The 121,896-nt window shown below is 39.3% G+C and overlaps 3 protein-coding genes across 7 annotated transcripts in view; 2 read left to right on the top strand and 1 right to left on the bottom strand.

The window, feature by feature from the left end:
• The first annotated feature begins 9,960 nt into the window (after positions 1 to 9,960).
• Positions 9,961 to 68,864, top strand: USP28 (ubiquitin specific peptidase 28). Of its 5 annotated transcripts, none has more exons than XM_046685539.1 (26): positions 9,961 to 10,092; positions 25,080 to 25,157; positions 26,152 to 26,284; positions 32,443 to 32,548; positions 33,491 to 33,650; positions 38,948 to 39,034; positions 39,971 to 40,108; positions 41,054 to 41,127; positions 42,136 to 42,212; positions 43,467 to 43,615; positions 45,415 to 45,542; positions 48,119 to 48,214; positions 51,491 to 51,670; positions 53,694 to 53,914; positions 54,938 to 55,008; positions 56,623 to 56,851; positions 59,043 to 59,237; positions 59,830 to 59,969; positions 60,144 to 60,323; positions 61,872 to 61,967; positions 62,666 to 62,844; positions 62,962 to 63,040; positions 63,850 to 63,929; positions 64,472 to 64,595; positions 66,320 to 66,515; positions 67,640 to 68,864. In XM_046685539.1, the coding sequence occupies exons 1-26, from the start codon at positions 10,036 to 10,038 to the stop codon at positions 67,813 to 67,815; spliced, it is 3,429 nt and encodes a 1,142-aa protein (XP_046541495.1). In that variant the 5' UTR covers positions 9,961 to 10,035; the 3' UTR covers positions 67,816 to 68,864. The 5 variants fall into 5 exon arrangements, with proteins under 5 accessions (XP_046541495.1, XP_046541496.1, XP_046541494.1 ...); XM_046685540.1 differs by having other exon boundaries at positions 42,133 to 42,212; positions 60,144 to 60,251; XM_046685538.1 differs by having other exon boundaries at positions 42,133 to 42,212.
• A 10,393-nt stretch (positions 68,865 to 79,257) lies between these two features.
• CLDN25 (claudin 25) lies at positions 79,258 to 79,947 on the bottom strand. Its single transcript, XM_046685015.1, has one exon. The coding sequence runs from the start codon at positions 79,945 to 79,947 to the stop codon at positions 79,258 to 79,260; it is 690 nt and encodes a 229-aa protein (XP_046540971.1).
• A 4,095-nt stretch (positions 79,948 to 84,042) lies between these two features.
• Positions 84,043 to 121,896, top strand: part of ZW10 (zw10 kinetochore protein) — a 44,141-nt gene continuing 6,287 nt past the window's right edge. The window contains exons 1-12 of the mRNA XM_046637655.1: positions 84,043 to 84,226; positions 86,073 to 86,207; positions 91,342 to 91,443; positions 91,633 to 91,710; positions 91,864 to 92,023; positions 93,346 to 93,498; positions 100,723 to 100,914; positions 112,719 to 112,882; positions 113,441 to 113,623; positions 117,060 to 117,298; positions 119,370 to 119,441; positions 121,534 to 121,703. Of these exons, the coding sequence (XP_046493611.1) occupies positions 84,122 to 84,226; positions 86,073 to 86,207; positions 91,342 to 91,443; positions 91,633 to 91,710; positions 91,864 to 92,023; positions 93,346 to 93,498; positions 100,723 to 100,914; positions 112,719 to 112,882; positions 113,441 to 113,623; positions 117,060 to 117,298; positions 119,370 to 119,441; positions 121,534 to 121,703 (1,753 nt within the window). The 5' untranslated portion in view covers positions 84,043 to 84,121. The remainder of the gene's footprint in view (positions 84,227 to 86,072; positions 86,208 to 91,341; positions 91,444 to 91,632; positions 91,711 to 91,863; positions 92,024 to 93,345; positions 93,499 to 100,722; positions 100,915 to 112,718; positions 112,883 to 113,440; positions 113,624 to 117,059; positions 117,299 to 119,369; positions 119,442 to 121,533; positions 121,704 to 121,896) is intronic.

Below are 121,896 nucleotides of genomic sequence, written 5' to 3'. Positions count from 1 at the left end.
TGAGATAAAGGAAATGGGTGGAATCTGAACACCTCTAGAGCTGCATTTCCAGTTTTGCAAGGATTTTTTTTTAGGGCAGTTGCTCCTAATTCCTGAGAAATTAGATTGTAATAAATGACACTATAGGCTGATCTACCTGTCTAACTACATCATCCTTAATTTGTTTCTTTCCTTCTGAGTGCTTAGTTTTATTTTAACTTAGGGAAGGTAGCCTTAAAAAAAATCCTATCAGGCTCTAAATATCAGCTTCCAGTTTGGCTGAATTTCAGATTGTAAATTGCTAAATGCTTTCAAATATCTTGTCAGGTCTCAGCTGGGATGAACATTAACTATACCTGGCAGTATTGAACAACTCCATTAATTCTTAACATAGCAGTTTCCCAGAAAATCTCTCAGAGTCTCGTTAACTCTGGGAGGAGGGGCTCATATTAGACCTTCCTCCAAAAGTTGATTACAGGGTGTCTGTAAAGCCATGACCAACTAGGTTTTTCTTTCAGGTATCTTTTATAACTTAATTTTCTATTAACTTTTTGCAACAAAACTTTTAGTAAGGTTATTTAGGAAATTTGAAGGTTTTGCTTTTACGTGTACTTCTTAAATGATCTTATCTAATTGGAGCATCCCTTCTAATGACCAATATAATTCCCTTGAGGCTGATAGCAGTTAGATAGGACCTTTAGCCACAAATGGAGTGCAACCCACATTTCTGTCTGACCATCTCTGATGGCAAAATGGGATCAACTATGCTTTCATCCAATCATATTTTGGGACATTGACAATTACCAAGTCAAGCCCTTAGGACACGAAACAAGCTTAGTAAGATTTTGTAGTTCTTTGTAAATAGTTACAGCTTCTGGAACCTTTAGGTTTTGAGCAATAGTTCCAGAAGGTGGTGCGCCTGACTCTAAAGATTGAAGATCTCTTTGTTTCTTGGTTTGAAAGCTCAAAAAGAACTCAAAATGGTCACTGTAATTTTAAATTATCCTGGGTTATCTTGCCAGCCATTTACAGTTATTTCTATTTTAGGGAACTTTTTCAAGGTGGCCACAACAAATAAGATCTTTCTAGAGGATAATATTTAAGGTCTAGTAGTGTATAACCCTCATAAGTTTAATTTCTAAAGAGAGTTTGTTATGGTTACTGAGAAACTCAATCCCCAAATGGCCAATTTTAACAAATGAAGCAGTCAGACATAGACAAACATGAACAGACACAGAAATCCAATACCCTGGGACTCTAACCCAGAGTTCAGGACTCTAACCTCATCCATTGAGTGCCCCAGTGGCTGTAACCCCTTTATATAGTTTCCCTTGGAGTGGGACTTGAACCCACAGTTTTATCCTTGGGACTTTAACCTGGCAAAATCTCCTTTATAGGTATTCTACCCACAATTCTGATGAGATTATTAGACTATTTAGGCACAGACATGTTTTACGGAGATCTCTCACCCCAAAGACTCTGATCCAGGAGCTGTTTCTTCTCTCAAAAGAAAAAAAAAATCTTGGGACCTGGAGCACTGCAGTGGGAAACAGGAACTGATCAGCCAAGCCTCCAGACAAAACTGTCTAGGCTGCCCCACACCCTGCTGGGGGTTCCAGAGCCTCAGGCAGGTGGTCACAGGACCTAGTCCCTTTGTGGTCATCAAAATTGTTACCACACAAATTGGAGTTCTCTTGCCCAATGTGCATAAAAAGCCGATTATTACAGCATCAGCTTTTGAGAGAAGAAAAAAGCTTTATTGCAAGGTCAACCTGCAAGGAGACAGGAGTCAACAGTTTCATATCTGTCTCCCAGATCCAGGGCTTGGGGCAACACTTATGGGACGAAAGGCAGGGCAGTCTGATGTGTGGAGATAGATGATTGGAGGTAAGGAGAAGTGTGATAATTGACAATCTGTGCAAGCGTAGTCAAGTTTCATGACTCTTCATAGGATGCATGCTCACAAAATGGTGGTATTAGTATGATCAGAGGGTGGAGTTTTCAGCCCCTTAATCACAAAAGGGCCACTTTTCAGGCATTTGTGCAGGCCCAGTTGATGGGTTGGTGGTCTCAACGAGCCTGAACTGGACAAGAGCTCATTTCTCAGTTCCTGAAAAACCACTTTTAATTACTCTGTTGATAAGATAGGGTCAGTTTGAACTGGTCCTAGAGGGCCTGTGGTTACATTAGGAGAAGATGTTAAATCTCTGCCTCATGGGGCTGGCACAGTGGTGTAGTGATTAGGTTTGTGTGTTCTGCTTTGGCAGCCCAGGGTTCATGGGTTTGGATCCTGGGCATGGACCTGCACACCCTCATCAAGACATGCTGAGGCAGCATCCCACATACAAAGTAGAGGAAGATTGGCACAGATGTTAACCCAGCAACAATCTTCCTTTACCAAAAAGAGGAAGATTGGCAACAGATGTTAGCTAAGGGCCAGTCTTCCTCACCCCCCGCCCCCCCAAAAAATAAATAAATCTGTGCCTCATGCATAAGAGTTATCTTCTGTAAACTGAAGAGACTTTTGTTTCTCAGTGTTTTTTGAGGGCACAGAAATGTAATTAGAGAATGAAGATGGTATGCTTTTGATCTTTATTTTAGAATACTGTTCTTTTGTTTTTATTAGTTGTAAAATGATATAATGAACGCTCATGTATCTACCACCTGATTCATAAAAATAGAACATTGCCAATATCTGTGAAGTCCACTATATGCCACTTACCCATCACATACCTTCCCTTTTCTCAGAGCTTCTATTCTGAATTTTGTGTTTATAATGTTCTAGCTTTTATTTGTATTTTAACCATATGTTTATCTCTCTAGACAATATACTGTTTAATGTTGTTTCTGTAATTTGTATAAATGGAGTAACACTGTATATCACGTTCTGTGATTTGCTTTTCACCCCACAACACTATGTTCCTGAGATTCATATACAATATTACAAAGCTGTCATTCATTCATTTTCACTGCTGTATAATGTTCCATTGAATGACTATACAAAGATTGATCAATTTTACTGTTGATAAATTTAGGTTTCTTCCTCTTTTGTCTGCTTTTAAAAGTATTGTGAAACTTTTGTATGTATATCCTGGTAAAAATGTTCAAGAATTTTTCTAGGATACTTACTTAGGAAAGGAATTGTTGACCATTAGGCAAATTTTAGTGGCTGACTCAAATTGTTTTCCAAAGTGGTTGCCCTAATTTATACTATCAGTGTACAGTCATGTGCTGCATAACTATGTTTCAGTCAATGATGTTCCCCATGTACCATTATGGTCCCATAAGATTATAATGGAGCCAAAAAATTCCTATTGCCTAATGACATTGTAGTTGTCATAACATCACAGAGCAATGCATTATTCATGTGTTTGTGGTGATGCTTATGTGAACAAACTTACTGTGCTGTCAGTCATAAAAAAGTATAGCACATACAATTATGTACAGTGCATAATATTTCATAATGATAATAAACGACGATGTTATTGGTTTATGTATTTACTATACTGTACTTTTAATCATTATTTTAGAGTGTACTCTTTCTACTTATGTAAAAAAATTTTACTGTAAAGCATTAGGCTGTGTTATGCTGGCAGCAGCCTCATACATCTCATGTTTACTGTGTCTCTTGATTTCATCATTTTCTCTTGTGCTTGATTTAATCTTGTGTTGTTTTCTTCATCATGGCCCCTAAGTGTGCAAAACCCACTGCTAATGTTACCAGTAAGAAGCTACATTGAGTGATTGACCTAGAAGTGAAATGAAAAGTTATTAAGGACTATGAAGGTGGAAAATCAGTGATGTTTATTGCTCACCAGTCAGGCATGTCCCATTCCACCATAGCTATGTACTTGAATAACAAGAACAAAGTGACAGAAGCTGTTAAAGGATCTGCTTCATTGAAGGCAATGAGACTGACAAAAATTTGAGAAGGGCCTATATCAGACATGGGGAAATTTCTAAAGGCCTGAGTTGAAGACCAGACACAGAAACATCTCCCTCTCAGCACCATGACAATCACAGCCAAAGCAAAAAGTTTGTCTGCAGTGTTGAAAGAAAAGGCTGGACCCAACTACAATGTTGACTTTACTGCTAGCTCTGGGTGGTTTAAGAGATTCTAAAATTGTTATTCATTACATAACGTGAAAATGAGTGGTGCATCTGCGAGTGCTGATGTGAAGGCAGCAGAAAAATTTTTGGTATCTCTTGATAAGTTGACTGTGGAGAAAAGTACTTGCCAGAGCAAATATTCAACATGGATGAAATCTCCCTATTCTGGAAACAGATGCCTGAAAAGACTTCCATCCATAAGGAGGCCAAGTCAATGTCAGGTTTCAAGGCTTTTAAGGACAGAAAAACAGTCTTGCTTGGGGGCAATATTGCAGGCTACAAATTGAAACCCTTTATGACCTGGCACAGTGAGAACCCCAGGACCTTCAAACATATCAATAAGCACACATTGCCAGTGTACTACAGGAGCAGTATGAAGTCATGGATGACCCAGCTCCTTTTCCAAGATGCTGTCCTGTATTGCTACGCCAGTGAAATGGAGTACTGTTTGGAGAAAAACATACCTTTCAAGATTTTGCTTATTGTTGAGAATGTTCCCTACATCCTCCTTTTATTGGTGATCATCATCCCAATATCAAAGCAGTGTTTCTCCCTCCAAACACCACGTCTTTGATCCAACCAATGGATCAAGGCATTGTAGCAGCTTTTAAGACCTACTACCTGAGGAGGACTATTGCTACAATTGAGGAAGATACTGATGAAATTCTGGAAGGATCACAACTTCTAGGACTGCATCAAGAACTTTGTCTGGGCTTGGGATGATGTCACCAAGGAATATATGAATGGCATCTGGAAGAAAACATTCAAGAGATTCATCCATGGCTTCAGAGGATTTTCCAGGGATGAGGAGGTTGCAAAAGTCAACAAGGCTGTGGTTGAGATGGCAAACAACTTAACCTGGGTGTGGATGAGGTTGACACTGAGGAGCTCCTAGAGGTGGTTCCTGAGGAATTGATTAATGAGGAGTTCTTGGAACTGGAACAAGAACACATAGCTGAACAATAGGCAAGAGAAAAGGAAACTGCAGGAAAAGAAAAAGAACACCCAAGAAAACTCACAGTGTTTAGCAAAAGCATTTTCAGACCTCAACAAGCTCCTCAAAAAGTTTGAAAACATGGACCCAACACCAAAAGGTTTTCATTAATAGAGAGGAGTTTTCATGGTGCATTATCTGCTTACAAGCAAATCTATGATGAAAAAAGAAACAAACCAAGCAAATAACATGGACATATTTCTGAAAAAAGTGACACTTCCTCAAGAAGGGTCTCAGGTAAGTCCTTCCAGAGGTATTCCAGAAGGCATCATTATCATAGGAGATGACAGCAACATATGTGTTATTGCCCCTGAAGACCTTCCAGTGGGACAAGATGTGGAGGTGGAAGACAGTGATATTGATGGTCCTGACCCTGTGTGTGTCTAAGCTAATGTATGTGTTTGGGTCTTCGTTTTTAACAAAAAAATTTTTAAGCAAAAAAATAATAAAAAATTAAAAAAATGGAGAAATCGTATAGAATAAGGATATAAAGAAAATATTTTTGTACAACTGTGCAATGTATTTGTGTTTTAAGCTAAGTATTATTACAAAAGAGTCAAAAAGTTAAAAAAATTAAAAAGTTTATAAAGTATAAAAGTTACAGTAAGCTAAAATTAATTTTTACTGAAGAAAACTATTTTTTTTATAAATTTAGTGTAGCCCAAGTGTGCAGTGTTTGTAAAGTCCACAGTAATGCACAATAACGTCCTAGGCCTTCACATTCACTCACAACCCACTCAACTGCCTCACCCAGAGCAACTTCCATTCCTGCAAGCTCCTTTCATGGTAAGTGCCCTATACACGTGTACTTTTACGGCACCTTTTCTATGTTTAGGTGTGTTTAGATATATACTTACCATTGTGTTACAATTACCTACAGTATTCAGTACAGTAACATGCTGTATATGTTTGTAGCCTAGGAGCAATAGGCTATATACCATGTAGCCTTGGTGTGTAGTAGGCTACCATCTAGCTTTGTGTAAGTACACTCCGTGATGTTTGCACAATGACAAAATCAGCTAACGATGCATTTCTCAGAACATAGCCCTATTGTTAAGCGGCACATGACTGTATAACTGTTCTCCCCTTGCTCCACATTTTCACCAACACTTGTTATTGTGGTATCTTTTAATTTTTGCCAATTGCATGCAAGAAATGGTATCTTTATGGTTTTAATTCATGTGTTCCTGATTATCAGTGAGTTTAGCATCTTTTCATAGGCTTGTGTTTCCTTTTTGTGAAGTGTCTGCTTAAGCCTTTGGTCCTTTTGTCCATTGCATTGCATTTTTCTTTTAATTTGTAAGAGTTTTTCACCTAGTTTAGATCAGCAGTTCTCAACTGGAGGGGAATTTGCCCCTGAGGAAACATTTGGCAATGTCTGGAGACATTTTTGATGGTTACAACTGGGTAGGGGACAGCTACTGGCATCTAGTAGGCAGAGGCCAGGAATGATGCTAAAACACGCTATAACGCACAGGATAGCTTCCCCAACAAAGAATTATTTGGCCCAATATGTTAATAGTGCCAAGGTTGAGAAACTTTGTTCTAGATACTCATATGTTACCAGTTATACAGGTCGTAAATATTTTCTCCCAGTTTGTGGATAGTTTCATTTTTCTCATGGTACCTTTTGATGAGGAGAAATTCTTAACTTTAACATAATTGAAGTTATCAATCTTTTCTTTTATGGATTGTGCTTTTTGTGTCTGATTTAAGAAAGTTCCCTATCTTCTAAGCATAGAGATTCTCCAATAAAGCATTTTAAGAATTTTTAATTTTGCTTTTCTACATTTAAGCCTCTAATCCACCTAAAATTGATATCTGTTTATGATGTAAGTTTAGAGTCCAAAACTAATTTTTATATGGTTAACGAACTGTCTGAGCGCCATTTATTAAAAGTCCATTCTACCCCTACTGGTCCACAATGCTGGTCTGTCGAATATCAAGTTTTCAGGTATGGGCTTCTTTCTAGTTCTCTAATTTATTACCACCTTTTTATGAGGCTAAAGTTATCTTCACCTTCTTATACAAGGAAAATTGGATCCCAAGAGTTTAAGAATTCTGAAGAATTCATGAAAACAGATTTCAAGAACTTTTTTTTTGGTGTTTCTCTATATTTCGTAGAGAAACAAAAAGAAGGGGACATGAGATTGTTATTTTTAATACCAACAAGACCAAATACTTCTAAAGTGAAAATGAACTCATTAATTTTACTGAAAGTTGTTTCACTTCTCCACAAACTACATTTGCCTACAGTACACATTTCAGGAAGGGTGGAAACCTATTTATTTTTCAACTAGGAAAAAAGGCTTTTCTGGAACATTTTCTTAGCATCTATAATCTAAACTTATATATCATCTAATTCTTTAATTGAGAGGTTATAACAGAAATATCCATATTCTTTCCGCCATAGTAAGAAAAGCCAATTTCCCAACTGCTGAAAAGGTAGCCCTTATGGGCATTTATGACTAGATCATTCCTGGAAAGGAATCTATAACTCAAAGAACAGTCACACCTGTCAATCAGCCTCAGCTGTCAGCTTTCAAATCCAGTTGCTCCAAAGCCAGTGGAAAAACTATTTACGGAGTGAAGCCCAGAGGAAGTGTAAGTATACATTTCTTTCTTTCCTCTTTTCTCTTTTCTTTTCCTAACACTTTCCCTTCCTTCTCACTTATCCCATACAAGCTCCACACAACTATTCTATAACATTGAAATGGGATCATTTTATTATAATACAAACTGTATTTTGGGTTTGAGGTAAATCAGAAGCAGAAATATAAATTCACTGACTCAGAACATAACTGCATTGGGACAAAAAGTTTTCCAGGAAAGGAAAAAATTTCCACTTCTTCCTTGAGAAGATAATCTGGAAATTATTCCCTTTTTAAGCTCGTCAACTGTTTGCTATTGCTCCTTATTAATATTATTTCTTTTTTCCCTGAATACTCTTGAAACTATTATCAATTAACAGCGTAATTATTCTAGAGCCTTCATGTATAGGTTTTGAGGAGGAATGAGAAAGGATTTTCTGTGGTGACAGTTCATGTTCCCTGATACCCATTTTTGATATTTGATCACCATGAAGCTTGTCAACCAATGGCCAAGCACTGACGTCGAGTGTTCATTAAATACTCTGGTTGGACAGGGTGTCTTTAGCTGATCACATGGCCAGCACCAGCTGGTGGTTAAACCCAAGGGGGCCAAGAGGATTTATCAGATCTGGAGCCTGCAAATTGATTAGACTGAATTTATTAGATTTAGACCCCTGTTTAGAACCATATAGCAGAAAGATATTTAATCAAAACTCAGGAGCCTCTGTTTACCAAATTGCCTGTACATACCTCTATCGAGATATGTGTATAGGAGGTCTCTGGTGATCTCTTAAGGAAATTTTCATGAATAAGAGTTATAGGTTTCCACCCCACTTACACACATTAAACAAACAATTTCCTAAAATGAATGTGCAAAGACAAACAAGAGTTGCTCCAGAGACATGGTGAAGACACACAGATATAGAGCTTTTTAGCAACGTGGACGTATGCAATGCTGCAAATAAACTAGGATGAGAAATCAACTTGTTTTGCAATGACCCCCAGGTTGAGGCCATGAACACAGGTTTCAGTTACTTACAGGAAAAAAAAAGGCAAAGCCACAAAAGCCCTACAACCATCAGACATAAACACAGACAGTCTGCCGCATGTGGAAGATTCTGAGCACTCTGCCAACTTGCCTGCCAGGGAAAGGGGTCCCTTGTATCTCCAGATGATGGAAGTAGCAGCAGTTGCAGTCCGGGCTCCTGAGAGTAACCAGGTAGGTTATCCACGGGAGCTGCACCTGATCTGTACCTGTTTCCTGATGCTACAAGCTGTACCCACATGCAGGCTACAAAGGCTTGCAGGTGAAACATCACAGTCACGTGGACAACAATGCCAGGAGCACAGGAGAGGCCACCATCCATACAAAATTCACACGTAAGGTGCTGCCTGAGGGCCAGACCAGGGAGATGGTATAAGCAGTGCCCCTAAAAGACGCCCTTCCACAACCGGCCTCCACCCAGATTTGGAACAGCCAAAAGTGTGCCATGTGGATTGTTGCCGTGATAATGTGAATAAATGAGAAACATGGTTAGTAGTTACAATTTCCGCCAAATGGTTGAAAATACAATTGAGTTACCGGCACCTTAGTTCTTAATGTGCCATCATAAGCATCTGGCTCAAACTTAACAAAATACTACAAAATTTTAGTTTGAACTCCAGAAATCTACAATGGGATAACTTGGCAATTCTCGCTTCCCACGCCCAGGTCAGCGTCAGGCAGCACGCTGGGCATCAGCGAAGAGAGGTTCTGGTCCGTTTGCTTGGCTTTAGACAGACCCCTCCATTCGGCCTCCTCCTCTCCTTTTCTTAAAGATGCTGAAAATTTTTCATGGACCAGACTTCGAAATGGCGCCATGGCCAGGGGGAAAATGTCTATTACGCGCTCCCTAGACCGGTTCCCAAAGTGGGGAGCAGCTTTAACTCTGAGGCGAGGCAGGAGCCGGTCCTATAAACGAGTAGGTTTTGAAAACAGAGGGCGGAGAACGAGCCTCGGGAACGCAAACGCCGCCATGCTCCAAACCCTTTTCCAAGGGCCAACCTCCCGGAACGGAACACTACCGCCCCGAGTGCCAGCGCTGACCGTTAGCCAGGGGCGGGGTCGGGGTCACGTGGCCGGCGCCGGGGCACAGCCCGGCGTGCGCGGGAGCACGCACTGCGGCTCGGGCCTCGGCCGCGCGCCTTGCGTGCGCGCGCAGGCCGGGGGCGGGGCGTGTGGGCTGAGCCTCCGGCGCGCGCTGGAGCGGAGGCGGGGCCGGAGTGGGGTGGCGGGCGGGGGCTGGACCTCCTCCTGCGAGGCTGGGCTGGCGGCTGCGGCGGCGGTGGGAGGCGTGTGATCCGCGGAGGGGTGCCTCGGCCATGACTGCGGAGCTGCAACAGGACGACGCGGCCGGAGCGGCCGACCGCCAAGGCTCGGTGGGCCCCGGGGCTGCTAGCGGGAGCCGGGGGTCGGGCTCTGGGTCCCGAGAGAGGAGAGGGCGCGGGGCCCGGGCGGGAGCCGCGCGTGTCGCGGGCGGGCCTGCGGGGCTGCGGGGCTGCGGGGCTGCGGGCGCGGGGCGGGCTGGGGCCGGGGTGGAGGGCGCCGGGCGGGTGAGGACGGACCCTCGGGGAGGAGGCTGAAGTCTTTGCAAGGCTCAGGTCCCCGAGATTGAGGACCATCTTCGGGTCCGTGGGCGAGCTGAAGTTCGGGGGGGGGGGGGGAGGAGATTTGGTGTTTTGGAAAACCACATAGTATAAAGGGCCGGACGTAGGGCTGTCTGCATCAGAGATCTCTCAGGAGAGCGCTCCTGGGCCCGGATCAGGGGTGAGAAACTTCCGAAAGCGGCAGCTTTGATGGCTTTTGTTTTTTGTTTGTATTTTTAAATCGGTTTTACGGCAGTGTTGTTTTAAAGTGTCTAAAGCAGACCGAAGTTGTCTAACTTAAGCTAGGATTTATCAACACCTTGTGAAAGAGCAGGTCCCAGTTACCACTTCCGAGCTTCCCCTACCCCACACCCCCCCCCCCTTTTTTTTTTTTTAAGCGGAGTAGCCTCCCCGATTACTGCATTCATCCCTCTAGATTTTAACGAGGGGGAGGAATAGCGCGATGAATAGAAGGTATGCTGTTAATACTTTCCTATTCCTATTCTCTAAGGAGATTGAAATCAATACAAGGATTTCTGGGCTAAGATGGTGAGAGTGAAAACACTGGTTTGGGAGAAAATCAAAAGGCTAATGTCTGTGTGAAGAAACTTGGCAAGTGGGCAATTTGAGAATGTCTTCTAATGTTTCTTTGGAATGTTAGAACTTAACACTACCCCCTCACCCCTCAAGTCCTGCGCTTTTTCAAGACAGAATGGGAAACCTGTGCCAGATACTTAAATACGAGTTTGGGAATGAGGAATTTCATAAAATATTTACAATATAAAGCTGTCAGATACCTCCACATGAGAACTCTTTTAAGTGTTTTTATTGTTTTCATGCACTCAGGAGACCAATAGTGTATAAGGTGAACGCATTTCCTTTGAATACTCCTGTAGTAAAAGATAACTTCCAGGTCCTGGGCTCCAAAATTGAAGTATGTGGATGGCATTTCGTGTGCTGATTTCTAATGGAAATATTATTTTTAGGTGTTTACAAATGCCTCTTGGAATCTGAGTCAGGATTTTCTCTGGTTTCAGAGATCAGTTCCATTTGTTTTTAGGACAGTGACTTAAAAACAGGTGGGAAAATCTTAGTTTTGAGACAGTCATGTTGATTTAGAGAAGGGACTATTTTAAGGGAGAGCAAGTCATATTTAAATTTGTCGGAGCTCTGTCAGTTGAGACCATGTGCCTGTTAATCAGGAGCATCATTTACTTCTGCCGCAGTTTGAGTGGTGACCACTGTCTTAGCACTCTCTATTTGAGAGTTTGTATGTGAGGTGTTTGAGGAACACTTTATATAAGTCATAGCTATTTTTGGACAGCTTGGATCTCTGGTGGCTGTGGCTGGCTGGAGTACCCTCATTCCTGGCAACCTGCGGAGTGATGACATTTACTGTTCTTCCCAGTGATTCGCCCCATCCAGACAGATGATAAGCTTGGAATGCTTGATAATGTTTGCCCTTTTTGTTTCTGCTAATGTAAAATGCTTAAAGTTAGCAAGCTAGGTTGAAGGAATCTTAAATGGGAAAAGTAGCTTTCACAACTCAGAGGAAAGATTTTAATAATGTCTTCCTCATCTTGATAAGTTTCCTGTTAGAATGGACTCTATTTGGAATTCTCTGAAGCATTCTACATTACCCTTAAAGGATCATTCATTGTTCTAGTTGAGAAGAGCTTTCCTCCCCTGACACTCAGAAGCTATTTAAAACCTAGAATGCTTCCCTTCCCTTATTGGTCGGTTGTGCATGGGACAGACAGAACCTTTTTTGGCTTCCCAAGAATTTTAGTGAGAGAAAAATGTAGTACTCTTGACATATGTTCTCAGTACTCGAACCTAAAAGAGGACACTTTGTGATATTCCTGTGTCCCCCAGACTGCAGACGCAGATATCTAAAGAGATTACTTCCAGACAGCTTCCTGTATTTTAATCAATTCTTGACTCATAAAAATCAGCAGCAGTGTTTACGGTTATTGTGAGATAAACAACTTGAAGTCAGGTTGGTTCTTATAAGCTGTCATTCTTGGCAGCTGTTCTAGGGTTCATCACACATTCTTTGTGCTAAATGAAGCCTTATGAAAACCTGCCAGTTTCAGTGAAAAGTTAATGTCCCTTTTGCTTGCTCTTGATTTATTGGCTTTTCCTTCCCTTTTACCTGGTCTCATTCGTTTTTGGAACATCAGTAAGTCAGTGCTTGGTTGGCTTCCACAACTCGCATGCCTCCTCAGTTACAAAGTTTCTGCTCGCACAATGAGTACAGTGTTTATAAAACACATCGACAACGCCTCACCAGGCAAGATCTTTCCATGTGTTTTGTTTCATCAAAGGAGTTTAAAGCAATAGCCAAGTGAAGCACATATTTTGCAAGGAAAATAATGATGCAGATAGCAGTAGGAGCTGACATTCATTGAGCGTGTGCTGTGTGCCAGACCATGTGCTCAGAACTTTATCATCTCAGTACTTATGACAACTCCATGAAGTTTTCTTATGGGAAGGCTTATACCTGTTAAATAATTTGCCCGTGGTCACCCAGCTAGTAAATAGTACAGCCAGGAGTGAATCCAGGCATTTCTGACTCCAAGAACCCAAGATATCCCTGATCCTGCTTATTAGTCGGTGGACCCATTGTCTTGGGTCAGAACCTTTCTATTAATTTTTAGAACTCTCCTGATGTTTTCAACTTTCAGTCCTCTCTCCACTCTTTCTAAATACATAAGCTTCTATTCTACTTGACCGATATTGCTGATATCTAAAGGGAGCTGTCTCTTTTTTTTTTTTTTTTTTTTTACCCCTTTGGCATCACTTCTCTCAGTGGAAGGGGTACCCTTCCCTTCTCCCTTCATTTCTTAGAGATGAATCTAGATCAGTGGTGTCTGGAGACCTTTTTGATTGTGACTTATGGGGGAGGATGCTACTGGCATCTAGTGGGTGAAAGCCAGGAATGCTGCTAAACATCCTACAATGTCCAGGATAGCCCCACAAAGCAAAGAGTCGTCTGGCCCAAAATGTCAGTAATGCTGAACTTGAGAAACCCTGATTTAGGTGATGTCTCTCCTCATTCTAAGTTATCTCACATCTCCTTTATCCTAGGCTAACACCCAGACACCTTCACTGTCTTCTACTCCCTTGTGACTCAAAATATGGTCTGTGGACCAGCAGCATCAGCTGGGAGTTTTTTGGAAATGTAGACATTTGGGTGTGCTGGAGCCAGCTTGTCGATTGTGTTCATCTCTTCCCAACTCTGTATTTAGTGACGACATGTTGGTGGCTTGAAATTGCCACGGTCAAGTATTTATAGTACCAAGGAAATAAGCAAGCTGTGCAGATCTACACACCACTGTTTGGGCCTCCACCCTAGACCGATTGAATCAAATCTGCCTTTTGACAAGATCCCTGGGTGATAAACTTTGAGAAGCTCTGTCCTACTCCACAGAATTCCTGTTTTCCCTTCAGCTATGCACACATTTCTCCAGTCCTCAAACAAAAGAATAACAACGAAATCCTCTTCTGCCCTGTCCAGCTGTTGCCTTGTCCACCACCTTCCTTTTATTTTGTTTACTTTTTGAACAAAGTTTCTAAATCCACCTGTTTCTTTTCTAAAGTGTTTTTCCAATTACGGTGTGATTCTAACTCAATGTAGAAAACTTAGAAAATACAGACCCAGGCAAGATTAACTCTTGGCTGATAGGAGGCACAGCCGCCATGCTGAGCCAAGTTAGTTCCCAGATTCCAGCATAGAACTTGAGGTGGCAGCAACAGCTCTGCAAAAGCCCAGTTGGGAGATGGCTGTGGGGAGCAGTCTAGGCTCCAGCAAGAAGAGGGCTGATTGCCCAGAGGCCTGGAGAGAGGCTAACCAGGCAAGAGAAGGTTAGATTGTAGGGCAATGAGTGGTTTCATGTGATCAGCATCTCCCGGCTTCCCACTGAGAGCCTTGCCAATAGTAGGCTTCTAATATTGTTACTAGTGAATGAAACAAATCTCTCGGAAGTGACCAATGACCACTTGGTCGAATCAGTGGCCTTTAAGTAGTAATTCTTTTTGCCATTTTCCTTCCTTGTTCAAGTATCCACTCAAGTTCCAGTCTCATACTTTTATTTTTGATGGTTCCTCATTGCCACTTTGTTGTTATTTTGGCATTTGATTTTATTGCTACTTGTTATCAACTGTTCTGCTTTTTTCTAGAAATTTCCAGCATATATTTTTTAATCATTTGCCATAGTCTCATTACAGACAGAAGTAGTAGGCCCTCACTTCTGAATTGACTGCATCATTTTACAACTTTCTTATGAAAATTAGCTCTGGAAGAGATGTTTGACTTTATCTAATACAGCCTTCATCTTGCAAAGGCCGTAAGGGGTTTAGGGACTTCATTTACTCTGGCTCCCGCAGTCTAAGGCAGAACTCTGGCCTCGGGCTTCAGTCCCGTGTTAGTGCCCTCAGTGCTACAGCTCCCTTACTTCCTGAGCCCTCCTCCTTTGGACCTTTGGGCCCTCTATTATTCTGGTTCTTCTACCTTTCTTCTCTTCTAGGGGCTAACCCGTTTGCTTTCTTGCCTGTTACTGTCCTTTTATTAACTGCGTCCAAATCTGCATTTGTAATCCCGAGTTGCAAATGCCTTCTCCCCCTCTATTTCCAAATGGTTGTTAAACAGTTCTACTTGAATGTCAACCTCCTTGGCTATGTACATTTGCTGTGTAGCTACTATTCCCACGGGTATTATACCAGGCAGGGGAATGTACTTGTAATAATAGCATCTGTCATATTCCAGTTACTGCCCTAAGCACTTTTCTGCACATTTTTAGTATTTACAAAAACTCTGCAAGGGATGAATTATTATATCTTATTACTGATGAAGAAACTGAGACTCGGATAGTAATATAGCTTATAAGGGCCTAATATGAGCTCTTAAGTCTGTTTGCTTCCGTATTATAGATGAGAAATGTGGCTTACTGGTAATTAAATTCTAAGTAGCAGAACTGACACTTCAGGCCATTCTGAATTTGTCCCGCTGCAATACATGCCTTTCTAAAACCAAACTTTTTGACCACCACTTGACAGTTTATGAAGCACTTTAACACATAATCTCGTTGAACCCATATAGCAGTCCTACGCCATAAAATGTAGTGTGACTAGGAAGTAGAATTTGCAAAGTGACAGAGCTCGTAAGTGATAAAACCAAAACCATAGCACAGGTAGTTTTCTCCTAGGATATCGGTATCCTCATTGCAACCTATAGAGTTTTGGTTGACAGCCAGGTCACAGAGTTTTACGTTTATACATTTTTTCATATTACTAACAATTCCTATATGCAGTACTTCATTTGATATTCACACCAGTCCTGTCAAAGCCTGTGGTATACTTTATTTTCCAGATATGGAAATCAGTGATCAGGAAAGTTGAGATTTGCCCAGAGGCTGACATGTCGTGGAGTCTGGGCTGCATATTTCTGCTATCTAGGCTTTCTACGTAAAAAGGGAGGTCAAAATTCCGGACATACAAAGCCAAATTAGAGATCTGCGTGAGTTGGTGTTAGCAGCATGCTTCCTGGTGGTTGGTAGTCAGTTTCAACTCAAGATGTCTTAAACAAAGATTTCCTTTTTCCATTCTTCCTGCCCAAGTTAGTTTTTACCTTGTGTCCTTTTTCTTTTTTGGTGTGTGGGTGTTTATGTGTATGTGTGCAGGTGCAAATATTTCTTGATTTTTATTCAATTGAATTGAAATTCGTATAATAGAAAATTAACTTTTAAAGTGTACAATTCACTGACACTTAAGATATGCACAGTATTGTGCAACCACCACCTGTATGTAGTTCCAAGACATTTTCATCATCCCAAAAGAAAAGCTGTATCCACTAAGCTGTCACTCCCTATTTCTTCCTTCTCCCAGCCCCTGGCAAGACCGGTCTGCTTTCTGTCTCTGCATTTGCCTATTTTGCATATTTCATATAAATGGAACTATACAGTATCTGACCTTTTATGTCTGGCTTCTTTCACCTACTGTAATGTTTTCAAGGTTCAGTCAAGTTGTAGCATCTATCATACTTCATTCCTTTTAATGACTAATATTCTACTCTTACTACATTTTATCCATTTTTCCATTGGTGGACATTTGAGTTGTTTCCACCTTTTGACTATTGTGAAGAGTGCTGCTGTGAACATTTGTGTACAAGTTTTTGAGTACCTGTTTCCATTTCTTTTGGGTTAGAAATGGAATTGCTGGGTCATGTGGTAATTCTATTTTTAACTTCTTGGGGAACCACCAAACTGTTGTCCACAGCAGCTGCGCCATTTTACATTCCCACTAGCAATGCACAGGAGTTCCAGTTTCTCCTCATCCTTACCAAACACTTGTTATTTTCCATTTTTGTTTTGTTTTGTTCTATAATGGCCATCCCCATGTGTGTGAAGTGGAATCTCATTGTAGTTTTGATTGGCATTTTCCTAATGGCTGATGTTGTTAAGCATCTTTTCATGTGTTTATTGGCCATTTGTATACTTCTTTGGAGGAATGTCTATTCAAGTCCTTTGCTCATTTTTGAGTTGGGTTTGTCTTTGGTTGTTTGAATTGTAAGAGTTTAATATAATCTGGATACTAGACTCTTATCAGATTTATGGTTTGAAAATACTTTCTCCCATCCTGTAGGTTGTCATTTCACTTTCTTGATAATGTCCTTTCATGCACAAGAGTTTTTAATTTTGAGGAAGTCCCAATTACCTATTTTTTTCTTCTGTTTCTGCTTTTGGTATCATATCTAAGCATCCATTGCCAAATCCAAGATCATGAAGATTTTTCTCTATGTTTTCTTCCAAGAGTTTTATAGTTTTAGCTCTTATATTTAGGTTATTGATCCATTTTGAATTAGGTTTTGTATATTGTGTGTGGTAGGGATCCAACTCTGTTCTTTTACATGTGGGTATCTTGTTTTCCCAGTACCATTTTTTGAAGAGACTATTTTTTTCCCCATCAAATGGTCTTGGCACTCTTGTTGACAATCAGTTGACCATAGATGTATGGTTTTTTCTGAACTCACAGTTCTGACTCATTTGTCTATATGTCTGTCTTTATGCTAGTACTACACGGCATGATTACTGTAGCTTTGTAGGTTTGAAATTAAGAAGTGTGAGTCCTCAAGTTTGTTCTTTTTCAGTATTGTTTTGGTTATTCAGAGTCCACTGGAATCCCGTATAAATTTGAGTATCAGCTTTCCCATTTCTGAAAAAAAGGCCATTGGAATTTTGATAGGGATTGCATTGAATTTGTAGATCACTTTGGGTAGTCTTGCCATTTTAGCAGTGTAAGTCTTTGTAATTTAATGTGTCAACTTGGTTGGGCCGTGAAGTGCCCAGACGTTTGGTCAGATATTATTCTGGGTATGTTTGTGAGGGTGCTTCTGGATGAGATTGACATTTGAATTGATAAACTGAATAAAGCAGATTGCCTCCTTAATGTCTATGGGCCTCGTTCAGTCAACTGAAGACCTGACTAGAACAAAAAGGCTGAGTAAGAGGAAACTTCACCTACCTGACTGCTGGCTTGGGACATCTGTCTTCGGTCCTCCGACTGGAACTTAAACCATCAGCTCTTCTGATTCTCAGGCTTACCAACTCAGACTGGAACTACACCACCGACTCTCCTGGGTCTCCAGCTTGCCAGCTGCAGATCTTGGGACTTCTCAGCCTCCGTAATCACAAGAGCCAATACCTTACACACTCATGTGCCCGATAACAATGTTTTGATTGAAGGACTGTATATGCAGTGGTGGACGCATAAGATTAGTACCATATAGTTTATGTGTGTAGTAGGCCATACCATCTAGGTTTGTGTAAGTACACTCTTCTGTTCACACAGTGTTGAAATTGTCTAATGATGCACTTCTCAGGTTAAGTGTTAAGTGACACATGACTGTAATAAATTACTTTACCAACACGCACACAGGAAACTAGAAATACAAGGTTCCTTTACACACACACACACACACACACACACGCACGTATACCCTATGTTCTGTTTCTCTGGAGAACCTTGACCAATACAGTCTTTGAATCCATGAACCTGAATGTCTTCCCATTTATTTAGATTTCCTTTAACTTCTTTTGCAGTGTTTTACAGTTTTCTGGGTACAAGTCTTTCACCTTCTTTGGTTAAATTTATTCCTAGATATTTTATTCTTTTGAATACTATTGTAAATGGAATTGTTTTCTTAATTTCCTTTTCACATTGTTCTTTGCTGCTGTGTAGAAGCACAACTGATTTTTGCATGTTGATTTTCTACCGTGCAACTTTGCTCTATTTGTTAATTAGCTCTAGTAATGTTTTTGTGGATTCTTTGGAACTTTATATATATAATCATGTCATCTGTGAATAGAGATAGTTTTACTTTTTCCTTTCCAATTTGAATGCCTTTTATTTATTTTTCTTGCCTGATTGCTCAGGCTAAAACTTCAGTACAATGTTGAATAGCACTGTGGAAAGTGGGCATCCTTATCTTGTTCCTGATTTTAGGGGGAAAGGTTTCGATATTTTACCATTGAGTATGATATAAGCTGTGAGTTTTTAAATAAAGGGCTTTTCCTTTTATTTTTAGTTTTCTGACAGTTTTTATTGTGAGAGGGTGTTAGATTTTCTTAAATGCTGTTTCTGCATTGATGATGGTCCTGTGTTTTCCCCCCTTCATTCTATTAGTGTGTTTATTACATTGGTTGGTGTTCTTACTGGTTTCCTATTATGTCATTGGCAATAGCATTCTGTCAGGCTTCCGTCTTCAAATATTTGACATTCTTTGAGCTGTTCAGAGTTTATCCTCCCTTTCCATTTCTCCTACAGCATTCCCCTCTCGTTACACCTGGTTTATTCAGTAGCCCTCTAACTCATAGTTAAGCTGTCTTTCCCTACTCATCCTACTTTGAACTAGTTGTTCATATGTGCTAGATTAATCACCTTAAAGTACCTTTTCTCCCTCTTCATCTTTCTTCCTTGCTGAGGAGTCTGTAATGATTTTCCATTGTTCATCAGATCAAGTCTAAACTTATCCTGACATTTAGAACACTTCATAATCCAATCTGCATCAGCTCTCTGGTCCCTGTTATTTATCAAAAATAGAAACTACATACTAAGGCCCACCTAATAATAACTTAAAATTTTACTGTTGTTAGATTTCTGAAACCATAAGCATGTAAACTTGATTTCTTATATCTTTCCCATATTTTCCTAGTTTCTCAGTTAACCGTCACAATATATTGCTAAAAATGGCATTTTTAAAAACTTTTGAAGATGCATTCCATATGACTTTATTGTAACAGCTTCCCATTCTCATTTCTTGTATTTAGTTGGGGCATGTATTCAAAGAAATAAGAAAATATTTTTTTAATGTATCCTAAAGTAAGAAAGAAACAAAGTGCAGGACATAATTTATAGTATGAAAAAATATATTCAGATGCAGAGATCAATTCTAGAAAGATATATCAGAAATTGTTAATAGTGGGTACTCCTGGGAAATGAGACTGGGATGGGAGGAAGAGGGAAATTTCCTTTTCGTTTTGTATCCTTTATACTGTTGGAATTTCTTACTTAGTGAATCTGAAAAAAAGATGAAAAAGTTTGAAAGTAAATAATAGTTAGTTCCTTTTTTATTGCTATTAATTCCTGTTTAAACCTCTTTTCACCATATAAGAGTAGCTAAATTTTAAAAGTTTTTAAAGCTTTTTAAAAACTTTAAGCCAATTGATGAATCAGAACAGTCATTTTCATCATGTGCCTACTTTTTGCATCATTAAAATAAGTTAGCAAGTAGCCTGTTTCAGGAGATTTAATTGTATCCAAAAAAGCTGCTATTTGTCATTTTAAGGGAGTCGTATTCTTATGGCACTTTAGATTTCTGCTTTATGAGTAAGTTTGACCAACATGGAGTTGTTGCTGGAAGAAAAACTGAAAAAATGCCAGGGCTTCTGTGGGCTGTTCCTCGTTTTGTGCAAGTGGAAAGGTTGGCGGCAGTCTCAGGGTGCGTCATTGGGACCCTGTTGTCCAGACTGGATTTCTGGAGTTGCCGCTGTACATTTTCTTTGACTCCTAAAGTTATTCTTTTGCTTTCCTTGGGTAGTTTTATTTTAAAATTGAAAAACCAGATCTTTAACTTTGGAGGGAATTTTATTAGGCATACCTTGGTAGCTCTTTGGAGTAAAGGGACGTTTATCTATTAGTTTTAAACTTAGAAATGTCTATAAGAATAGATGATTGAGATCAGGAAATGTGCACATCAGAATGATTCAAACAGCATCCCTATTTGAAGGAATTGAAAAATCTAGAAAGCTCCTTATCACAGTGCTGACCTGGGTGTTATGAAGATAAAACTTTTAATTAGTAATCTCACAAATTTGCCTCATCTGATCAAAGAGAGTTTTAATTTAGTTACAGTAGGATTAGGCCAGTTATTGTTTACTATGAAAACTTGATAGCTTAATGTTTTTATTGTCTGAATAATCCCGTTTATTGCTTATTATGAGATGAGTTATTGTCTTTAAGAAAACCTCAGTCCTGAGAAGTGGACTGAATTGCACCAAAACTACCGAGTAGCTGAGGTCAGGAAGCTGAGTTCCTAGATTTGTGTGTGCCTGTCTTTCTTCGCTGCCTCTGGGCAAGAAAAGAGAGTACTTTTTGTTTTATGAAAACAATGAGAATTTAGCTAAGGAAATGCAGACCTGTTGGCTCTTGTCAGTTATTTGACTCCGTTATGACTGGGGCACAGGCCTTGTCTTGTCTCCTGTTGGGTGCGTCCTTTATACAGTCAGGAGGTGCTTAACGACAGGGATGCGTTTTGAGAAATGCATGTTTAGGCCATTTCGTCATTATGCAAACATCAGACTGTACTTACACAAACCTAGATGGAATAGCCTACTACACAGCGAGGCTACGTGGCACTAATCTTAATGGGACCACTGTTGTATATATGGTTTGTTGTTGGAGCAAAACGTCATTACGCGGTGCATGACTGTTTATAGCATCGTAGTTAGGGTGAAGTTAATATTTCAGTCAGCTTCCTGTGAAGTTCCAGGAGAAACCGTGAGTTAGTAATACAGAAGGACCCTAATGAGCTTAATTTATCTGTTACTGTAAAATGAACATTTAATATAATACTTATTAGGATTCGGGTTGTGGGTACTATTGAGAACTTAGGTTTAGCTAAATATTTATAAGACTGAGTTGTGTCGTAGCAGTTGTTTATGTGTGTCAATAGCATAGCTTAATCCTTGTGAAATTTGTTAAACTCTTAATAGTTATCTTTGATTTATCTGTTAATCCAAGATATTTTATGATAAAATAGGTTTTGTAAACTTTAGTTTCCTAATTTGCACAGTGAAGATAACGATTCTTCACTTTTTGGGTTATTATAAGGATTACATGTATGTGGGGCAGCTAAGGTTCCTGGCACAAAGGAGGTGTTCAATAAATGTTAGTTAAAATTGTTACTGGTGGTGTCCTATAGATAATTCAAATTATGTAATATATTGTATAATTCTTGCCTTTACAAGAACCACATGATGAGAAATACTCGGTAAAGACAGTAAGTCCCATTTATTCATGGACTCATTTGTTCCCTCCACATGGGAGGTTAGAAAGGGGAGAACAGTGTGGACCAGAGTCCTTGGGAATGACTTTATGGAGGAGGTTGGGTAAATATAACCATTGACTGTAGGTTGGCATTCCATGGTTAAATAAATGTAGGTATTTTTTAGAGATAATATAAGTAATACTCCAAGGCATGAGAGGATGAGTTTGTGAGGTAAGGAACTGAGTAGGAGAAAAGGTTGAGCAGGTAAAGGGTAGAATCAGGTAATGGTCTTTAAATAGAAAGATGAGGAATGTGGATTTGAATTAACATGTAGAAGATTGTTCTAGGAGCTGAACAAAAGATTCTACATAGTTGCCATTTCTGCCCAATAGCTTTTAAAAAACGGGAACTAAGAGTTTATTTTCCTTTTTTGAGTGTCTTATTCTAGATGTGTTAATGTCCATCACTACCTATTACAGAATGGACAAAGGAGTGGGACTTTAATCCATGGTCAAATGTAGTGATTACTAAATTTTTTAATGTGTGAATACCATATTTTGTTGATTCATTTATTTGGCCTTCTGAGCTCTCTGAAGTCAAGATGCTCCTTACATCGACTGTCATCCAAGTAGCAGGTGTAATGTAGTTACCATGGTCTGCGCAGGTATGGGCTTGGTCATAACTGTTCCTGTTGTCGTGACACTTGAGTTATATGCACTGTTGGTACCACACGGTTAGTTTACTTGCCATTTAAAATGTCTTTAAAAGATCACACTGTGATTCAAGATTGAGATGAAAAAAACTGTATGGAGAAAGGCATAGAAACAGAATAACAGGGTTCAAGTTTGATTTTACGTGAAGCAAAATATTCATCACTGGAGGAATGATCGCAGTTTCAAATTTTCTTGCAAAGCTGCAATCAAGTGCGTTATGGGACCTGTGAAGGAAGATACCATAGGTGTTTTAAGCTGTATGAAGTTTTGTCACTGAGGAATATGCAAAAGAATTGCCCATCACATGCCAGGCACTACATCTCAAAGCAGGGTAAATTGCTGTATTTCTCAACATAAATGAGAAATTTTAGAGCTACAAGAAGCTAGTGTGACCAATTCATATGTCTCCTAGGCCTGTCCTGAAGGCATTGTGTCATAGTTTAAGTGGCAGCAGTTTTTCTCCTTAGTGGTACATAAAATAATGGTGCTTTTTATAACCAACGGCATCTTGCATTCCATCAAACACAGTATTCACCTCTGGACTTCCTGATGGTAGCTCGTTTGGAACTGATTGTACTACTAGGTGATCAAAATTGTGATTAGATAATGGCAGGCAAATCAAAATAGGGAACTTAAGATGCAAAGATCAAGGTCAAAATACAAGAATAAAATATTTGCATTGTTTTGCATTAAAAAGATATTCTTGCTTGTTTTCTTTGTCTTCTCAGATATAGCATGGCATAGAGTTAGAGGGCAGATTCTGAGGTCAGGCAACCTGGGGTCAAATCCCAGCTACACCCTTTACTAGCAAGAACCTTGTGTAAGTTTCCCAACCTCTCTCTGCCTTGGTGTCCTGTCAAATGGGCATAATATCTGTCTCACAGGTTTGTTATGAGGGTTAAATGAGTTAATACATATGAAGTGTTTAGAACAGCGCTGGGCTAACAGTAAGCAGTATGTATTAGCTGTTATTTTTTACTGGGATTATTTTCTGTGAATCCTAGGTGTCACTTGGTATACAGAGTAATTTGAGGTGAAGATGTGATTATCTATCCCATTGTTACCTTCTTGGTTCTGGTTTAGGGTTAATATGCTGCTCATTTCCTCCTCCCAATTCTTATTCCACCGTTTTTTGGTATATTGATTTTCATTTTTTAGAAAATTGTGTATGATTGAAATATATAGAGTTACACTTTTATACAAGAAAATCAAATGGAATTAGAATTAGTTTGGGAAAAAACTTTTTAATACTTTATTTTTCTAAAATCACATGCTTGTGTTTTCGGCATTCCCCAAGGCTAAATCTGGACACCTTTGTCTGACAGTCCCTCTTCCAGTGCACAGGCTGTGACTGCCTTTGACAAGGCTCACAGCCTCAAAGACTGCTGGTCTCAGCAGGGTGGGGTTCCATTTCTAGAATATGACTATGGGCTGTGACTAGAACAGAAGGACTGTTGAAGCTTTCCCAGGGCTATCCAGGGGTGTTTCAGTTAGTTATTTCTAGTTGTGTGATACTTAAGTGTGACATTCGGCCCTCAGCTGTTGAAGAACATAGGATACTGTTTCTGTCACAGCTGACAGTGGGGTAGACGGCCTCTCCTAACTGAAAGATAGTTAATGGTGAAGCATCAAGTGTTGAATCTGGGCCTAATTCTAAGATAACCTTAGGAATGGTATAAATCAGACTTCTCACTGAATTAGATTTGAATTATTTCATTTTCAGTATTCATCTGAGAGAGAATGATCTTCAGTTGGGCCAACCAGTTGTTTAAATTGAGCTTACTTGTAAATACGTGTTTTATGTTAACTTTTCTCTTTGTTCAAAATAGGATAAAATGTTCCAGTGAAGATTTAAGGCTGAAAAGAGGTTATATCCTGATCTTGTGATAGCTGGAAGTTAACAAGATAGGTTTTTCCTTGATTCAAAATAATGAAAACATTCCATAGTTTATTCCCTCTGGAATTGTATTTATAATTCAGAAAATTCTAACTTTGTCTCTACTTCTTTTTAAGCAGTCAGACCTAAAGTTTTAAATATGACGTTGGTGGTGTCATTTGTTAATTACATGATTGGAAACTTATTGCCAGTGACAAATGACACACACAAATGGCATGTGCCGTGAAGCTTAAAAATAGCACATCTTCACATCCATGCAAATTCCCTGGACTCCTGATATGACCTACTTAGGCTCACAGAAAGGAAAACCTGAGGCACTTTCAGCGTCCATTAAGGCCAGAATGTTACCTTTAAATGTTTTATATATTTGTAGTTTTACTGTTTACTCATATTTCTTCCACAAGTGCCAAAAGCATTTCCCATGATTAAGCTTTTAAAAGAGCAATTGATTGGCATTTCAGAATGTGTCTGATAGTCGGTACCTTGTTGCTTGGAGCTAGTCGGTTCTTTAAGGTAAACAAGTCTCAAGCTTGTTTATCCGAGATGCTTGTACTTATTCTTTAAATGTATCCAGGTTTGCTTTTTGACTGATGTATGCCTGTGGTTTTTTGTTTCTCAAATACAGAGCTGCCAAATGCTGTTAAATCAACTGAGAGAAATCACAGGCATCCAAGATCCTTCCTTTCTTCATGAAGCTCTCAAGGTTAGTTTCAAGGCTTCTGTTAGTCAACAGGCTTTAAAACAGTTGTCCATATCATAGTTCTGTCAGTTCAAGCTATTTTTATGCCAGAATGAAAGCGCATGTTCAGACAGAAGCTCTACAGGTCAAATGACCTGCCGTCTTCAACATGTCAGTGATTAGGGGGAAGAAGTTGGGGATGGGGGAGACTGGCAGTGAGGGGGACCCTGCAGGGTGAAATAGACCTTATATGGGTCTTGATTCAAATGAACATTCGAGTCAGGGAAATTTCAACTGGTTATTTGATATTAAAAAGCTTATTTCTCCTAAGGCGTAATAATAGCATTGAGGGTTATATTAAAAAAAAAAGATACATTCTGAAATGTTGACTGATGAGCTGATAAGATATTTATGATTTGCTTCAAAATATCTGGGAGAGGGTAGGAAGAATAGATAAACCAAGGTTGACAGTGACTTGATAATTGTTGAAGCTGAGTGATGGGTCCATGGGGTTCAATTATACGTGCCCTCTCCTGTTGTGCATGTTAGAGATTTTCCTTAATAAAAAGTTAAAAACAAATGGAAGTGTGGTCACCACTACAGAATATGGTGACTGCTTGGCACTTTTGTTGTAGAGGTGGACTTCATTTAGAATCTCTGTGTTAATTGCCAACCCACTTTTTGATTCAATGCGGCTTAGCTATTCTGTGAGATCAGGCACCCAAAGCAGTGAGAACAAGTCTCCAGCAAGATTTCATTCTTGTTTGCATGTGGCAGGAAGTCAGAGCATGGCAAGCCCCTTCCTGTTGCTAGGAGTTTGGTGTAAACTTGAAGCATATTAGACTAACTGTCCTCCACCATGCTCTTTTTTTCTACTTTCTACCCTAAAATTAAGCCTAGACTTACTCAGTACGTCACCAGGGTAGTAAGCAGTTATAATAAAAAAATTAACTCGCTACTTATTTTAAATTACTGTGATGTTTTACTTTTGAAATTTCTATTCTTTTCCTCCCCTTAGGCCAGTAATGGTGACATCACCCAGGCAGTCAGCTTGCTTACTGATGAAAGAGTTAAGGAGCCCAGTCAAGACTCTGTTGCTACAGAACCATCTGAAGTAGAGGGGAGTGCTGCCAACAAAGAAGTATTAGCAAGTAGGTATATCCTGTCTTGGTCCTCCTCTGAACTGACGGAAAATAAGAGATGAGTTTATGTGAATTTCTTATCAATCACATCAACCCTTTGGAAATGATGGTAATAATAGCTAATTATTGAGCCATCACTATGTGGCAATCACAATTCTAAGCACTTTAAATGGGTTCATTCATTCATTCAGCACTTATTCACTGAGCACCTACCTGTGCCAAGCACTCTTAGGCACTGGAGATGAAGAAAAGAAACAAGAATCCTTGCCTTCTTGTAGCTTATTTTTTCGTGGGGGGGAGATCAACAGGTAAATAAGTAAATTATGTAGCATATTAGAACATGATAAGTACCATGGAGAAAAGTAAAGGATAGAATGAAAGAAATGAAGAAGGGAGTGCTGGGGACTGCATTTTAAACAGGATGGACATTTTGAGAAGGTGCAAGGGAGATGAGGGGGTAAGTCATGGGAAGCCTTAGGATGGGAATATAGCTTGGCTTGCTTAAGGAGGAGGAGGAGGCCAGGGCTGAGGTTTAGTGAGTGAGGAGGGCAGTAAGAGATGAGGCCATAGAGGGAACAGGAGGCAGAGCATGCAGTGCCTTCCTAAGTGCTTGGCTGTTACTCTGAGTTAGATGGCTAGCCATTGGAGAGTTTGGAGCAGAGGAATCGTAAGCTGATTTCCATTTTCCAAAGATCGTTCTGACTGCTGTGTTGAGAACAGAATGTCGGGGAGGGGCTAGTGAGCATGGGTCAGAGCAGGGAGTCCAGGACCAGTCAGGAGACTATTGCGGATGATGGTGGGCTGGGTCAGGATGTATTGGTGGGTGGGGAGAAGTGCTTGCCATACAGGGTTTGCTTACAGGGGAGATAAGGGTTGTGAAAGAGAGGAGTTAAAGGTGGCTCCAGGGTTTTTTTCTGTAAGCAGCTGAAAGGATGGAGTTGCACTTAACTGACATGGGAGTAACTGCAGATGGAGCAGATTTGGAGGGGAAGATGTAGAGATCAGTTTTGGCAGTATTAGGTTTGAGCTTGTTAGACATCCAGGTGGAATGTCAAAGAGCCAGTGGAGATCCAAGTGTGCAGTTCAGGGGAGAGATCTGGGCTGGAGATAGATAAAACTTAGGATCATAAACCTGTAATGGTATGTAAAGTTATGAGACTGGATGAGCTCTCTAAGGAAGTGAGTGTAGAAAAGAGAAAGGGTTCAATGACTAAGCAGTAGATGGTTCCAGTGTTGAGAGGTCTGGGGAGGTGAAGAGTATCCAGGGAGGTTGGCAGAAGACCGGGAGAGTGGTACTCTGGAAACCAAGGAGGCTTCCGGGAGGAGGGAACCATCAGCTGGGTCACATGGTGCTAATGGATATTTGGGCTGTTCGCAGTTTTGAGCTATTCTGAATAATGCTGGTTAAATAGTCTTGTATAGGACTTTTGGTGCACATACTGACTTTTTTCAGTCATTTTTCTTTTTTGAGACTCCTCCATGTTGAAGGTTGTAAGTGTAGTTCACTTATTTTCGCTGGTATGTAGTATTTCCTTGTCTAAATATACCACAATTTCTGTATTTGTTTATTGACTTTGGGGCGGTTTGAATTCTTTTGCTGTTATAAGCAAGGCTGCTCTGAGCAGTTTTGATTCACGTTTCTTGTGCATGTATGCAGGAGTTTGTTTAGTGTATATACCTGGCACTGTAATTGGTGGGTATCATTGGCTGGCTCATCTTCATCTTTATAGGTAATGACAGTATTTTCCAAAATGATTTGTTACCTATTTTGTAAACTCCCTCTAACAGGATTTGCGGATAACTATTGCTCTCAAACTTGTTAGATTATAAAATTGTTGCAAATATTTTTAATATGAAATAATATCTTGTTTTTAATGAGAATTTTTAAAGTTAGTAATGAGATTGAGCATCTTCCATTTTGACCATTCATGTTTCCTCTCATGTGAAATTTCTCTGTCTTCTGCCTTTTTTCTATTTGTTAGCTTCTTTCTTATTCTTTCTTGATATTATCTTATGGATAATAACCTTATTCATGATATATATCTTATTGATATTGAACTTATATATTTTTAATATTAACCCATTTTTCTGGATTTGTATGTTTCAGAAACCTTCTCCCTGTTGGTACCTTGTGTTTTTACACTATGGTGATGAACTGAAATACCTGCATTTTACTGTAGTTGCATTTGTCATCTTTTTTTATGGTTTGTGCTTTTTGTTTAAGAACTCTTTCTATACCCTGAAGTCATAGAATATTCTCTTATATTTTCTTCTGTAATTGTAATGTTTTACATTTCACATTTAAATCTTTAATTCATCTGAAATGGATTTTTTTTTTTTGGTGAGGCAAAAGGTAGGGATCCAGTTAGATTTTCCCCCCCATACTCAGTTGTCCTACTACGTTTCATTGAAAAGGCTCTCCTTTCCCACTGATCTGCAGTGTCAGCTCTGTGTTGCATCACATTTTCATGTTTTCCATTCTGTTTCATTGAGTATCTGTTTTTAATTCTTTGGGATTTATACCTAGGAGTGGAATTGCTGGGTCATATAACAATTCTATATTTAACTTCTTGGTTTTAATATTTCTAAAAGAGAACTCTTTTCATAACTGCAACATTATCACACTTTAAAAATTAATAATTCCTTAATTTCATCAAATACTGGTGTAGAAATTACCCTGCTTGTCTGATTGACATTATATTTGCAGTTGGTTTGTGAGAATAATGATCCAAATAACAGTAAAACATTAAACATGTTTGAAATGTCTTTTGAGACCGTCTTTATAAATTTTCGCTTTTTTTCTTGCAATTTAACGCCTGAAGAAATCACATCCCTTGTCCTGTCACATTTCATCATGCTCTGGAATTTGCTGATTTCATTCTTATGATATCCTTTAGTGGATTTTTCTGTCTCCTGTCTTTCCTGTAAACTTAGATGCTTAACTGGCATGACTGAGTCATAGTTGTGTGTGTGTATATCTTCTATTTTGTCATGTCAAGAATTAAATAACGTCTGGTCGCCCTCTTTTTGTGTTGTTAAAATTGTTAGTGTGTTCAGATATTGTCAGCTTGATGAATTTATTATGAAATTCCCCACCTAGTGTTTTAAGCAGCCAGTAGTGATTGTTGCTGAGATTCTGTATTTTACTGGAGATTTCAAAATGGTAATATTCTGTCTATCATTACTTCATAATTTATTAGTTGGATTTTTTTTTTAAATTGTCATAAAAAACACGTAACAAAATTTACCATCTTAACCATTTCTACATATACAGTTCAGTAGTGTTAAGTATATTCACGTTGTTGTGAAACAGATCTCCACAACTTTTCCATCTTGCAAAATTATGACTCTGTCCCCATTCCGTAATAACTCCCCATTCCCTCCTCCCCTCAGCTCCTAACAACCACCGTGCTGCTTCCTGTCTCTATAAGTTTAATTACTCTAAGCACTTCATATAAAATTAGAATCAGGCGGTCTTTGTCCTTTTGTGACTGGGTTGTTTTACTTATCATAATGTCTTCGAAGTTCATCATATTGTAGCTTGTGTCGGAATTTCTTTTCTATTTAAGGCTGAATAATACTCCATTGTATATATACACCACATTTTGTTTATCCCTTTATCCTTCAGTGGATATTCGGGTTACTTCCACCCCTTGGCTATTATGAATAGTGCTGCTGTGAACGTGGGTGTGTAAACATCTCTTCGAGATTCTTCTTTCAATTCTTTCGAATATATCCCCGGAAGTGAGATTGCTGTATCATGTGGTAGTTCTATTTTTAATGTTTTGATACTCCATACTGTTTTCCATAGCAGTTGCACCATTTTACATCCCACTAATGGTACACAAGGGTTCCAATGTCTCCATATTCTCACAAACCCGTGTTATTTTCTGGGTTTTTTTTAATAGCCGTCCTAATGGGTGTGAAGTGATAGCTCATTGTCATTTTGGTTTCCATTTTCTATGATGATTAGTGATGTTGAACATCTTTTCATATGCTTGTTGGCCTTTTGTGTGTCATCTTTAGAGAAAGGTCTATTCAAGTCCTTTACCCATTTTTTGATTGGGTTATTTCATTTGTTTGTTGTTGTTGAATTGTAAGAGTTCTTTATATATTTTGCATATTAACCGTTTATCAGATATATGATTGGCAAATATTTTCTCCCATTCTGTTTGCTGCCTTTTCACTCTTGATTGTATCCTTTCATGCACAGAAAATTTTAAGTTTGATTTAGTCCTAATTGTCGTGTTTTGTTTTTGTTGCCTATGCTTTTGGTGTCATATCCAAGAAATCATTATCAAGTCCAATATCATGAAGCTTTCTCTTTAACTTTTTGAAGAACTGCCAAACTCATTGCATTTCCTTAATGGCTAATCGTGTTGAGCATCTTTTCATCTGCTTATTGGCCATTTGTATATCTTCTTTGGAGAAATGTCTATTCAGATTCTTTGCCCATTTTAAAAATTGAACTATTTGTCTTTTTATTATTCAGTTGCAGGAGTTTTTTTATATATTCTGTGTATAGGTCCCTTATTAAATACATGATTTGCAAAAATTTTCTCCCATTTTTGTCGTTTTACTTTCTTGATGGTGTCCTTTGAAGCCCAAAGGTTTTTTATTTTGATGATGTCAAATTTATCTATTTTTTCTTGGGTTGCTTATGCTTTGGGTGTCTTCTCTAAGATGCCGTTGCCTAATCTAAGGTCATGAAAATATGTACCTGTGTTTTCTTCTAAGGGTTGTGTAGCTCTCTTATCTTGAGGGCTTGCTCCATTTTGAGTTCGTTTTTCTAAATGGTGTAGGTTAGTATGTAAAAGTCATTTGTTTGCATGTGGGTATCCAGTTGTCCCAGCACCATTTGTTCAAAAGATGTTCTTTCCCTATTGAATTGTCTTGGTACCTGTGTTGAAAATCAATTGAGTGTAAATGTAAGGGTTTATTTCTGGACTCTCAGTTCTGTCCCATGGCTCTGTATGTCTGCCCTTATGCCAGTAGCACACAGTCTTGATGACTGCAGCTTTGTGTTCTTTTGTGTTTTTTCTTTTTAAATTAAATGTTCTTTACTGCTCTTGTGTAGAAATTCACTTCACTTTTGTACATTGATCTTTTATCTAACCACTTGTTGTTAATCATAATTATTTTCTATAGATTATTTTGGGTTTCCCTCATAGTTGATCATTATCTGTGAATTATGACAGCTTTGTTTCTTTTTTCCCAATCTTTATATTTTTTAATTTTTAAAATTTTCTTGCTGAACTTGCCAGAACTTTCAGAAGCATGGTGAGGAAAAGCTCTGATAGTGGACATCTTTGTCTTCATCTTGGTTTTAAAGGAAATGTGTTTAACATTTCACAATTAAGTGTGAAGTTTACTGTGGGCTTTTCATGGATATTCTTTCTCAGCCTGAGGTTCCTAATTGGCTTGGAGTTTTTATTCCTGAATAGAGTTTGAGTGTTATCAAATACTTTTTCTGTATCTATTGAGATGATCCTTTTTACCTTTAGCTGTTAAGATAGTGAATTTTATTGGTCTGTTTTCTAATGTTAACTCAATTTTTCATTCCTGCAATGAACTCAACTTGACCTTAATATATAATCTTTTTTTGTACATTGTTGGATTCTGTTAGCTAATGTTTTGTTTGGGTCTTTTACATCTGTGATCATGTGTGAGTTTGTCATTTTTCCTTTCTCTTACTATTCTTGACTGGCTTGAGATATACCGAGGTGTTATGCTGACCTCATAAAATGACTTGAGGCGTATGTCTTCTATTCTCTAGAATAATTTGTTGAGGTTGAAAATTTCTGTTCAATGAATGTTTGATATTTAGCTGATGTTCTTTGATGTTAAGTAAAGAGACTATTTAACCTACGGGTATGGGATATGTTTTTGACTTTGTGGAATAAAACTGCAGCAGGGGGTATTTGATACATTGCATTTTAGCAGCTTGTTATTACTATACTCTTGGCTAGTTTTAAGGTTACAGTGTAGCTGTAAGTTATTCATTTGACTCTGGCATAGAGTAATAAATTGTTACATGATGAACCATTGTATTGAGAGCTAGGGAGTATATCTAGTTTTGTGAATGCTTTTACCTTTTCTCCTACAATATAGGCAGAGGGGCAGTGTTTCGTGCATGTAAACTAATTAGGTTTCTATTTATCTTCCAGAAGTAATAGACCTTACTCATGATAACAAAGATGATCTTCAGGCTGCCATTGCTTTGAGTCTACTGGAGTCCCCCAAAATTCAAGCTGATGGAAGAGATCTTAACAGGTTATTGATTTAATTTATAGTCTTTGCTCTCCAGATTAGTCTATAGGTCAAAGGCAATAGCTCTGTGAATGCCACTAAGGAACAATTCTGCCAAGCTCCTTTAAATTGCACCCAAGTGAAATTTCTTTTAGGAGAACATTTAAATTCACGTTGGCTTACTTACTCTTTGTTTCACTTTTGAAGAAGCCAAATATGATAAGGGTCATAGTACATACTGTAGTCTTTGAGTAGAAGCCTACAAGGTTTTAGTTCACAATTGCTAGGGGGAAAAGCCCCATCCCATTGCAAGTATCTGATAAATGTGTATTCCTTTTATAAGCTTTGAGTCTTTGTAAAATTGGAGGATTATTTTGTTGGCTTTTTGAAAAATGGAAGTTACCACTCAACTGCCCTGTCTCAGACATGACCAGAGGATATATTTTTTTAATTGGTACTGATTTGGCGATTGTCTGGTGGTGTTCACAGATATCCACTTCCAGTGGTGGCCTCTCAGTTTCCAGACATGTGTCTTCCCTGTCACTGCTGAGTTGTTTCTTTCAGGGAAACACGGGACATGATTTGTGTGCTAAGCAATTTGGAGGCTCTTATCTTTAGCAGAGTGTCTCTCTTGCCTCTTTCAATGGCGAAGTCTGAGATGGGGCGCTGTTGTTAAAATCTAAAACTTTCAGTGTGGTAGCCATAAATAGTCTCGAGTCTCAACTCAGTTCCATCGTGGACCTTATTAGTAGTAATCTCTGTTATGGAAGGATTAATATCTCTATATTTAAGCCTTACTTTTCACTTAAGTTGTAATCTTGAAGTTACTATATAGCCAGTGATTACTCGGTAAATAGTTTATCTGGCATTTTGAATTATCTATGAAAGGTTACCAGCATCTTCCATATAGTATATTGTCCTTTAACTTTTTTCTTTTTTGATGTGTGCTATATTGGCACAATATAGGATGCATGAGGCAACCTCTGCAGAAACTAAACGCTCAAAAAGAAAACGCTGTGAAGTCTGGGGAGAAAATCCCAATCCCAATGACTGGAGGCGAGTTGATGGTTGGCCAGTTGGGCTGAAAAATGTTGGCAATACATGTTGGTTTAGTGCTGTTATTCAGGTATGATATTTTTAAGAGACAACTGTGTCTTCTGGAAGCAATTTTGTAATTTATTAAACTGAAATGTGAGAAACATAGCTTTAGAAAAGTGGAACCAGATACATAAACCTGGGGAGTTTCCCCCATGGCGTTATTATGCTTTGGTTGCTTTCTTGTGTTTTAGATTTAGATGTTCTGGTGTCTATATTGGGCAGTACTAAAAACAAATCTGCTGTGGTTGTAAATATGTTGAATAGGTGTTTTGGATTAGCATTTAGTAAATACTGTATTACAGCAAAGCAAGAGTTAATAAAGAGGAATCAGCTGTTGGGAGGCAATTGTAAATATCCAGGCAGGAAATGATGGGGCCTGGAATAAAGAAGTGGCATAAACCATGAAAAGAGAGAATGAAAGCATTTTAGAGATCATTTAGGAGATCAAATCTGCAGGATTTGGTGAGCGACTGAATATAGGATATGTTCAGGAGAGAGTTAAGAAAGAATCTTCGGTTTCTTGCTTGAGTAACCACGTGCCTGATGGTGCCATTTGATGCTGGAGGAGGAATAATACACGTGTGTGTTAAGAGTGGGATTTCAGTTCAGTTTTATACATGCTGAGTTTGAGGTGTCACATGGAGATACTATGTGGGCAGTTAACTATATGAATCTGTAATTCAGTAAAAAGATCTGGGCTGCAGATACAGTTCTGGGAATCAGTAGCCTATAGATGATGATAAAGCCAAGGGAGTGGATGGATTCCCCTAGAGCAAGTGTTGCTTCTCCAGAAGTATCTCCCAGGCACCTTAAAGTCAGCATGGGCACAATGCAACACTTGCTCCCACCGCAGCAATCTTCTTCATCAGTACTTGGCATCTCCCCAGCAACTCAGCCAAAAATGAAATCCTCACTTTCCACACGTATGATCCTTGAATTTATTCCACTTACCATGTGCTTGCACTGTTTTAGCACTGGGGAAACAGGAGTGAGTGAAACAAAGCCCTTACTTTCATGGAGTTTGCTCTGAGAAGAGTGGGATAGATTGTAAACAATCTATGTATGAGGTGGTGATAAGTGCCCCAAAGACAAATGAACGAGGGTAGTGGGGCTAGAGAGGGTTCAGCTAGAGAGGGGAGGGGTGTTATTTATACAGGTTGGTTAGGTGGGTCTTTTTAATAAGGTGGGCATTTCAACAGAGGCCTGAAGAGGATGAAGGAATGAGCCATATAATTACATAAAGAACATTTTGTATAATTACATAAAGAACACTACAGACAGGAAACAGCAAGTGTGAAAAGATCCAGATTCAGGAGCTTGTTTAATATGTTGAGAAGTAGTAAGAAGCCTGGGACTGAGTGATGGGGGCGGTCAGAAAGGTAGTGGAGGTGGGGTGGGGGAGTTTGCAGTTATGATGAGGATTTAGGAATTGTATATGAGATGGGAAGCTATTGAAAGCTTGGAGCAGAGAAGTGATATGATCCTACTTCTGTTTCAAGAGGACCACTGGCATCTGTGTTGAGAATAGAAAGTAGAAGCTAATGTGGAATTAGGGACATGAGTCAGTTCTTTTCTATCGAGAGGAAGACAGGTTGCCAACCTTCCCTGGATTCACTTCCCCCTCAGCCTTCACTCCTATGAGAGATCTTGAAAAGGGCTAGCAGATAGAGGGGATAACTGGGTAAGGTTTCTGAGAACGCGTGAGAGGACAGATAGAGCGAGTAGGAAGGGATTGGTCCTAAAGAGGAAAAGGGCAAGAGAGTGCTAGGGGAAGGGAGAAGGAAGAAATGATGACTGCAAATTAAAGTTGTAATCATTTCTAATAGTCATTTTTTCATCTGTGAAATAGGCAGCCATTTTCTGAGACAGAGTGGAGAAGTGACAGAGTCAGATTTTAAAGGGAGTGAAAGTTTAAAATAGTTGTTGTAGACAGTTGGAAAACCAGTTGGCACCAGAATACACTAGTAGCATTTCTAAAAACTTGGAGATCTACTTGAGGTTTTTGACCTTAAATGTGTAGTGATATCAATGTCCTGGTTTTATCAGGACTTTCTCTTAGCACTCTGAGACTCTTAAGTGGAAAATTAAATTCATTTAAGTCAGAGGATTTGCTGGGTATGATGAAAGGACAAAAGGACAGTTTGAGAATTAAAGGAAGGTGGTTAAAGACCATGAAATGAAAGCTAGATAGAGGGAAAAATGAAGACAGGAAGGAACTAATGGTTAGGAAGAACTGAAAGAGGTCAGTTTGCTTGGACTCGTGATGAAGTCATAGATCACATGTCCTATGGGTTATTGAACAAATAAACCAGAAGACAAGTTATGGTTCAAGAGTGGGACTTTCTGAATTTTGGATCTGAGAATTGGCAGCTTTTCAGGTATTAACATATCCTGGGTTTGGCCTTGGATGTGGGTATAGAGGTGGATGAATATGTCACTAGAGATAAGGTGCTCAGGAAGCCAAGGGGTCCCTGGGCTGAATGGATGCACCTCTGTGTTCCCTCAATAGATACTGGTTGAACACCTCTTGTATATTTAGCACTCTTCTAGGCCCTTGAGATGTAGGAGTGAACCAAAGCAAGATGGAGCCTTGCCTTATGGAATTTAAATTCTCTTGAGGCAAGACAGATAAGGAACAATAAACTGAAAAACTAGCTAGTTAACTAAATAAATTGATGTAATATGTTAGACTGTGATTAGAGTGATAGAAAAAATAGCAGGGTCAGGAAGTTTGGAATTGCTGCAGGAGAGACAGGAGCAGGCTGCCATATTAGCTATGATGTTAAGTTAGGCCTCACTGAGGGGATGAGATTGGAGCAGATGCCAGATACACAAGAGGCAAGGGAGTGAGCTGGGCAGCTATGTGGGAAGAACATTCCAGGTGGGGGAAACCATAGAGCAACGGCCCTAAGGTGGGGGTAGGCTTGGTGTGTTCATGGGCCATCAAGGAGTACCAGGTGGCTGGAAGGCTAGGGGCAGAGAGAAGAGTCACTGGAGTTGAGGTTGGAGAGAGAGCTTGTCTTTTATTCTGAGTGAGATGGAGAGTCACAGAGGGTTCTGAGCAAAGGAGTGGTGAACTCTGGCCCGGGGTTTAAAAGCCTCCCTCTGGCTGCTAGGAGGAGAGCAGGATGGAGGGGCAAGGTTTCACGTGGAAGGAGCTCTGAAGGAGGCTGTTGCAGTCGTCATGTGAGAAGTGATGGTGGCCTGGACCAGGCGGGGAGCCATGGAAATAGAAAAGAGGTTGGATTCTTGATTTATTCTGAAGGTGAAGCTGATAGGATGTCCTATGGATTGGATGTTGACTGAAGTCACCTAGTAAGGTGACAGGACTTGGGATAGTAAGAAGAGTTATTATCAGATGATAGTCTTCAGTGAATCAGGAGCTTTTTTTGGTTATATTAGAAACATACAGGTTGGAAGATCCTGTGTGGCAAGTGGATTGGTGGAGGGTAAGTTCTGGAGGCAGAGAGACCATGGCAGTGATCCATGGGAGCAGTGATGGGAGTTTGACTGGAGCGGTTGATGGGGCCTGATAGGGAGGAGGTGGGTGTAAACAGCACTCCAAAGGCAGAGTCCAGGGTCTTCTTACTTATTGGCTGTGGGTAGTTAAGAAAGGGAGAGGATGTGAAGATTATTCTGAGGTTTTAAACTTTGATGGCTGGAGGAAGAGGAGGATGTAATTAAGTGACACCGAGAATACAGGAGAGGCAGCAGGTGGCAGAGGATCATATCAGTACTGGATTGGGAAATCTGAGTACTATTAGCTCACGCTTTTGTAGTTTTTAAGAAAAATGGCATCTTTGGGGAAAGCCAGATTTCGGTAGAGGTGAGGAGGTAGAGTGAAGTGGGACTGAGAAGGTAAAGCCATTTTTCTCATGGTAGAACAGAGGTTCTGGAAAATCTGGGGTAGAGTAGGAATGAAACTGGGAGGAATGGAGAAGTGCTGGGTAGACAGATGAGGTGAAAGAGAAGACAGTGGGCCCAGCAGGGAGCTAAGCAATCCAGTCCTGGCTCCAGACAAAACTGTGGTAAAGCAACGGGACGTAACTTTAAATTCCCAGCCCAGTTGTACCCCCACCCTACTGATTAAATCCCAGTAGAGCTTGTGAGAGAGTGAGGGAAGTTGGAGAGGTGGCACGCAGCTCGGTCAGATACCATTGCTGTGAGTTTGTGTTTGATATTAGAAGGTATATCTGGGGTGTTTTTTGGGTTTTTTTGAGGAAGATTAGCCCTGAGCTAAGATCCACCACCAATCCTCCTCTTTTTGCTGAGGAAGATTGACCCTGAGCTAACATTTGTGCCCATCTTCCTCTATTTTATATGTAGGATGCCTGTCACAGCATGGCTTGATAAGTGGTGCGTAGTTTGGCACCCGGGATCCGAACCGGGGAACCCCAGGCTGCCAAAGCAGAGCGCGTGAACTTAACCACTGTGCCACCAGGCTGGCCTCACTCCTGGGTTTTTTTTTTTCAATACAATTCAAGTATTTTATTTAGTTCTGATTGCAAAGTGTTTTGCCTGGTCCAGTATTCAGGCTTGAGGGGTTTTTCATTTGAGGCGTATGTTGGATGAGGAGTTATATTCAAACAAGGGATTTTAAAAAGCGTTAACTTGCAAAAGGTGTTCATAGTAGAAAAATGTATGATTTACAAATAATAAAAAGAATCCCTGTTTCTGATTCTGCCAGCTAGAGATATCTGCTGTTAAAATTTTTTGAAATACAATACTTAGGACAAAGAATGGAGAATAGTAAACACTGCCATACCTACCACCCAGCTTTAGAAGTAAATGTTACAAATCCCTGCATTCTGAGTCCCTGTTGTACCATCCCCAGTTACATCCTCGCTCCCCACAGGTATAACCACACGTGTATGGATCCCTGAGCAATATAATCGTGTCGTTTTATGTATAAGTAAACTTAATATAAACAGTGTAATAGTCTATTTTTTCACACAAAATATATTTCTGAGATTTATCCATGTTGATACATGTAGCTCTTGATTCATTTTCACTGCTACGTAGTAGTCCATTTTATGAAAACATTTTTCTATAATATTATTTTAATGATTACATAATAGTCTGTTGTGTAAATGTACTATAATTTATTTAATCTATTCCTATTGTTAGCCAGTAGGTTGTTTTTTCCTAAAAGGATTAACATTCTTTCGGCTGAATTTTTATGCATGGCTATTATTATTTCCCTTTATGTAGCAAAGTGGAATTACTAGGTTGACATTATATGCACTTGGAAGGTAAAAGAAATATTTTTTTGCTGCAATTATTTTGAAAAAAAAGGCTATGAGTCCATTTCTTTCTTTATTTCAGTCTCTCTTTCAATTGCCTGAATTTCGAAGACTTGTGCTCAGCTATAGTCTGCCACAGAATGTGCTTGAAAATTGTCCAAGTCACACGGTAAGTTGGTGCTGAGGAATCTTCACTGTTTAGTTCCTTTCATCCCAAAGGCTTTTACATTTTTGGCTAAAGCTGATAACTGATGCTCTTTGCTTGTGCTAATACATGTTTTCATTTCCAAATGGCTCTTCTGCCTTCTTTGTGACAAGAAATAAGGGTTTACCGGGGGCTGGCCCCTTGGCCGAGTGGTTAAGTTTGCGCGCTTGGCTGCAGGTGGCCCAGTGTTTCATTGGTTCGAATCCTGGGCGCGGACATGGCACTGCTCATCAGACCACGCTGAGGCAGCATCCCACATGCCACAACTAGAAGGACCCACAACGAAGAATATACAACTATGTACTGGGGGGGCTTTGGGGAGAAAAAGGAAAAAAAATCTTAAAAAAAAAAAAAAAAAAGAAATAAGGGTTTACCAAAATGTAAAGTTACATAGGAATAAAATTAGAAAAGCAGTTCGAAGAAATTGGCAAGTCACCCTGACGGCCTCAGCTTCTGTGCCCCAGAGGGAGATTCAGAAATAGTGAGCTCCTACACTGCTTATCAGCCCCTCAGGCTGGGCGATGCCGGACAGATGGCCTGATGCCTGAGGCCCCCACCCTCTTCTGAAGAGCCTTCAATCTGTTTTTGCCAAAGGACAAACCTCCTGCCCTCGATCTAACGCTTCCCAGGATTTCACCTGGGTGATACATTCTCCTAACATGAGAGAGGGCAGCAGCTTCAGAAAATAAGCATTTTTGCTTTTCTGAGAATATTCTCTCTCTGGCTTTTACATAGATATTCCTCAGGTTAGGGCAATCCCCAACAGAGACCTTATGAGAGTACCTATAACATAGTTTGAGACCTGACTCTGACCTAGCCCTAGGGAAATATCAATTAGGCAGTGATAACTTTTCCTCTATAAGTTCTAATTCTCCAAATACATTGCTGTCCTTTCTACAGGAAAAGAGAAACATCGTGTTTATGCAAGAGCTTCAGTATTTGTTTGCTCTGATGATGGGATCAAATCGCAAATTTGTAGACCCTTCCGCAGCCCTAGATCTCTTGAAGGGAGCGTTCCGATCACCTGAGGAACAGCAGGTACAAAGAAGCCTGTTCTTCTTTTGTTTTCCTCAAACTCCATGGAGTTTGCAATCATACCTTGTTAATATTACTGTGATGTTGCTTTATTTCAACTGTGTAGTAAGTTTTGAACATGACTGAACAGGACTACGGGTGCCTGTTTTTGTCCCTTATAATGCCTAAGGAACAGGTGGTAAAAAGAGTGTGTGTGTGTGTGTGTTCGTGTGTGTGCACGCTGTGTCGGGGAGGCTGGCAGTTCTAAAGAGAGGAAGAAATAGAATAGACGGGCTGTTCAAGTAGAAAGGAGGAGATTGGAAAATAACCTCAGTGAATCATAGCAAAGGGTCACAGAGAAAAGTCAAGTCCTTTGTCTGTGCCTTTGTCTTGGGATGGCCCAGATAGAAAGCCTATTTTTAAGACTATCTAAACCTGAGTTCAGTGGCTTTTCTGAGCAATCTTTCTCTCCTAGACATTAGCACTCTCCTTTCTCTGCCTCCTGTCAAAAAACAAAGCTGTCGCTATTACAGCAGCTGCTTCTTCATAATATAATTTTTGTATTTATGTAAAGGTCCTGCAGTTCTGTAAAATTCTCAAAGCATTTCATAAAAGTTTCCTATCTCCGTTCAGATCTTATATTGTTCTAGAGGACCACAGTCTGTTCTTTGGATTTTTTTTAAGGCCTAATTGGAATTTCGTTAGTTAGTTACGGAAAGCTGTGGCCGGAGGTGGTAGAGTTCCACTTTCCTCCCAGCCACGGCCTAGTCAGAGGTTGCCCCGCGCGCCTTCTGTTTATCCATAGTAGCTAGGTTCCCGTGTTCCTTGTATCTTCATGATATTTGACCCTGAAAAATAAATCCTTTCGTTGCAGTAGAGTCTTAGTCATTGGTGAGATGAGAGCAAATGTTCATTTCCTGAAGTATAGTGTTGGGTCTAACTCTTATGCAATTTGTGCCTCTCTTATAGCAAGATGTGAGTGAATTCACACACAAGCTCCTGGATTGGCTAGAGGACGCATTCCAGCTAGCTGTTAATGTTAAGTGAGTGTTGAGGATTTGTTTGTACATCCTTCCTCTTCACGGTGGTCCAGTGAGAATTACGATATGGGGGAAAAGTACTCTTCTCAAGTAGAAATTGCTGGTTTTTAGCAAACCTCATGGGATGACCACTTAGGTATTCGCTGTTGTGTATCCCCATTGCCTTTGGTTTTCCTCTCTGAGGATATAGATAATCATCTTAACCTGCAACTTTTTTACTAAAAGGCCCAAGACTGTTAACTTTGATAAAGTCATAGCCTGTGCTGTAAAATGTATTAAAAGGTTAAATAAATCTTAGGTGTGAATATAGTGGTACAGTATGGATATATTAAATTTAATCTGAGATGACTTGTGAAGTCTATGCAGAATGTTAGAGGCTAGCTTTTGGTCGTTTCAGTCCCTGACAGAAGTGAAATTCAGGGCAGAGAATACAAGTATCCCTTGCTTAATACAAATCTTGAGAAATTTGTTTTCTAGACTGTGTTAACTCTAGATAGAAGAAATGTATATCATAAAACAGCTTTGCAGATAGCAACTTATATAGTTAATAACAATTTAAGATGGGCTTGTAGAAATGAATTCTTTTCATTGCATTACTATTATGCCACTGGGAACAGTTTTGTATATGCAAACTGCATGAGGGTTCATTCTTACCTCTATACTACTTCTGTGCCTTGTACACCTCTATGATTGGATATAGATGCATAGATCGAATGTATACAAATATATGTATTTGTCTGCATCTGTGACTCTGATTTTAGACTTTCAGCTCTGCAAGGCCAGGGATCATGTCTTCCTGTCTTTGTGCCTTCAGAATTTGGCACAATGCTGGGCAGATACTTGTTAATGAATGCTTGAACTGAACTAATTCATGACTGATTTTTGACCATACCTGGCTCTTCAGGGGTTGATGAAAATGTATTATTTTTGCTTTTGAATGATTGATGGTTGGGGTTAGTGCAGTGTTTATTTGATCCAAATGGAACAGTTGTCTCCTTTTTTTAAAAGCAGCGATCCCAGGAACAAATCTGAAAATCCAATGGTGCAGCTCTTCTACGGTACTTTCCTCACTGAAGGGGTTCGTGAAGGTAAATTGTCTGCTCTAAGTGTTGAGTCTAGACCTGTGACCATGTCTGTACATGACTGTGTCCCTTTGGGAGGCAGCATAATGAGAAGGCTTGAAAGTCAGACAAATCCAGGTTTACATGTTGGTTCTGCCTCTTACTATCTGTGTGATCGTGGACAAACTATGTGAGCTCCTGGATCCTCAGTCTCTTCATTTGTAAAATGGGCACAATGTTTATCTCAGAGTTGTTCTATTAAATTGTATAACATTAGTACTCCCCAAATCTAGTATTAATGTCAGACACACAATGATGTTTCTTAGTGTTGTTTTTTCTAATATAATATTTAATCTGAAAAGGTTTTATTGAGTGAGACTGCCAAAAATGTTTGTCTACAAAAGAGGTTTCTCTAAGCCGCATGTTGGACACATAATGCTGTTTTGTTTTGTTTTTAACTATGGAGAATTTTGAGCACATACAAATAGAGCAAGATAAAAACCCCCATGAACTCAGCAACCATTAGCCATGGCTGGTCATTTCCCATCTGACCCCTGTCTGCTCTTACCCCTCCAACAGTCTTTTTAGAACAACCCATTACCACTGTCACTCCAAAAAATCTCATTTCTTCATATCAAATACCTAGTCAGTGTTCAAATTTCCAATTTGTTTTATAATTACATATACAGAGAGAGAGGGAGAGAGAAGGGGGTGGGGAGTGTGTTTATTTTTACAGTTTGCTTTAATCAGGACCCAAATGTGATTCATGTATGATTGGTGGACATGTCTTTCAAGTCTCTTTTCAAAATCTGTAGACTCTCCCTCTCCATTCGTTTCTCCTTGAAACGTATTTTTTTTTTAAGAACCTGGGTTATTTGTTCTCCAGCGTTCCCTACAGTCTGAAGTTGTGCTACTCGCATATCTGTGACATAGTTTTACATGTTCCTTTCTACCTCCTCCTATTTTTGTAAATTGGTAGTTAGAGTTTGGCCAGATTCAGGTAAGGCTTTTTTTGGCAAGACTAATTCACAGGTGGTGGATTGTCTTTGATCAGGTGGCACATAGTGTCTGGTTGTCTTTCTTTTTGCGATGTGAGCAGTTGTAGTGATCAGTGCCCGCATCCACTGGCTCAGTAGAGGCTGCCACGCAGGCTGACGTCTACTTCTAACCAGTTCTCAGGAAGTTGCTGAATTAAGAAGATATTGTGTCTGTGGTGCCAGAAAAAAAGCTTTAGATAGCAGTAGTGATGTCTTTAAAAAAGCAATCTGTTTCTTTGCCTAGGAAAGCACTTTTGTAACAATGAGACCTTCGGCCAGTATCCCCTTCAGGTAAATGGTTATCGCAACTTAGACGAATGTTTGGAAGGGGCCATGGTGGAGGGTGACATTGAGCTGCTTCCTTCCGATCATTCAGTGAAGTATGGACAAGAGGTGAGTTGGATATTTTTTTATTTGCTGTGCCAATGGCAAAACCAGTTAAGTAGGACTGTGCTTTTTGGCAAACTATTTTCCCATCACATGCTAAATAACTTTACACTTAACAGAACTTGAACTAGTCTGAAGTCTCTCATGAGTTGATATGAACTAGTGAGTCTTAGTGTTTGATAAATGAATTCTTTACTAAAAGTGTGAATTTGAGTTAATCATATAAAGGTTGTGTGCTGCTTCTGATGTTTTAAGTATGATCAAGTTTCTCTCTTTCTGTTGAAGCCTACCTGTACCTGAGTAGGGAGAACCCACTGCCTCCATATTTTCGGAGGGTAAAAGTACAGTGATTAACTCCTATGGTATGCCATTTAGAATATTTTCCCTATTATAGTATTTATTGTTCTCGGTTGTAAATTCTGCCTTTGCTTTTAAATTTAATATTCATTTATTTATTTTTGTGGGTTGGAAAGAAAGTGGGAAGTTAGAGAGCAAGGGTAATTAATATCTCAAAATTCTAGTTGGGTTAAGAATTTGTGAGTTGCATTTGTAGCTTAATTGTCAACACCACACAGCTTGGATTATTCTCCTTTTGTATACATTTTGAAACAAAATTGTGACTTATATGAGTCCAACTTGGTAATTACTGTAGGAGAAAGAAAAGCTTTCTTGAATTAAAATAGGAAGCCTAAGATGAGCCTTGTCAAAGTATATTAGCTGTAGAGCAGTGGCAACTGGAGAGAGCTACCGCCTCCTTAGTTTTCAGAGGAAGTACTGATTCCACATTGAGAGGCATAACATCTGTGCCCTCTGTGCAGAGCTGATGCAGGCTCTTACAAAAGAGAAGGAGTGTTCATTAGCTGCTAGACCTCTGGAGACCTTTATTCAAGGCTAGGAACTCTATAAAAAAATGAAAATCATTATGCTTGTTTAGATTTAGCCCTGGGTACCATCACACAGACTATCTGGATTCACCTCATGCCAACAGGGTGTGAGAAGGGAGCGTGGCTGTTTGCACCTTTGGTAAAGGGGTAAAGCGATTCATACAGACCTCTGGCATACAGGTGAATTGAAGAGAAATGCCCTTCCTGGTTTAGCTTTTCCTCATCCAGGATCAGTGACAGTGAGATCTTTTTTATAAGTCAGCGCTTTCTTTTCTTGAAACGTTGTAGGTTGGTTTGATTGGGTCTCTCAGGAGACATGCAAATTCTTGGAATTGAGAGATTTTCTCAGAAAGTTGAGAACTCATAATCGTGAGGCTTTTTAGACATAAAGGGGATTCAAATTGTGTAAATAAATACTGTAAATAAATAGTAAAGACTGTAGATAATAGTATATAATGTATGTACACCTATTAGTCTTTTGAGCTGATTCATAGAGATCGTTGTCTCTTATGTTATATGCTGTTTAGATCATAATTTCTAATTCTTTGGTTGGCTGGCCATTTTCTTCAAGTTTGAGCCTCTTTTGAATACTGATGACGTAAGGAATGAGTTGTGTAGAAGCTTGGTGCAGTTCACATATTTAAGGGTGATTATTTCTGAGGATGATATTTGAATAAAATGCTGTTGACTGGCTCCTAAATTTGGAGTCTTGAGGACTCTTCAATCATATTCTCTAAGAGGGCATAATTCTAAGTGGTCATTTCCTTTAGTATTTGGGACTAAACAAAGTTCTAGTATGAGTTTGGTTTGAATATAAATTCTATACCAAAAGAAGAAACTTTGATGAGGGGTGTTTTAAATCTGGCTGCTGCTGGTTCCTAAAATTAACTTCTTTCTCCAACATTTCTACTCTTGACGCAGCGTTGGTTTACAAAGCTACCTCCGGTGTTGACCTTTGAGCTCTCAAGATTTGAGTTCAATCAGTCCCTTGGTCAGCCAGAGAAAATTCACAATAAGCTGGAGTTTCCTCAGATCATTTATATGGACAGGTGAGTTCTGTGGGAAATTGTCGTCTCGATGTATTGCAGCAGAAGTGAGCATGTACTAAGTGTATCGTGCATAGGAATCACCTGGAGGTCTTGATAATATGCAGATTTGGATTCAGTGGATCTAAGTTGGGGCCAAGAGTTTGCATTTCTAAGAAGCTCTCAGGGTGATGCTAATGATGCTTCTGATCTCTGGACCGCAATTTGAGTGGGTAGGCTTTAGGTGAAAGCCCTGCTAATTTGGGGGTGAAGAACAGTATCTGGAGTAACCCCAGTGTATTTCTTTCTAGTCTGAATACTATTTGTATTTCTGGGGAAAGAACTTCTAGAGAGACTTATATTATAGAATTTTAATCTTTTTAAAGTCTGGTTTACTGATGTATAGTTTACACACAAAAAAGTTACCATTCTTAGGTGTATAGCCAGTGAGCTTTGACAAATGTGTGCAGCCAGGTAACCACCATCACAGTCAAGATATAGAACGTTTCCACCACCCAGAAGGCTCCCTCCTCCCCTTTGCAGCCAGTCCCTTCCCCTACCTCCAGGCCCTGGTAACCACTTTGTTGTTTTCTGGCCCTATAGTTTTGCCATTTCTACAATGTCATATCAGTGACATTTATATTCAGTATGTACCCTGTTGTGACCATTTTCTTTCATTTAGGATAATGTTTTTGGGATTCATCCATGTTGTTGCATGTATCAGTGGTTTGTTCTTTGATATTATTGAGTAGTATTCCATTGTATGGATGTACTGCGATATTTTTTCCACTCACCAATTGATGGACATTTCATATGTATCCAGTTTTAGGCTACTATGAATAAAGCTGCTGTGAACACTCACAGATGTGTTAATGTGGTTTTTATGCTTCTGGGTAAAATAACTAGGAGTGAGATTGCTGAGTTGTATGAAAAGTGTATGTTTAACTTTATAAAAAATTTCCAAAGTATTTTCAAAAGTGACTGAATAATTTTTCATTCCTACCAGCAGAGAACTCCAGTTGCTCCAAATCCTCACCAATGCTTGCGATTATCAGTCTTTTTAATTTTAGCCATTCTAGTGGGTTTGTAGGAATATCTTAATTTCTTTTGATTTATATTTCCCTGATAACTAACGATGTTGAGCATCTTTTCATGTGCTTGATTAATGGTCATTTGTGTATTTTCTTTGGTGAAGTATCTGTCCAGATCTTCTGTCTGCTTTAATTGGGTTGGTTGTGTTCATACTGAGTTGTAAGAATTCTTTATATATTTTAGATAGAAATCCAAATATTTGTTGTCTTGCTTGTCTGTTCCATTTTTGTACTAGTGTCTTTAGAAGACTAGGAATTTTTAGTTTTAATGAAGTCTAATGTATCAGTTTCTCTTTTATAGTTTGTGCTTTTTGTGTCCTAATTAAGAAATCTTTCTCAACCCAAGGTCACAAAAATTTTGTTCTATTTTTGCCTAGAAATTTTGTAATTTTAACTTTATCTTCATGTCTATGACCCATTTAGAGTTTATTTTTATATATAGTATGAGGTGAGGGGTTTTTTTTGCAGGAGGAGGAATGGAGGCATGTGGATGTCCAGTTATTCCAGTACCATTTGTTGAAAAGACTCTCCTTTCCTCTATTGAATTACCTTGATACTTTTGTCAAAAATTAATTGGACATCTATTTGTGGATCTGTTTCTGGAGTCTGTATTCTGTCTGTTGTCTAATCTTAGGCCAGTGCCATGTTGTCTTGATTACTGTCGCTTTATTGTAAATCTTGACATCAGGTAGTGTAGATCTTCCAACTTTGTTTTTCTTTTTTCAAAATTGTTTTGGGCCTTTGCCTGTCTATATAAATATTAGAATCAGCTTGTCATTTTCTACCTAATAGCTATTGAGATTTTGATTGGGATTGTGTTGAACCTGTAGATCAATTTGAGGAAATTGACATCTTAACAGTTTTCATTCCTTCAGTCCATGAACATGGTATAGCTCTATTTGTTTAAGACTTAATTTCTCTCAACAGTGTTTTATGATTTTTAGTGTATAGGTCTTGCACATATCTTATTAAGTTTATCCCTAACTAATGCATGCTTTTGATGTCATTGTATGGTTTTTTAAAAATTGTACTTTCCATTTGTTCTTTACAAGTATACAGAAATGCAGTAGATTTTTTCCCTCTCTTTTTTAATTGACTTTATCTTTTGACCTTACTAAACTCACTTACTAGTTCTGGTGCATTTTTGTAGATTCCTTGAGATTTTTCTATGTAGATGATCATGTCATCTGCAAGTAAGGGCAGTTTTACTTCTTCCTTTACTATCTCTATACCTTTTCTTTCTTTCTTTTTTTTTTTTAACCTTATTGCACTGACTACGTCTCCAATAAAACATTGAATAGAAGAAGCGAGAGTAGGCATCCTTGAGTTGTTCCTGATCTTAGGGGAAAGCTTTCTGTCTTTCACCGTTAAGTATGATGTTTGCTTTGTGTTTTCGTAGATGCTGTTTGTCTGATTGAGGATATTTCCGTGTATCCTTAGTTTGCTGAGACTTTGTGTCATTAATGTTTTTAAATATAAATTGTGTTTGTGGGATTATCATTTGCTTAGGTACATGTACAGGAGTAAAGAGCTCATTCGAAGTAAGAGAGAGTGCGTTCGAAAGCTGAAGGAGGAAGTAAAAGTTCTGCAGCAAAAACTGGAAAGGTGAGTCGCGGACAGCTTTGTGCTTAGAAACGTGCAAGAGGAGAACATTAAAATCATAATTTGCTCCTATTTAAAAATTAAGTATTTGTTAGTATATTTTATAAAATAGCTAAGAAAATTTTTTTTCTAAGTGTGAAGCAGTCTTTAAAATGAACTAATAGTATCCATGAGTCCCAGGGGACCTAAGTGACCCACAGTGGCACAGTTAGTTACTGGCAGTGACCTCAAGAAGACTCAAGTCCAGATTTCCTAGCCCTTCACTTTTTCTACTCTCCTTGGTATCTTTTTCATAAATATGAGAGAGGTAACTGTCAAAATACTCCAATCTCTTTGTCGTGGGAAAGCAGTTTCCCACGTGTCTGGGAGTAATTTGAAAGTGTCTGGGAAAGATTAAAAAAAACACTGTTCTACCTAGAGCAGAGCTGACTGATTAAAAGGGCTAATATGTCTGACACAAAGTCCTTTCTCTTACGGAGAATCTTTCCCTTTTTGTTTGTTTGTTTTGCACTATTTCTGTGGAATCACTCTATGACTTCCTAAAGAGGAGTCGAGTAATTTCTTTCTAGTCAAGATAGATCTCATTGATTTAGAATTTAAAGAAGGAAATCCCATTCAATGTCAATGGCTTTTTCCCACTCATCTACTTAATTTTGCTGCTGCCACCACCCTATCTCCACCCACTCCTTTGCTAGGTCATTAATTTCCCTGAGAGGCTGCACTTTTCCATACCAGCCCAGGATAGACCCTTCCCCCTCCCCCAGCTTCCTCTCTCACTTCGGAAGAGCTTGTCCAAGATGTACTGTGATCAGTCATCTGTTTGTCTTAATATAGACTTAAGCTGAGGATTGATTCCTCAGATACGGTCCTGGAAGTGATTTACAGAGCTCTCTACATGCAGCAATAGTTTACTTTTAACGTTTTAGTGATACTTTGTAAGATTGGAAAATTTTAATTGTTTTCATAGAACCAAACATACCTAATGTATTATAGCTCACAAATACTCAATTTACCAGTAACCAACAAGGCATTCTGGCTTATTTAAATTCTAAGATAGAGTATAGGAGCATTTTCTCTAGCACTTTCTTTTTAAAATAAAATGCCTTTTAAAGTTTCAGAGAATTTTACTTGGACAATTTTTTTTTTAAATCGCCTGTCTATATGTGACATATTCCTGGGGAAATATACAAGAAACTGTTAAAGGATACCATTAGGTAGTAGAACTGAGGTGGGGTAGATGACTTTTGTGGTTTGTTTTACACTTTTTTGTATTTGAATTTGCTTATCAGGTACCTGCATTACTTTTATTGTTAAAAAAATCGAAAGTAGGGGGCTGGCCCTGTGGCCTAGTGGTTAAGTTCAGTGTGTTCTGCTTTAGCCGCCTGGGTTTGGTTCCTGGGCATGAACCCACACCACTTGCTGGCAGCCATGATGTGGCAATGACCCATATACAAAATAGAAGAGGACTGGCACAGATGTTAGTTAAGGGCCAATCATCCTCAGCAGAAATAAAAAAGAAAGAAAGAAAGAAAATGTTCACCATTTCTTCTCTGAGATACCTTGATGTAATATTAAAAATAAGATTTCTTGTATACAGCATAGACATCTTTTTTGAAACTACGTTTGCTCTGATCCTACTAAATTAATACAGATGCTGCATTGTATGAAGTAGTTGGGCCTAAAAGTTGTCTAAAGGAATTCAGTAGAAGAAAAGGAAAATGATTATGTCACACAACTGAAGATAGGTTTCTTAGAGAAAAATTTTTCCTGAAATTTTGTATAAGTATCATATTAAAATGCATACAGCAACCCTGGGAAGAGTTACAGATGTAAAGTGATGACTTAAAACCCTTTGACATAGTTCAGTGCTGCATTGCTAGTAAGAAAATGTTTCCTTTGGTCCAGGCCAGTCATATATTAGTTAATTCTTTTCATAAACACTAAGTGCTTAAGAAGACATGTCATGTTAGCAGTGTCTATGGGATGGACACAAGGCTTTTAGTTCATGTACTGTAGGAGTTCAGAGAGGGGACGTGTTCTTTCCAGCGCTGGGAGGGTGGAATAATGAGGGTGATGCCATGGAGAAAGTAGATCTTGAAAGGTAAGTGGAGTTTAGGTAAGCTGAAAGCAGCCGAAATTAAGGGGAGAAAATACGTCTAAGGAATAGAACAGTTCTCCAAGGTTCCTCAACTTTTACACGTTTGACGTCCGTTCCAGTGAAAGCTGCAGCTCTCGGTGGCAGGCAGCTCCTAATTCTGCTTCTCCTTTAAATTAGTGAAGATGAAGTGTCTTTGCTACATACCCTCTACCACCAATATGTGGAGTTGCATTGTACTTTATTTCCACTAGCATTTTCATTTCATAGTGTCCTTTTTAATATAGAAACAGACAATTCTCCTTCTTCTTAGTTCTGTACCTCTTTTTTCTTCTACTTTGTTCAGAGAAGAAAAATGTGAAGTGACTCATCCCTTGTAAGTGGAATCCCAGAATTATAGGGTTTACCTGTACCAACCATTCAACTTAATAATTGTACCATTTAAAAACTCTGTTTACTATAGTGGGCTATAGAATTCATTAAAATAAATCTCTTTACTGAGTCTGACCTATACTAGTAATGGCAGAATATTGGATATTATTAAAGTAATTTTTTAATTATTTTGATTACATATTGTAAATATTTATTATTTACTGATCCCAAAGAAATCTTCAGTAGTTTATACTATTCAGTAGTAGGCCTATGCTATTGAACGAGTGTATGAATAATAGGGTACTTAGGACTCTGCAGAGGAAAGATTTGTCAGTTTTCTTAAACTCTCACCATTAGCAACACCTACTTCCCATTTCCAGCTTTCTCTTAAATTGTAAAATAGTTGCTCTAAAGGGCAGCCAAGAAAAAACCCTTGGGTACTAGCTCACCAGCATTATTTTCAGATTTGAGTACTGGTAATATATCTGTTTTCCTTTAAGAAACAGAATTTACTTTTATGACCAAAGCCTAAATGTGATATAATATCAAGAGAAGGTCTGACTTGCCTGACTTTGATTAGAAGCCCATTTGAAATGTTTTCTGCCAGGTATAAAAATGTAGATTGTCATCAAGTTTTACTTTGGTAGTTAGAGAATTTTTACGTGTTAGATTGAGTAACATATTAAATATTGTGTAGCCTTTAAGAATTAGCCTGTCAGTTGACTTTCCACACAACAGCAGATCTTTTGTCAGCAAGTCTCAAAATACAAGACAGACCTGGCCAGTAGAGCACCATTGTCTTTGCCTCTCAGGTACGTGAAGTACGGCTCGGGCCCGGCTCGGTTCCCGCTCCCAGACATGCTGAAGTATGTTATTGAATTTGCTAGTACAAAACCTGCCTCAGAAAGCTCTTCGTCCCAGAGTGATGCCCGTGTGACGTTACCAGTTTCTTCAGTGCACTCTCCGGGTTCTGACCTGACATCCGAGGAAAGGTAATAAAAACAAATTTTAAAGATAGACTATGTTGTCTTTTTGGTTTAATTTCAACTAAGCACCATCTTTCCACCATTCACCCCATAAGAGCTCAAGGGCTGTGAGCTCTTTGTCTTAAAGGGTGGGATTTTGCCAACTGTCACTTGGGTGGGAGTGTTCATAATCCCCCCCAGCGCAGTCGTCTTGCCCATGGGATGGGGGCATTATTTCAGAGGCTCCTGAACTGTTGGGAATGGTGTTCACGCTCCACCAGGGCTGCTTGATTTTGAGCTGACTATTAGCTAGCTGCCACTAAAGGCCTTTCTCAGAGGGATCCTCCAGCCCTGATCTTCCAGAACATCTCATCTCCCATGTGCTGAGAAGTATGCATGACTAAGTAAACATCAAAGAAAGAGAGACTAATTTGTAAATAGAAAATTAAGACATGAAAAAGAACTGGCTAGAAATTGAGGAGGACAGCCCAGAGGGGCACATCTAGTGAAGAAACAAGACCAGTCACATGAGCTCTCTGAATGTATTCCAGCTCAACAAGCTTTGTGGCCTAGAGGAGCCAAATTTGATCGTAGGGTCAGCACGGATCAAATTTGATGTGTGTGTCCTGGCTAATAAAAACACTAGAACCCATAAAAAAAAAGTTAGACTTTTATGGTAAAAAAAACCCAACCATTCTCCCAACTCTCCCCCCATATTAATATTTATTCATCCATGTATGCGTGGAAATGCATATCTGGATAGACCATTCCAAATGTTAAGAATAATTATCTCTAAGGGGTGACATGAGGCTAGAGATGGGGGTTCTTTTACTTTTTACGTTCTCCCTTTGTGTTTGGATTTTTTTAATAGAATGTTTTCATATTCTTTATGAAATATAAATGCCTTTAATTTTTAAAAGTGGTCGGGCAGGCTGTTTAATCACATAAAATAATACTGCCTGATATTATTAGATTTTAAAATTACAGTATGCATGTGTGTGAGAGAGAGACAGAGATCTCTTCTGAGCTTGGGATATCTGCTCTTTTGCTTGTGTTGGGCTTATTCTTTGATATGTGTGGGTTAGGGAAAAGAGGTTTCCTGTAGTATTTTCTGCATGCGAGACGGGGGTGGGAGGAGTAAGGAGTTGAGCGTTTCTTTTAAGTCAGAGCTAAGGGAAGTTTGTGCTCTTCAGCTTTGGTGTGAAACAGAAACCTGAGTACAATTAGAAGCTTAGTTTCTATTCCCGCTGCTTTGTCTGTGTGCAGTTTGTTTGACAGTAGTTCATTAGTAGATGAATTAACGTTTACTTTACATGCTGTATTCTCAGTTAGTTTCCTGCAATGATGTAAAGAAGTTAACGTTTACATTTTGTAGCCGAGGTGTTAGATTCCTTACCTGAGGTGTTAGATTACTAACTTTTCCTTGGGCGTTTAGCCAAGGAGTGGTGGCAGCTGAGATTGAATGCCTTTAAGTCCTGCCCCATGTGCTCTCCCAGGGGCCACCTGGTTGTATTCCAGTGAGAACACAGGATGTTCAGCTGATGCTTCATTTTTCTTGATTCTGCATATTTTATTCCTGGATGGGTAGTGTCACTTTAGTTGGTTGCATCTTGGAAACTCTGTAGTTGATGTCTTGATTCTTCCAGTCCCAGTCTTCTCTTCTCCATCTTCCTTCTTGTCCCTTCTTATGAGAAGGCGTTCTGATGAGTGGTTAGAGAGTGTGAGCTGTAGACTCAGGCAGATCTGGGTTTAAAGCCCTCTCCATCATGTACCAGCTGGGTGAACTTGGGTAGGTTGCTTAATTTCTCTGAACCTTAGGTTTGTAACTGGTAAAATAGGGATGGTAATAGTATCTGCCTCATAAGCAGTTGTGTTAAATGAGATGGTGCTCAGAAAGAAAAGGTTTGACTCAGTACCTTCGCAGAACAAATGCTCACTAAATTATAGTCGTCCTTTTCCATATAGCAGCTTTCCTTTACAAAGGACATTAATTTAGGCAGAGGCATATTTTGGAAATTATTGCATGAACATCATTTTTGTCTCCTTTCAGTACAAGTAAAGAAAGCTCTTCTCAGGATGTTGAAAGTTCCTTCTCTTCTTGTGAAGATTGTCTACACAAGTCTGAGACAGTGAATAATCCGCTGAGGGCTTCCCGGTCTTCCATGGAAATGCCCGCACGGCCAGCTCCTCGAACGGTCACAGATGAGGAGATAAACTTTGTTAAGACCTGTCTTCAGAGGTGGAGGAGTGAGATCGAGCAGGATATACAAGGTTGGCTCTTTTAAAACCTGTCGAACAGTTACTCTGTGCCTTTTCTGTGTCTTGACTGTTTGGAAGTGAGGCGCCTTGGGTACACTCCCTGCAGTTACCATATATGCTGTTGAATTTCGGCATGGTGGCGGTGACATCTTTTGTGCTTTTAGTTCCCCATAAGGTAGGTTCACACTCCCATATACAACTGGAAAGATCCCTCTTGACAATTTCCGGTAATTCCTGAGTAGCTTACACACTGATGATCACCTTTGGCTGGAATTTGTCTGCATCTGCTGATTCCTCTTGCTGCAGTTGTCTGAACTCTGGCTTCACTTGACCCAGACTTAGAATTTAGCTTTCCTGTATTCCTGCCTTTAGAAGCCTTTTCTATGTGAAGCATTCTTTACTGAAGGTTAGTCAGGTAGAGAATATTTGAGCAATCCACACAAACTAAAATCAAATTATTCAGCATTTTGATCTTAAAAGTCCTTTGGCTTCTTTGTCATGTTGCTCAGACTTTCCCCCCTCCCCTTCCTTTCTCCTTTTATCTGGAGAGCAAGAAAATAAAAATAAAAGTCCGGATTCCTCCCAAGTTCTTATTCACAGAAATTTAACCCTACCTTTTGCTCTGCCTTCTCCTTTCCAGTCCTGTCTCTGGAACATATATTTTACACCCAAGTGACTCATTAAGGTCTTTTTCTAGATAGAGATTGTTTCCTCTTTAAGAAATTTTGGTTCTAATTATAAGAGATAATTTTTTAAAACCTTAATGTAATTATATTATGTAATGTAATAAGTTATATTATGTCGTGTAATCACATATGTTATATATGTTGTGTGATTATATAAGTTTATTATATTGAACCAAAAGCTTTCATAAAATAAAGCACCAGGTGCTTGAAAACCGTGTACTGCTTTGTGGTTCATAGAGTGAAGCTGAAATAGAGTCCCAGGTGGAGATAAGCAGGGGTCTTTGCTTAGTTGAAGCAGCCTGTGTGATGTGGAATGAAATCGTCTTAACTAAATATTCTTTCTTAACAGATTTAAAGAATTGCATTGCAAGCACTACCCAGACTATTGAGCAGATGTACTGTGATCCTCTCCTTCGTCAGGTAGGATGAAAATGGATGGGAAAGTGGTCAAGGCATGTTCTAGTGGTGCCAATGGTAGATATAAAAACAAAATTTGATGGTTTACTTTGAAACCAAGTGGGAATCTCCCTGAGATATAAGAATAAACTTAGGAAAGAAGCAGATATTGTTCTGTTTCTTTATTTTAGGGTAAAAAAGGCAATATATGTTTTATTAACAATAGAACCTAAAACTTTTGTTTTGATTCTGCCACATGGTATTTTTTCACACAATAAAAAGGTTTGCTGTCGACTAGTAAGAAAAATTTCTCATAAAATGGTAAGTTAAGTAGTGCAATGGTAATTAAGTAGCGTGCATAGAGACTAGTAACCCATTCTTTCCAGAGTTCCACGATCCTTTGTGATTCTTCCTTTAGCAGCACTTTCAAACTTTCTCCAACCCCAAAAGGGAAATGGGCAGAAATTCTTATTATCCACATAAATTTTTGTTTAGAATAACATTCTGGGCATGGAGGGAAAAGGAGGCTCTGGGCAGGGGTGTGACTTCTCTGGGTGTTCTGTGTGAACAGCTGCAGGAGGAGAGCTCTCTTTCCAGGGTTGCATGGAGGCACAGTTCTCCACGAGTAGAAGGAATGCGACCTGTCAATCTTGGATTTTCCCCATTTTGTCTTTAGTGTTATTTCAGAAATTTCACCACTGGTAAAAACATGTCAAGGTGTTGACTAAATGTAAGTTTAATTTGACTCTGTGGCTGACTTTCCTTTCCTTCTTCACTACTTACTTGACACTTAAGCATTGCTGTATTTTCTCCATATTGAAAAAAATATATGCTTTTCAAATGTTGAAACACGCAAGTATGTGGTTAAAAGGGTCTTCACTCCAGATAGGTAGATGATCACTCTCAAGAAGAAACATAGGGGGCCAGCCCCATGGCCAAGTGGTTAAGTTTGTGCGCTCCGCTTCGGCGGCCCAGGGTTTTGCCAGTTCAGATCCTGAACGCGGACATGGCACCGCTCGTCAGGCCACGCTGAGGCGGCGTCCCACGTGCCACAACTAGAAGGACCCACAACTGAAATGTAAGACTATGTACTGGGGGGATTTGGGGGAAAGAAGCAGAAAAAGAAAAAGAAGAAACGTAGGGAACATGTGACTGATTCATAATGAAATATGCTAACTTAAATTTTGGTACTAAGTAAAGTAAACATGGAAGAAGATAGCTGCTAAACTTGTCGGTCCCAAATATGGTAAACATTTTCTTCACATGAGTAGTCAAGGTGGTTCTAGTTGAAGATGAACTGAGTTTGGACTTAGGGGGATAAACAGGTCTAGGTTATCTTTGGTTTCAGAACTATAATCGTAGGGGTTTAGAGTTGAAGGAGTCCGCAGAGTGGTCATCAAGGTAACAGTCTGCTTGTAAAGATCCGGGAACTGAGACGTACGTGGTAGATTCCAAGGCTGTGGTTTTGTTGGTTCATCTTGAATCAACAAGACGTTATGCTGGGAACCCCGTATCAAACGTGTATATATAAGTAGTTTTCCTGTCTGAGAGTTGGGAGTAATTTTGAATTTTAATAACCTAAACTTTGTCAGAATACTTTGCTTAATCTCACTCAGGAACGTGCCTTCTGATTTGCAGGTGCCTTATCGCTTGCATGCGGTTCTTGTTCATGAAGGACAAGCAAATGCCGGACACTACTGGGCCTATATCTACAATCAACCCCGACAAGTCTGGCTCAAGTACAATGACATCTCTGTTACCGAATCTTCCTGGGAAGAACTTGAAAGAGATTCCTATGGGGGCCTGAGAAATGTTAGTGCGTACTGTCTGATGTACATTAACGACAAGCTACCCCACTTCAGTGCAGGTAAAAATATCTTAGCCGAAGCCAGAGATGGGGAACAGCTGTGCTGCTCAGGGAAGGAAACAGTCTAACAGTTGCTTAAGAAAATTTAAACTAGAATTTATTGTAAAGTAATAATGCATTTAAAAAATACAAACAGCACAAAAGAAGTTTGCTTTCCTACTCCATCCTTGAGCCCTGGTCCCGCCACCGAGTATCCATTGCAGGCTTTCTTACGTAGTCTTCAAGAAATGTTCCCTGCAGATGCTGGATTTTGTTTATCGATATGTCTCCCTCACCTCATTTTTTTCCCCAAATGGGATATTTTTCCATTCTATTCTGCATCTTTTGTATTAATTAATGTATCTCAGCAAATCTGTATATTTTCATGAATAGAACCAACTCATTCTTTTTAACAAGTGCATAATAATTCCATTGCATGGAATATGTATGTAATTTATTAAACCAGCCTCCCATTAAGAGACTTTTAAGTTGTCTCTAGTTTTTTCTTTTTTAGTGACATCCTTATCCTGCACATATTTTTGCACCCTCTGGAGGAGAGCTAAAGTTTACAAGTGGAGTTGCCTGAACAGTGTCATACTTCTCGTAATACTATCACTGGTGCTAAGAACAATCGTAATTATCATTTATATTGGTACTTACTGCCTGCTTTCAAACTTTCTCTCTCTAATAACTTATAACTGTAAAAGGAAGATAGGCAGGGTAGGAATTCTTATTATCCCCATTTTCCAGCTGAGCTGCTCCAGTTGTCCAGTCATACAGGCAATAAATAAATGGTGGGCCCAAGATTCAGATCTAGTTCTGACTTCAAATTCTGTGCTGTTTTCCATTTGCATTATTTTCTCCTTATCCCTTTCACATCTTCCGTGAGAGGTTCTATGACCAGCGTTTCATATCAAAGATCATAGAAAGCTTTTTCTTTTAGTATTCAAACTTTTTGTGTAAGTAAGAAAACATGTGAGGCGTTTTGTCCAGGCAGCACGTTGTCTGATTTGCTAGTGTGTTTGGGGGATGGGGATGGGAGAACAATCACTGAGCAGGAACTGATCTTCGTGATTGCATATTTGCAGTGTGAAAGCAGGAACAGCTGTTTGTGGGAGTTACTGTACAAATGACTGTTCTGGCTATTGGTGGTATATGGGAGCCTTGTTATCACATGTGTGGCTCATTTTTGTATTATGGAGCTAAGCAAGTGGAAACTGTCATTTGCTTAGTGAAAAGACTAGTTAGTGGCAACCAGTAAGTAGATAACATTCTACTGTAGGTTTTTTTGTTTTGTTTTGGTCACAGGGTTAGAAGTGAAATTTAATATGTTCTTGCCATTTTTCATCATAACTTTTAATGACCATCTGTTATTGACCGTCTAACCATTGTATCAAACTGCTTTCTGATAGCACTTAATTGTGTGAAACTTGAGGCAGTATAAATGTCTTGGAATTCATCTCTAACCATCGACATCTACTATATACTATCTATAACCATCAATATCAGTACCTACTGTAGCCATAAGTTATCTACAATCAATAATAGGTGCTGGGGCCGGCCCCGTGGCAGAGTGGTTAAGTTCACACGCTCCAGTTCAGTGGCCCGGGGTTTTACCAGTTTGGATCCTGGGCACAGACGTGGCCCCACTTGTCAGGCTGTGTTGAGGTGGCATCCCATATAGCACAAATAGAAGGACCTATAACTAAAATATACAGTTATGTACTGGGGGCCTTTGGAGAGAAGAAGAAAAAAAATGATTGACACCAGATGTTAGCTCAGGGCCAATCTATTAAAAAAAAAAATAGGTGCAATGGTTACATTGATAAAACCATTTAGCTTGAAATTTCCATTGGATCTAATGATTTTCTGAATTTCCAAGAAATATTTGGTCCGTTCTTGCTGCTTTGGCAGTGACTGACCTCTATTCCAAATCCTTACTCTCTGTCATTCATTCATTCATTGTCAGTCAGTCAGTCATTCAATAGATATTCAATGCATGTCCGCCTACTACTATGCCAGGCGCTGCTATTGCTGTGCTGTGACTGTTGGCCTTGTACTGTCAGTACTACTAATGGGTTTTGTATGTATTTTTTATTAGGAAAAAAGGGACAAACTGTCATATTCTTTTTCTTTCCAGAAAGAACCTTTTGATTCCTCATGACCTGTCACTGGATGGTACTCCATTGTCACTGTCTGTGTTCTTCCTCAGAGGCAGCCCCTGATGAATCCGATCAGATGTTAGGAGAAGTGGAAGCCCTGTCTGTTGAACTGAAGCATTACATTCAGGAAGACAACTGGAGGTTCGAGCAGGAGGTGGAGGAGTGGGAAGAAGAGCAGTCTTGCAAAATCCCTCAGATGGAGTCCTCCACCAGCTCCGCATCACAGGACTTCTCCACGTCACAAGGTAGCCAAGAAGACCGCTCACACCAGTGAGCTAGCGGCGCTCGTGCTTCGCCCCCTCAGGCAGCCCGTGCGCCTCAGCTGCTGGAGTGATGCACAGTCCGCACAGTGTCGTACCGATCTAGGTGGCATTGCACAACCTGCTGGAATAACTTGTGGCTTTAGAATGTGGTTTCTCGTGAGCAGAAGTAATGTCAGAAAGCCTAGCCACCTGTACTTTCACACTGTTTAGTTTTGGCCTATTTCCCAGGTTATAGGTGAAACTGTGATAGAATACTAGGTAGACTTTATGAAAACTGTTCTCCAAAGATAATCTTCCTAACAGACGGTTGGTTGTAGGAAAGCTTCTTGGCATAAAGAAATATGACAAAGTTGGGAGCACATTACATTTTACAGAATCATCAGTGGGTTTGTGCTGAAGAAGCCATTTCTTCTAGTCACTGGTTTCTAGGGAAGATTTGTGTAGATTTTTCTTTTACAAGGTTTGTTAGAAGGGTTGTATGTTAAACTTTGTATCCATCCTGCTTACCTTTTACAGAGTGTTCTAGACGTTACTTCCCATCACGTGCTAATTCTTCTGTGTAATTGTTTATCAGAGCCTCCAGTAGCCTCTTCTCATGGGGCTCGCTGCCTGTCGTCTGAGCACGCTGTGATTGTAAAGGAGCAGACTGCCCAGGCTATTGCAAACACGGCACGTGCCTATGAGAAGAGTGGTGTAGAAGCAGCCCTGAGTGAGGTGAGCGTGACTCAGAAGCCCAAATTCCCCTTCAAAGGGGCAGGCTTTCAGCGATAATTGCTGCAGTTTTCTCACATTTCTGTTTTTCTGTGTTTCTGCTGTGTTTAACCAATCCCTCTTTATTTCTCCTGTTTTTTCCTCCTCTTTCTCTTCATTCTTCTGCCACGGCTTAAGGAAACTGAACCCAAGAAGCCCATGCCCCCGGAAACAAACCTTGCAGAGCAGTCAGAACAGCCCCAAAAGACTAATGATGCAGAATCTGCTGCCCAGCCTAATTCTGAGGTCTCTGAAGTCGAGATTCCCAGTGTGGGAAGGATTCTGGTTAGATCTGATGCAGATGGATATGATGAGGAGGTACAAAGATGAGTGCAGGATTTAGCTGCTTGTTGTCAGTCTTACATTCCCTTCTCATGTGACTGTATATATATATATATATATATATATATATATTTTTTTTTTTTTTTTTTTTTGATGAGGAAGATTGGCCCTGAGCTAACATCTGTGCCAGTCTTCCTCTATTTTGTATGTGGGACACCACCACAGCATGGCTTGATGAGTAGTGTATAAGTCCTCACCCAGGATCCAAACCTGCAAACCCTGGGCCGCTGAAGCAGAGTGCACGTACTTAACCACTATGCCACTGGGCTGGCCCCTGAATATGCTTTTTAAAGGTGTTTGGCAATAGTTATATTTTAGTAAATATAAATATTTATATATTAAATATAAATAGTAAATATTTTCTCTTTGAAACAAATAATAAATAAGAAGGCCTATCTGGTTTTGACCCTAGTTACCATTTTTAAAAAGATAGCTTGTTCCCAGTATAGGTCTACCCAGGCATACACTTATGGGGGTCGCCGCAGAGTCTGGATCACTCAGAAAGGTAGAAATTAGTTCCTTTTTTGGTAATGAACAAAAAAATTGCCTTTTAATTTTAAGTTAGGAATCTTTGTTAATATTAGTCCACTGTTTTCCCTCTAAATATGAAATTTTTAGTTAATCTAGCAAGCAGAACCCATATGAATTGAAGCTTTTTTTTTTTTGAGGAAGATTAGCCCTGCGCTAACATCCACCGCAAGTCCTCTTTTTGCTGAGGAAGACTGGCCCTGAGCTAACGTCCATGCCCATCTTCCTCTACTTTATATGTGGGATGCCTGCCACAGCACGGCTTGATAAGTGATGTGTGCGTCCATGCCCGGGATCTGAACCGGCGAACACTGGGCCATCAAAGTGGAGCATGCGAACTTAACTGCTACACCACCGCTCCAGCCCCTGGAGTTGTTTTTAATTGTAAAGCTTGAGAAAGAAGCTGGAGAATCCCAAGTTATTCACTGTCTGTCTCCTTTTCACTTGTCACTGCGCATAAATAATCATGAATCCTGTCCCTCAGATTTCTAGTGTTTCTTGTGGGATGTTCTTTTTAAATCATGGAAAGGTTTTCATTTTATAATTATATTTGTGTATTCCCTATTTCCAGACTGTTTTAAATGTACTGTTCTTTCTAGTAAAACTCTAAAATGTTTGTGTATTTAGGATGTATGTTCAAACTACAGAACTAAATTGGAATTCTCATTCAGACACTTCCCTTCTGAGAGCTATAATTTGACTTGGTTTTTCAGCAGCGCCATTTTGTAGGTATTTTTAGACATAGGTCTTTATTCATCTGCTCAATTAGAGAGGATAGATAGGCGTCACTTGTCTTGGGCTAGGTCTTGACACTGTGTGGCGGGGCGGGCTGTGAGAGCGTGAATAGGTGCGTGCGCCCTGACTTGCAGTAGAGGCTGCCCAGGAGCACGCTGCCCCGCTGCCCTTCAGCAGCCTGTGCGCCTTTCTCTCGTGCAGTCTTCTTTTGAACCTTTCTTCTCTCCTTTTTCTCTCTGTGTTTGTGCCCTCTTGTGGTAGGTGATGCTGAGCCCTGCCATGCAAGGGGTCATCCTGGCCATAGCTAAAGCCCGTCAGACCTTTGACCGAGATGGGTCTGAAGCAGGGCTTATTAAGGTATCTCTGTTTTTTAAATTCTAATCCTTGTACCATAGGTATCATAATAATGGGCAGTAATGCTATTATGGTAAAAATGAGATTAAAAGTGTCTTTCATTGAAGTAAGACGTAAAACTCCCTGTCCTGTCTCACTGATGAACAAGGTGCCCCGCAATGCGGGGCTCTCCTCTGCTCTTGGTGCTCTGGCAGCCTTGGGGGGGCCCTGCCGTTCCGTGTCACACCTGGCCTGAGGGCGCGTTGTTCTTAGGAAATGTCTATTAATAAAGCTGTGAGTGAGACATTGCCTTTGTAATTTGGGGGCATTAATATAAGAAAGTGGGCCATGCTTTTTAAAGTACTTGAATAAAATTTAAGGTACTTGAATAAATTGCATTTATGTGGATTTTTAAAATTGAGGTCCTTGGTACTCAAGGTTATGCCTGAAAGAAGTAAAGCTAAATATTTGTTTTTCTGAGAACTTCATGAGAAAAATGAGTTTCTTATGAGTACAGTCTGTCTTTGGTCCCAGAATGCCAGAGGAGTTTCATCCCTTGGGAAATGCAAACAACTTAGAGAATTCCTGGTTGCCTCTGTCATTCCTCAATAAGAATTTCTTACAAGTCTTGTTAGAGTTAGGTAAGCCTCCATAGCCCTCAGTTTCTGTGTGCAAAAGCCCGCAGTGCCCCCTTTTCTAACTCTCAGTTCTGTCGTTAATAGGCATTCCATGAAGAATACTCCAGACTCTATCAGCTTGCCAAGGAGACCCCCACCTCCCACAGTGATCCTCGACTTCAACATGTGCTTATCTACTTTTTCCAAAATGAAGCACCCAAGAGGGTGGTAGAACGGACCCTTTTGGAACAGTTTGCGGATAAAAATCTCAGCTATGATGAAAGGTAAGAAGGGAACATGCAGGTGAATCACCCTCCTTCTGCTGCCGGCTTGACTAACTCCTCCGAGGCGGGAGCTGTGCACCGACCCTGTGATTGCTCTCTGAACTTTGTCCCACACAGGTCAATCAGTATTATGAAAGTGGCTCAAGCTAAACTGAAGGAGATTGGTCCAGATGACATGAATATGGAAGAGTACAAGGTGAAGTCTTTCCTATAAATCTACAAGACAAAAAACATTATTTCCTGAGGCAAAACTAACAATTTTAGGTTGTCACAGACTGACTTGTCCCCCCTGGCCCCCGAAAAACTGGCTAAGAATGGATAAGTGATCTTTTCTTGCTTCAGAATAGCGGATTTCTTTGTTCCATTCTTCTGTTAGAATGAATCAACACTTCATTTTCCTTAAATAAGTACTTTAGGCTTGTCCTAGGCAATAAAATTTTTGAATTCATGGTTTTGGTTTTAAATAATATAGTTTTCTAATGTTTCTATATTAGAAATTCAATTTCTTGCATTAAAATGCATATATAATTACAATTTTTTAAGCAAGCATTGGGGTCTACATAAAACAATGTTATGTACCACCGAAGGTATGTCCCCCACACCCTACTGAGCTTGCGTGTTGCTCTTTGTGACTGGAGTGGTCTTGTCCTTCCATCTTCCCTACCTCTTGAGGTGTCATCAGAACTTGAGAGCTCACTCATTTAAACCAGAGCTGAATGACTTTGACATGGGTGTTGGGCAGTAAGATAAATTCTAGAGCTCATATGAAATAAATATTTCTGTTCCTCAGTGGAAGGAACAGAACATTGAAAATTAAGGTCTGCGGTAGATTTTTATTCTAAATGTTGAATATGTTGTTCTCTGAAAGCTTTTGTGTTTGTTGTTTTTGTGCTTGGTCACATGTGCTCAATAAATATTTGTATTGAGTTTAAAACTTACTGTGGTAGAGAGCGTAGAAATCGTTTGTTTTGGTCATAATTGTTAATGGCAGTCATTCCTTTTCAGAAGTGGCATGAAGATTATAGTTTGTTTCGAAAGGTGTCTGTGTATCTCCTAACAGGCCTGGAACTGTATCAAAAAGGAAAGTATGCTGGTTTTTTTTGTCACTCAGATTATTGGTCAGGACGCTGTTATTTATTTATGCCCACCGAGGAATACAGAGAGTCACAGCCCGCATCACCCCCCTTGTCACCTGCGCCCGTGTGCCTCTGTTTGTTCCAGTGTTTCACTTCAGTTTTGCACTGAACATCATACATTGTTTTTCATCCTTCCTGTAATAATAGGTTTATTAGTAAAGAGATATAACAGCTACACTTGCTTTGTGACAAATGAACTCAGAGAATGAATTTTAGAGTTGGCATGGGCCTTAGTGAGCATCAAGTCCACTCTTTGTTTTAGAGTTGGGAAAAACTGGAGCCTAGGGACGTTTCTTGATTTGCCTTGGGTTTCTTGGCCGGTTTGTAGAAGAGCTGAAACTGGCTGCAGTCTTTGGCCCTCAGGCTTGTCTATCTTTAAGACTTTTCTGTAATTGCACCCCAGTAAATTTTTGTATTAGAGAACAGTGAGGTCTAAGGCCTGGATTTTGGAGAAGGAGCACTGAGCCGTTGTTTGTCTGCCGTTTTCTAAGGTACCAAGAGGCGCTTTCCTACCTAGTGTATGCATATCAGAGCAATGCCACGCTGCTGATGAAGGGGCCTCGCCGCGGGGTGAAGGAGTCCGTGATCGCTTTGTACCGGAGAAAATGCCTTCTGGTGTGTACTGTTTGTAAAGCCTTACAGTTTTTATTTTATCGTATTGTAACCTCTGCTCCTTGAAGCCATGAAGAAATACAACTTAAAAAACAAACAATCTCTAGTAGGTTCTAGACTTTTCCAAACTCTCAAGAACAGTTTTACGTTGAAATAGATTATTTTAAGTTACTTAAGTATCATTCTTCAACCCCTGATAGAAGTTAGGCTGAGAATCAATTGTCCCTTTTTCTGGGCCCTTGATGTGTTCCTGCATTATAGCTTTTATGTCATTGCTTTCCTACTAGATTGTGAGTTCCTTGAGCACAGATCCTTTTCTTATTCAGCTGTTTCCTCTGTGCCTGGCACATAGGAGGCATCTGATAAATGTGTGTTGAAGGCATGCAGTGTTTTTCTGTGTTCCATGCTAAGCTGGTAGGTGAGAGTTTTCATGACTTCTAAAGAGACTCCAGTTTTTAAAAAAAAGTATGAACCATAAGCGTTGGTTCTGCTGTTCTGTTAACTTCATTGGCATGCACCACTGAAGATCCCTCCTGCCCTACTTTGCATTTGGCAGCCACCTGGAAAGGCAGACCCGTATGGCCTCTGCCTGCCCAGGGTTTTATACAGGTGCTTGTCCTTCAGAGAACTACAAAGAGGTGGCTTGCCCTCAGATTGTGTGTTTGTCTTCCCTGACACCCAGCGGAATTGCCCTTCATGAGAAGAGTCAGGCCAGCGTTTCTACCACTGCCTTGTTAACAACACCAAATGGAGGGGATTAAGTCATGACATATGTTCACCTCAAGAGGTTCATTTTCTGATTTATACTTTGATTTCTGTATCAGTTACAAGTATGGCAGGACATTTTGAAGCTGAAAAAGGGGCCTTGTAGATTTGATGCATCTGAATTTTTTTAGAGCCATTATTTATTTATTTTGTGAGGAAGATTCACCCTGAGCTAACATCCGTTGCCAGTCCTTCTCTTTTTTGTTTCTTTCTTGAGGAACATTAGCCTTGAGCTAATATCTGTGCCAGTCTTCCTCTACTTTATATGTGGGACACCTCCACAGCATGGCTGATGAGTGGAGTCGGTCCACACCTGGGATCCGAACCTGCGAACCTGGGCCACTGAAGTGGAGCATGCGGAACTTTAAACACTCGGCCACAGGGCCGGCCCCCTAGAGCCATGCTTCTATTTTGTAAATCCCCAAATACAGGTTACATTTTGAATATCTTGCTCAGCTTCCACTCGTAGACGGCAACAGTGATTCAGGTTCTTTCCGTCACTGGCTCTCAACCCTCAGTGTGCCTCAGAGTCACCTAGGGAGCTTTCACACAGTGGTGACGCTCAGGCTCCTCCCCAGACACTTAAACCAGGCTCTCTGGGGAGGGGCCTGAGCATCAGCATGTCCTCTGCAGGTGATTCTGATGCTCCCTGGAGGTTGAGAAGCGTTGAATAGGCCTTTTGGTAGAAGCAGGGGTTAAGCATGACCTTGACTTGGAAGCATAGGCTGGTGGGTCAGAGACTTTGCTGCATTAGAAGCACCTAGGGAGCTTTTGGAAAATGCCAGTGCCCAGGTCACCAGCATACCAATTAAATTAGCATGTCTGAGGTGGGGCATCAGTAGTTTTTAAAGATTCCCAGGCAATTTTAATGTGCAGTAAAGTTTGGGAACCACTTATTTAGGTTCTTCTAAAATAGATAGTTATCTTTTTCAGACTTTTTTCGCTCTGCCTTTTATCTTTAGGAGCTGAATGCCAAAGCAGCTTCTCTCTTTGAAACAAATGATGACAACTCGGTAACAGAGGGCATTAATGTGATGAATGAGTTGATCATTCCCTGCATTCACCTTATCATTAATAATGATATCTCCAAGGATGACCTAGATGCCATTGAGATCATGAGAAACCATTGGTGCTCTTACCTTGGGCAAGATATTGCAGGTATGTTGTTAGCACTTCCAATAATTTCTAAGGCTCTTGAGAATTCTAGAAATTACGCTGGTCTCACTGTATAGCAGTGGTTGACAGACCTTATTAAGAGATTATTGGAACCCCCTAGCATATAAGTGAGTTAAAAGCGTTCTGTGCTATCAAAACGAGCAATGGGAGCCTGGGCCTCTGCCCCTTTTAGCCTCTGTTATTACCTCCTCTGGCTACTGAAGCAGTTCCACAGACAGCCAGCAAGCTCTGTTTGCAAAAATCACTGCTCTCCAGGAATATCAGACTTCTATTACTTTTTCATCTGCCAAAATCTGAATTCTAATTTTATAGTTTAAAAATCAAAATCTATATGTACAACTTGATTACCTGAGGGGTACCATAACTAAATTTCCCTGTGACTTGAAGTTGCAAGACATAAACATGTTATTAATAATAATGCCTTCAACATTAATAAATTAGTGAATGGAATATCCTTGCTTGTCCAAAGCATTTTCGAGAGGGAGCCTAAAACTAGTTATTTTTAGGTGAGTTTGGTAGACTTAGAAAGATGGTGTATATTCTAGAATGAATTCTCTTTGTTAGTTTTTCACTGATGTAAAGATATTCTCTTGGCTTGTTAAAGTGTTTGTTTATAATATTTATTGAAAAATTCTATAATAATTAGTAGCTGTGAATTTCCTTTCAGTGTCTTCAATTTTTGTTTGGACCATGTGTGGTAGATACATAGCTTTACTTTATGCCATGTATACATGCTTGGATATTTTAATCATTTGAAAGAAGACAGCATCATTATATTTATGGTACAGAGTATTATATCCACCCACTCTCTCAAATTTTTAGAGGATGATTGTTTAGAAGATCGGTCCATAATGAAGTGAATATACAGTGTTATTTTGCCAAATGTCAAATGGCTTAAAGCTGTGACTTAAAGCTGTGGTATATTTGGCAAGTAGGTCTTTGTTCCTGGTTTGGCCTGAAAGAATCCTCATTTGTTGTTAGCTGGCCGGCATAATGCTTTGACCTGTGAGGTTGGGTACTGACCTTCTCGTATAGTTGCAGACTTAGTAGTTTTTATTTAGAGTTCTGTTTAGCTGTGTATGTAACTGTCCGTTTTCCCTCCACAGAGAATCTGCAGCTGTGCTTAGGGGAGTTTCTACCCAGGCTTCTAGATCCTTCTACAGAAATCATTGTCTTGAAGGAGCCTCCGACTATTCGACCTAATTCTCCCTATGACCTTTGTAGCCGATTTGCAGCGGTCATGGAGTCAATTCAAGGGGTTTCAGCTGTGACAGTGAACTAAGCCCCCACATACTCAAGGCCTATCCTGGTCTTTGGTTGCTTGCCTGTTGTCCAAAAGTCTGTCATCACAGTGCTTACCTTGGGAAAAGGACTGGGTGGGAAAGTCAGATTCAGATCCAGACCCCAACCGTGCTGTGTGTGTAAAGAAGGATTGAAAATAAAATTGCACTTTTTAGGTACAGAATCATAAAAGCAATTTCACTTAAAAAGGCAGGCACCAGTGTATTAAAGTATTGAATTATGCCAGAAGACCTGAAATGCCTCTGGTACCTACGAGAGTGCTTGGGCTTTTCTAAGCCTCTTGCCAATTTTTAAATTATCTTTCAGGCTTACATATTTTTGACAGCAGAATAGAAGGGTGATTCATCAGAACCTGAACCAGAAGAAAAGCTACTAGTTATTTTATCAAATATGGATGACATTTAAGAATTCTTCACTGTAAGGGTTGAGAAATACAGACCTTGCCTGGGTTTTGACAGGAGATGACAAAATGGATTAGTGATGAACCACTGCCCTTTTACATGTGGGTTGAATATAAGGTCATGTGGCAGTAAGATGCTGAAAAGTCAAAGCTGCCTCTCCTTTCTTCTGTCTCTTTTATTTTATATTTTTAATTAAACCAGAAAACCTCATACTCAGTCCTGAGTGAAAGAAAGGAAGGCATTAGGGACTTTAGGTGGAATAGAATTGTGAAACTTGACTAGAGATAGCATTTTGATAGTTGTTAACCATTTAGGTAAAATTTTCTAGCATCTGAAAATTGTCAAAAACAGATGTCTAAGGCTGCTTCTGGCCCAAAAGAACATTTTGATGCCCTTACCCTTTTTTGCTTTGGAAAAGTAAAGGATGTGGGTTTGTAAAAAGAAAACAAAACTTATATATATGTATATGTAGAGAGAGAACTATCCCCTGTTGACCATTTTTAAAAGGCTCCAGATTGGATACTGGGTTTTAAGCAAATTTTAAGATTAATGAGGGAATCATGGGAGGGAAGAACACTTAATACAACTATGCAGATTTTATAAATGTGCAATAAAAGTATTTGTTTTACCTCTGGTGTGCAGTATGGCCTTTATTTAAATATTAATTTTATACTTTGGAAATGGATGAACTCAGTAAGCATTTGTCATGTTTTGGTTTTTCTTCTTTAAAAGAAAAAAGCAGATTAAAGGGTTGAGAAACTTAATGGGATGAAATGAGAGCAGGCAACAGTTCTTGAGCAGCACCTAGTGGTGACTGATACCTTTTCGTCTCATGCGCCAGTCGTATTGCATGTACGGGTATCCACTTTGTAATTTGTCAAATTTAGAAAGCAAAAAAAATTATTTTCTTAAAGCTGAATTTCTTATATTGTGATTAAATTAATGTTTAGGCCATCTTTTACAGATAGTCAGAGGTGCTTTTGTGTTTTAAAGCTAATTGCAAACATTTGTTTCATGGGAATTGATCAGTTTTCTTACCCGTTGGTTACCTTTTCTTTTTGGTGAGGAAGATTGGCCCTGAGCTAACATCTGTGCCAATCTTCCTCTATTTTGTATGTGGGATGCCACCACAGCATGGCTTGATGAGCGGTGTGTAAGTCCGCACCTTGGATCCGAACCCGTGAACCCCAGGCCACTGACGTGGAGTGCAGAAACTTAACCACTGTGCCCCCTGCCATTGATTACATTTTATTATTTAAAATTCTAAGTACCACCATTTACCTTTCACTTTTAAATCTCTGTCATTATTGAGTACTATGCACAGTTATATTATTTCACTTAATATAACAACCTTGCGATGATGATGGGGACTATGGTTTGTCCTAAGTCAGAGAAGAAAGTAGTGCAGCCAGGTGGTCTCACTTCATGGCCTTTGCTTTTAACGACTGCTCAACTGTCCTTGGTAATCTTGTAAAATCTTTTGCTTTGTATCTTTCCAAATTAGTTATTTTCTAATGAGCTATTGGGATTTACAGTTGGCCACGAAAGGAGCAGATGGACATCTGTAGTGTATAGTGTGTGGTGTTGAAAAGTTTGTATCATTTGGATGCACTCAAACCACCAGGGGGAGTGCTGAAAAGTCGTTTCTTTTTCTTCACTGTAGGTACAGCTTGGTTTCTTACAGGGTCCACAAACTGCCTGAGACCAGGAATGGTTTTTACATATTTAAAGGGTGTGAAAAAAGGATGAGGAGTAGGGAGGTGGGGAGAAGGAAGAAGAAACCTATATGACCTTTACCTAAAATGATTCAAGAATTTGGGCAGGGTACTTGACATCAGCATAAATTCCGTTGAGACTGGGGTTAGCCTTTCCATGGTTACCTGAAATTGCAATCCTTTTCTGTTTGTATTTGTTAGCTCTTTTAAGACCTATGAGGCATATAAACTCATTTTTACCCTACCCACTTGAAGAAAGAGGTGTGAAGTGGATACATACAACAGAACAATTTAAAGAACTAGAGGCGAGGATTGAATGAAGGGCTGGGATATATCAAGGGTAGGATAGAAGGGGGAATTAATTGTAGCTGTGATCTATTCATTTTTATTGCTCAGTTTATTGTATTTCATTGTATGAGTATATCTTAAAATTTATTCTGCTAATTGTTGTTTAAGTTGTTTCCAGTTTTTGGCTGCTACACATAATGCTGCCAGGAACATTTATGTACGTGCCTTTTGATGCGCGTGCAGATGCATTTCTGTTGTTATGTAACCATGAGTGGAATTACTGGGTCATGGGATATTTGGGTCATAGGAATAGATAAATATCTTTATTAGATTCTGCCAAACCGTTTACCAAAGCGGTTATGCCAATTTAACCTCCCACCAGCAGTTTTATAAGAGTTCCAATTGCCCTATATTCTTGTCAAGATTTGGTTTTGTTAGTATTTTTAATTATGGCCATGCTGGCAGATGTGTGATGATATCATTTTAATTTGCACTTACCTGCATAACAATGATGTTGAGCATTTCTTTATATGCTTACTGGCCTTTGGTTATTCTCTTCTGTGAAATACCTGTTTAAGTCATGCCCACTTTTTTGTTGGATTTCTTGTCTTTCACTTATTGATTTATAGGAGTGTTTAAAAATATTCCAGTTATGGAAACTTTTTTGGTTATGTACATTTCATGTATCTTCTCCCACTCTGACTTTTCACTCTTTTATCTTTTGATGAAAACAAATGTTTGATGTTAATATACTCCAATTTTATCAGTCTTTTCCTTCATGGTTAGTGCTTATGAGACCCTGTTGAGGAAATTATTACCCAAGGTCATCAAGATAGTCTGTGTTATCTCTCAGCAGTTTTGCTGTTTTACCTTTCACATTTAGCTGATAGGCCCGCATCATTTATTGAAAACATTGTCAATTTCCCAGTGCTATGCCTTTGTCATAAATCAAGTGTCTAAATGGGGGTCTGTTTCTGGGCTCTTTTGTCTGTTCCACTGGCCCACTTGTCTACTTGTACCACTATCACACTGTCTTAATTAGTGTAGCTTATAAGTCTTGATTTCCAGTAAAATAAGTTGTCCAGTTTTGAATGTCTGCAAGATCATCCTGGCTATCCTTGATCATTTATATTTCCATAAAAGTTTTAGAATCAGTTTGTCAATTTCACACATGCACACACATCTCCAGGGATTTTCATTAGGTTTACAGTGACTAGAGAGAATTTGGAGAGAATTGACATCTAATCCGTGAACATGGTATACTACATCTATTTAGGTTTTCTTTAATCTTCCATAAGATTTACTCCTAGATCTTTGAGGGTTTGCAAACTACTGTAAATGTTGTCATTTTAAAAATTCCATTGTTAATTGTTGCTGGTATCTAGAAACAAATTGATGTTTTCATATCAACTTTGTATTCGACAACATTGCTAAATTCATTTATTAATTCTAATAGTTTATCACTAGTTTTTTTAGATTTTTAAAATACACGATGTTATCTGTGAATAATGACTTTTAATTCTTTATTTCAAGTCTCTACGACATTTATTTTCTTGTCACACTTACTAGGACCTCTGGTACAATGCTGAATAGAAGTGGTGATAGTGGGCATCCTTGTCCTCTAATATCAGGGGAAGAGGTTTTCAATATTTCACCACTAAATATGCTGTAGGCTTTTTGTAAATTCTATTTATTAGGTAAAGAAAGATTCCTTGTATTCTTAGTTTGCAAACAGTTTTATAAAACTTACAAATGGATGTTGAAATTTGTCAAATGCTTTTTCTGTGTCTGTTGAAATGATTACGTGGATATTTTATTCTGTTCACATGTGAATTACATTTATTGATTTTAAATGTTAAGCCAACCATATGTTGCCGGAGTAAACTGAATTTGATTATGATACAATTTTTATATATATATGAAATTTCTTTTTTATATTTTGTTTAGGATTTTTGCATGTATGTTCATGAGAGACATTGGCCTTTAATTTTCTTTTCTTATAGTGTCCTTGTCAAGGTTTTGGAATCAAGATTATTCTGGCCTTACTGAATGAGTTGGGAAATGTTCTCTCATTTTCTATGCTTTGGAAAAATTTGGATAAGATAGGATTATTTCTTCCTTAAAGCCTGGAAGACTTCATTATTGAAGCCATCTGAACCTAGAATTGTTGTTTGTGTGTGTTTTTTAGGAATGCTTTTACTTATGCATTGAGTTTCTTTCCACACATGTAGAGTTTTGAGATTTTGGGGGGTTACTTCCTCTTGTGTTAGTTTTGGAAAATGATTAGAAGTTTGTTCATTTCATTAAAATTTAAAATTTAGTGTCTGAAAGCTCATATTAATACCTCGTGTGTGTTTTTGTTTTAATGACTCTGGGATCTTAGTGATGCCCCCTTTTCCTTACTGATCCTGGGTGATGTTTCTCCTCTTTTCTTTTTGGTTAGTATTTCCAGGTGTTTATTGGTCCATTCAAAGAACTGTATTTTGGTGTTGCTTATTTTCCTCTTTTGTAAATTTTTTTTCCCTGCCTTTTTTAATTCAGAGCTCTTCAGCAGTGATCCTTAATCCTGGCCACCAATCCAGAATCAGCTGTGTCACTTTAAAAAGGCCTGCTAAGGCCTTAACGGTACAGACACTCGCTTGTTAGATTTGGGCTGGGCCCCTGATGCCTTTATGCTTAGAAATCATCACAGATAATTCTGATAACACAGTGACAGCTGAGAACTACTCCTTTGTAGAACTGCTATGCCTACTAAGAAAGTGGCTCTTAAACGTTGTGATCAACACACTGAATTCTGTGCTTCCATAAAAAGTCTGTAGAACCTCCTTCAATGATAGTTTACAGGTTTTCATGGTTTCTGAGTTAATATATTTTATCTTGGCACATTCCTCAGGCTAACCTGAACTTTGATGGAGATATAGAGAAATATTTTTTTCTACATAATTAACCTTTCCTTTAATTTCCATAAACACGTCAGTTCCTTAAAGTTTACTCACAGGCTTAACTTCCCAGCTGTTTAGTCATTACATTACTTTTCCCTGAGCCTTTAAAAAAATTCTCCACATTCTTTTAAGTTATTGAACAATAAACTGACATATTACTCCATTAGAAGTCAAAGTGGGGCTAGTTTAAGAGAGATTTTAAGGGCATTTCCATTCTTCTTTCAGCACTCTTGATTGCTCCTGGTCATCCATTAAGTTGTTGGCTAGTTAGGATGAATCCTCAACCTCATTGTTGAGTAGTTGATTGACCATTTATAGACAGGTGAATGGGTCCTACAGAGCAGAGACCTGGTCTTTTCCCTTCTCAAAATAAGATAAGCCTGGATTGTTCCTGCTACACCAGGAAGAGAAGAAATTGTGATGATAAGCAATGAACAGGAATATTGACTTTGAGTAGAAGTAGGGGATAGAAACCTTCTAAATTATTTAGGTGACTTGGAATTGATAAGCTGGCACAAAAGTGATACCCAGGAACCACCAGTAGTGAGCTTTGAAAATTAAATGTGTGCTAGTCCTGGTGTTAATCATATTCATAGAGGGATGGCCACTTTTCTATCTAGAGTCCTGATGATGGGTTAGAGGTATCACTGCCTGCCAAAGAAGGTCTTCCCAAATTAGCATTTGGATTTTAAGAGTAAGGACAGAATCCCCAGTGATGTCGTGAAAGTAGCATGGTCATTCTCTAAGTCATCTTGACTGTCCCTACTTAAGGAATAGCCAGATCTCATTCATGAGTTAAACAGTTCTACAGCTTTCCTGATTTGTAAATCACTGATGAATCAGTATGTCTCTTATGAAGATGTGGTTCATGGAAAGAATATTGACATCGGAATCTGACACATCTGAGCTCAAATCCCAGCTGAACCTGTTTTCCTGATCTATAAAACAGGAAAACACAACTTTGCAGTTATGTTTTAAGGGCTAAAGGAGACAGTAGATGCAGCAGTGACTCTCTGTAAAGTTGAGCTCCAGATGTGGTTTTCATGGGGAAATGTGTCATGGGGCAAGAATTTTAAGGCTCCTTCTGACCTGTTTAGGGGCCAAATAATTGGGGCATAATGTAGATATCCAGTGTGTTATGGGCTTCTGGCAAGTGGATGTGTTCATATTAGCCAATCTGATTAGAAGAGAGAGATGTTAAAGGGATCAGAGCTTGGAGCTGGCCCTGTGGCCTAGTAGTTAAGTTTGGCACACTGCACTATGGCAGCCTGGGTTCAGTTCCCAGGAGCGGCCCTACGCCGCTTGTCAGCAGCCGTGCTGGGGCAGCAACCCACATACGAAATAGAGAAAGGTGGGCAGAGATGTTAGCTTAGGGCTAATCTTCCTTAGCGGAAAAAAGGGGGATCAGGGCTTATGCTAGATAGAAAAATAACATTATCCCCTATCTGATTCTTTTCCTGTTTTAGATATATTTTTTTCTTTAATCATTTTATTGAATGGCCTGAACTTGATAAGGTACAGTGAGTCAATAGCTTTCTTTTTGTTTCCACTGCTACCTTCCAATATGATGTTTTGGATCTCCTTTCCCTGCTCCTTGACAGCATCTCAGGAAGATCGCATAGCTTTGTCAAGTTTATCTCAAACTTGACAATACATGAGAATAATCTTCATGTTTTATAGAGTCCAAGCCAGTCTAGATCAGGAGTTCACTCTCATTCATTTGCTTCAGTGCTTCTCCCCTCACCTTAGTTCAGGCCTCAGCCTGAAATTCAGGGACTAGCAGTAAGGAAGGAGCTGTAGAATGTTCTTTCACTCTCCCTGCTCCATTCCCCCCACACCCCCAACTTTGGCCAGGTGGCCACCCTAGAGCCTGGGGGAGGAGAGTTTATATGAGAAGGCAGAGGACATTGCTTAGTTTTTGAAGAGGCTGCTAGTCTTGTTTGTAATACTCTCTTGGTTCTCAAATGTCCTTTGTTATGGCAAAAAATCCAGGTCTTTCTCAAGAACTTTCTTGGGTGCCATCCTGGTGGCAGTAGGAATGGATGAGCTCAGCAGGGGTGGGATTGGTCTGTTTCAGACACTGGTCTTACCTTCTGGGAGAAACTCCTGTCTATGAGTGGTTCTGTTAGGTCCATCTCCACCCCATTCCTCACAGGGAGGGGTAGAGAACATCACAATACTCTCAACTGTTATGAATTCCCTTCCAGGAACCTTCCCTAATGAATCTGTGGGCTTCTCTATGTAGGCTATTGGGTGTAAAGGCCAACCAGTTTGGCCACTTCTCAGCAGCAGTATGTTGAGCGCTTCTCTTTATGGGGCATACATCACCCATGGGACTTGGCTTTGAGGCTCTATTCAAAATTCTGGGCAACAGGATAGTCCATGCCACATCCTGTAAATGTGGAGAGGTAGTAAGACAAGTGACAGGCTTAAAAAAAAAAAATCCATCACTTAGTAGAGTGGAAAGTGAACTCAACTTCTTTCGGTTCCATGTTAGAGGCCAGTGACTGCAAACATTTTCCCAACTCTGACTTTTTTATTGTCCTAACACTGCTGCTAAGACACATCTCCTATCCAGAAGCCCATGAAACTGTTTCTGACTTCCCTCCCATCCCCAAATGCTGCTAACCCACGTTGGAATCCCTTAGGACTTTTTCCCTAGAGCTGATCTCAGAGGCTCATAAGAGTAACAGATGAGTATTTTAATAGGGACTTTCTGGAATGCCTTATCTGCTGATGGTGAAATTTTCAGACCCAAAGGCAGGCTGGTGGAGAAGATAGCACTGAACACATCAAATTCTAAATGCATCAAATTTGGTGAGTCCGTGAGTTATTTTCTTACAATGCTTTGCACATAATAAAAGCTTTTGACTTGAAATACTGTTTCTAATACGCATGACAACACATCTTTCCATGTGTAACCACGATAAAGAAATGTTTTTAATGTGAGAATAATTTGCCACAAATATATGAGAAAAGGCCGAGTTGAAGCCAAGATATAATTAGTTCTATTTTTATTTCTCATTATTCTCCCTACAAAACAGGTAGATAGAAACATGGGCAGTTTTAGATGAAAAGCATCTTCACCCTCGGACTCATTCTCCACAAGCGGATTCTGGCCAGAATGCAGATCACATTCCCTTCTGGGGAGGACATGCTGTTGGCTGCTTGAGAACCAGTCAACTGTCCCTGCCCCACCCCCATTTTAAAAAAATGCCTTTGTGTCCCCTGTGAGGAGAGTTAGGAAGACAGACTATTTTCTTAACAAATCTTTAGTTTGTGTCTGTTTATTTGCAGAGGAAGCCATCATCACATGCTGATGAAAAATATCAACACCTGCAAACATGAGATTAGGGTGAGGGCTGCGAGTCACCAGCAGGAGCAGGTGAGCCACCTGGCAACAAAGACTCTGTTCAGACCTCAACAAAAGCACAAAGGACAAGATTTTTCTTTGTAGGTCTTTGGTTTTTCCTTCTGCTTTGGTGCTTAGCTCTTCCTTTGGTCTGGTGGGTTGTCTCGGCAGCCCGTCTCCGTGAAGCAACAGGATGGCATGACAAAAGACCACCATGGCATCAAAACCTGGATTCAAGTCCAGAGCAGCTGGTTGCTCACCTTGGGCATGTTGCCTAAATCCTCTGATCTCAGTTTTCTCATTAGCAAAACAAATAATATCTGTTCTCCCGATCTCAAAAAAACTCAAGATACGTCAAATAAAACTACCAAGAAATGTGGAAGTACTTTGTAAGCTCTTAAACCCTGTACAACTATGTGATAGGGAAACTGCACAGGGACACAGCATTAGAAAAGGGAGAAAAGGAGCAGACTACTGCCACAGTCACCTGGGGCTGAGCTCCTATTCCTGGCCGCACGCTTGGCTTCCTGAGAATAGAGACAACATTCCTCAACCTGACCTATGTGCCCTGCAGGATCTGGCTCCTTCCTACTTCACCAGCCTCACCTTGTACATTTTCCTCGCTCCATCTAGAACCACTATCCATCCTTTAGCTTTTAGCCAGTTACCGCTCCCATAGGGTACCCATCCATGGCTCCCTGACTAGGTTAAATTCCTCTATTGCATGATCTTATAGAAGCATATATTTTTCCAAATTTGTAAAGTTTGTCATGGTTACAATTTACACTTATTTGAGCAATTTTACATTAATATTTGTCTCCCCTGTTTGCCTGTACAAGGGGCAGGGATAAATTCTGTCTTACCATTTTGTTCCTGGCTCCTAGCACAATGCCTGGCATATATGGTAGACGCTCAATAAATATTGGTTAAATGAGTGAATAAATGATCAGATGCATGAATGATGACCTGAGTCCTTCTTGTAGATCCTGTGGGACCCAAGGGTAACTCTTGCATATTTGAGCCTCACCCGTGGTTGACACTTGGCCCAAAGACTTTTGAAACTTTGAGAAGGGGTGGTTGAAAAGATGAGCATTGGAACCAGAGAGGGCCAGAATACAACTTTTATGCGAACTACCCTTTTATACTTAGAAATTTACATAACGAGTCATTGGATTTGTGTATGTCAAGTAACCATACACAAAGGACATGCATAAAAGGAGAAGGAGCTTTCTGGAAAAACTGTGAGTTCTAGAGAGCCCTCCTCTGGATGAGGAGGTAAAAGTTGCTGAAGATGAAGTTGCACCTGGGCAGATTTGTTTCCTCCAAAAAAAAAATGTAATTTTTCTGAGGAGGGAATTGGCTTGGGCTATGCTTGCAAAGTTGTTTGTTCTCGCATTGGTGTGTGCGTATTCCTGCTTGAGCAGCGGCTATCTCAAGATGGCAGGGCTATTTTATCAAGAAGTGAGAGGTGTCATGGGGCTCTGAGCACAAGCCTCTGAGCCGGAGAGGTGACCTATTTAGGGGACATTGGGAGCCATCCCCCTTAGCTGTTCTCCTGTGGGAATTGTTGGCAGGGTTAATGGTGACTCTTTTTCAACTGATTAAGGGAGGGGGACAGGTGGGAGTGAAGGAGCAGCGTGGATGCTGCAGTGATTGCAGCTGCCAGGCAGCTTAAGCATGAGGCCCCTCCTTGAGGACTTGCAGAAATGCCTGAGGAAGACCTGGGGTGGGGTCCTCTGGCAGAGGGTCTGCCTGTGCAGGTAGGACAAGCGAAGGAACTTGGATCATTGCTATGAAAGGGACTTTATTTGTACTCACAGCCTGGGTAGGTCTGCTGACATTTGCGTTAAAGTTTAAGGGATTTATAATGTGATTTTGCCTATAGTAAAAGATATTTCTGAGGAGCTGGTACTTCTCTCCACATATGTGCCCACATTGGGAAGTTCTTGGGCACAGCTACTCTGGGCTAACCAATTTGTCCCTGTTTGACCAGGACTTTCCTAGTTTTAGCACTGAAAGTACCCAGTTCCGGACAAACCAGGATTGTTGGTCACCCTACCACTCACTCACAGTGACCATTTCTTACCTTCATGCTGGGAACAGGGCAGACCACTCATAGACTCAACATAGCGGAAACCAGAGTATGTCTTCCCTTTGGGATATTAAGGATCTACGAACAGCCAAGATATATTGTGAAACTCTTTCAAATTGTGCAACTGAGGCTAAAAATGGATGCAAGGAGGGTTCCTATCCTAAGGGGCTATTCTGGGCCAATAATTCATTTTCATTTGCCAAGTCATCTTCAGCTTTGTCTGTCTGTCTACCTACCTACCTACCTACCTATCTATCTATCTATCTAATCTATCTATCCATCCATCCATCTGGTGACTATTCGCACTAGATTTTCTATGATGGATACAATTTTGTAATATACTTTCCTTAGTAATAAATAACATGAAGTTTATAATTAATATTACAAGTTTTAAAATAGTTTATATAAATAAAATCTCAAATCAGAAAAACATGTTTGTTAGAAACTGTGCTTTGATTTTTCATTCTGAAATTAGAATCACCATATCACCAAGATAGTCAATCCTTAACAAATGGAACTGTGACCACCACCCCCCAAATGAGGCAAACAAATACAGAGTGATGAAGGGTAAGGAAGAGAAAGGATTCTACTGACATTCCTTTATTCCAGAGATTCCTAGGCAGAAGCTAGTCCTAGATGAACAGGTTCTTAGGTCTTGGTGTTAGATAGAAGGAGCCATCGAACTCCTCTGCTGGAGCATAGGATGGTGGGGCTGTAGGACCAGTCATCCGGGGAGAGGGCACATCTTCTTTTCCCAGGCAAGATGAGAAGATGAGCAGTAACCCACCAAGGGCCAGGAAAATACCAGCAGCCCAGCCCAGGAAGAGGGCATCTCCAAACTCCCACCGAGGCACAATCTCAGGGACGCTGTCATCCCAGAAGTCTTGGATTGTGGCATAGGCCACCCAGGAGACTGGAAAGAGGGTAGTGGCTGAAGCTGATGCCTCCAAAGTCCCTCCCAGAAGGCAAAGCCTCCTCTTAAATACGTGGCTGATCCTGTGAAACTGGAAGCATTCAGACCCAAAGACAGAAAGCAGAAGCCCCAATAGTCCCAGCCCATGGGAGGCTACCATGAGGACACGGGATACCTGGAGCTCCTGGGGCAGGGACAAGAAGGACTCAAAGGCCTTGCACACAGTGGCAACTTCCTCCTGATTCACGCAGACTTCCCAAAGCCCCATGATCCAGGTCTCCATTTCGTTCAGTTCCAAATTGAGAGTCTTCCATTGGGGCAGGGCAGTGGTCACACATGAGCAGACCCAGCCAAGGAGAGAGAGGAGCAGTCCCGCCAGCTGGACTGTTCCACGGAAACTCCAGGCCATGGCTGCTCCCACCACAGAGGCAGAAAGTTAAAAGGAGGCTTGGAGACTGGTTAGTGGGGAGACCTTTTGGGAAGATTGGGCGGAAGATTTTTCATATTTGGAGAGGGTTCCTGTTTCAGTTTTCTAGGCGGCAGCTGAGGCAGGTGCCAGGAAGTTGGCAATGTTTGGGTTTAGGGCGTGTGCCCAAGATCGGATGTGGGTGTGGATTTTGGGAGAGGGTCCCGTGAAAGGTAAGAAAGCCAGACAGTAAGCTATCAATACATATTTGGTGAGTAAACTCACAAACTTAAAGTTAAAATCACTCCCCAGTTCTGAGATGACAAGAATGATGTTCTGGGAGTATTCATTGATATAATCTTTCTGGAGAGCATCATGACTTCATGGTTCATACTTTTAAATATATGTGTATTTTGACCTAGCACCCTGCCTCCAGGAACTTACCTTAGCCTATTGTGAAGATATACAAAGATTTATGAAAATGTTCTTGAAATATTGTTAATAATTGTACATTTTGGTTAATACTAGGCAGCCATTTTAAAGTGATATAGAAGACATTTTAATAACATGAAAAATGTTTTTGTTTTTTTTTCCTGAGGAAGATTTTCCCTGAGCTAACATTTGCTGCCAATCTTTCTCTTTTTGTATGTGAGCTGCTGCCACAGCATGGCCACTGACAGATGAGTAGTGTAGGTCTGTGCCTGGGAAGTGCAGCTGGGCCACTGAAGCAGAGTGTGCCAAACTTAACCACTAGACCACTGGGGCTGGCCCGTGAAAAATGTTTTTGTTATGTTGTTAAGTGAGAAAAGCAGGTGACTAAATAGTATATAGAGTATATAGAATACAATTTCACTTTCATAAAAAAGTGCATATATCTATGTTGACATCTATATCCATATATATATGCATATCATATACCACAAAATGTTGACCATGGTTATTTTAGTGGTAGGACTATGGGTAGTTTTTATTTCCTTATTTTGTGCTTATCTATGTTTTTGTAAATTTTATGAATTTATTATTTAGTATTTTTGTAAGCAGAAAAAATTAGAAAATTTCCCAACCCAAAGAACCTATCGAGACCCAGAATATACCAGGAGGGGAGCACTCCCTCCCCAGTCTCCTGCTGCTGCTAGGACAGCCGTTATAAATAGATGCTAGTCATACCAGCTTCCATTCCTAGGTATTTATTGCTGCTGCCAAGAAGCAGGTTCTGACTGGAAAGGAAATAATTTTCACCTACTGAGTGCGGCTGAACGCCAGACTTTTGGCTAGATACCTTATCCTTAGTTAATTTTCACGCTACCACTGTGGAGATACACGTTAGGTAACTTGCCAACATACCCTGGCTGGTAAGCAACAGATCCAACTCCTGAGCTAGGAGGCTCAGACTGTGACATTTCCCGTTCTTCTCCCCAGATTGTGACAGTGATTCCCCCTGCACTGCTCCAGCATGTGGGGAGGATTAATCTTTATGACAAAACACAGAAGAAAATGGGGATTTATTATATTGAAGACATAAATTTTTGACCAGTGTATTCCCCTATTCATATTTTAAGCAAGTGCATACCCTGTGGTACACCAGGCAGTGAAAGCAGAGGTGTAGGACAGTCAGCAAGGAGGAAACATCCGAGAAAGCATCTTGACTTTATCTGAATGACGTTTCAACACCTAAGCAACCTAATTAAATTATCAATGGTCTAGGGGTGGAAGGAGGCAATCAGAATCATCTGGAATGCTCTTTTTTCTTTTATGTTTTATTATAGGAATTCAAACTTACACAAAAGTAGAGCAAATGGTATACAGAAATCTCATGTCCCACCACCCAGTTTCAAAAATTATCCACTTCTACCCATCTCGTTTCATCCATACCCGCATCCACCACTCCACATCTCTCCCTTCATATGCGTTTCAAATTGTAGGCTCTTTCTGCTGCGTTTTTAACAGCCACATGTTCTAATCAACACGATGGCAAAATATTTTGTCTCCCTGGAAACACTGTCTGCTTGCACTATATCCATCCAGATTTGTGTTTGATACTCTGCTTCCTGGACACAGGTATGCCACATGCCCGTGAGCCATGATAAGTCAGGAGGAATCCTTTCAGACGTTGCTCCTTTATCCTTGCATTTTCTTCAGGGCCTTTCTTGATGATTCGTGAAAATCTGTGAATTGGGAGACATACAAACCATCATAAGTAAGAATTATGAAGGAAGTCATATTAGTAAGAGAAAACGGAACCCATTTGTTTATTAATTTCTTTTTATTAATTCAAGTATTCATCAATTCCTGCATGCATTGACTGTCTATGCGTAGCAATGGCACTCCATCCCCTATGCTCTTCCTTCTCCTTCCTCAGTCTTACCCTGGCTCTTCCATCTTTTCCTGGAACCCTGAGGAACAATCTTCAGCTTATCCAGTGGCTTCTGTGCCCAGGGAGAGGTGGAGCTTCTGCAGGTGTGTTTATGGGCATGCATGAATTGGTTTCCTGGAGGAAGATCCCAGAACCTCAGCCTCAAAGTGGCACCACTTTCGATTGTCAGTCCAGATGCCTCCCTGCTGTGAAACCTCCCTGATTCACTCAGAGACTGGGTGCTCCTCCTCCAGTATTTCCTCTGCTCTTTGTACCTTCCTCAGAGGTGGATGAAGTTTCACGCCTGTTACTTGCACAGGCCCCTTCCCAGGCCTGCACCTGATTTTGTATTTTATATTCTTTTCCTTAAAGAGTCCTCTCCTTCCCCACAACTGTATAAGATTAGGCACCACAAAAATCTGGATTGCTCCCTCATCTACCTCCAAAATAATTATCATATCCTCCTGTGATTATTTATTCACACATTTTGGCTTCTGAGACCTGGCATCCTGTCTCTCATGTAGTAGTTAATAAATAGGTAATACAAGTTTTCAGGAATTTCATCTGCAAGTCCTTCTTTCTCACTGGGCATTTATTATTAGTAGCATTTAGAATTCAAAGTGAGGCTGACAGGTCTACTAAACAGAAACTGATTTGGTTTTCTAGGGAGAGGTGCTTCCCAGGATGCTATGGCTGTCCTTTGTGCTTCCTGTCTTAACCCCAATTTCATTTCCTTTGCTCATGTCACAGGAAGCTGCCCTTGCCTCACTAGGATAAGCAGATTGTCCCACAGCCACTTAAAATTGACAAGGACCTTAGGGTCAGCATCTACTTGGGGTCAACCCTCACAAGATATCTTTTCAAAAAATTAAAGATATTTTAATTAAAGCAGTACATGTTTATTGCAGGAAAAAACAATAGATAGGGAAAGAGAATAAACACCATAAGTCCACAACTCAGAGAGATAATTTGGTATATATCTTTTACCTCTCTCTCCATATTTTTAACAAAGAAATTATACCGTGCATAGTATATTGTGAACATCTTTTAGTATGTAACATTTAAATAATGAAACAATTTTTAAAAGCTTTTGATAAAATTGATTTGTAATCTCTGAAAGTGCTAAGTATCTTGTTCTAGTCCACACAGTACTAATGTTGTTTATGACTAGGTAATATAAATAATGTAAACATGTCATGTATTACGTAGATGTAATATATGTATATTTATATGTACATAGATGCAGTATTTATATATGTAATATATGTACGTAGATGTAACGTAAACTATGCAATACAAAAGGAGTGCAATTATAGGCAGACTTCTATTTATACTGAGGTGATGCCACTTCGTTCCACAACTCCAGAGGGCACCATTCAGATGGGCTCCGATGGCCACTGCGGCCCATGGGAGCGAATATTTAACGAAAAAAAAATCAAGATGGGTTCGTCGGGTCTTCCAGCTAGATAAACTTCACAGCTAAGTTTGAAGTTGAGAAGGGTTCAGTTAGGACTGATTATTAAATAAAAACATTTCATTTCTTCTACTTAAAAACGGGCGGGAAGAGACAAGCTATTCGAAAACAGCTAGGAAGAAAACGCTTCTCCGCACAGTTTGCCAACTACGGGATACCGCGGAAATTCCACGCTAGGATAGTCGCGATGCCTACTGGGAGTTGTAGTGTGGCCCTCGCCTTCCGTGCAGCGGCCTGGGCCCCGCAAGACTCCGTTTCCCAGCAGGCCGCGCGCCAAGGCCGCCGGCGGGACTGGAGCTGCCGCGCTGACTACGAGAGTGGCTCTGTCAGCGTTGGTTCCTGTCGTGGCCATGGCCTCGTTCGTGACGGAAGTTCTGGCACACTCGGGAAGGCTGGAGAAGGAGGATCTGGGCACCAGGATCAGCCGCCTGACCCGGAGAGTGGAGGAGATCAAGGTGAGGGCGCGGCAGCAGTCGGCGGATTAGAGAGCGACGCCGGGTGGTGTTGGAGGAGAGATGAGCAGTGGCTGAGGGCGGACACAGTGGGTAGGAGCAGAGTCAGGTGTGGGGCCTGAGTGGGAAGAATGAGGAGTGGCAGGCCTGGGAAGTATGTGGATTGAGGAGGAAGCTTGGAGCGCGGCCGAGTTGGGGACGGAGGAGGCGAGGAGGCCTGGGACTGTGCGGAGGAGGAGGCGGTGGCTGGGGGAATGTTGGGGAGTGGGGTTAGGTTGGGGAGGCCGGGGGCAGGGGACGCGGAGGGAGACTGAGGGGACCAGCAGGGCAGGGGAGTGGGACCGAAAGCCTCCACGTGTCCAGAGAGGGAGCACAGGAGAGGGATGGATATGAGGACAGGACGTGTTTGTCTCCTGCACCCACTCCTTTTTGTCCGATTTGTTGATGCACATGATAGCTTTGGGAAGATTGTACCATCCTCCTCTCTGAAGTTTTTGTTATTGAAACCTAGCAGTGTGTTTATTTGCTCTCTTCTCCATCCCTAAGCCCTGGAGGCCGTGCTGAGTGTTGTAAAACACGTGAATGGCACTTCTCTGGACCCTGCTGTCTTGAGACTGATAGAGAACCAAAAAGCACAGAGCCGTACACAGGTTCCCTGTGTACTGCTGTCCTCACCTTGCCAATATTTGCCCGCATCTTTGCTGCGTTCACTTAAAATTATGTGCACCTGCTTAAGTCTGGATTTAAGGGAGCGAGTTTGGCACCTACCATAAAGGCACAAGAAGTAGCTCTTCCTAACAATTCTTGATTTTACAAAAATGGTTTCCTAGTTTGTAAATATTTCACGATACTGACATCTCTTTAACATGGCTTTTGGGTTTTAAACCACGTTTTATATGATACACAGACTATTAAGCTACCTTAGCATGGCACTTGGGGTTCCTGTGTGTTCTGAACCTAACTTTCCTTTCACTAGTTTCCTTTACCAACTTGAATCTTCAGCCAATTGAGAATTACTTCCTATGCTCCAAGAAGGCCCAGTATCGTTTCTAGTTCCCAGATTTTGCTTATGTTGCCGTTTCTCCATCTTTACCCGTAGTCTTTCTACCCATTTTCCAGGTTTCATCTCAAATGTAGTTTCCTGCATGAAAAATATCCCCATTTTCCCTCAGGCAGAGGTGTTCTCTTTCTCTTTTGTGCTCCTGGAGAACATTAACTCTGTTGTTGTGTTACATTTCTGTGTTCGGCATTCTTGCTACTCAAGTGTATGTAGTGTTTTCCTGCCTAAAAGGAATTTATTTGTGGGCAGGTGTAATTTATACCTGTAGCTTCCAAAGCATTGAATAATTCAGTGCAAAGTCTTCAGTAATTTGTTTATTAATAAAATGTAAATCAATTTACAGTTTTAAGATTAGACCTTAAAATTTTATAAGCCAGAAGATAGAAATTCGTAAATTGATTGAAATATACAGATTATGGATTTAACTTATCCATTTGCTTTTTTTTTTATTAGATATATGTATAATTAAAATTGGCTGTAGTCTGAGTTGGTACAGTTCAATATGAGAACTTCTGGCTCCACCTTCTCCTTTCTGGTGTTTGTAAAACTCTTGGGCACTAGTGGGATTTGGTGATCATTGTCTTCTTTCACTCTAATAATGTCATAGGACCATTAAGGGTGGGAGAAATATGTGTTTCAAAGAAATCTGTTGGCTTGGAGGGAAAGTGAATGGGTGTGGGTAACTGGCAGGAAGGCTCCAACATGGAGGATTCCTTATGGAAGACAAGCATATATTTTTAACAGAGTCACCTACTCATCTCAGTGTAATTCTTCTGTTTTATATTATAGGGTGAGGTATGCAGTATGATCAGCAAGAAGTACAGTGAATTCCTGCCCAGCATGCAAAGTGCACAAGACCTGGTTTCCCAAGTGGATAAGCTATCTGATGACATTGACCTGCTGAAGTCCAGGATAGAGAGTGAGGTAAGAAGAGGTTGTTATATTGGGTACGTTTGCAGGGAGGTAGTTCAGCTTCCTGATTCCTAAGACAATTCAGTTATGTACAACTTTTCAAGACTTCACTTTCCTTATTGGTAAATGGAAGTTGAATTAGATGATTTTAGGGTAACTTCCAACTTAAAAATAGAAATATTTTCCAAAATTATAATTTAAATAATTTCTTTTTTATAGTAAAATTTTTTTTAGCTATAATAATAATGTCTTGCATTTGAATAGCCCTTTATAAATTAAAAAAAAATAATCTGAGGAGAGCTGGCCCGGTGGCGTAGTGGTTAAGTTCATGTGCTCTGCTTCAGTGGCCTGGGGTTTGTGGGTTTGGATCCCAGGCATGGACCTACACACTGCTCATCAAGCCATGCTGTGGCAGCATCCTATATACAGAATAGAGGAAGATTGGCACAGATGTTAGCTCAGTGAGAATCTTCCTCAAGCAAAGAGGAAGATTGGCAACAGATGTTAGCTCAGGGCCAATCTTCCTCAACAACAACAACAGCAAAATCTGAGGATTTTGTCATCTTCATAATAAAAACAGGTAAAGCTTAGAACTGGATCATTTGGCCTCTTCTCTTATCTCTTCCTAGTTAAAATACTTGCATCTATTAATGGCCAGCATTGTCTTACAGGTCTATAGCTGGCCTCAACACATTCAAGCTTCAGCACAAGGTTTGTCTTTTGTCAATTTTCTTCTGGAAAATTGGCTTGGTGTGCCAATCATGACCACTCTACTTCTTGTCATCAAGCCACTTCCTCTGGACAGAGGAAGACTGGACAGAGAAGACTCTGGAGAGAGTCCTTGCCCATCTTGTCCTGTGTCAGTTTGTGGGGCTAGTGCTTTCTATACTTGTGTGGAAAGTCTGGTGGGTTTTAAGAATGTGTATCGTGTTTTCTGGAGTGCTTTCATCACAAAAAGAAGTAAACCAGTCTGGAAACAAAAATATCAGCTTTATAATATTAAAGACATTTTCCACATGTATTATCTCCCCAGGATTTTTCCCCTACAGTTTCCTTTTATGAAAAATAGGCAATTGAAAGAAAGCAAACTGATACTGGAGATTTAAACAAACTCTAATCTTAGGTGTCTTCAACATCCATTTCTAAATTTTTGCTCAGGGCTCGTTGATATCCAAAAATCAAGATGTTGAGGTATTCTCAAGGTCCTGAAGGAAAGACAACAAGTCTCTTCTCTACGTGATAGTTTCTAGAGAAGGAAAGTGAACAGATGTGTTTTTCAAAAGTTTTCTATAAAATTTGAATGACAAATAGGGAAACCACTAGTTAGCTAGAAAATTTATTTAACAGTCAGTTCACCAATCATTCTGATTAGAGGTTTTAATAAAAATAAATCCGTTACTTACAACTCCAGCACAGCTCAAGTAATATTTTGGAAGTGTATTTGTCGTTAGTTGATTGTTTGATCAATGAGTCAATAGTGCGATCTTAGTCTGTACTATTGAAATGAAATGCAGTATCTGGAACAAGAGAGTGATGAGTTCTCTGTGCCTTTTGCTGGCCAGATTATGGCTGGTGAAATTTATTCAATTCTGGTTGTTGTCTTTTGAAAAATGGCTGGTCTAAATGAGAGGGTCCAGGGCTGAATACTGAACCATCTGAAGAACAATGAAAGAAACAGGGTGCTTAGTTTTAGTAAGAAACACTTTCAAGATTTGAAGCCCTAGGGGCTGGCCCTGTGGCCAAGTGGTTGGGTTCGTGCACTCTGCTTCGGCGGCCCAGGATTTCGCTGGTTCGAGTCCTGGGTGTGGACATAGCACTGTTCTCGTCAAGCCATGCTGAGGCAGCATCTCACATGCCACAACTAGAAGGACCCACAACTAAAAATATACAACTATGTACCGGGGGGCAAAAAAAAAAAGGTTTAAGCCCTTATCATATCAAGATTGAAATTTATAGCCAAAGAAGGGGAATTAGATCCATAGGTGGATGTTATAAAGAAATTTATTCAGTCATTTGATATACTCATTGAGCATCTACAAAGTGCCTGATACGGTGGTAGTTGCTGAATAAGACAGTTTTTAATTTCAAAATGTGACTCTCATGCCTGATGTAGATGAGTAAAATAGTGTGGTACACACCAAATAGGAGTAATCCAGTTAGAGAGAAGAGGTGTAGTTAAGGATGGCTTCTGGCAGGAAATAGTGTCCAAACCAAAGCCTGAAGTGACAGGTAATTAGGCAGAGAGGAAGGAAGAGTGTTTTAGGTAGACGTAGGGGACAGCATTGCAGAAGCAAGGATGTAATGGAGAGATGTCACTTTTGGAGAGCTGCAAGTGTTCCATATGACTCATGTTTAGCGAGTGTGGTGGGAAAGGACATGAGATGAGATCAGAAAGGTAAGCAAGGACCTTGTATATCAGGTTAAGTAGTATGGACATTATCTTGATGGCACTGTGGAAGCCATGGAGGATTTTAAGCAGGGGAGTGACAGCAGAATTGAATTTTAGGAATCCCATCTGGTTGAAGTTTCAAGAAAGGACTTGAGGGAAAAAGAGACTGGGAAATGAGAAGGCAGTTAAAGCATTAGGAGGCAGTGAAAGTAATCAGGCGAGACCGGGTGGCGACTTGCTCTAAAGTCAGTGGCAGTGAGGATGGAGAAAAGTGGATGAATCCTAGTGACATTTAAGGGATAAGATCTTTGGGACTTGTTGATGTGGGTAGTAAAAGACGGAGAAGTCAGTGATAAGTGGGGAACCAGGTCATTGATGTGCCATTCATTGAAACAGAGAATCTAGAGAAGGGGTAGGTTTTTGTGGGAGAAATTAGTTTAAATATGGAGTGCCTGTGTGATATACAACTCCAAATAGAGTTGTATAGTTGGAGTGTATTAAGATGAAGGCTAGATGTTCAAAAGAAAGGAAGAAAGGGAGACAGAGACAGACATTGAAATCCACTGGCTCAAACAAGATATGTATTTTTTTTTTAAAGATTGGCACCTGGGCTAACAACTGTTGCCAATTTTTTTTTTTTTTTAAGGATTGGCACCTGGGCTAACAACTGATGCCAATCTTTTTTTCTTTCTGCTTTATCTCCCCAAACCCCCCCTGTACACAGTTGTATATCTTAGTTGCATGTCCTTCTAGTTGTGGGATGTGGGACGCCGCCTCAACGTGGCCTGACGAGCAGTGCCTTGTCCGCGCCCAGGATCCGAACCCTGGGCTGCCGCGGCGGAGCACGCGAACTTAACCACTTGGCCACAGAGCCAGCCCCAGATACGTATTTTTTAATTGTAGTAGTCCAGGCTAGCATGCTGATTCTACAACCTATGGCCTACCTGCTCTAGTATAGTCTCTGCCAAGCACTGTGAAGGGGGTCTGAGATTTTAACCTGCTTGCAAGTTAGCCTGCCACAGTTTCATGGATGCTGGTAGAAGACATGAGACTCCTTGGATGAGAGATGAAAAATAGTTTATTACTCACAGCAGTAGCCAGCCTGAGCATTTTTGCACAGGGCCCTGAGCCCCAGTTTCTACAGGGCAATGTGCAGTGCATTATAGAAGAGAACTCCTGAGCTCAGGGAATGTGAATCTCTTATAATAGGGAGTAAGCATGCTTGCTTTTTGCTTTGGAGGAAAACACCATCTCTGTTTTCCAAGCTGTTTACTACACAGACTTCCTTGAAAAGATAGTCCAGAACAAAAGATGGTCATTACTTCACTCGCAAAACAGTGCAGAAATGTAAGAGACCCCTAAAAAATTATGTTTCAACAGTCTGTAGAGCAGCAGAATTGGCAACACCTGGTGGCTTGTTAGACCTAGAGGCTCTCAGGCCCCATCGCAGACCTATATGATGTGGACTTCGGATAGCAGCACTTGGAAATTGAAGACATGGGAATGGATGAGATTGTCCAGAAAGAGTATATAGAGCAAGGTTTCTCAACCTCGGCACTGATATTTGGGGCTGGATAATTCTTTATTGTGGGAGACTGTTCTGTACATTGTAGGATGTTTAGCAGTGTCCCTAGCTTCTCACTAGATGCCAGTAGAACTCCTTCAGTTGTGACAACCCCAAATGTCTCCAGACATTGCCAAATGTCCCTGCATGGGAATGGGGCAAAAAGAAGTTTATTTTTTGAGAACCAGCAGTTCAGAGTAAGAAGAGGGCCAGAGAGAAAGGAATATCAATATATTTGAAGTGATCAGAGGCAAAATGAAGCTTCCCCCCAAAAATGAAAGGAATGGCCAGAGAACTAGCAGGAAAATGAGTAGAGAATGTTGTCATTGAACTAAGGGAAGGAAAGTAACAGTGTGCTGATAAATCGTTAAACACTGATGGTATATGCTGTGGATGCAGCAACAAAGAGTTGTTTGGTGTTTGGGGCAGCAGCTGTTTTGGAATAGTTTTGGTGGAATGGTGGGGGTAGAAACCAGATCATGGTGAGTTATAGAGTGAATGAGAGGTGAGAGAGTCAAGACAGTAGTATGGATCACTTGCAGTAAGCTTGTTGGTGAGAGGAAGGAGAGAAATAAGGTAGCTACTGAGGAATGAGGTCGTTGCTGATGAGGAGGAAATTTTTTCTCAAAGTTGGGAGACATTTTAGCATATTTAAATCTGATGAGAAGAGCCATGCTGTAGTAGGTCTTCAATCAATATATATGTCATGAATGATGAATGAATTAGGGAGAGGTAAAAGATATAGAAAGAGAAGAAATAATTGATAGTGCAACGTCCCTGAAAAGGGGGGGCAGAATGAGAGTTCGGGTTCTGACTCAATGTAAAATCTTTCTAATAGTTAGACCTATCCAATGGAGAGTGAGTTATCACTTGGCAGTTGGGATACCCTTCTAGTAATCCAGGTGGATGAGCTCTCTGATGAAAGATAGCAACTGCTTAAGCTAAGAATAGGTGGTGACGCGAGGATTCTTGGTTGATGGGAATGGGTATTCCCGCATAGGGTCATGGTTTGGACTGAGAGGACCGCCTAAGATCTCTTCCTGCTATTCTGTGATTTTTGTTCCAGTCTTAACCAGCACTTAAATTTCAACATGAATTATATTCACCTAATAAAGCTTAATGATTAGCTATAAATGTTTTATTTCTTAGGTACAGAGTAGCTTGAAAGTACTTGTTTTTGATGTGTGCATTAGGTCCGCCGAGATCTTCATGTATCAACTGCTGAATTTACAGACTTGAAGCAACAGTTGGAAAGAGATTCAGTAGTCCTAAGTTTGCTTAAACAGCTGCATGAGGTCAGTAAACTCAGCTCAAACTTCAGTGTTTTGGTGGTAAGAAAGTTATTTTTTTTTCACTTGGTCTCATTATTAACTGAGTATTGGGCTGTATGGTATTTTTTCATATTTTAAAAAAGAATAAGCTGACAGACTTGAAATAATAAGATATATAAAGTAAAATGACTAATAACTATCTTATCTTTTTAGTTTTCTACTGCTATTGAAGAATATAATTGTGCATTAACAGAGAAGAAGTATGTCGTTGCTGCTCAGCGTCTGGAAGAGGTATTAAACGCTTTCTCCAAAGCCTGAGCAATTAGTACTATTTTTGTTTTTAGTAAATGTTGTGTTCCATGTATTCCTTATCGTTATACAGATATATTCTGTTTGCCCTGAATCCAGATGGAATGTTTAACAATGATTCTGTTTCACTACCAGGCAGAGAAATGCTTGAAATTATTAAAATCCAGAAAATGCTTTGATTTAAAAATGTTAAAATCTCTCAGCATGGAGTTCACAATACAGAAACAGAACATACTTTATCACCTTGGAGAAGAGTGGCAGAAGCTGATTGTATGGAAGTTCTCACCATCAAAAGGTGCTGCTGACCTCAGGTGGACTGCTTTGCTTAATCTGCCTGAACCAGTTTGACCTCTGAATATATTCTAAATATTTTATATTGGTAGATGAGAAGGTTTCATTTATTAATCTCCCAAGTGTACATTGAATTTTCATATTAAGCAAAATGCTTGTTAGGATCAACTCATTTGGGTCCCTAAAGTGTTCTCACTTTACTTCTCTTACCTCTCTTTCTGTGCCTTCACTAGGAAGGAGCAGAGAAGAGGGAAGATGGTTGAGTGGCTGGGATCCACATGATGAGGGTGTAGTCGAGGAGGTGGTAGTAATTTAAGACCATACAAAGTTCCCACGACATTGTAGGATGTAGCCGTTCTGGACAGCTGGAATCCCAACAATTTATCTTGGCTAGAAATCTTAAAAGAAGCTGTTCAACCATTCTCTCTCTTGCTGAGGAAAGAAGACAGGAAGTCAATGGGACAAGAGTTTGGCTCAAATATTCTCAGTCCTTGGGGAAAAAATGGTGACAGAATCATGAGATAGGGGGTGCTTAGCAAGATGAAGAAGTAGAATAACTCTGGCCCTGGCTTTGATTTATGCTACTTGGCTCTCAGCTCCTCTGCCCATCTCTGGGTGTGAGCCCTCTCTGGTATCTTGTTAATACAAAGTAAAACCTCTAAGGGAATAGGTAAAGGACATGCCATTACACCTGGTGTATTTTCCAATATTGAAACTTGAAATTTAGTTTATTTCAGGGGAAACCTCACAGTCTCCCTCCACCCCCTTTCCTGTATCCACTTTGGCCTCCAGATACATTATATATGTATGTGTGTACATAGAGATACACGCACACGTGTATGTATTTCAGGTATTTTGAAGAAAGTAATCGAGAAATTTTAGGTTCTATTTCTAAGCAGACTATAAAATTAAGAAAAGATAGGTTTTCTAATTATTTGTTATAACACACCCTTCCTGTTAAACGTATTTGGCAGGCTATCCTCTTTACTTGATAAGAAAGAACATAGAAGAGGAGGTCTCAAGTGAAATTAGAACCTCGCTTTTCATTTCTTGCATTCATTCAATACATATTTAATAAGCATTTATTTTAGACACATCACCTTGCTTTTGCACTTAGTTGATTCTTTAAACATATCAAAAAAAGTCATTTCCTATTTTAAAGTGATGCCAAGGACATGTATGTCATAAGTAATATTTGGTTGCATTAGAAGTGTATTATAGTAAAACCACATATTTAGGAATCTCAGTAGAGAATGGGCTCTGAGGAATAGCATTGCAAACATCTTGTATTGCTGAGACAGCTGATATTTTTTCCCTTTTTCTTAGATACCAGCAACTTGGAATCTTACCTACAAACAGAACTTCGTTTATGCACTGAACAATCTCAGAAAGAAGAGAAGACCCCTGTGCCACCAATCAGTTCTGTCCTCTTGGCATTTTCTATTCTTGGGGAGCTGCATACCAAGCTTAAATCATTTGGTAAGGCATGCTACTGTGTTTCCTTTACATGAAGTCTTAGAAGGTCCAGTGTTAAAGGAGTGATAGAAAAGATTATAAAACTATTCTCTGGATAATATTGATGTTGGATCATAGGGTTTGGCCTCATGATTCGTCAAATGGAATTGTCATAAGTATTACTGTTTTTATTAAGGTCTTGGATCCTTTCTTTCCTTTTTTTACTTTTTATTAAGATATGATAGTTTACAACCTTGTGAAATTTCAGTTGTACATTATTGTTTGTCGATCATGTTGTAGGTGCACCCCTTCACCTTTTGTGCCCATCCCCCACCCCTCCATTTCCCCTGGTGACCACTAATCTGTTCTCTTTGTCTACATGTCTAACTTCCACATATGAGTAGAATCATATAGAGATTGTCTTTCTCTATCTGGCTTATTTCACTTAATGTAATACCCTCAAGGTCCATCCATGTTGTTGTGAATGGGATGATTTTATCCTTTTTTATGACTGAGTAGTATTCCATTGTATATATATACCATATCTTCTTTATCCAGTCATCTGTTGATGGGCACGTAGGTTGCTTCCATGTCTTGGCTATTGTAAATAATGCTGCAATGAACATAGGGCTGCATGGGACTTTTGGAATTGCTGATTTCAAGTTCTTTGGATAGATACCCAGTAGTGGGGTGGCTGGGTCATATGGTATTTCTATTTTTAATTTTTTGATAAATCTCCATACGGTTTTCCATGGTGGCTATGTTTTCCATAGTGGCTGCACCAGTTTGCATTCCCACCAGCAGTGTATGAGGGTTCCTTTTTCTCCACAACCTCTCCAACATTTGTGACTTTTTGTTTTGGTTATTTTTGCCATTCTAGCAGGGGTAAGGTGATATCTTAGTGTAGTTTTGATTTGCATTTCCCTGATGATCAGTGATGATGAACATCTTTTCATGTGTCTATTGGCCATCCGTATATCTTCTTTGGAGAAATGTCTGTTCATGTCCCCTGCTGATTTTTTGATTGGGTTGTTTGATTTGTTGTTGTTGAGTTGTGTGAGTTCTTTATATAGTATAGAAATTAACCGTGTGTTGGATATATGACTTGCAAATATGTTTTCCCAATTGGTGGTTTGTTTTTTTGTTTCAATCCTGTTTTCCCTTGCCTTGAAGAAGCTCTTTAGTCTGATGAAGTCCCATTTGTTTATTCTTTCTATTGTTTCCCTTGTCTGAGACGACCTGATATCTGAAAAGATCTTTTTAAGACTGATGTCAAAGAGTGTACTGCCTATATTTTCTTCTAGCAACCTTACGGTTTCAGGTCTTATCTTTAGGTCTTTGATCCATTTTGAGTTTATTTTTGTGAGTGGTGAAAAAGAATGGTCAATTTTCATTCTTTTACATGTGGCTTTCCAGTTTTCCCAGAACCATTTGTTGAAAAGACTTTCTTTTCTCCATTGTATGCCCTCAGCTCCTTTGTCGAAGATTAACTGTCCATAGATGTGTGGTTTTATTTCTGGGCTTTCAATTCTGTTCCATTGATCTGTGCAGCTGTTTTTGTACCAGTACCATGCTGTTTTGATTACTATAGCTTTGTAGTATGTTTTGAAGTCAGGGATTGTGATGCCTCCAGCTTTGTTCTTTTTTCTCGGGATTGCTTTAGCAATTTGGGGTCTTTTGTTGCCCCATATGAGTTTTAGGATTCTTTGTTCTATTTCTGTAAATAATGTTATTGGGATTCTGATTGGGATAGCGTTGAATCTGTAGATTGCTTTAGGTAGTCTGGACATTTTAACTATGTTTATTTTTCCAATCCATGTGCATGGAATGTCTTTCCATCTCTTTATCTCGTCATCAATTTCTTTCAGGAAAGTCTTGCAGTTTTCATTGTATAGGTCTTTCACTTCCTTGGTTAAATTTACCCCAAGGTATTTTATTCTTTTTGTTGCGATTGTGAATCGGATTATGTTCTTTTTCTGTTAGTTTGTTGTTAGAGTATAGAAATGCTACTAATTATGTTGATTTTATACCCTCAACTTTGCTGTAGCTGTTGATTATTTCTAATAGTTTTCCAATGGATTCTTTGGAGTTTTCTCTATATAAGATCACGTTGTCTGCAAACAGCAAGAGTTTCACTTCATTGCCTATTTGGGTTCATTTTATTTCTTTTTCCTGCCTAACTGCTCTGTCCAAAACCTCCAGTACTATGTTGAATAAGAGTGGTGAGAGTAGACACCCTTGTCTTGTTCCTGTTCTCAGAGGGATGGCTTTCAGTTTTTGCCCATTGAGTATGATGTTGGCTGTGGGTTGGTCATATATAGCCTTTATTATGTTGAGGTACTTTCCTTCTATACCCATTTTATTGAGAGTTTTTTATCATAAATGGATGTTGGATCTTGTCAAAAGCTTTCTCTGCATCTATTGGGATGCTCATGTGGTTTTTGTTTCTCATTTTGTTAATGTAGTGTGTCATGCTGATTGACTTGTGGATGTTGAACCATCCCTGTGACCCTAGTATAAATCCCACTTGATCATGGTGTATGATCTTTTTAATGTATTACTATATTCAGTTTGCCAGAATTTTATTGAGGATTTTTGCATCTGTGTTCATCAGTGATATTGCCCTGTGGTTTTCCTTCTTTGTGTTGTCCTTGCCTGGTTTTGGGATCAAGGTGATGTTGGCTTCATAGAATGTGTTAGGAAGTGCTCCATCTTCCTCAATTTTCTGGAATAGTTTGAGAAGGATAGGTATTAAATCTTCTTTGAATGTTTGATAGAATTCTTCATAGAGGGAGTCTGGTCCTGGACTTTTATTTTGTGGGAGGTTTTTGATTACTGTTTCAATTTCTTTACTTGTGATTGGTCTATTCAGATTCTCTATTTCTTCCCGCTTCAGTTTTGGGAGATTGTAAGAGTCTAAGAATTTATCCATTTCTTCTAAGTTGTCCAATTTGTTGGCATATAGTTTTTCATAGTATTCTCTTATAATCTTTTGTATTTCTGTGGTATCCATTGTGATTTCTCTTCTTTCATTTCTAATTTTTTTCATTTGAGTCTTCTCTCTTTTTTTCTTAGTGAGCCTGGCTAAGGGTTTGTCAATTTTGTTTATTTTCTCAAAGAATCAAGTCTTTGTTTCATTGATCCTTTCTACTGTCTTTCTTGTTTCAACTTCATTTATTTCTGCTCTAATTTTTATTATTTCCCTCCTTTTACTGACTTTGTGCTTTGTTTCTTGTTCTTTTTCTAATTTGTTAGGTGTGGTTTGAGATTGCTCATCTGAGATTTTTCTTGTTTATTGAGGTGAGCCTGTATTGCAATGAATTTCCCTCTTAGGACCGCTTTTGCTGCATCCCAAATGAATTGGCATGGCGTGTTTTCATTTTCATTTGTCTCCAGATAATATTTGATTTCTTCTTTAATTTCTTCAATGATCCATTGGTTTTTCAGTAGCTGTTGTTTAATCTCCACATTTTTGCCCCTTTCCCAGCTTTATTCTTGTAGTTGATTTCTAGTTTCATAGCATTCTGGTTGGAAAAGATGCTTGATATTATTTCAACCCTCTTGAATTTGTTGAGGCTTGCTTTGTTCCCCAAGATATGTTCTGTCCTTCAGAATGTTCCATGCACACTTGAGAAGAATGTGTAACCTGCTGTTTTTGGATGAAGTATTCTATATATATATGTCTATTTAGTCCATCTGGTCTAGTTTAATTCTACAGTTTCCTTGTTGACTTTCTGTCTGGATGATTTATCCATTGGTGTTAGTGGGGTGTTGAGGTCCCCTACTATTATTGTATTGTTGTTGATCTCTCCTTTTAGTTTTGTTAATAGTTGCTTTAGATACTTTGATGCTCCTGTGTTGGGTGCATATATATTTATAAGTGTTATGTCTTCTTGGTGGAGTGTCCCTTTTATCATTATAAACTGCCCTCTTTGTCTCTCTTTATCTGTTTTGCTTTGAAGTCTACTTTGATATAAGTATGTCAACACCTGGTTTCTTATGTTCATTATTAGCATGGAGTATCATCTTCCATCACTTCACTCTGAGTCTGTGTTTGTCTTTGGGGCTGAGGTGTGTTTCCTGGAGTCAGCATATTGTTGGGTCTTGTTCTTTAATCCATCCTACCACTCTGTGTCTTTTGATTGGAGAGTTCAATCCATTTACGTTTAGAGTGATTATTGAAATGTGGGGGCCTAATGCTGCCATTTTATCGCTTGTTTTCCAGTTCTCTTGCATTTCCTTTGTTTCTCGTCCTGTGATTTTTGGACTACCAATTCAGGTAGATAGTTTTCTGTATGGCTTTCTTCTTATTTGTAATTTGTGTCTTTATTCTCGTTACTTGTTTAGTGGTTACCATGTGGTTTGTATAAAACATCTCATAGATGAGATAGTCCATTTTCTGATAGCCTCTTATTTCCTTAGATTAAGCCATTCCATCCCTTACCTCTTCTCCTTCTAGGTTGTTATTGTTAGATGGTTTTTTTCTTCCTTCTTGCGTTGTGAGTTTGTGGTTAAAATGACAAGATTATATTTATTCTCGGTGTTTCCCTTCCTTTTATCGTTAATGTTATACTTATCCTTTGCTAATCTGTTCTGATGGAGAGCTGCACCTTTCTAATTTTGTCTTTCTACTTATCTCCTTTGCTCTGGGTTTTGTAACCCCTTTCCTTTTTTTGTTTTTTCTAGTATGAGGGTCTTCCTGAACATTTCTTGGCGGGGGGGGTCTTGTGGCGATGAACTCCCTTAACTTTTGTTTATCTGGGAAAGTTTCTATTTCTCCATCATATTTGAAGGATATTTTTGCTGGATAGAGTATTCTTGGCTGTAAGTTTTTGTCCTTCAGAGTTTTGAATATGCCATTCCACTCTCTTCTAGCCTGTAAGGTATCTGCTGAGAAATCTGCTGACAGCCTTATGGGGGTTCCTTTATAGGTTATTTTCTTCTGCCTTGCTGCCCCTAGTATCTTCTCTTTGTTGTTGACTTTTGCAGGCTTCACTACTATATGCCTTGGGGTTGGTCTTTTTACATTGATAAATTTTGGAGATCTATTAGCTTCTGTCACATGGATTTCCATCTCTCTCCCCAGATTTGGGAAGTTCTCAGCCATTATTTCTTTGAACAAGCTTTCTGCCCCCTTCTCTCTGCCTCCTTCTCCCCATCTCCCTCTGGGATACCTATAATCCTTATGTTGCATTTCCTAATTGAGTCGGATATTTCTCGGAGAGTTTCTTTATTTCTTTTTAGTCTTAGTTCTCTCTCTTCCTCTATCTGCAGCATTTCTATATTCCTATCCTCCAAATTTCTAATTCTGTCTTCTATATTATTGACCCCACTTTTCAGAGAGTCCAGAGTTTTCTTAATCTCCTCCATTGTGTTCTTCATCTCCAACATTTCTGATTGGTTCTTCTTTATAGTATCAAGCTCTTTTGTGACGTAGCTCCTGAATTCATTGAGTTGTCTGTCTGTATTCTCTTTTAACTCATTAAATTTTTTAATGATGGCAATTTTGAATTCATTGTCATTCAGGTTATAGATTTCAGTGTCTTTGGGATTGTTTTCTGGGTACTTGTCATTTTCCTTCTGTTCTGGAGATTTAATATATTTTTTCATACTGCTTGGTGGCGTGGATTTGTGCCTCCACATAGAGATAGAGTTTTGTTACTGCTTCCACTTGCTTCTGCTGGTGGCGGGGGCAGTAGCTGTGTAATCTGCACTGACCAGGATACCTGTCAGCTGTTCCTGACTGAGCCTGGACCCCTCCTCTTGATCGCAGTGGCCCTGTGGGGTCTCTCGTCAGCTGTGGGGACAATTGCAAGGGGGCCTCAAGTTGCTGGTGTCTGCTCTCACAGACCACCTAGACACACTCCCTCCTTAGGGTCTGTAGTGGTGTTATGGGCTTTCACAGCTCCAGGGAGCAGATTCACCTAGACTTGCAGCTCTGCCACCATCAGGTCCCACAAGATCTCACTTGTCCACTATGGGCTGCAGCAGAGCTATGGGTATCTACTGCAGTCTGTGGTTAGCTTACCCAGCTGTGCCACTTCTGCCCCAGGGCCTTCCAGCCTTGTGAGTGCCAGGCAGGAGCTCTTCACTAATACTGAGCAGAAGCTTTCCCTGTGGCTGCTGTGGGCCTGTGGATTTCCCCCTGGACCAGGGAGCTGTCACGTTGGGGCTCCAAATTGTCACTGCTCCCTCACACAGTTCCACTGGGTCTCCCTTGCCTCCTTGCAGCTGCAACAGGGCTTTGTGTGTTAGATGGGGATGGCCGGGTTGCTCAACCAGCCAAGCCCCTTTTGCCCCAGGGTCTCCCAGCCTTCTGGTTGCTGGGCGGGGCCTCTCCACCAAGGCAAGTAGAGGCTTTCCTTGCAGCTGCTGTGGGACTGTGGATTTTGCCGCTGGACCGAGGAGAAGTCTCACTGGGGCTCCAACTTGTCACTGCCCACTTGCGCCATCCCACTGGGTCTCCCTTGTCCCCTTGGGGCCGCAGCAGGGCTTTGTGTGTTAAGTGCGGCTGGGTGGGTTGCTTAGCTGGCGGAACCCCTTTTGCCCCAGGGCTTCCCAGTGGTCTGATTGCTGGGCGGGGCCTCTCTGCTAAGGCCGAGTAGAGGCTTTCCCTGTGGCTGCTGTGGGACTCTGGATTTTCCCACTGGGCTAAGGAGCAATCACGGGGGATTTAGGGCTGTAGTCACCTGTTTCCACAGTTGTGCTGCTGATGCATGTGCATGCCCGCCCTTGGTGCCGTGGCGATGCTATGAGCATGTCAGCCGGTAGAAAGTTGCTTGCAGGTACTAGGCTGTCTCGGGGTTGGAGAGTTTTCACCTATCTCCATCTCCTCCAGGGGAGATGGCTGTCCACCTCCCGATGTATAGCAGCATGGGTCTCTCAGGCATCCTGAGGTGCTGTGTGGATATCCTTTGTTGACCAATGAATGTCCAATTAGTTGTACTTCGAAGATGGAGAGTCAAAGAAAACTGCTCACTCTGCCATGTTGCTGACCTCTTTCTTTTTTCCCTTTTTAAACTAGCTACTATTTATTTTACTTGATTTTTTTGAATAATTTAAATAAAAATCTGTAGACAGTTTGGGAAACTTCAGTGGGAAAACCTGCAGTGCATAATGAGTGGTGTGTAATGTCATGGTAAATGTATTTTTGTTGTTAGGTTCAAAGATCTTTATTTTTTTTTGACATGCTCACTTTTTAAAAGTTTCTTCTAGTGATTTCTGTTGAGTGTTCACATAATTTTTCAGGTCAGATGCTGCTAAAGTACATCCTTAGGCCTCTGGCATCTTGCCCATCCCTTCATGCTGTGATAGAAAGCCAGCCTAACATCATTATCATTCGTTTTGAATCTGTGATGACTGACTTGGAACATCCCTCACCATCTGAAGTTTTTGTAAAGATCAGACTGGTACTGGAAGTGCTCCAGAAACAACTTCTAGGTATGTATCCCCAAGGTAGTGCTTTTGTATTTTGGCAAAGTCAATATTGTTTTTAAAAGTAAATATTATTTTAAAGTAGATAAAAATACCGACAGTATGAATGAATGGAGGATCAGAGGTGAGTAAATTATGCCATGGGAGCATAGTCATTACCTTCTTATTTGTTGCTCTATTTTACATGCCTTCTCTGCTCTGTTTTGACAGGTAGGGTCATCAGTGCTGCCCCAGATTCTGTATTTGTAACATTTAGTTGAATTCTAGAACGCATTTCTCTCACTAGACTTCTGGTAATGTTACTGAACCAAGTTTGTTTTGTCTGTTGCGTGAAATGCCAATCACTGAGATGATGAGTCTGCAGCAGAAAACGGCTTTTATTCACAAGGCAGCCAAGCAAAGAGACAGGAGAACAAATCCTAAATCTGCCTCCCCTAAAATGGGGATTAGGGATATTTACGGGATAAAGGGACAGAGTGGTCTGAAATGTGGGAAAAGATGATTGGAGCTAAGGAGGGGTGAGGTAATTGATGATCTGCGCATGCATAGTCAAGCTTCATAGCTCTTCATAGGACACATGGTCACAAAATGGTGTCATTAAAATGATCTGAGGGTGGAGTTTTTGGCCCCCTGACGTCAAGGAGTCACCTATCCTTGGTCTGCACAGGCCCAGTTAATGAGTCGATGGTCTTAACCAGCCTGAACTGGACAAGGAGTTGACTTTCAGTTCCTGAAAAACTTAAGCTCCCATTACTATGGTGACCCAAGCGTCAGAGACATTAACTATAGACTATAGGGCAGGCTTTTTTTTTTTTGAGGAAGATTAGCCCTGAGTTAACATCTGCTGCCAATCCTCCTCTTTTTGCTGAGGAAGGTTGTTGCTGAGCTAACATCCATGCCCATCTTCCTCTATTTTATATGTGGGACGCCTACCACAGTGTGGCTTGATAAGTGGTGTGTAGGTCCTTGCCTGGGATCTGAACTGGTGAACCCCAGGCCACTGAAGCAGAGTGCTTACTTAACCACTTCACCACCAGGCCGGCCCCATGTAGGGCGGGCTTTAGTAATGGATTATCTAACTGCTTTTACCGACAGACAACGAACTGATACTAATTAAAGCAAGTAGCCCCTCCCCCTCGTTTCGGTAACAATCCCATTTTGGGACTCAGGCTTTAATTATAGGAGAAGCAGAAATGAACCAAGTGCTATTTTACATTTTTTCAGTGGGAAATCCCCACTACTTGATGTAAACAAACTAGGTTTAACAATTGAAATAGCTAGTTTCTATATTACTTGAATCATTTTCTTTTGGTTGTCATACTATTAAAAATAAGTTTCTTCTGGTATTTTATTTTAATACTATTGTTTTTTAGTTTATTTGACTTAACCTTCTTTTTGCTTTTCCCAGTCACCTTATTGAATAGTCAAATCAAGCATTCTTGAGTGGAGAAAATAAAACAGAAATGCTGTTCTTGTTTATATGCCTTCCTGGCAGTCGTATAGTTTAGTTATGTAAAATAATTTAGATGTGAAGTAAGGAGTTCTTTCTAGTTTTGACAGTAGCAGAGAAGAGAAAATCTCAAGACTTGCATAAACTGCAGAAATCCAAGGTAGTTTTCTTGTTCCTTCACTTAGAGAAATAATACACTTTTATTTTTGTTAGATATAATCAAAGTATCCAAAGATTGGAAGGAACGAGAGAGGTGATTCAATCTAAATATCTCTGATGCTGGAATTTCCTCTATAACTTTCCCATCAATCGTTACATAGCCAACCTGAGCACCTTTTGTGAGAGGAACTCACTTCCTCTTGAGGCATTCTGTTCTACCTCTGGGCCACTCTGAGTACTGTGAAGATTTGTTTGTTTGTTTGTTTTTTAGAAATCATATCTCCTAACTATATTAAATACTATTACCGGCTGCCCATTTTGCAAATTAAATCTTTAGGGTAGTTGTTTAAAAATTTTGTTCAAAATATCTTGCCCTGTAATGTTTATTTTATTGATGCTATTTCTGCTGTGTGGAGTGGTATAGAACAAGTCTAATTACTATTACATATGGTGGAATTTCAGATTCTTTACAGTAGCTGTTATTATTTCCCCTAAAACTTAATCACCAATATAAACATCCTTAGGTTTTTTTGAATGACATAGTTTTAGGTTCTCCTTATCTTCATTGCTGTTCTGTGAATACAGCTATGCGCTGCATAATGACGTTTTGGTCACAACGGACCCTGTATATCATGGTGGTCCCATAAGATTGATACCATATAGCCTAAGTGTACAGTAGACTATACCATCTAGGTTTGTGTAGGTACACTCTGTGATGTTCACACAAGGACAGAATCGCAAACAACACGTTTCTCAGAACATTTAGTGACACATGACTGTGTGTTTCATTTCTTCTGTAGTCCTCTTATTAAAGTATGGTGTTCAAAACAGAATAAAGTATTCTAGGTATAGTCTGAACCAATTTAGAATAATATGGGAACATGTATGTCCTCATTCTCAGTTCCATGCTTCTGTTAGTATAGCCAAAGGCTTTTATTACACAGATATCTCATTGAGCTTACTGTAGATGAAAATCCTATGTCATACTCAGTGCAAATTGCTGCTCTCCCATTTTGTATTTGTACTTGATTTTTTGGAATTAACATTAGTCTTTGTTAAACATTACTTGATAAAGTTTTGCAGTGTGTTTACAATCCTTTCTACTTCATGTCACTTGCATAATTGATAACCATGTTTTCTCATAGTTTAAGTCAGTGATGATGCTGTTGCCTGGGATAGGGCCAGCGTCAGAGAGTGCTCTGGGAATTCCAGTAGAAACCTCTTTCCAATTTTACGTTAGTTCGTTAAATTAATCAGCACAAAACCTGTTGTTTTATTTGTAAGTTTTCTCGTACCTAGGATATTCAGAGCAGAAGACAACTCATTTGATGTTGTTACGTGCTCTTCCAATCTCTTTATGCATTTTAGGTTTCAGTTTCTCTTTTACCATTTATTTTTCCCCTTTTGGTTCAAAGATCTGTCTTTGGCCAAGAAGAGGATGACAAAACAGGACTTCAGGAATTCTGCGTTCTCTTTGATATTCATCAGTCAACATTGCCGCCTTCATCATCTTGGTGTGAATATAACCTGAAAATCATATTTTGAGTCCTTAGTTCTTTTCAGAATCCTCTACTTTCTTTGGATTTTAATTATTCTGAAACTTCATAAAGGCTTTTGCCCTTCTTCCTCTTAGGTTTATCTTTGGTTATATGTTCTTTTCACCTTTTAAATATGTATTTTTTGCTCCCAAGTTTTCTTTATTATTAAGCATCATTATACCACCAACAAAGGAACTTTTAAAAGAGGAGAAAAAAAACCTTTTGGAAAGAATTTGGCAAAATGTATAGAAAGCCTTAAAATGTTTATATCCTTTAAACCAGGATTTCAACTTCTAGGAGTCTGCGGTAAAGAAATAATCTTAAATCTATAAAACCATTTATGTATTCAGATGTTCATTATGTTACTTATAATACTGAAATACTGGAAAGAAATGAAATCTTGAACAATAGGGAAACGATGAAGTTATGTAGCTGTGTAATGAACTACTTTGCATAATTATGTTATACTTTATTGAATTTTTTAAGGATTTTAAAACTAAATGCTTCTAAAAAGCCAGCAAAAGGCATTATATTAAAGGATTAAAAACTTTATTTCCATTAAAAGCAGTTGTAAGTCAGGAATGCACAATGTCGTTAATAACCTTGACGTTATTTTAGGACTTATGGCTGATGCAAAGAAGAGAAAATAAGTATGAATATTAAAGAGAAGAAATTATCTTTACTTGTAAATGATATGATTGTGAACCTAGAAAACCAAGACTCTACTAAAACTCTTAAAATTAATAATAATACATATTTAATGTCTAGATACAATATAAATATATGAAAATTGATAACTTCTCTCTAAGCTAGTAGTAATCAGTTATAAATTAAAATATAAAGATATTTATTTATTTTTTGGTGGGGAAGATTGACCCTGAGCTAACATCTGGTGCCAGTCTTCCTCTTTTTTTTTTTTGGGCTTGAGGAAGATTAGCCCTGAGCTGACACCTGTGCTGATCCTCCTCCACTTTGTACTTGAGACGCCTCCACAGCATGCAGTGGAGTAGGTCTGTGCCTGGGATCCAAAGCCATGAACCTGGGCCGCTGAAGCAGAGTGTGCAGAACTTTAACCACTCGACCATGGGGCCAGCCCAAGATATTTTATTTATAATGGCAATAAAATCTATAAAATTCTTAAAGATAAATTTAATAAGAAAAGAGAGGACATATGTGAAGAAAACCATAAAATTTATTGAGGACATAAAGTAAGACCTGAATAAAAGGGAGGCTATCTTGGATTAGAGGACAATCTCATAAAATTGTCAGTTTATTCCAAAACACTGTATAAATTTAATACATTTCCAATCAGATTCCCATTATATATTTTTCAAACTGTGCAACTTACTCTAAAGCTTACATCAAAAATATATTTGTTAGGGCCAGCCTGGTGGCACAGTCGTTAAATTCAGGTGCTCAGCTTGGGTGGCCTGGGGTTTGCCTTTTCAGATCCCAGGTGTGGACCTATGCGCGACTTATCAAGCCACACTGTGGCAGGCGTCCTACATATAAAATAGAGGAAGATGGGCACAGATGTTAGCTCAGGGCCAATCTTCCTCTGCAAAAAGTGGAGGATTGGTGGTAGATGTTAGCTCAGGGCTAATCTCCCCCTCAAAAAAAAAATGTATATATTTTTTTGAGAATTGCTAATAAAGATTTGAAACACACTAGTGGAAGAATTTTATAATTACAGCTATGTTCTTGGTACAAGAAGATCTGTGGAATGAAAAAGAGTCTAGAAGTAGAGCAAACAATAAACAAGAACTTACTGTTTGATGAAAGTCACATTTCATTTAGTGCGATAGATAGTTTACTTAATAATGGTGCTTCCAAAATAGACTATATATATGGAAAAAAACAAAATTAGATTCTTGCTTCATACTTCATACAGAAATGAATTTCAGATGAATTAAAGCCCTTTATGCAAAAACTAAAACAATAAAAATGCCAGAAGAAAATTTAGGAGAAGACTTGAATAGTCTCAGGAAGCTCAGAAGACATAAAGGAAAGGATTGACAAATTTGACTATGTGTTAATGGTAAATTCTGTGTGGTAAACGATACCATAAAGTCCAAAGATAATAGTTGTACTGGGAGACAATATTCGCAATGCATTTGGCAGACAAGGAGTTAACATAAGGATTTTTTTCAAAGAAAAAGACAACAATAATTGAAAAATGGGCAAAAAATATGAGTAGACAATTTATGGAAGAAAAGTTGTAATTTGTTAATAAACGTAAAAAGATGTGTTGCTTAACCTCTATAGTTGGAGAATGGAAGTCACACCATCAAGGTAGCACTTTCCATGCTTAAGGTTGACAAAATTAAAAGATCTATGTAGGGGCTGGCTTGGCGGCCTAGGGATTAAGTTTGTACGCTCTGCTTTGGTGGCCTGGAGTTCGCCAGTTCAGATCCCAGGTGCGGACCAATGCACCACTTAATCAAGCCATGCTGTGGCTGGTGCCCACCTATGAAATAGAGGAGATGGGCACAGATGTTAGCTCAGGGCCAGTCTTCCTCAGCAAAAGAGGATTGGCAGTGGATATTAGCTCAGGGCTAATCTTCCTCAAAAAACAAAAAAAAAGATCTGTGTAAGACACTTCTGGTAAGGAAATGGAAAGGTAGTCTCTTTCATTGCTTTTTGTGAATGCTTTTTAGAAAGTAATCTAAAGCTATATAGTAAAATCTAAAATATACACCCCTTTGACCCAGGTATCCCACTTTTTAATTCCTTATAGAAGTGATATCAACACTATATATGTTTGTATGTGTGAGTATATACTTGCACACCCAAATGTACATCATTTGAGAAATGCTTGTATAACTTATGGTTGAGCCATACTATGGGATATTATGTAGCTATTAAGAAAGAAATGAAGTAGAGCTAGATATGTTGACCTAGAAGAGGGCCATGATCTATTTTTAAATGATAAAAAGGTTAAGTGTAAATCCTGTGTTATGAAGCCATTTTTATAAAAAAGAAAGCAGCCCCTTATATGAGTATCATATTAGTTTACTAGGGCCGCCATAACAAATACCACAGGCTGGGTGGCTTAAACAGCGGAAATTTATTGTCTCGCAGTTCTGGAGGCTGGAAGTCTAAGACCAAGGTGTTGGCAGCTTTGGTTCCTCCTGCCTTGCAGACAGCCTTCTCACTGTGTCCTCACATGGCCGTTGCTTTCTGCATGCACATCCCTGTTGTCTCTTCTCTTAGAAGGACACTAGTCATATTGGATTAGGGCCCCACCCTTATAATCTCATTTAACCTTAATTACGTCTTTCAAGGCCAGGCTCTGGCTCTAAATGCAGTCACATTAGGGCTTCAACATGTGAATTAGTGGAGGGATACCATTCAGTCCATATCAAGTGTGTGTGTGTGTTTGGAAAATGCATATATATTTTTTGAATGAGTATAAGGGAGGAAAAATATAAGCCAAACTCTTAACATTGGTCACTTGGGCAAGGAGAGGGAGAGAAGCTTGTGGATGGGGAGAGGGAAAATTTGGCTTTTTCTTTATAAACTTTAGTGTTGTTGGGCTTGTCACAACAGGCACATTTTGCTTTTGCCATGAATGGTTTTCTGGAAAGTATTAATTACCAAAATTTACCAAAAAGCAGAAACTCTGAACATACAGATAACTGTAGAAATTTGAAATTTGAAAGGTTGTTAAGGACTTGCCACGAAAAAAGCCACCATCAGGCACAGAAGGTTTATGGCTATGAATTCTTCAAATTGCAGATAGTCCCTTTGTTAATAAAGCTCTTTTGGTCAATGGGAAAGGTGAAAAGTGCCCCAATTAATTGTTTAAAAACCAGAGTAAACTTAATACCGAACGTAATAGTGATGGCATACACACAGAGAAACACATAGAATGGTTTTACCTTTGGCTTGTAATTGCAAACAAAAAAAGAAGTAAATTAAATCTAATAGTACCTTTATAAAGATCACGTTGTGACCAAGGTTTTATTCTGGGACTGTAAAGATGGTTCAACATAAGGAAGCTGTCAACCAGTTTATGATGTCAGCATACTAAAAGGAGTTATATCATTAGGTATGGAAAATATTGTGACAAAATTCAGTACCCTTTCCTAATAAAAGATTAGGTAAAATAGGAATAGAGTAATTTTTAATAGTATAGTGAAATGTTGATGATGGGATTTTAAGTGAAAAAAGGGTACAAAATAGTTTATACAATGTGGTCACACCTATGTATCACACCTGACTTTTCCTTTTTTGGGATGTATGCATATATCTTTTCAATAAATCTTATAGAGCAAAGCACCGTACCAGATGCTTATACCACTTGACTAAGATGGTACCTGTAATTAGATGCTATGGTCTAGATCAGCGCTGTCTAATAGAAATAAAATTTGAGTCACATAGTGTAATTTAAGGTTTTGTAGCTACAATAAAAAAAAGTCAAATGAAATGTGAACGTATATTTAATAACATATTTTATTTAACCCAATATATTCAAAATATTATTTCAATATATAATCAGTATAAAAATTATTAATGAGATATTTTACATTCTTTTTTCATACAAACTCTTTCAATTTGGTATTTTACACTTATAGCACATCTCAGTTTGGATGCAAATTTTCCCTAGAAATGCTTGATCTGTATTTAGATGTCAAAATTTACAGCTGAAAAAGTAGGCTCCAGACCCAAGTTGTTCCAAACATACTGAAAAGTTTTCCAGTAACTGTATTGAGTACCAAGAAATCATTTCCCTTTAATAGTCTCATCTGCATCAACAAATGTGGTTCATCCCTTTTAAAAGAATTAATTTGACTTTGAAAGAAAAGCATATCAGTTTCAAAACTATGACTAAGTTTAAGTAAATTCATTAACTCATGTATCAACTTAATGTTATTAACATGGAATTCGAAGTGGTATTGCATGAATTAAAAAAAACTCTTGAATCAACACAGCATTCTTCAGATTCTTTTGGTATTTTTGGCAGCCAGTTTACATTGCTGATTACATTTGAAATCTTCAAACTGAGTTTTATTAGAAAAATGGTGAAGTTAGTAATTTGTATTATGAGGAGGTCTAATTTCAATATAAATTCTTGCATCTGTCTAGCTAGGTCACAAATAAGCTTTTCCTTTCCTTGGAGCTTCACAGTTAGCTTGTTCATATGCAGTGTGACGTCAGTAAGAAAACAAAGTACATTGCCATTTTTTATCTCTGATTATTGACTATTTGGTAAGCATTACTATTGTTTCAAGAAAGCCTTGATTTGAAGATAACAGTTTAGTAAATCTTTGTAAAGCTCTTCCAGACTCAACTAATGAGCATATTGGCAAAAAAACTACTTTGCATGTATATGAATGATTTTAACAACTGTATTCGTGACACTTTTCCTAGAGTCTACTTCAGGAAAAAACTAAACATATATATATATCATGAAGTGGAGTGAATCAATAGGGAATCATCAGTCTCTTGTTTTAAAATTCCAATAAGTCTGCATGTTTTTTACCTAACATAACATTGGAACATTGTCTGTTGTGATAGAAATGGATTTTCTTTACCCAGCTGAAATTCATCTCTGTCATATAATCATATAACTTTTAAAAGATGAAAAAATATTACGCTGCAAGTTTGATGTTTAGACCGAATTGAGAATATTTCTTTGTAAATTTGGAAGTCCTTTAAGACAGTGTACCCAAAGTGTCATCTAAAGCTAAAGAAAAGTGTTCGCAATTTTTCAGCAGTTAAATCAATTGATCTTTGATATTGTTAGAAAGATCTAATATTCTGTGGATAATATGAGCCATATATTGTAGATTAGTGGCTTAACTGAAGATCTTTCACATTTTAAAAAAGGTTTTTTTCTCATAATTTTTCAGCAGTTTCCATAAGTGAAATAATTTCTTTTACCATCTATTTAAAAATGTTTTGAGTGTGTAGGTAAGAATCCAAGTCATTTTATAGTTGGTCAAAGTTACAAGCTCAGATCCTATTAAAATCACTTTTTAAAATTTTTTTTGGCACCTGAGTCCCAATCTGTTGCCAATCTTCTTTCTCTCTCTTTTTTTCTTTTTCTTCTCCCCAAAGCCCCCCAGTACACAGCCGTATACTCCAGTTGTGGGTCCTTCTGGTTGTGCTGTGCAGGGTGCCACTTCAGCATGGCCTGATGAGCAGTGCCATGTCTACGCCCAGGATCCAAGCCGACAAAAGCCTGGCCACTGAAGTGGAGTGCGTGAACTTAACCACTTGGTCACAGGGCCAGCCCTAAAATCATTTTTTTTCTTCTTCTTCTTTTTTTTTTGAGGAAGATTAGCCCTGAGCTAACATCTGTTGCCAATCCTCCTCTTTTTGCTGAGGAAGACTGGCCCTGAGCTAACATCCATGCCCATCTTCCTCTATTTTATATGTGGGATGCCTGCCACAGCATGGTGTGACAAATGGTGCGTAGGTCTGCACCTGGGATCCGAACCAGTGAACCTTGGGCCACCAAAGGGGAACGTGTGAACTTAACCTCTGCGCCACTGGGCCGGTCCCTCCAAAATCACTTTTTTGATTGGATATTTAATTGTGATTTCAGGTGACTAATTTTGTTGTTTCTTTTTTGAGAAGAAACTTAAATTGCCAATATATTTGCTGAAAATGTCTTTTAATATTGTCTACTTTGTTGTCTTTAATAAAATTTTGCACAGCAAGAAAGCAGGCTTTTTGTTTTGCTCTGTTTTAGCAAATTGCAGCTGCCATTCATTGTGAAATTTGTGACATATTTTCTTCCACTCTCTTTTTTTTCCTTTACTGTTCCACAGTTCTGCCAGCTTCTACATCTTCACTTCATTCTGCATCAATAGTATATCATGATGTTAAATTTAAAGGTCTGTCCCTAGTTATTTTTTTAAACTAGAAAGATAATTGTATCATAATTAAAATAAGTACTTCAATTTAGCTACCTTCTACAATTTATCTAGGTATCACTGTAACTAGTACTCTATGCATAAAACATTCAAGTAAACACATTACAGTGTTACATTGGTGCATAGAAAAAATATTCAAATGGAATCAACATTTGGGCTGACTAGATTGGTGATGTGTTTACGTGAAATATGAAATACTAGAAATGATGTACGTGCGTGACATGAGCACTACAGTACAGCATAATAGCTTACGTGGTGCTGTGGTTAAAGTGAAATGTAGTCTTATCAAAACAACAAAGTCGTGTTTAACCAAAACGTATTTTACACTACTTCCTTTTTTTTTTTAGTTAAAGTTTTTATTCAAGAAATGTACAGAGGTCTCATGTACCCTTCACTCAGTTTTCCCCAATGTTAACATCTTGTGTAAGTATAGTAAAATAGCAAAACAAGGCAGTTGACTTTAGTACAATTCACAGAGCTTATTCAAATTTCTCCAGTTTTGCCTGCATTCATTTGTCTGTGTGTATTTAGTTTTCTGCAATTTTATGACGTGTAGCTTCATGTAACCATGAACACAGTCAAGATACAGAACTGTTCAATTGCCACAAGGGTCCTTTGTGCTACCCCTTTATAACCACTCATCCTTGCTTTCATTTTTAAACTTAGTTGAAATTAATTAAAAGAAAAATTAGGGCTGTCCCCGTGGCCGAGTGGTTAAGTTTGTGTGCTCTTCTTTGGCAGCCCGGGGTTCGCTGGTTTGGATTCTGGGTGCAGACCTACACACTGCTCCTCAAGCCATGCTGTGGCAGCGTCCCACATAGAAGAACTAGAATGACCTACAACTAGGTTATACAACTATGTACTGGGGCTTTGGAGAGAAAAAAGAGGAAGATTGCCAACAGATGTTAGCTCAGGACCAATCTTCCTCACCAAGAAGAAGCATACCTTAAGAAAAGAAATTAGTTCTTCAGTCACACTGGCCATACTTCAAGTAGCAAAATGTGGCTGGCGGCTATCATGTTGGATAGTGTAAGCCTCGACTTTCAACGTTGTCAGCTATCTCAAGGATCTGAGATAATAGGGTCACTTTCTTTTAAGATTCTTATCCCCTAAAGTCTTCCTTGGTGAATCAGAACTAGTTTCAGAATAGGTGGTCCCTTTTATGTTCTTCTTCCCTCTACATTGGTCACTAATTCTTAACTATTTTTTAATTAATAGTATATTCTAAATATAGGTCCCTCAAAATGTATTGGAAAAAACCCACCATAAGATATACTATGGAAGAGGTACTGAAGTATTCTGTTTGGCAAACTAGATATTATGCTATAATGTAAGGTGTTTATTGATCTTTTACTTAGGATCAGATCCTAACACTCAGATCCTATGCAGAGATGAAAAAAGTATGTTTATTCATTATTAAAGAATTGGGGTTTTATCCTAAACTAGTTTCAACTTGGTATGCAGAACTTTTGAGTGCTTGTCATATAATCAGATCAGTTGTTTAGCAGTAGATGATTACAATGTAGATGGCGTAATACCTTATTGTTAGAGAGGACAGGCAGTAATACAGTTCAGACGATTCATTTGAGCAGTGAAAATAAAATAATACTTGTGTGTCATGCTTTGTCCCACGCAGTCTGTTGAGATAGCTGTCGCGTTACCTGTGCTGTTTTCTTCCCCATCATCTGAAAGTGAAAGAATTCTAGAAAACAAGGGAACTTGAGAATATATCTGGACTGTGAATGGTTTTTCGTTTAAAACTTTTTCTTTTGAATTCAGATTTGCCTCTTGATACTGACCTGGAAAATGAGAAAACATCTAAGATCGTATTGGCTGAGATGCTTGGTGACATGATCTGGGAGGACTTGTCTGAATGCCTCATTAAAAACTGTTTGGTTTATTCTATTCCAACAAACAGCAGCAAGTTACAGCAGTATGAAGAGGTAAGAGCAGAGAGAGCACAGAAGGGTTTAGGAGACTAGGTTCCTATCGGTGTCTTTTGTTTATCCTTGAAGGTCTTTTGTTCTTTAGTGACATCTTGAAGAAAATTATTAATAAGGAGTGGAAGCAAATTCCCTATCACTTCATTTCTCTCCAAGCTTCCTAACTTTTATTTGGGGTTGTGTGTTTTCTTCTTAAGCATGTTTTCTTTAGTAAGATACTTTTGAAAACAATTCTTTTATACTTGTATCAGCTATAGCAGCTACTATGTGACACTTTACTTTTTTTGCTTCTTTGTAGTGTGTTTCCTTGAAAATGAAAGATCTTTGCACCTTTACTAAGTAGAGTCAGAAATTTTTATTGAAAATTCTCTTCCTAATGAATTTAAGGCTGGGAAAAGATACAGTATTTTTATACCTAGTAATTGATGGTCTGTTCTAAGACTTGAGTAACCAGCTGGTCTTTGTTCTTTTCTGTACGTTGGATTTGAAATTTTAATATTGAAATGGAATATATGTATATAATTCTTCTCTTTTTTCTTTCTTGTTTTTCTTCCTCAGATCATACAGGCTACTGAAGAATTTGAAAATGCCTTAAAGGAGATGCAGTTTTTAAAAGGGGATGCTACTGATTTGCTGAAATATGCCCGTAACATCAATTCTCATTTTGCTAACAAGAAGTGTCAGGATGTGATTGTGACGGCTAGAAACTTAATGACCTCTGAAATTCACAACACTGTGAAGGTATTGGGGTTATAGTGTATTCAGTTATATTTAGGAAGCAGCTGACTTTTGAGATGAATATGGTAGAGTGGAAGAGAGCATGACCACCACTCAGTTCACTGAGACAAGTTATTAAGCTTCTTAAACATCAATTTTCCCGCCTTTAAAGTGGTCCTAATATCTGCTTCTTTCCTAGAGTATTGTGAGGTCCAGATGAGATAATGCACGTGAAAGCATTGTATAAATTGAAAAGTCTGCGTAAACATAAGGGATTACTATTGTTGAAATTAGGCAGTATATCAACCTATAGATTTTTTTCAGCTTTGTTACTTGAGTTTTTAGTATAGTACACAATTTTGTGACCGGTGTAACTGGGCTTTATTATGTCTAGAGATTATATCCTATTGTGAAAATGTTGACTTCATCTCTTAGGCTAATAGTTTTGAGTCACTAGTTTTGAAATTAAAATAATAAAACAAATAAAAAGATATCTATGTAGGGTTTAAACAATTATCTGCAAAGACAGTAGACTAATTAATTTACATTGGGCGTAATTTACTCCTTTGACCTTAGATAATTCTGTGTGTTTTCTTTTCTGTTTTTTTTCCATATCTTACATATATAAAATAATATTTGGTAAGCACAGGTATTCCTTAGATGGAAGTAACACATAGAATAAGAGAATCCCTTAACAGAAAATTCATCAGCCATCTTTCTGCTGTCGCTGCAGAGAGTAGGCTCTTCTTCGCTCTGTTCCTTCTTCTGCCATCCTCCATTTCTCTTGGGGGTACCCTGCTACTGTGTCCACTTCAGCAAAATATTTAATTAGCCATTCGAGGTGCACAGATATTAACACGTTTTGAGGTAATTTTGGATTGTTAAGGTTGTGGAAATCCACTCAGTACCAGGAACTATGCTGTGGTTTGGTTTTTACATGAATACCACTTGATCACGTCGCTCTTCTACACAAAATCCAGTGGCTTCCCCTCTCATTTAGAGAAGAGTCTCTTGCCTTCCAGTGGTCTTCAAGGCCTTATATGCTCTGTTTCCCCATTTCCTCTCTGACTCCATTTTCTCTTGCATTCTTCTTTAGGTGCTCTGCTCCAGACACCTGGACTCATTGCTACTCTCTGAATTTGCTAGGCCCACTTGTTGGCAGAACTTTTGGGAACATTCTTACCACAGATACTACATGGCTTTCTCCGTTTCCTGACCACTCTGTTTAAAACTGTGACCTCCCCCTATTTCATATACCCTTTCCTTGCTTCTCTTTCCTTCATATCACTTAACATCAACAAACATTCTGTATGAATTATTTATTGTTTCTCCCTCTCTAGAAAATAAGCTCCTTAAGGGCAGGGTTTGGGTTTTTCTTTTTTTTTTTTTACTATTTACTGTTGTATCGCCAGCACAAAGAAAATACCTGATACATACCAGTATGTACTCAGTCCTCAGTAAATATTTGGTAAATTATTTAATCACTTAGCTCTGTCATAACTCCTTGATGTAAATAGGATTGTTACTGGATTACTTTGTGACTCTGGGCTAAATCTTGTGGCAGAATTGAACTGGGTAGTCTCTGAGCACTCTACACAGCTAGTTCTGACATTCTATAAAACCGCGTTTTTCCCAAGTACCCAAATCCTAATAATGTGCTTCCTCCAGATCAGGGTTTCTCACCAGTGGCACTGTTGACATTTGGGGTCAGATTATTCTTTGCTGTGGGAGGCTCTCCTGCTGGAGATTTGGCAGCATCCCTAACCTCTACCTACTGGATGCCAATAGCACCTCTCCCAGTTGTGACAACCAAAAATGTCTCCAGACATTGCTAAGTGTCCCCTGAAAGGCTCAGTTGTCCCTAGTTGAGAACCACTCCTCTGAATTCGAACCTAGTTCTTTTTCTTGGCATTTCAGCCCTGGAATTAGATCTTCTAGACTGCCCAACTTTGAAAAGCTCCCCTTTCTTTTTCTGAGAACCGTTTTCAACTTAATTGCCTTTCGTGGACTTCATCTAAATTCTCTCTGAAACAGTTCCCTATGTGTACTATTTTCCCGAAAGATATAAAGTTGTGTTTTGTTGTTTTGTTTTTACATTTTAAACTGACAGATAGCATATTAGATCTTATATTCTTCTATCTTGAGGTTCCCTCAACCGTTCTTATGAAGTGACTTTTTTGAGTTGTGTATTCTGGATTCACTGTTTTTTCAGACAAACATTAGCATTTTTCTAATCATCTCTGTAATTATAATTTTTTCCTTCTGCATTCTAATCGTAGCTGTAGTTTTCACTGCCAGGTCCCTGACACTTGTATTCTCATTTAAATTTCATAAGAGCCCTACAAAGTAGATATTGTTTTACCATTTTATAGATTAGGAAGGCAAGTGTGACAGCTTTTTGTTAGACTTGGAACTTTATCAGAAATTTTCTGGCGAGGTCCAGTGTGTGCAGAACAGAGCTGCTCTTCTTGCAGTGGAACCTGCTGCTTTTATCTGCTTAATCCCCTTTTTTTTGGCCTTTCAGGAATCTTTGAGAAGCAGGGTTTGAGAATCATTATTGTAGTACAGTTTCTTCATTTTACAATGAGAAAATTGAGGTCCAGAGAGGCTAAATGACTTTGTTAAAGATTAGGGTAAAAAATGTCACTGACGTTTCCAGACTAGCAGCCTAGTGTTCTTCCTTTAGTCTTGACCATGTCTGGGAATTTTCATTCTGTATAAATGTTAGGGAGGCTTTTTTGGTTTTGGTTTGGAATTTTTTTTTTTTTAAAGATTTTATTTTTTCCTTTTTCTCCCCAAAGCCCCCCAGTACATAGTTGTATATTCTTCGTTGTGGGTCCTTCTAGTTGTGGCATGTGGGATGCCACCTCAGCGTGGCTTGACGAGCAGTGCCATGTCCGCGCCCAGGATACGAACCAACGAAACACTGGGCTGCCTGCAGCGGAGCGTGCGAACTTAACCACTCGGCCACGGGGCCAGCCCCTGGTTTGGAATTTTTTTTAAGGGGAAGATATGGTATCCTGAATGCGTTATTTCTTTGGCTAAGCCAACACATGTTCCAGGTGGGAAATAATTTGTTTAATGACAATAGAACACAAAATCATACTGGTCTGCAAAAATCTAATAGTCTAGTCTGAGACAGATGATTTTTGAAGGTCCTTTTGTTTACCTGAAATCCTGGGCCAGTTTCACAGCTTTCTGTTTCCACCAAGATTGAGTGCATAGAAGAATTGGAAGAATTGCACAGTAAAGGGGATTGCCTATTTCTTATGACACGCTCTCAACCCAAGATCGAACAGTCATTAAAATACTGCCATATTTCCTCCAATCTTTTAGTTACTCGCTAGAGCCACAGCTTTATTATCAAGGAAGCAGCCAGTATCTTATTCCTCACTGTATGCTTGCATTTGAATTATTCAGAGGACAGTGCATATTCTATGTTTCTGTGTTTGAATCTTAGATTACTCCTGATTCTAAGATAAGTGTGCCACACTTACCCAGTCCTGATGAGGATAACAAGCTAGAAGTACAGAAAATGTCCACAACTCAGTACAACGAAGTGGTGAATTTAGAGCCTGAAAATACATTGGACCAACATTCCTTTTCTTTGCCCACATGCCGCATCAGTGAGTCTGTGGAGAAGCTCATGGAACTTGCCTATCAGACTTTACTGGAGGCCACAACCAGCAGTGACCAATGGTAAGAGTTGTGAGGCGTCTGAAAATGGCAACAGCGTGGTTAAATGCACATCGAAATTGGACATTTGTTGAGAAAATTAGCTAGAATTCTTTGGGTTTTCTTATCCCATTAATTTTTTTTCATAGAAAAACAGCGTAGGACACAGATACACATTGATAATTAAGTTTTGTTTACAATAACATATACGTCTTACAGCAAAGCATAAGAAATAAAAGCGTGTGTATGGAGGGACAAACGGGTTTCTTTGCTGTTGAAAATTGTTAATCACTTTTTAAGAAAAACCTCTTTAATTTTTGTTTAATCTTTACTCTTTATTTGAATTGAATCATATTACATGAGAAAGCATGTGTAAAGAACTTAGAATACTACCTGGAAAAGGATTAAGAGATTAGTACTCAAATGTTTATTGTTGTTGGTGGTAGGGGTCATAGTGATAGTTTACCATCTGCTCCAGCTGCTTTGGCCATTTACTTTAACATTCATTTTGCCTTTTGAAATCCAGGTTTTAATTAATTTACATTTTAAATCTTTATTTTTAAAGCAGTAATAGTTTATTGGGCAGCCAAAGGTAGAAGGAAAAGAATGGAATGTACCAAAGATCTGATTTCTCCCTTTCAAGACGATTTCTTGTAATCTACATTGTATTCAGGGTACCTCAAGCTCCATTCCACATCTTGTACTGAATCTCTTTCTTTAATAAGCTCCTTTCCTACTCCTAGACAAAACTGAGGAGAAAATGGCAGGCTGTAGCCCAAAGTGATTGTAGAACAGATTTACAAAAGCCTCTTTAGTTTGAATCTCTGTGTAGCAGTTTTTTACTTCTCATCCTTATAGTAGAAAACAATTTAAGTTAGAGCTTGCCTTAATCAAATTGCATCTTCAGATGGGCTTCCCGAGTTTCAGTTTTTTTCTCCATGTGTAAACAAACCCCTTTATTTTATTCTGCTCTAGGAAGAACATGTTTACCAAGGTACTTCTTTGACTTTAATGAATCATTATATTCACAAGTCCACCCAGTTTTAAATAGAAGAAGAAAGAAAAATGCATGTAAGGGAGTATATACTTCTTTGGCAAAATAAATATAGGTGTGACTGTTTTTTCATATGGCATTTTCCTGAAATATACCAGATCACAAATTAAGAATGCAAGGCAATAGTTCCTAAATCTTTTGAGAACACAGAGCATCAAATAATATTTTTATATACTGAATGTCTATGGACATTCCTTCCACTGAAAGAAATAGTTTTTAACAAGACGAACAAAAACACTCTCCTCTTTACAATAACCCACTTCCCTATTATCAAACCTCAAAAGGCAATGTATGCAACAAAAATAAAATGAAATTATTTAATCAAGTATCATAGTAATCAAGTAGTAACAGTATTTGGGGTATAGTAACCAGGAATTATTTTTCTAAATATTTGTGGAATTCCTATGACTTATTCAAGGTATATAGTTTAAAGATATTCTTATGTAGAAGTAATCTGTACAAACCTTACATTTGCTCTTTCTAAATGCATTTTAATAATAATCTTTAGGTGTTCTAAGGCCAGATTTAAAGGGCAAAAAACCTTGAGGTTAGATTCTATCCTAGAAATGTTGATTCATCTCCTTGCACTGGGGTAAGAAGGAGAAAAGGTGAAAGCTGAAAGTCAGCCTGATTCTAAAGAACCAAGTGAATGCCTTTATTGATACCTTGCCCTTTGCAGATTGCGTCAGTGAGTGGGTGACATTTGCTTGAGGCTTAGCTCCATTTTTTGCAGAAGGGATACTCTGGGTGCTGGCAGAACACAAATTGATAAATGGAAAAGAGGCTTTGGATTGAATGCTGCTATTCTTAAAATTATTAATGAGTCCAGGTTTTTAGAGGTGCAGTCTAATTAGTAAATACTGGTTGAAAATGTATGTCCATCTGGATTAATCGTTGTTTCCAGCGGTCACCAAGTCACGTATTCTCTCCAACTGTAGTTGTAGCTGATGATTCTCACTTAAGGTGCACCTAGTTTGAATTTTTTTTCTCATTTCCAATATATCCTTATGCATTTCTGTTGAAACTGTGTTTTCCTCTTAGTGCTGTTCAACTTTTCTACTCAGTGAGGAATATCTTCCATTTGTTCCATGATGTTGTACCAACATATCACAAGTAAGTGCCACTGTATCTGATTTCTGTATAATCTTGTATGTGTAAAATGTTTATAATGTCAGGTTAAAACCAGTAATTTTATATTCCCACCGAAGATATTTTGGTTACTAAAATTCGTAATAAAGTGCAGGAAACCATTTAAAATACATATTTAAAGGACATTGGTCATTTATTAATAAGTTAATAAGGGTACTATAATCTTGCAATATAGTGGATGATGCAAATTTAAGCACTCACAAGAACTTTTCCCTGTTTTTGATAATAGATATTTTTAGAACTGCCACACTGTACTTGGTTACAAAACAAAAAGGCCATCACTCCAAATTGCTATCCAGTAAACATACCACATTCTCCCTTGGCATTCACAGCTTTGTGGACTTAATAGCACAAAAGATTGCTGTTTAACTGTTGAGTATGATCAGCCATTCTTCCTAGCTATTTACCTAACATCTTGGATTGTAAAAGTTTCCTGTAATATTAATCTAAAATTTAGTCATAACTTTGAGCCTCTAGGAGTTCTGTCTCATCCAAATTAAGTGTTTTGGATGACTTTTATAAATGCTTTAAATAATGTATCGACAAAGCTTTTCCTTAGTCAAGAACTCTGGCTTCAAAGAAAAAAATCAGTTTGTTATTTGTAGCATTTTTTATTTCGGATTTTTGAACAATTGAGATGTTTTTAAGTAGGTCCACCTATTGTTTTTGTTATGCAAGAGAGCTTATTTATTCTGAACCTTATTAGTTTTATTTGTGTTCTCTTTGCTGTGGTTTAAAATTTTTGTTTTGCTTTCTCCTTAGTCAAGTAAAGGACAAGAAAAAGCATCTTTGGGTCAGCTAATAGCCATGTCCTTGGAGAGTCAGGGACGGTTGACTTAGGAGTTTCTGTGCTTAGAGAAATATTTTCACACTGGTGTGGAGTGAGGTTTGCCTCTCTTCCCCCTTTGTATGATCTTGGAACTTTGTGCTGGACCAAGGGTTCACAAAGTCAGTGTATATCAGAATCACCAGGAAGCCTTGTTAAAATGCAGATTTCTGGATCCTGTGCCCAAGGTTTCTAATTCAGAAGGACTAGGGTAAAACCTGGGATTTTTAACAAATTTCCAGGTAATGCTGATATTACTTGTCAGGGACCACACTTTGAGATCCACTGTCCTAGGTTAGAGTTCTCAGCTTTGGCTGTATTTTAGAATCTCTTATGGAGCTTAGAGAATGTGTATATTTACCTAGGCCTTACTCCTAGAGATTTGATTTATAGGTCTGATGTAAGACCCATGTATCTGTGTTTTTTCAAAGCCCTACAAGTGATTCTGATGTGTAGCCCCAAATGAAGACAGCTGTCTTAGATTTTTAGTTTCTGACTTTGTATATTCTAGCCTGACCTTGAATCAGCAAACTAGGAAGTATTAATTGAATGGCTGCTAGTGGGTATGTAGCAGAAGTATAAGACAAGATCTCTTCTCAGTCTGGGTAGGTAGACTAATGTGTGTGAAAGAATTAGAGCAGTGATTTTCGCACTTGTATGAAAATTAAAATCACCTGGGATGATTTGAAACAAATGCGCTGGCTTCCCTCAGAGGCTGTGATTTAATCTGTTTGCGGTGACGTCTAAACGTCTATATATTTTAAATTTCCCAAGTGACTCTAATCTGTAGCCCCCTTTGGAAACTTGTGAATTAGATAATAGTTAAGTGCTTCATTATATCAATGAAATAGGAATTTGGAGAAAGGAGAAGTAAATCTGTATTTCTACAGACTTATCAGTGTTAAATTTCAAGGGCATTATTATGTATAGCTATGCTAGGTTTCCGGTACAAAGAGCTGACACAGGTAAATATCTTGATTCCTTTATTCTTTCTTTTTTGTTAATCACTGGGATGCGTTTCTAGGATGCGGTCACCTTCAGGCAAAACAGCCTCCCTCTGATTGAGTGGGAGTGGGAGTGGTGAGATCACATCTTGTTATGCATGGCATTTGTACAGTAGACAGTGATTACAGCCTAGAAGTACGTTGAAAGAGTAGTAACTTTTCCTCAGCCCCGACTTCAGTAACAGGTGATTTATTTCTTTTTCTACCCCTCCTCCTGCTGGCCTAGGGAGAACCTTCAAAAACTGCCCCAGTTGGCTGCCATTCACCACAACAACTGTATGTACATTGCTCACCACTTGCTGACCCTCGGGCACCAGTTCGGATTGCGTCTCACCCCCATTCTCTGTGATGGCACTACTACTTTTGTGGACCTTGTGCCTGGCTTCAGGAGACTTGGTAACTGATAGCTTCAGTTTTGGAAAGCATATTGATTGTGTAGTTTCTGAGCCTATATCTTTGTAATTTATGAATGAGGCAGTTAGAAATTAGGTGTTGGTCCTGAGCTATATTGGAAAGTGGGAGGGCATTTAATTTGCAAGTGATCCAGGTAATTTTATAAAGTGAATGCAGTCTTTGTAGAAGCATTACT

The sequence above is a fragment of the Equus quagga genome, chromosome 14 (assembly GCF_021613505.1).
Source record: "Equus quagga isolate Etosha38 chromosome 14, UCLA_HA_Equagga_1.0, whole genome shotgun sequence".
NCBI lineage: Eukaryota > Metazoa > Chordata > Mammalia > Perissodactyla > Equidae > Equus > Equus quagga.
This window is presented reverse-complemented; position numbering and strand designations above follow the sequence as displayed.

Bases quoted from the DNA above. Each gene is read 5' to 3' on its own strand.
- USP28 (XM_046685538.1), top strand. From the start codon at position 10,036: ATGACTGCGGAGCTGCAACAGGACGACGCGGCCGGAGCGGCCGACCGC. The intron at 25,158-26,151 runs GTTAGTTTCAAG...TCCTCCCCTTAG, and splicing joins TTCTTCATGAAGCTCTCAAG to GCCAGTAATGGTGACATCAC. The intron at 53,915-54,937 runs GTTGGCTCTTTT...CTTTCTTAACAG, and splicing joins GATCGAGCAGGATATACAAG to ATTTAAAGAATTGCATTGCA.
- CLDN25 (XM_046685015.1), bottom strand. From the start codon at position 79,947: ATGGCCTGGAGTTTCCGTGGAACAGTCCAGCTGGCGGGACTGCTCCTC.